Source organism: Ambystoma mexicanum, chromosome 8, assembly GCF_040938575.1.
Source record: "Ambystoma mexicanum isolate Mex_15411 chromosome 8, UKY_AmexF1_1, whole genome shotgun sequence".
NCBI lineage: Eukaryota > Metazoa > Chordata > Amphibia > Caudata > Ambystomatidae > Ambystoma > Ambystoma mexicanum.
In genome coordinates, this window is record NC_090929.1 from 1,065,307,700 (window position 1) to 1,065,451,878 (window position 144,179).

A 144,179-nucleotide genomic window follows, 5' to 3' on the forward strand; every position below is an offset into this window, starting at 1 on the left:
GCCCCTGACCACTCACACCTAATCTCCCCAGCTTCTGTCTACCTTCAGCACTTGCCTTGGCACACCCTCCGCACTGCAGACTCACCCTTTCCACCCAACACGGATCCTGGCTGCATAGCTTAGTTTAGTTTATTAATTTGTAGAGTTCTCCAAGCCCTGAGGCATCTGGGCGCTTAGCTTACAAGTTTCATAATTACATTTTACAAAGTTACATGTATACATTTGAGTTTGATAGGATATTGGCAAGTTGCATATATACAGTAAAATTTCGCAAATACACTATAGTTAGGTAGAGAGCAGGTTAATACATATAATGGTTACAATATCAAAGGAAAACTGTGCAAGGTAGGCATTGTAATGGGGATTAGCTGTGTTCTTCCTCATGTAGAAAAGCTTGATATTTTTTCTGAATATGTGGTATGAGGGTTCTGATCTTAGTGTTATGGGGAGCATGTTCCAACTTTTCGCTGCTAGGACAGGGAAGCTAACCCCTCCTGCTATTTGTAAGTTGCCCAGGGGATCTTAATGCAGTGAGACTGAGCAGTTCTGGTCGGATGGGCTGGTAAATTACATTTGAAGCTGTTGGACAGGTATTGGGGAGCTCAGTTGGCGAGACACTTTTGAGTAAGAGACAAGGTTTTGAGTGCCATTATTTACTTGACGGCAAGCCAGTTCAGGTTACCCCTGGTTTCAGAGATATGTGTGATCTCGGGATATTCAGAGCTGACCTGATGGCGTTGTTTTGTATGACTTGCATCTTATTTTGGTTCCGTTGAGCAGTTCCTAGATAGAGTGCATTGCAATAGTCAGGTTTTGATAGGCCTAAGGCTCTCGCTATAGTGATGCAGTTTGCCGGCGTTATGAATGGTCTGTAGGCAGTGATATATTTGCAGGTATAGGCGGAAGAGGATGCAATGGCATTGGTTTGTCTTGTTAGTGAGAGAGCAGAATGTATGTAGATGCCTAAGGTTTTTACATCTTTGAACATTTTGATGATGTTACCATCAATGTTGAAAGAGGTGAATTGATCATCTACTTTGTTCAGTTTAGCAGGTAACCCAAGAAGGAGCAGCTCTGTCTTATCATCATTAAGACAGAGTCCATGCTTGGCCCTCCAGGCTTTTGTAATGAGGTAAATGTTGTTACGTGTGTGACCGTGGCATAGTCACTGGTGATAGGGATGAGTATTTGAGTGTCATCAGCGCAATTAGTATAGGTGACACCCAAATAGTCGAGGTAATCAAACAGTGGCTTCGGAAACACATTGTATAGTGTTGGTGACACGCAGGAACCTTGGGGCACACCACATGTGACGGGTGTTGATTCTGCGGAAGCTGATGGTGCAAAGACCCTCATAGATCTATTATTGAGGAATTACTTGATACACGCATTGGCTTCATCCGAGAAATGCGCAGCAGATGTTAGATGGTTGCAAAGGACTTTGTGGTTCACAAGGTCAGACGCAGCCGACAGGTCAAGAAGGAGGAGCAGGGCCAGTTTGCCTTTGTCTTTGAGGGCTTGAGTTTGGGTCTTAAGGTCGATCAATGCTGTTTCGGTCCCATGTCTGGGTCTAAACCCTGATTGTCTGAGAACAAGAAGATTGTTGGATTCCGGGTGATGTTTGAATCTGCAGATAAGCTGCTCGGTCCAGAATTCTCCACAGAAAGGGTACTGTGGTAATGGGTCTATATTTAGAGGGATTATTGGGGTTTAAAGTTGGCTTTTTTAGTAGTGGAAGTACCCAGGCATCTTTTAGGTTGTTAGGTACAGTACTGGATTTGAATGAAGCATTAATAAGGGATGTGATGAAGGAGGCAAGTTCCTTTGCAGCCTCTTTAGTAATGGGAGCAGGGCTGATATCTCCTTGGCAATTTGAGGATTTTAATTTCATAATGATGTTCTCAACCTCTTTGATAGAGAGGGGGGAGAAATTGAATTGGTTGTGTGTATTCCTGTCTGGAGAAATGCCTGATATGTTGAGTTTTTTAGATTCGATTTTGCTTTGAAGCATCGTAATTTTATCTTGTAATGCATTCTGAATATTAGTACACCAGGAAATATCTTTGGTGCAAGTGTCAGGAGGTGGGGCAGGAGATTCTAGCACTTTCAAGATGTTGAAGAGTTCCTTGGTCCTCGATTTATGTTTGGTGATGCGGTCATTCTAATTGTCTTTTTTGGCTTGGACAATGGCTTCTTTATAATTAAGGGAAGCCAATAAGAAATTATCGCTGTTGGCCCTAGAGGGGATACTTTTCCATAGCGCTTCTGAGTTTCTTTTCAATTTCCGGAGGATCTGAGGTGAGGGGTGTACCATGAATTGAGGTGCGCCCGTGGTTTAGATTTGCACAGTTTTAGTGGTGCTATCATATTAATGGCTTTGAGTAGAGTGCGGTTATAGTGGTCAACTAAGGCAGTGGGATCAGTGAGTGTAGTGGAGGGGCTGCTAATTGGCTGGAGCAAGGGCAGCAGTTTCTCCAGTGTTATATTGTGTTTGTTTCTAGTATTCATAGGTGGGGCCAGGATCTGTTTGTTGGGTTAGATACCTTCTTTTATGGTGAAGGAGATCAGGTAATGGTCTGACCATGCACAAGGTGTGTTGGATATTATGTTTATGTCGCAGTTGAGGTCAGCTAACCAGTCAAGGGTCTACCTTTGATGTGTGTTGGTTTGGTTTTTCTCTGTAAGAATCCTAATTCAGTTATAGTGTCGGCAATGGCAGAAGCCTTTGGGTCTTTGGGGTCCTGAAAGCCCAGGTTAAGATCACCCAGAAGGTTGACTTGAGATTTAGGTTTGGTGTTAGTCGATAGGAGGAGCAATATATCATCTTCAAATGTGGTGGTAGGGCTGGGGGGCCGGTAAATGAGGTCTATAGTGATGGTGCTGGGGTCTTTAATTTAATGTATAGTAGTTCTGCAGAGTGCATAGATTGATTGGCGATGATTCTTAAACCAAGTGTTGTTTCATATACAAAGGCGATACCTCCACCTTTGGAAAGATTGGAATCTCGGTGATGCCGAATGATAGAGTATTTGTCAGGGATAGCAAGGGCAAGAGAGGGTCCTGATGCAGCATGGAGCCATGTCTCTGTGATTGCTATAAAGTCAAGGTCATGAAGGTCATGAGATGTTAGGTAATCAGCAATATCAAGTGCATGGGCCGGCAATAATCTTTCATTGATAAGGGCACCTTTGATTACGGAAGGGAATTGTCCAGTATGCGTTTGGATTGTGGGGGCAATGTTTGAGTGTAGGAGTAATGGATACCGAATCCTTAGAGGAGTTGTCTGCCATGGCAGTGCGTTTGATGATAGGAGAGGTGTACAACAATGGGAATCTAGACCCCAGTCGAAGAGTCCAGTAATTTAATGGGCATGGGGTGTTGGATAGTGGTGTTAGACTCATTTGGCTTGACCTTAGGGAAGGTGTGATACAAGTAGGAAAGTCTTTAAGAGGTGGCGCAGTAAGCAATGGTACTGGAGTCGTCAGAGAATAAGGCTGTGATAACTTTAGTGCAGTGTGTAGGCGGAAGATAAGAAACCTGACATTGTGTTGTCTTTAGGTCCTGTTTGTCGGCAAGGTGGTAAGAAAAGTGAGGTGGGTATATGGGTCGATAACGGTAAGCTTAGCACCATGGATAAGCAAATGTGTGGCGTCTAGGGGTGGGTAGCAGTATGAGGCTAGTTCTAGTAGTGGCTAAGGTAGATAAGTACTTAATTGTAAGGCAGATTATGGTGAAAGCTGAAGCAGGGAACAGCAAACACATGGCTAAGCACTATGTGTATTATGCTAGGTCAATAGTGAGAGGAGGCTCCTATTGGTAAGGACTTGCTAGGGTATGGTCAGCATGGTGACTAGAAGAGTATGGTTGAACTATAGGAACTAGACACTTTAGAGTGGCATAGACTGATGAGCAGTAGGTAGGGGAGCAGCACTAGGATAATTCCATTTATAAGTGGCAGAGGAGAAGATCATGCCGTACAATTATGAAGAGCAGAATGCAAGTGGAAAAATATAGCAGGCATGAATGTCATGAAATAAATCAGAATCAGAATACAATTGGCATAAACGTTGCAAGAAAAATTTTGAGGAGTTGCAGGGGAACAGTCACTCAATACGTTCGAAAAACAAGATGTGAATTGGCGATTGTTACATGTACACGAGTCAAAGTGGGAATCACGCAGTGCAATCATGACCCATTAGGTGTAACTTGGCAAAGGAATGGTTGTTACGGCTGCTAAATACTAGGGAGCAATACTAGCTTGCTAGCAATGCTGCTAACATACAAACATGTATGACAGAGTACCGGCCACGTCGTATCAGGCGTGAATACAAAATTAATGATTACGAATGGCGTAAGGTACAAATCATAGACGTATTAGCATGCTACAAGGATGTAGATGAATACACTTAAATGGCAAATGATTAAACTCGCTGGGAGCACGAGTAAGTAAGCAGAAGTGTGATACAGGGCGTGTAAGAACACGGTCATCACAGGCAAATAGGAAATCTGAGGACTGGACACCTGGGTTTAGAATAAACTCAAAGAAAAATTCTCAGACAATTCTATTGCCCGGTATACAAGTTCATGTGAAACAGCCCTTTGCACCCATGTTCCCAGGGTATGGTTAGGTGAAACAGCTCTTCTCTGCCTTGGATGCCTGCTATCTCCACCTCAATGTTGGAAGACTTTGGAGTGGACTGCTCTCCCAATAGAAGTCCAACAAATTCTTCTTGTCTTTTTGAAAATCCAAATATGAATCAAGGAAGGACGTGGGGACCCCTTCCTTATAAATGCACAATGACACAGGGGATTGGTCTAAAGCAAGCCTGCTGTAAGTGGCCTTCTGACATCCTACACAGAGTGCTTTGTCTTGCAGGAAATGAGGGGACAGAAAAGAAGAGAGCCCTATCAGAAAAACAAGACGGTGTAACACCCTCTCAGGTTTATTTCCCTCTCTGGCTTCTCTAACTCTGCCCCTTTCCCATGCCCACTGACTTGAAAGGCCTCATTTCATGCTGCACCATGCTGCAAGGATGACCTTTATGCCAGTGCTGCCTTTGATGCACCAACTTCTAGGAGATCAGTTGTTGGGAGGTCCTGGAGGGAATGTATTACTCTTTTTACCCGGGAATCAATATAGGCAGCTACTGGATATTTTCTCAGTGGGCTGAGTGGAGACAAACAGCCTAGCCTGAACCTACCTTGGCCCGACATTACTGGACCTTGGCTCACATGGTTTACACATGCATGTCATCAAATTGGGGTAGCTCTCATAATTATGGCCTCTCAATTGGTCACCATACAATATCCAAGCATGGATTCTTTTTAGAGATTACCCTGCCACCGCACTGATAAAACACAAGATTCTGATAATTTACAACAGTGGTGCAGAAGTAAAAATGTTGCCTCTGGCCCAAGGACATTGTGTCCAGCAGCTATTAGGGATGCACATGTGACCTTTGAACCTGCTATGTGCCACTGGAGAGCAGGGAGCTGAGAATGGTGCAGAAAAGGCAGTAAGACGCACTATGCTTTGGAGTTTTGATGAAAGGGGGCTCTGTTTAGCAGGTGTCACTTTCAGAAACCGGTTTACCCATATAATTTTCTTTTAATAGAAATGAAAGAAAGCTAGTGCACATGCACCCTTTACATATGACATTCTGTCACACAGGCCTTTTCCTGCTCTGGATCCTCTGTCTGAAACAAATTACCAATGCAGATAAGTCTGTCCCTACACACCAGGAAGGACCGGTCGACCCTTATCTTCATAGAACGTATTAGCAGTTGCTGATCACTCCACTGAACCCTATTTCTCTGCCTACTCTTCTTCTATTACCCATCCTAGCTCTTCTGCTACCACTGCACCTTGCTTGTAACCCTATATGTCTGTCTTCTTGATATAGACAAGGCAAGGATGCAACTGAGTGATGTATCTAAGGGAAGCATTCCTGAGGGTACAGTTGGGGTGCAAGGGTAGAAGAGGAACTGACATTGGCAGAGGGAGCATTAAAGGGGGAAGCTCTGGATGGGGAGAAGTTGGGTTGAGTGGAGCATTCAGCGATTGGTGAGATATCCTCTGAAGTGAAAGATCGTCAAGCAATCTAAGTACAAAATCCATGCCTCCATTGTCAGTATTTTCAGAACTCATGCAAACCTGAAAACATAAGAGTTTACAAAATAAACAATATTACCAGTTTAACCAGCACAATTTAACAAGAAATTATAACAACCTCCATTGGACCTTCCCCACTTCATCTCCTTTTCCTGCTCATCTTTTCAAACACTTTCCTCTCACACCCTAATATTCTGTCCTTTAGAACCATATCATCCATTGTTTTGTCTTTCTTCCTTTGCCTGGTTGTTACCCCTCTTTCATCTACATGCCCAGGTTATATTGATCTTTCTTTCCCAAGCTCATCAATTGACCCCCCCCAGCACTATTGCTTGCCTTTCATTTTACTATGAACACACACAGACTTAAGACTTCCTCTGTAGTTCGTGTATTATGATTTTCTTGTTCCCCTTTAATTGGTGTGTGTGTATGATTTTTAAAATAAAATGCTAACACGGCACAGGGGCTGCAAATTAAATACAAAATAATATTTAAATCCCAATTAAATACAAAATCCAATAGGCCTCTAAAAGGAGTGGGGCCCATAGCCCGGTGCCTACTTGGCCTAATGGCTAATCCGGCACTGTTGGAGATAACAGTTTCCATCTAGCTACTGTATGCATTTACAGCAGAGCTGAGCACACAGTGACAGCCCACATTCGGAAAAATTTTGTGAGACACAGACCACTGGCGTGGAGCTCACAGAACAATGAGGCAGGTAGCACAGAGAGAGGCACGGGATGACAGGTGTCACGCTGACGCTCTGACACTTCCCAGACCTCAGGGTGTGCAGGGCAGTGTTGAGTGTCTGTTTCACGTGGCCAGGCAGTGCAATGCCATCAATGAAAACGATGGGCCATTAATACACCCACCTTCAGGATGCTGCTCTGGGCCTTCGGCAGTCAGGCCTACTAGAGCTATGATAAATGAAAAATCTGTAGGTTTTGATAGGAATATCGATAGGCAGTAGGACTGCTTAAAAAGCAGTAGCCTACCACCTGAATCAGTAGGGCTGGCAATTATGGAGATGCATGGTGCCAGTTGATTAATGTTTAGCTCAGGATGGAGGACACTCCATCCCCCTGTGCAGGTAAGCAGTATTTTGCACTACCCCAGAGGGGCAGATGTCTGGAAATGGGATCCCACTGGTTTTCCTCACATTGCACTACTTCTACAGGGTAACTGCAAACAAAAATTGTATTCCTTCAATTGAACTAACATGTGTGACCATTCGCTTCTTGCTCCTGACTAATCTTTGTGTTTGCATTGACTGTAGTACAGGCATCGTGACTCTGCAGCAGCTGGATGTTGTTGATTGTGTTCTAACCCTGGAATGCATCTATTTGCTCCTGATATCGGATCTTATCTCTATTTGACATATCAGCTATGAACGGTTCTTGTTTAGAAAAGCTTGCTTTTGACATTTAAAAGTGAACGGGAAATGCCTGCTTGTGTCCCACTATCATACATGTTCAATCTGGTCAACTGTATTATTACTATTAAGTCTGTATACGGTGCCATTGGGGGGACCTGACAATGAAGTTTGTTTTCTTGTTTTGCATTTTTTCTGGACACTTTACAACACTGCTGCATGCTGTAAATTCCAGATAAAGGGCAAGGCTCAGACAGTCACATTAATCAGCGGAAGCACAAGTTCAGCCGAGGGTCTGTGACATTTGCTGCTCTCTTGACAGTCTAGACATGCTATTCTTTTCCTTTTGAGCCTCCACTCGAGGTGTGAAGTTCTCTGACCTTCTGGTAGTCATCTGCAGATACCACTCCTTAACAAAGTTCTTCTCTGTTGGGCAGTTGCCTTCTTGCACTGAAAGGGGACAGCAAGATGGACCTCGAATGTGTGCTTAAGTGGCTAAATGACAACCAATTGGAAGCATAATATCCCAAATCAGCTAAAAAAATATACAATACCAAGAATTAAGAAGATCCCAAATCTTCTAGAGGCTGAGGGGAGACAGGTATCCCTATGGGGCTACTAGTCCAATGGCATCCTAGTACGTCTGTACATAATACATACTCAGCTGTAATTGTAGTTGTATGATATTTCAGATATTGCATATCTGGTTAATGGCCTACATTTATGGTAACCAGGCATTGCTGATCCTATGAACTAAACTGAGCTCTATTGCTCCCAGCTTGTTACCTTGGTGCAGAGCACATGCCCCAGACGGATGTTGTGAAAAGAAAATAATTAAATTGATTTGACATCCAAGGATAGTAATACATTGTAATAACTAGAGAAATGAATTTAAAAGGTATTTTCTAAATATATAAATTGCAACACAATGACAACCAATTATCCTAATCCTCTTTCACCATTGCTTCAGCATTTGCCCACAAACTGTCTAGAAGGTTTGCTGGTCCCACCTCAACTCTAAATGTACATTTTATTAATGGTAAACTGAACATTGCACAATAAAATTGAGGCTGTTTTGTTGGATTATCTCTACTGTAATTTATGTCTCCCAGGATCATGACCTTGCTACCCAAAGGTACTCAAAGGTACTGAAATTCTACTAGTAGTCATCATAAAGGGAGATTTGTAACGGAAGAACCCGGTTTCATGTTTTTTTTCCCTCCAACATTTCCATCGGTATTTATCCATATTTCGTAGTCATTTTATACCTTTCCACATTTATATTTTTTCTGTAAATAAATAATTAGCAACCATTGATTTTCCGTATTTATACAAATTCGAAGAGTAGCGCTTTGGTGCCTATAAAGGGAAGCTGATAGATCTGGATTCTTGCACATAAAGCCAAGATCCATGTTCACCTTATAAAAACTAAAAGGGAAATGCATCACCTTGTTAGCCTCTCCACTGTGTTACTTAGCACAGCCATTAGCTTGGAACGCATAATTGACAAACTGAAGAGATACAAAAGAAATATGAATTTCCGCTTCTATCTATTTAAAAATAAAATAAAAGATGAAAGGAAACAAGTGATTTCCATCTTTATTTATTTGTAGAAATCAGTAAAAATAGAAAACCGGTATTTGTTGAAGCATTTAATGAATAAAGGAATATCATTACTTCTGGAACTGGAAATTGATGGAGATTTCACTCGTTGTTAAGCCTGATATTTGTATTTTGTGAAGGACAACAGAAGCTGGCATTATTTAGATTATCTTCAATAGCCACTCCAAGAGCAGCAATTCACCATGAATAGAAGTAGAAACTGCAACCCAGTCTAGCCACAGAAGCAGTGCAGAAGGGGATTATGCATTCAAGGAGAAAATGCGTCCAGGCAAACCCATTTACAAGGAAATAGACATTGAAATAAGAAACCAACGAAAAGATGAAATGGCCAATGGTAAAAAAAAAAAATCTTCTAATCAAGTGTAGAATAGCTAGGGTGTTTCAAAATAAAGCAGCCAGCTGAAGCAGTTTCTTTGCACATAAAAATGTGAAGGGGAGCCGTGGAGTCCAGGCACCCTCCAAGTACAAGGAAAGGGAAAAAAAAGTTTGGGTAAACGTACGTGGGCCCAGGCACTTCCAAACACAAGGAAATAAATACAAGATAAAAAAACAATGAGCAATATAAAATCAAATAAAGATCAAATAGCAAACAGAAAGGCAAATTAAATGTAGGAACTAAAATAAAAATAAGAATTGAGTTCTAAAATGAAGCAGCCAGCCTGTGTAGTGTGAATAACACTGGCAAAATACATGTACAGTGCCATTTAAGATGTATCACTGAAGGGTACAAAAGGAGGACTGGGGCTCTGCTCAGTAACCTTCCATGTTCTAATATTAAGGGTTGCAGCCCAAGAGAAGGAAGCAGAGCGACATTCTGCAAAGTAATAAAAAACAGGTTGGAAGGGAGGAGTCCAGGCATACTCTAACTAAAAGGAAAGAAAATAGGACAAAATTGGGACCAGGCAACCCCAAATACAAGGAAATAAATACAACTTTAAAATAAATGGCTAGAAATATAAATAATGTGCCAAATGTTTTAGAATTATATGGAAAAATAAACTAATAGGAAGAAAGTGGAGTCCAGGCAATCTCCAAGTAAAAGGAACAAATCGAGAGTACAAATTAATAAGGAAATCCCAAATAAAAAGAAACAAAAGATGAAAGAGAAAAATGAGTATTTAGAACCAATGCTCACAGGCTTGAAATAAAAAAATCAATTTGCAACATTTCCTTTTGTACTGCGGATGCTCATTATATGGCCACATAAAGGGCAGATCAGACACCTCATGGCAGGAACTGCAGCATCGATTACTAGACCACCATCATAGAGTGGCAGAGGCTGCAAGGCAACAGAGACAAAAGAGATAATAAAATAAACAGGAAGAAGAGGGAGCAGTTCGCGAATACTACGAGTCTCGGACAACAAACATTACCAATTAATTGGGTTTGGCAATATTAAATACAATTAGAAAATACAGGCTAAAAACTGGTAGGACATTTAAATAACAAATCAACTGTAAGAACAAACATGTACTACATGTTGTAAGAGGAGTAAGGGTATTTTACACACACAGGGATGTTGGACCAGAGAAAAATAATCTTCATTGAGGAAAAATTTAGAAAGTCAAAGGGGAAAGTAAAGTCTTTAGTTCTCCAAGGATCTTAAGCCATTAAGGCTATTAGGGTCAGAAACAGGTTGGTTTTAAGAGTTTGAGATTCTGTGCTCTTCCTTGGGACATGATATCATTGGATATTGCTTAATGCCAGTCTGATTCACCCACAAAAGATTCTGATCAGTGCCTACCCCCTTTTGCTCTAAAATCATCACTTTTTACAATATGGAATCTAGTGCCATATACATAGATTATCCTGGGACAAGGTATAATAAACTGACTTTAAACCAGTCTTCAGTTAACATTGAATATTCGCTCCCTCCTATTCAATGATAGAATGTATGCTTTCATGCAGGGCTGGCATTTAAAAGGGCACCTTTACGGGCTATATTAGTTAGTTGGAACATCCTACAAGTATTAGGAAAGTATTGACTTGGGCTTTGGGATTTGCCTCTAAGAATGTTGCTAGTGTCATTATTTGCCATCCATCAGGCTAGTGGGGTTATCTCCAGGGCTCAAGTCGAGGGTACACGTGGAGGGACGGAGTCCACCCACTTTTTTTAGAGCGCAGACTCAGTCCCCCTCAGATAAAATGAGAAACATTGAATGTCCTCTTTGAATTTATGAATTAAAGCCAACCTCGGGGACCAAACCGCAGTCGGCAGATTTGTAGGCCGGACACTTCACAACTAAACTATATAACCTGATGAAAAACAAGAGACAACTAAAGGTGAGATGTCGCATTTCGGTACTGCAACTCCCAAGGAAAACATTTCTATTGGTTCTTGGAGTTTAAACATGCACACCTTTTAAAGTTTTCAAAAACACTATTACAAAAAAATGTCCTCTCTTGGTTTTGTGTGTGTGTTGATTTTATGGAAGGCAAATGCCATTCGTCCTGTTCAATTTGGGTGGTTATGCAAAGGCAATTTATTGAAATGCGCATATTTCACATTGATATGCTAGTTTCTGGCGACGCCACATCCCACTGCATTTGTTGACGCCCCCCACTTTATTTTTTAGGACTTGACCCCTGGTTACCTCATGCTTGGAACTGGCTGGAACTGGGTATTTGACGCGATTGTTGCACCTTGTCTCTCTTAATCAAGTGAAGTGGCTCTTAAATCTCATTTTGCTTAAGCCCCTAATGGTTGCAAGTATCTGGGTTTGGTTCTTATGAAATTGGATTTTCTCTGTCTCTCCAGAGTCTGAGCATCAGTCAGTTAATCTGAAGTATAGATTCAGTTTGTAGTAATGCACCTTTTTACACAAAAGGAATCTAAAAAGCCACAAATCTTCTGGATTGTTCATTCTTGAAGAAGGAGTTCACAGGTCTGTTGGTAGACATGGTTTTAAATGTTCAGTCTTCTAAGCGCCTACCTAGGCAAAGGTACTTAATTTGTCATTGAAAAGACAATACCACCTAAAAAAAATAATGTATGTTCTATTAACCGGTTACTCCTTGAGATCTCATTTGCAACTGCAACATTAGCTGCAGAACTATTTAGCAAATTGAGTGCATGTGAATAGTGAAATTAATTTCCCTTTCACTACTAACATGTCATATAGTGCCTCTACATTTCAGGGAAGAAAACTAATGAGGATAACACGAGACACATTTCTTGAAACAACCTACTCACTCTTTCCTGGTCTGTTTTGTGCTTTCTGATTTTAAAATATAGTAATTTATGTCACTATATTCATGTTGTCTTATGTTCTTTAACCTGACATATCAACCCAGGATTAAATAAATCGAACTGCCCCGTTCCACTGTGCCATGTGCATGAATCTGTAAACGTAGCCACAAAGGAGAGCTTTTCCATCCGCCTCCAGTCTGGGTCCTTGTTATCCTAGCAGCTATGTTCCAGTGTTTGGACTGTCAGTCGAATCTCAAGTACCAAGTAGATACATATTTAGTTTTTCTAGTGATGTAGCAAACTCTGGCCTGAGCAATACAGAATAACAGGTCCCTAGTTGTGAATTTGAAGTCTGAGTTAGTATACACTAAAGCAATACAGAATTACAGGTCCTTAGTTTTTAATTTGAAGTCTGAGTTAATATACACAGAGGAAGACATTAATAAACCCAAAGTCATGTCTCCCAACCCAGGGTAGAGAGTCTAGAATTCAAGAATAATGTTGACCCATGCCTGAGAGCAGATTCCATGCTTTGTTACAGATTCAGAATCTGTACTTTACCTTGACTGCATTTAAACAAACTTTGTCTTTGTATATTCTCTGCATTAGAGCTCTTGTACCGTTCAATTACTCTTTGGCACGGTTGTCTGAATGCCCCAAGCCTCCAGTTGCTTTGGTGGACTCACCCTTCTTTTATAGCATCTCCAATGTTCCTTGCGCCTTCTCATTATGGCCTCCGCCTCTGGTTTTCAGTTTGGGGTGTGCGGATGCCCTTTCGGTATCCAGTGCGGCTCCATGGTCACCTGCCAGCTTTCCCTCGCGGTCCAGAGTGAAGACTGCTGTCCCGTCGTGCAGCCCGGCCTCCAAGAGCTTCTGCACTACTCTGAGTTTCTCCACGGCCTTCCTCACTCACACCTAGTGTGAAAGGTGGACACCTGACTAGTATGGCAATAGGCCATTAAGTACCTGCGTATCAGAGGGTCTTTTCCAAGGGAAGGGGGGAGCTCTGTGACTCCTCCAGTGAAGTTATGCCATCTCCCCAGTAGCTGTCTCTTCCCATTTAGTCCTTCCTTATATTACATCCCCCAAGGTCAGCATCAGGTAGTGGCTGCTGTCCCCTGGCCACATGGGAGGATGTCACGGCCAGGGAATCCACGATGACTCCACAGGATTCATCACTGTAGTCAGACACCATTGAGATAACTAACTTTTGTTAGCAAAAGACTAAGAGCTGGGATGAGGAAAGGGGTGCTGTCTGTGAAATAGGGGAGGACCTTCCAGCAGAGACTTCCTTTCTGAAACAACTGAGGAAAAGTCAAATGTAGAATATGTGGCTGACCACTGAGGGCATACTTCTAGAAAAGGAGCTGGCCGTATCCTCAGAGTGCAGAAAGGAGCAGCTAAATGAAAACGCAGCGTGTCCAAAAGGGGTATAATGTCCTCGCAGGAGAAAGGTGCCTTCTGAGTAGTCTGTTGGAGGATACAGGATTGCAGACAGGTGCTTGCTTATAGGTTTTTCCCATTGAAGGGTCACCATCATTTTCTTTAAGAATCATTAAGGCTCTTGAAGGGAAAAGATTTGTGAAGTGTTCAACTTTTTTTATCAGCACCTTCTTTATATGTGGTAAATGCATGAATTGTAAAAATGTTTCCCTTAAATCTTGCCAAATAAACAAGCTCAATCCGCTGCCAGTATTGAGAGTACAGCGAGTTATAAAAGGTATGAGGTTTCCAAGGGAAAGCTTCAGTCCTCCCATCACCAGCTAATTTTCACAGCAAATCTTCAGATTTTTGCTAAGAGGGAGTCTTTGGTCCTGCTGCTGCAATAGTGAAACTGCAGTTAAGCCCAACCACCACAACAAGGTAAGTCACGAGGTTGGGAAAAACGACAGTACACATTTTTGTTTGGAACAGGTTTACTTTATTGAATTTATTTTTGAATTTCCAAATGCATTTTTATATACAGGTGTTAACAAAGACCAGCTACTCACCCTAAATGAATTTCAGTGATTATTCCCCATCTTTCAGAGACTTATGTTTATTGGTGAAGGCAGCGTTTTATTGAGATGCAAATGTTTCTTTGCAACTATGCTACGGCTGAATTAATGTGGTCTTCAGGCTTGCCAGTTTCCAGCTTTGCTGTTTGTTTTAATATTCCTGCTTGGCAATACAAAAAGTCTGGCATAGCTAGTTTGTGTTTTCTTGGGCTGATTCAGTGCATGGTTCTTTAATAAAGGGAGGGAATTAGAGTTTATTGGGCTGGGGGAGGAAGAGGCAGGTGTGAAATGTAAGGTATTGGTCGGTGAATGCCAGAAGTACCCAAATACTTTGTGCCGGTGTCATGGTATTCCTTCAATTGAACCGACATGTGTGACCATTCCTTCCTGCTCCTGACCAATCTAGTGTGTGCGTTGATTGTATTACAGGCATCGTGACTCTTCAGCAGTCAGATGCTGTTGATTGTGTGCTAATCCTAGACTGCATCTATTTGCTCCTGATGTCGGACCTCTTATCTCTATTTGACATATCAACTATGAACGGTTCTCATTTAGAAAAGCTTGAACAGGAAATGCCTGCCTGAGTCCCACTATCATTCATGTTCAGTCTGATCACCTTTATTATTATCAGTTATTCTGTATACAGTGCCATTGGGGGACACCTGACAATGAAGTTTTGTATGGTTTTGCATTTTATGTAGTACTGCATTCTTGTCTGGACTCTTAACAACACTGATGCATGCTATAAACTCCAGGTAAAGGGCAAGGCTCAGACAGTAGTATAGATTCAGATTGTAGTAATTTCACTTATTCTACAAAATAGGAGTCTAAAAAGCCTAAAGGTTTCCTGGTAATCCTTGACGATGGAGTTAACAGGTCTTTTTTTAGCCATGCTTTTAAATGTTCAGTCTTCTAAGCACCTACCTAGGGAAAGGTACTTTGATTGTCATTGAAAAGACAAACTACCTAAAATATAAGTTATGTTCTAGTAGGGAAGAAAGCTAATGAGGATAACATGAGACACAATTCTGGAAACTACCTTTTCACACTTACCCTATCTGTTTTGTGCTTTGTGATTTTAAAATATAGGTATTTATGTCACTATATGTATGTTTTCATCTGTCTCCAGTCTACATTCTTGTTATCGTAGCAGCTACTTACCAGTGTTTGGACTGTCAGTCTAATCTCAAGTACCAAGTGGATACATATTTGGATACGTATTTAGTTTTTATAGTGATGAAGCAACCTCTGGCCTGAGCATACAGTATTTCAGGTTCCGAGATGTGAATTTGAAGTCTTAGTATACACTGAGGAAGGCATTAATTAACCCAAAGTCATGACTCTGACCTCAGAGTAGAGAATTGACAATTTAAAAAGAATTGTGGCCCATGCCTGAGAGAAGAATCAAACTATCTTCATTTCAAGAAAAGTATTGAAATCTGCTGGCTTTAGACCAGTATCCATTATGTAGACTTTGACAAGTTCAGTACTCTAAATGCATCAAAGTCTTTTGAATCCACTTATATATACTTACACATGCTTAGCTGGGGACCTTACAAGTATTAGGATATTTATTGAGCACAGACCTAGCTTCAAGAAGCAATGGAACACTTTACAATCAAAGGGGAATGAACACAGCAAGGGAAGCAGTGAAAAAGGGAGTCGGAGGGTGGACAATTGGCAACAAGGGATCTACAAGCAACCAGGGGAAGAGACAGTGGGGAGCAGATCACAGAGTCTCAGGTACGGTCGGGTGTGCATGATGTGTGGGCCTAAATGATTAGGATCAAGGGTGAGGCAGCTTTGAGAATTGTGCTTCTGTGGGTGTGTGGATCCGACCTTCCATGGAACTTACTGATATTCAGAATCACTTGGCAAAAATTAGGTTCTGAGATCCAGAGATGGTGACTCAAGACATTTGCATGGTGAAAGGCCTCTAAGGTGGTTATTTGGAAAGCATATTCAATAGGAGTCCCTTCAGTCGATGTTTGTAGAATATCTTAAAACAAAGTTTTTCAAACATTGTGAGCTATACCTCAAGGGTGCAGTTCAACAAGAATTAGCTTTTATTTTAAATACTACTTTCATTGTGGTCTCTTTGAACTGTGGTTGTCAAAGTTATAAAACAGAAATGATATGCTATGATAGTTTTTTTTATAGCGCCTATACACAATGTGTTTCAAAGCGCTTCAAGGCAAGGGAGGGAACAAGGGAAAATACAATGACATTCTTACCGGCCATGAACAGTAAGTATGTGAAATTAACTATTGTACTCGGCCTTACGACATTTCAGATAGTGCAAGAGCTAAGAAATAGATAAGGGAGGGGGAGAGTGGGAGGAAATGTAAACAGACAGGCGACTACTGTACTAGGGCTGGCAACATTTATGGTAGAGCCTGAGAAAACAAAAGGTGAGGGAGAGGGGTGCAGAAAGGGAGGGGAGGAACAAAACATGCAACTATTGTACTAGGCCTAACGACATTTCAGATACTGCTGTGGGGAGGAACAAAACAAGTAAGGGGAGCAGGGAGGAGACAGACGAGGTTGCTATCATACGAGTTCCAGGGATAATTCTGATATAGTAAGTGCATAGAAGAAAGTAAGAGGAGGATGGGAGGAGAAAGGAAAAGGGAGAAAGTGAGAGGAGGAGAGAATAGAGAGTGGAGAAAAAGAGTCAAAAAGGGTGGAGAATTAAGAGGGGAGAGCAGATCCAATTGCAGAAGTCAGTAGTAACACATAATGTTGCAAGCCAGGTTACAAGATGAAGATGGTAACAACATGAATCAGGGCCACCATGAGCACAAGATGCAAAGGAAGTCCATGAGTGTTGAGAAAGGGTGACACACCGTGAATCAATGAGGTCCATAAAGGTCAAATCCAGCATTGGCCGCCAGACGGTTATGGTGAAACCAGAATGTATCAGGACAGACTCCTGCAGAAGTAGGCTGGGGGGGAGCAAGGTAGAAGAATCAGGCAAAACAGGCAACTCCTGTGTGTGGGAAGGCGGGGGCACACCAGAACATCAGGGGGAACCAGAGGGGATGGCGATCGCCTGTGGTGACAGAGGGAGTAAACACATGTTGGTGCATGCTTACCTGCTGTCTGAGCAGGCGCCCGTGCCCTGGGTCCTGCTAGTCTGAACAGGCCGAAACAGAGTGTACCAAGCCCAGTAATCGGTTTGTTGTTAGTGATCATGATAAAACAATTATTAGCCAATATTAAGAAAATAAACTCACCACGGTAGAAGTACCCCAATGAGTTACCACATACCATCATAATAACAAAATACCACAAAGCAAGAGGTATCCTAAAAAATATCCAACAGCATCCAAGGGCCCCCTTAACGTTAAGTGGGGCTCCACCCAGATATCTGCATGCTGTTGGATATATTTTGTGGTTATACCTATTACTTTGTGGTATTTTTTTATTATGGTGGTATAGTGTTGAGACTAAATTCAGAATATTTCCTAATAATTGTTTTTACCAGGGTCACTAACAACAAACAAAATACTGGACTTGATACACTCCTATAAACAATACCATGCTAAACCCTTTTGGCTGAGTCTAAAAAAATGTAAAGCATGCAATTGAAATACTGCACATTCATTCAATATCTCTCTAGCTAAACAGTTCGCGGCAGCTGCTTTATTTCTTTTAGATATCTCTTACCACATTGCAGAAAAATGCAATAATACTACAAGTTACTTTGAAATCTGTTTTTTATCATAAAATAGAAAATAGGCAAGTTACACAATGTAACAGTTATGCCCACTTTATATTTCATAGTGCGACTACAGTGCGAAAGCTTTCAGGGTTTACATCTGTGCCAAGTCTTGTCACTGTCCTTGGCAACATGGAACTTGGCAAGAGAAATACACATTGAAAAGAAAAACACATCAGGATTTTCCAAACATAAGCACAAGATTACATGCATGTTAAACATAGACAGCACCTAACATGAAATGACCTACTTAATCTAGGCTAGCTGACCTCATTCAAAACAGCAGCCCCTCACTTAAACTCATATGTACCCAGATATGTTGCCAATGTTTCTAATTCAGTTCAGCATGGACATCTCCATCAATCTTTCTGCCTGCCTTACACAGGGTCACTCAGATAAGGACTGCTTCAGCATCAGACAGCCTCCGAACAGTGAATTCTGTCTCGAACCAGCCCTCGGTTACTTTGTCTCCCAGTGCCCGAAGATGTCTGAAAGCTACTCCCTCTCAAAGCCTTTTTATTAAATCCCCCTGCCACTCAAGGGAAATACCTCCCCTTGAGCAGCTCATTCCACTGAAACGGCAAGTGATTTCATTGCTGGAGAGAAAATATATATCTCTCCATGAGTTTCCTGCTTATGACAATGATCTGTTTTCAGTGGAACGGATCTTCACATTTTTTATCACCCAGCGCAAATCCAGCCTGCACGTTTTATTTCCAATTTAAAGAGCATTATGTATTTTCCAAATCTACCTCCAGCCTATTTCAACATAGACTAATTTTCACACTGCATGTTATTAAGGGTTTCAGTTACATGTTACATGTCATACTCTTCAGTTCAGAAATTAGTCTTAACCTGAACCCCTATTGCGGTTCAAACCCACACTAACATGTGCATGCTAAAACAACGAGCGACATGTGCATGCTGAAATGATGAGCTGAAATATATCGCTAAAATTCAGAGCTCCTACAGCTAATCCTACATACCCTCCTTTTTTTACTGCTGTGATATAACACAAAATCACTGCAGGAAAAACAAACACAGGTGTTCAAAAACACATGTGCTACTCCCAACTGAATCTTCTCTTATCACTCGAAAATAAATAACACGCACATGGAATTCCAGATATGAGAAACGTATGTACACATTTTCAGTCTTGAGCAACATAATTATGAGTCTTGATTTGAAGAATAAGCAACAATCCATTTTTTTCTTTTATCTATTTTTTATATCTTGATCCCCTTTATCTTTTTGTTCTTGTTTATTTTGTAATTGTTGATCTGTTTTTTCTTTTATCTTCTTTTGAATTATTACTATATTATTTGAATTATTATTTATTTATTGAAATCTTTTTTTATGAGATCTTATCTTTTGATCACCGTTATCTTCTCATTTTTTTTTATTGGTGCTCAATTTCTTTTAGCTTTTTTCAAAACAAAAATCAAGCCATTAATATATTCAGAAAACATACATCCAACACAACTGTGTCATTCAGTGAAATGTAAAAACCTGTTCAAATAAAAAAAAACTGTTTGGCATAAAATTCAATTTGTAATAAATATTGTTTGTGATACAAAATAGTCCTTGTAAATACAGCCTGTAAAAATAGTTTGTGATAGGAATAGTAAAAAATAGTATGTAATAGAAATAAACTTTGTAAATAATAGTTTGTGATAAATAGTCACACAGGAAACCATTCTTGGTACAACTCCTCCATTGTAGGACCTCTTTCAGGGTCATCGCCACATCTTTTGGGGTCATCGCCACATCTTTTGGTGTCATCTTCTTCACCCCCTCCTTCGGTCTAGGGGGCATTCCAGGGGACTCCATTCCAGTGGTATCTTCAAGGGGTCCAGCACTCCAAGGATCCGGAGCTGACAAGGAAAACAATTATTTTTCTAGAGTTAAAATAAAAGACAACTTAAGTATCAAGCACATCAAACCTTTTGCTTTCCGTTCTCACCGGAGAATCTGAAAACAAATTTGATTATGCACACAAATAAAAATTATAGAAATAACATGCCATGCAACCAAGACATTTTCCCAATAAGTACAGAAAAATATCAAAATTATTTACCCCTAACCATTTGCTATGGCAATTCTATTTTTTAATGTACACATTTTCAGTCTTGAGCAACATAATTATGAGTCTTGATTTGAAGAATAAGCAACAATCCATTTTTTTCTTTTATCTATTTTTTATATCTTGATCCCCTTTATCTTTTTGTTTTTTATTTGTAATTGTTGATCTGTTTTTTCTTTTATCTTCTTTTGAATTATTACTATATTATTTGAATTATTATTTATTTATTTATTGATTGAAATCTTTTTTTATGAGATCTTATCTTTTGATCACCGTTATCTTCTCATTTTTTTTTATTGGTGCTCAATTTCTTTTAGCTTTTTTCAAAACAAAAATCAAACCATTAATATGTTCAGAAAACATACATCCAACATAACTGTGTCATTCAGTGAAATGTAAAAACCTGTTCAAATAAAAAAAAACTGTTTGGGATAAAATTCAATTTGTAATAAATATAGTTTGTGATACAAAATAGTCCTTGTAAATACAGCCTGTAAAAATAGTTTGTGATAGGAATAGTAAAAAATAGTATGTAATAGAAATAAACTTTGTAAATAATAGTTTGTGATAAATAGTCACACAGGAAACCATTCTTGGTACAACTCCTCCATTGTAGGACCTCTTTCAGGGTCATCGCCACATCTTTTGGGGTCATCGCCACATCTTTTGGTGTCATCTTCATCACCCCCTCCTTCGGTCCAGGGGGCATTCCAGGGGACTCAATCCAGTGGTATCTTCAAGGGGTCCAGCACTCCAAGGATCCGGAGCTGACAAGGAAAACAATTATTTTTCTAGAGTTAAAATAAAAGACAACTTAAGTATCAAGCACATCAAACCTTTTGCTTTCCGTTCTCACCGGAGAATCTGAAAACAAATTTGATTATGCACACAAATAAAAATTATAGAAATAACATGCCATGCAACCAAGACATTTTCCCAATAAGTACAGAAAAATATCAAAATTATTTACCCCTAACCATTTGCTATGGCAATTCTATTTTTTAATGTACACATGTTCAGTCTTGAGCAACATAATTATGAGTCTTGATTTGAAGAATGAGCAACAATCCATTTTTTTCTTTTATCTATTTTTTATATCTTGATCCCTTTTATCTTTTTGTTCTTGTTTATTTTGTAATTGTTGATCTGTTTTTTCTTTTATCTTCTTTTGAATTATTACTATATTATTTGAATTATTATTTATTTATTTATTTATTGAAATCTTTTTTTATGAGATCTTATCTTTTGATCACCGTTATCTTCTCATTTTTTTTTATTGGTGCTCAATTTCTTTTAGCTTTTTTCAAAACAAAAATCAAACCATTAATATATTCAGAAAACATACATCCAACACAACTGTGTCATTCAGTGAAATGTAAAAACCTGTTCAAATAAAAAAAAAACTGTTTGGGATAAAATTCAATTTGTAATAAATATAGTTTGTGATACAAAATAGTCCTTGTAAATACAGCCTGTAAAAATAGTTTGTGATAGGAATAGTAAAAAATAGTATGTAATAGAAATAAACTTTGTAAATAATAGTTTGTGATAAATAGTCACACAGGAAACCATTCTTGGTACAACTCCTCCATTGTAGGACCTCTTTCAGGGTCATCGCCACATCTTTTGGGGTCATCGCCACATCTTTTGGTGTCATCTTCTTTACCCCCTCCTTCGGTCCAGGGGGCATTCCAGGGGACTCCAATCCAGTGGTATCTTCAAGGGGTCCAGCACTCCAAGGATCCGGAGCTGACGAGGAAAACAATTATTTTTCTAGAGTTAAAATAAAAGACAACTTAAGTATCAAGCACATCAAACCTTTTGCTTTCCGTTCTCACCGGAGAATCTGAAAACAAATTTGATTATGCACACAAATAAAAATTATAGAAATAACATGCCATGCAACCAAGACATTTTCCCAATAAGTACAGAAAAAAATCAAAATTATTTACCCCTAACCATTTGCTATGGCAATTCTATTTTTTAATTCTCTGTTAGTTTCAACTCCCTCTAGTCTTTTCACTTCATGTTTTCGGTGAAATGGCCTAATCTGATTAACATGGACAAACCGTTCCACTGTTAATTCATCCTCCTTTTTAGCAAGTATGTAGACCACAGGTGAAACCTTATCTATAATTATATATGGCCCTTGCCATGCTGCAAGAAACTTTAAGTTTTTGTGTTTCCCTTTCCTGAAGTTAAATTTGTATACCTGGTCTCCTATTTCATATTCTTTTACACATGCCTTCCTATCTTAATATGTCTTTGCACCATCAGCAGCCTTTTCCAAATTTTGCTGTGCAACTGCAAATGCATGTTGTAAGTGCTTTCTCAATTCTTCCACATATTCATGAATTGTGGACGCATTTAAAAGTACCTGTTCATTCGTTCTGTAAAGTAAATGTTGTGGCAGAACCATTTTCCTTCCTGTCAATATTTCATGGGGGCTGAGATTAGTTTATTCAGAGGGCTGAGATTAGTTGATTTAGAGGGCATCGACATGATAGCCATTAGTACCAGTGGAAGCCACAAATCCCAACTAAAACCTGCTTCAGCTACAAACTTTTTTAACATGTTACCTATTGATCTGTTACACCGTAAACTCCCCTGAAATGGAGGGTCAGTAAGAAATGTGTAGCTTTCTTTTTGCACCCATAATATGCCATATTTTTGTCATCAATGCACTAGTGAAATGACTTCCACGATCTGACTCTATTCTTTGAGGTAAACCAAATCTTGAAAAAATATGATTTACAAGTAAAGCCGTTTGCGCACTGCAATCTGGGGCTGGAATGCACTCCTCTCATTCGAACATTAGACAAGTTACTGTTAGCATGTACCTGTTTCCCATTGCTGTTCTTTTTACGGGCCTAACATAGTCGATTTGTACATCAGACCATGGGAGCGTCAAACCCCTTTTCATCAACGGTGCTCTATGAGCAGGTGACAAAGGTTGAAACTGTGCGCACACTAAACACCCTCTGGTGTAGAGCTCAACGTCTTGGGACATGTGTGGCCAATAGGCGTAATCTGTTAAAATTTCTAAAGTGTTTTCTGAACTTCTGTGCCTGCAGTTATGGCGTTGTGGGCATGATGTAATATAAACCCCCGAAATGCCAAAGGTACTACCTATTGTATTTGGCCTGTCACATATTCTCTAATCATCAGTCCGTCTTGTAATATAATTTTCTTTTTGTTTTTTCGTAACACTCTCAATTCCTCTTTCCCTTTGCAGTCCTCTTCAGTCAGAGGACTTTGTTCTGCATCTAGCAAATGGTTATAAAATAGGGCAAAATCGGTCTTCCTTTTGCGCTTTCATCAGTTCCTGATCTGGAGCATCAAAACTCCATTGTGTCACAGGCTGCTCAACTGCTTTTGAAGTTTTGGAACCTGTTATCGCATATACCTGTATTTCACCAAGCAGGTGTTCAATAGGAAATAACTGCCCCATTACAGCTCCAATTTTGGCTAACTGATCTGCCTTGTCATTTTCATCCTTATCTTCACCTGGCGTTCTGAAATCAACACATATTTTCCTCCAATAGATTCTCAGATCATTTTCTGACACAAATGTGTCTATGGCTTGAATCCACTTGCCATGTTTAAGTGGTTTCTTGTTGTATGTGAGCATGCCTTTCACTTTTCAGCCAGGTAAATACTCTACAAAACTATTCCCCTCTTAATCAGAATCAGTTACTAGAACTATTTCTGAGTTTATTTTCTACTGCTGTAGATATTACATTATAAATAGCGGCCAATTCTGCCACTTGACTACTTCTGGAACCTATCCTCATGCTTACTCTTGGAATGCTGTCACATTTAAACCATATGTTTCCTATCCCTGCTACTAGCTCTTTTTCTGTTTCATTTTCTACATGGTATGCACATCCATCAACATACACAGTTTTCTACATGTTTCTTCATTGAATGTTTTGTGTGGGTATTGCTCAAAGTCATTCAAACTTGTTTCTAGCTCTGTGTCATCAGGTGCACATACAGCTGCACATTCATGCAACTCTGCTAGTCCTTGAGCAACTGGGTTCTTTCTATTTTGTCCATATTTCACCTCTACAGGAAATCCCTGAAGTGCTTATCTCCAGGAAGGAATTCTTGACTGGGCCAAATTCCCTTATCTGATTCTCTTACTTTGCAGAAATTGTAGAGGCTGGTGATTTGTTTCAATAATTAACCGCTCCACTTGAACTATGGGACGGAAATGTTGTAATGCCTGACAGTGGTCAGAAGCGCTTTTTCGCATTTACTAAATTTAGTCTCTACCTGTTACAATGCTCTGTTAGCATATGCAATAGTTTTGTTATTCACATTATGTTTTTGATATAACACAGCTGATATGCATTTATCAGTGCATCCTGTGTAACCAGGGGTAACATATATTGTTGCACAAATACTGGCTCCCTACCAAGTCCTTCTGGTAGTGTGGCAACATGCAAATCTGTTAACCCACAAAGACATGCATCTTTGGCAAAAACCTGTTTGAATTCCACACCTTTTTTTCTCAATTGGTCTTTTTCTTCTTCCCTTGTGTAAGCATCTGCAGCTTGAATTTGCTCTTCTACCATTTTAGAAAATTCAATTCTGGGAAGTCCTCCAAAGGAGGAACTTCTGTACTTTCCTCTAATCGTGTGGCAGTATCTCTTTGGACAGGTGCTACATTTAAATATTTTGGAACACTGGCCTCCATTTTAAATTGCTGCTTTTGTCTTTTAGATTCACTTAATCAGAATAGAATACAATCATTTTGATGACGCACACTATTTCATTTGGCTGATAGGGGTACACAGCCTGAACTTTAAAGATTCCTTTAGGCTTAGAATCCAAGGATCCTAGCAACTCACCCTGTGCAGTCATGTAGCTTTCAGGAATGTTCCCAATCACTCTGTTACTAAAATCGGCAGTGTAGTAAGACTTCTGTATTGCCATTCCTATTGCTGAATTCTCCGCTAAATGAATATATTGACACCCTTTTTTGTCCACCAGGATTTGAATGGGTCCATCCCCAATCTCTATCAGTGTTGTATATTCACATTCTAACCCTTGCTGCCTCAAGGATTCATTTAGGCAAACACATGCATCAGAACCTTTTATCTCTTATCCATTTCTGTATTTTAACGCTACTGCAACATGTCTGGTGAATGCAGGAATGGTAATATCCCTTTTCACCTACAGTTCAACGGCATATGGTGTCATTTGGGTGCAATGGTAAGCTTGTCTTGTGTCTTCATAGTCAGGTGTGGCTCCAACCAACCTGGACCAAACCTTTTGATTTAGAAAGTCTAATACCATACACCTCCGGTGCATGATGTCATTTCCCAAATACAATTTGTTTTGGGTCCAGCTCAAGATCCACACATTGTGGTGAATACTCTTAGGACCAACTGTAATCTTTAACATGCACCTTCCTGCAATTCTTTGCCCTGATTCGGGATCATCTAGACCAAAAATGTGTTGATTCTTAATTCTGAACTTTGGGATCTCCTCCCTGTCAATTATTTGCTAGAGTGCCTTTTCATTAATGAAACTTCTTTCATGTTCAAGTGCTAAAGTGGCTTCTATCATTTCAGGATGCCCATTCACATGGATAGGGATCCTTATCTGCCCATCTCCCATATATATTTCCGAGATGGTTAAAATGTACTATTCTTTATTTATCTGTGGTGTAATATTTGGTTTGCATTTTTCTTCATTTAGATAAAAACGAAAGACTGCCTCTCTTTGTTTCCTCGTATTTCATCCTGACACATGAGAATGACAGTGACGCTGTGCACACAGCCATTTTGAAGATATACCTCCACTGCACTTTAGCAACAGTATGGCATTCTTTTACACTGTTGTTATGTGTAATTATTTTCTTAGGTCTCAATGTTTTTTTAGCTAAGGACCATAATACTGAATTTACCCCATCAATGAGAGGTGCTAACCTCTTCAGACAATTCATCCCTATGGCAAAAGGTATTTCATTAATGGATGTGATCAACACCTCCTGTCACATGTGATGCTTCCCTATCTTTATGTCAACCTCAGTGACACCTTCAATAGGTATTTCCTCTCCATTGAAATTGTGCACAGGGTCTTCACTTTGGCTCACCTTTATGTGATTTTGTGGGGATCTCCCTCCATTGATAATTTTCACTCGTTTTTTTGACATTATCGTTGCTTGGGCACCTGTATCAATCATTGCAAATCCATTAAATTGTTCTTAAATGGTAATAGGAGCATGGTACCTGTTTTCAACCTCTTCTAGCACACATACAAAGTGTGCATTTTTTCTGGTCTCAGGACTTACTTGACTTAGGACTTTTGTTCTCTTTGCTATGCAAATGGGCATATGAAATGATATCTTTCCCTCTTTTTTGTCCACTTCATTTTGAATTTCTGTGTCTATTCTCCTGGGATCATTTGGAGTGTAGCCACTGACTGCCCCTCTGACTTGGGACCACCAGTGTTCACACCCCAATTTCTTGTTGTACTTTTATCATTGTCTGGATTCTCTACACAGCAACTTTTTGACTGGATATTTTCACAAGTGTCACATGAAAGCCTGTCAACTTCTGACACATGACATTTGTCTGTGTTTTGCATGGAGCCTGTCATTTCTGTCCCTTGGAATATCTGTGGTTCAAAATTCTCAGGTGACTGATTTGCACTCTCCTTTTCAGCTACTATTTTCTCAGTATGGGGATTAACAGTATTCTGATTATCGTGTGATGACAACTATCTTTTGATCCTAACTCTTCACTTTGTGTTTTATTTTCACATTGGATGCTCTTTTTAAATCTGTTTCTCTGTTCTTTGGGTTTTTCATGTTCATTTTCCCCTTTTGTTCTTCATTTTCACAAACCACAATAGTCTGGTTCAACGCTAAATTGAACCACACTCCATTTTTGTGTGTGTTGAAATTCCCTGTCTCGCTTTAATTTTTTTCATTATTTTTAAATTAGTAAGCAATTCAAAACCGTTATTCAAAGGTGATTCACAGACATCTGTGTTTTCATAAGTGCAGGGGTTATTAAATAGTCACTTATTGTCAGAATGCACAAGATCACTCCTATGGCATTGTGCACCTTTAATTGGCTGTTGCTTTTGAACTGCACATAACTTTCCTATCTGTTCAGACATTTTAACTTGGACCTCTAAGCATTGAAGCCTGTCTGTGTCTCTGAATTCTTCTCTTTGTGGCATGAACCGGTCATTATTAAATTCACCCTGATTAAGCCTATTCTGGTACCTCTCAGGAGATTGATTTCTATTTGTGTTACCTCTGAATTCATGTGACAAAGGAGGTGGAGAACGCGGAGTGACCATCCTTTGACCATGGTCGACTGGTGGTGATTGGTTATATTGGCGAGGGACATAGTTCGTATTTTGTCTTTGATTTGGTGGGAATTGTCCCCTATGCTGGTTTCTATTTTCAATTAATCTATCCACATATCTTAGTCTTTCTTGGTGGCCACATACCATTGTATTAGGGTCAAATCTACTCTGAGCCCGTAGTGTCTGGTATGGGCCATTGTACATTTGATTTTGATTGTTATTTAGACCTGACATATCGTGGCGAAATCCCACTCAGGGAGAATTACCCAAATATTTAGGGCTAATGTAAGAATCCCTATTGCTGGGATCAATTGATTGGAACATAGGGGGTTGGGGTGATGTCCTCTGTGTAAGCATGTCCCTTTGCTAAGTGTCATGTTGTTTGTTGCCTGACTCTGGGCTGATTCAAGTGGCATCTTCTCAGATTTTACCTCCATAATCGCTGGCGCAGGTTCTTTGGACTTTGGTTTTGTCTCCTTTTTCTTAGGTCCTTCCCCTCTCTGACCAAATATCACTTCATATATTTTGGTTCCCTGTTCTATTGTCCATTCTAGTGGTTTTTCACTGTCAAATTCACAAATTAACTGGGATACAATTTCTTTTTGGATTCCATAAAAGCATGCAGTCTTACTTAGTTAGGATTAAAGGCCACATCAAAGCGTGAAAATGCTCTTTTTATATTTTGACGATATTGGCGAGGGGACGTAGCTGGCTTCGCTAAGCTGCTTTTTTGGCATCCTGTATAGACTGATGAGGTGAGAAATAATGTCTAACCTCTTTCTCAAAGTCCACCCATGACAATTGTTCTTGTTCATTGAGACACGAATGACACTGGCAGCTGCTGAATCTAGAGTTGCGTGAAAGTACTGTCTATATTGTTCCCTAGGTATCTGGAGGGTTTTAAATATATCATGAACGGTTTCTAAATGGTCTTCAATGCAACAACTGCCTCAGTTTTTTAATGGTTTAATCAAGGTCTGGATAGTTTTCATGATTTGTATAGGGCTACATGGTGCATTCCGGTGGGTGTCATTCTGTCGCTCATTTCTGTTCTCTTGTGGGCCAGAATGACTGTGAATATTTGCCAGTGATTCATACCCCACCATTGGGCTTTAGTCCGGTCTGACCACAGGAAAAGCTGTTGGTACATTGTTTCCTTTGACAGAGCTGTGATTAATTTAAATTCCATTGAATGTAGTGCCTTGCAGCCTTCCTGAGATTTGAGACTAAGTATTTGCTGTTCTAAGTTCTTGCACTGTCCATTAAGCTGTTCTGCCTCATGACAGAGATCAGTATTCTCATACCTGACCTTATTGATTATTGTTTGCAATTCATTTATTTTTGCCTGACACTGATTAACTGCTCTGTCCTTTTGTCATTTTCTTCCAGTAATTTGAATATCCCCTGTCCCATAGCATGGACATCTATCTTTTTCCCTGTTATCTTCTCTAAGGGATTGTATTTCTGAAAATAACATCTTTGTCTTATGCCTTATTTCTTCTAAAATCACTTTTAAGTGGGTACATTTTTGCTCACTCTCATTAAATAGTTTTTCTTTCTGAGTCAATTGAGTAGCCATATTGCTGCATTTATCTTGCAATTCTGTGTCTAGCTCCCTTTGTTTTAATTCTGTTTTTAACTGCTGCACCTGATCGCATTCATTGTCCAAACTGTATTGTAACCTTTTAACCTCAGTGTTATTTCCCATCATCTTTAAGCACTTAAGAATCAAAAACCACAACTTTGCGCACAATCATATAATGCCGTTTTTTTCTCCTTGCGCTGTGATGCTCGGAATAGCCTCAAGAGGCACACCTGGACAATGCTTCCTTTGTCAAAAATGTTTTGAAATGCCCCCTTTTCTACCTCTGTGGTAATTCTGTCTTTCCATATTGTTGCATTTTCTGAAGACCAAACTGCATGGACAAAAAGTTTTACCTCAAGACAGCTTGCCTATTCAGATAACTCAGCCTGGGTTTGGGACATGGTGACACTATTGGTGAGTCAAATGAGTGCACAGTACTGCACCACCTCACAGCACTAAATCAATTAATGAGTGCATGATACAGTTATGCTTTAGAACACAATGCCACACCGAGTAATTGTTTTATAGTTTCCCAGCCAAAACACCAAATATGTTGGATATATTTTGGGATTATACCTGTTGCTTCGTTTATTTTTTATTATGGTGGTGTATGTGGTAACTCGGGGTACTATCGTGGTTGGACCATTTTCATAATATTGCCTAATAATTGTTTTACCACGGTCACTAACAACAAACCGATTACTGGACTTGGTACACTCTGGGTAAATGCTTTATACTTTCTCATGGTATGTTATGTATGATGCAACAATATGCCCCTTTGGCTGAGTATCAACAATTGTAAGGCATGCACTAGAAAAACTGCACATTCGTTCAGACTCTCTAGCTAAACAGCTACTTTATTTCCAGATATTTCTTATTACACTTCTCTCTCTTTATGCATATCAAATAAAAGAGACTAAATACAACATAAATGCAATACAACTGAGGGTTAATTTGAAAACTGTTTTCACTATATAAATAGAAACATGCAAGTTACACAGAGTGGCACTTATTCCCACATGATAACCATAGTGGAAGTAAATTGAGAACACTTTCAATGATTAGCTGTGCTCAGTCTTACCAATTGCCCTTGATACGCGGAACTTGCCAAGAAAAATACACCTGGAAAAAAGAAAATAAGCGAGTTTTTGAAAGTATAAATGCAGGGTTAGATGCACGTTTAAAACTATAAACAGCACTTAATATGAATTGTTCTATTTCACCTTGACTAACTGATCTCATTCAACACAGCAGCACCTCACATAATTTATATTCACCTAGAATGTCAGTGATGTATCTGATTTAGTTTAGCATAGAAATCCCCATCAATCTTTTTCGTCTGCCTCACCCAGGATTGGTCATTCAGATAAGGACTGCTACGGCACAAGGCAACTTGCCAACACTGAAATCTGTTCTCCTGCCAGCTCCCTGTTCCACAGTCTGTCCCAGTGCCCGAAGATGTCTGACCCACTACTCCCACTTCAAGCACTTATTAATAGAGCTCCCTGTCAATCAAGGGAAATCCTTCCCCTTGACCAGATCATTCCACTGAAAACCACGTGATTTCATTGTTGGAAAGAAAGAAGGTACATCTCTTCTTGTATTTACTGCTCACACAATGGCCTTTTCAGTAGAACGGACCTTCGCATTTTTCAGCTTACCCAGCGGAAGTATTCAGCCTACATGTTTTACTTTCTCATTTTAAAGAGCATCATGCACTTTCCAATCTGCCTTCAGGCTACTTCATAATTGACTAATTTGCACTAAATTGTGATAAGGGATTCAGTTTGTTAACTAGGATTGGATTAGGTTAGTATGTTAATACATATTAGCATTACGTCTAGTGCAGACCAGTCCATTGAAATATCATCCTGCAGCAGCGTGCAATTTTAATCATGTGCTCTGTGCATTTTAAATAATGTGTCTTGTGCATTTTCAAAATTCTGCCTGAGACTCATAATCTTGAGTTCAGAAATGAGTCTTCCCCTGTACCCTGTTGCAGTTCAAACCCACACTGACATGTACATGCTACAACGAAGAGCTACATGTGCATGCTAAAATTATGAGCTGAAATGTAGAGTGACATCGCTAGCCTTCTGAGCTCCTACTCCTGCACTCCTCAGCACATTATAAATAAAATGTCGGCCCATCTGATATAATGTTAACACCCAGACATATGTATACGTAAATATGAATAGAATATCTAAACGTCTTTGGTGCCAGCTCTCTTGATTAAAAAAAAAAAATACAACATTTGAGGTTTGGGTCACAGAACACAGACCCAAACCACCCAATCAAAATATAGCCTTGAAAAAGACCCTTGAGGTTGAAACACGTGTCGGCTGACACCACTAAGATCAAGAGTCTTCACTGTAATAAACTTAAACCATACCAACCGCATTCAGTGTGGAAATTATTCTTTCCAAATATACCAGTGCAATGTAGCCAGTATCCTTTTTCTATCAGGCGACTGTACATGAGGTAAACAAGTCCAAATAGGCTGTTATCTCTCTGTGGAAAGTACATATGGTGCAGCTCATTGGTTGCAGATAAAAATGTTTAGCCCTGGAATCCATATGTGAGTGAAGAGTTTAAGGGATTATGGTCTGTCAAGGACTACTGTCCAAATGAGTCCTGTTCAGTTTACAATAAGGCCTGTTCAAGTGTTAAACCCATATTTTGCTCTTTGAGGTGTTGTGATGTGGAGGTGGTGCTCATCTGGTACCGCTCACCACCAGGAACAAGCTTGCACTGTGTCTTCTCTAGGGGATGATGAGGCAAGAAGAGATAGCCCTCCAAGATGTTTCCCCCAATCTCCCTGCCAGCATGCCAAATTCGAAAAAACAGGATTTTAGTCCAAATCCAAGTGACCCTGGCAAAAATGTGTATTAGTTAGCTGTTTCACCACATTTCCCCATCTGCCGTTCTCCTTGGTGCAACATCAGTCTTTCTGTATTAGCGTTCACATACCCGACATGGCAGTGTCCATCATTTGCCTGCTTTCCCCTCATTGTCTCAGGCACTGCAACAGGTTGAAATAAATAAGTACATCTGATACTGAAGCCCAGTCATTTCCATCTTGCCCTTCCTGTTTGTTGCTAATTCCGGTTTGCACAGCCTATCTCAGCTGTGCTCGTTGGTGGTTAGGGTAAAATGAAAACCTGCAGCACCCTGGGCAAGTCTTAAGTCTGACTCTAGCGTCTAGAGAAAGCCATAGTGTGAGAGCTCAGTTTCATTCACCTGTGCACCCCACATGGACCGGGGAGACCATATTCAGCATTTCCCCCGTAAAGAGGTTGCTGTCTGTCCCAAAACATAACAATGAACCCTATTATAAGGGAGAAGCACCAGGATTAACATTTACATGGACACCATCCTTAATTAAATTATCGGTGATAGTAATCTTTCACCCCATAGACTACAACATTGGAGCAAAAGGAGTCCCAATACAGCACTGTTTTAATTTCATCAGCAAGACACAAAGTATGCATATGGTTGCAACTGGGAGTGTGATGTTACCATCTTTGAGTATTGTGCAAGTCCACTTCCCCCAGACTAAAATGCTGACACCATTAGCTAAAGGTTATGCAACAATTAGGATCTCATCACTGCTGTAGACATTTTGGATGACTTCTAGAAATCAGAAATCATTGAGCCATTTCACATAGGAGTGCATTTTGGATACAAAATCCCCACAGCTTTCACAACCCTGTCCCCCAAACACATAATAATGCAATGGAGACTGGACTACCATACAGCTTCTGGTCACACTCCCGAGCACTCAAATCTTCTCACATGACTTTTCAGATTGTTGTGACTGTTTGGAAAAGAACAAGGTGTTAGAAATCTCCACATTGTTTTCAACCTAAGGTTGATGGGTAATACATGTTTACGATTCACCAATTTTGATATCCAACACTGCATCCATATATCATACTCTTAGTGTTCCATTAACTAAGTGCTAAGCTGGATCTGTCTCCCAACACTGGGCTTCGTTCTACTTTATCCATCATGTACAACCAAAATACATTTTTTGTAAGCTTCAGTGGTTCTCAATGTCTTCCAACAGCTTTAGAGCTTCACCCACCACTTCACATGATAAGTATCATAGTTGCATGTTTAAATTGGGAAACCCAAACCAAAGAAACACATTCTGTCTCCATTTGTAACAATACTATGGGTGGGCACCCACAATTTACTGAAAACAAAATAAAAAATGTGCCCCTTTTCTCTGCTAACAAAGTGATAACTGGGAGGACCGCACCCTATGACCCTCAGCTACTGGGCAATGCTAAGAATAGAGTGCACACAAACAAAAGCAATGTACAATCTTCTGATTTTATATATTCTTAGTTGCTGCTTTACCTTTCTTTCCAGATACCTTTGGTTTGGGTCTTTGCTGGCTTCAGCATTATCCAGCAAACACTAAATCACATGACTACATCACTATTCTGGCATCATACTATGGTGCTCGAATTCATAGGTGCACGCCTCCTTTATGCTGCTCTCATATCTGGAACTGCACTCAACAAACTGCCCAGGACTCCTGGGAGGATGACATTTTTTACAGAGACAAGTCCATTAGCCTCTACGGATCATTGTCTTAAATAAATAGCCTTTTAGACAATGAAGCGAACTACAAATTATATCATTCTGATTACATTCATTAGAAATTCTGTTAATTTCAATGGCAATTTGGGGTGGGTCCCATTTGGAAACACATTAATTAACTCCTGAAACATTCTTTAATACAAAAAGACCATTTAAAATTCCAAGATGTAAGTGTTAGGGTCTCACCAAACCATTGATAAATCTAAAGAGACATTGGGCCTCATTACGAACCAGGCGGAAAACCATGGTGCTAATAGCACCATGGTCCATGCCGGTAACTTACCGACTCCACCATGGAGAAAAGGGGAATTACCGCCCCATTACAAAGTTGGTGGGGCGGTAATTCCCCCTTCCTCCATGGCCCTTCCCCATTCCCATTTTTGCCCAATAGGGCTCAATGGGAATGGAGAAGGCGCTAAGTGCGGTACCGCAAATTGGGGTACCGTACTTAGCACCAAGGTCCCTTTGCGGGTCCCTACTTTAACGGCTGGTGTAGACCAGCCGTTAAGGTTGGGTCCTGCAAAGGGACCTCGTAATCAGGCACTAATGGGGTAACGGCGCCGCAGCCTTTTACGGCGCCATTAACCCATTAGCGCCAGGGTCGTAATGAGGCCCAGTGTATCACTGGCCAACAAACCTCAGTGAACCAAATTATGTCTGTTGTAGAACCTTGTTGTGGATAACTACATCTAATTTAAATATCTAAGATGATTCCGCACAATGAAATTCACCCACATCCAATTTCCAAAACATTGATAAAAGTCAAAACTTGGTTAGGGGAGTTTGAACGGAAATGTAGACATTGGGGTTACTTATCACCTCTTGCCTGTTCTCTGAACCCAGCTGCCTTCTCTCCCTCCAAATAATTAATATTGGCTGGGGACTGCACAGATCAGTCACTAAATGTACAGGAGGTTGAAGCAAAGGCATTTGATAAAGGGCTCACAGCTCATGGCATCATGTGTCACCAAAGCATCAGCAGTTCTGATGCTCCACCCCCAAATATGAAAGCTGCAAATATAAGAGCAGACCTTTAGACACAGTGGGGGTGAAGGCAGCTGCAACACGCATTACCCAGGGAAAATATGAACAGACAGGTAGATGAAGGAGAATGAGATATGGAAGTGGCTGGGGCTGCGACTAAGCCGCCATGCAGTAAGACATGACTCCAGTTGCTCCTGCAGATCCCGAAAAGATCCTGTCCTGAACAGTGGCCACAATGTGCATTGGCGCCTGAAAATTCATCACTGTGTATATGAAGGAGATGTACAGAGCCTGGTGTACACATGAGACTGCAGACAAATCCATAATGAAGTACGGGCCGTCGGAAGTATGGGACTTAGCAAGTATATGCGGACACAAAATGGCAGTGTCAAGAAGACAATAACATATGTGAGAGAGGTGATTCACAGCACAAAACTGCTTTGGTGAGGGACAGCGGAGATCTGCAAAAGCCTGGTTGGATCCCACATGGAGTTAATACTGAGGTCATGTTCCGCCCTGTCGAATCGGAGCAAAGTGCCATGGAATGTATGGCAGCATCGGTGCCTGCAGTAGATGCACCCGCCTAATGAGGAACAAGTCAGCTCACTCACTCACGCACATGAAGAATACTGACGCGCTGAAGTCAAACAATGCCATAAGGGATTAGAGAGAAACCCGCCTGAGACGGGTCATTCCGCAAACTAAGCAGCGCAGAGTGCATCTCTCTAGGAAGCCGGGAGGATCCTGCAGTGTGAGAGATGTGGAGCTGAGCACACAATTGCACCAGCCCCCTGGACGCCGTAGCCATTACAGGTCGGAACTGCGAAAAAAATAGAGGCAAGATTTGGCCCAAACCACAGCAGGCTGAAGGAGTGCAACCACATGTGCTAGGGCCCGACAAAATAAACAATACACGGCCTGCAGCAATTTCATAACGAAGCACACACGGCCCTAGAATGGGGTCTGTGTTGGGATCGGCAGTGCAGGCACCAAAGACAGGGCTACATAAACCAACAGTTAGGATAAATAAGCAACATTGTTGCGACCAGGATACAAAATAGCAAAGTTACAACAAGACTCTCAAGTAAGACGGAATGCCACAAGTAAGAAGGGGCTAACTGATCATGATGTGCTGACGAGCAAAGTGCCGGAGGCTGCTAGGTAAATGTAAGAGAAGGCACACACTGCTCGGTGACACGGTAACGGAGGGCAGATTTACTAATTCACTGGCTGTGATCGGAACAGTGGAGTAGCTGCGGACTAAGATTGGCAATGCCCACATGAACAATAAAATCCCTCAGTAAGGTGTGAATCGAAATAAGTGCATGAGCCATTTGAGCAGCGAAGGGCGCCCTGCCCAACACTGACATGCCCAGTGAAGGGCACATTGCACTTCCACAAATTGCAGGGGAAAATAAGAACTACTTCCCATAGGGAGGCGCGTACCCCAACGAACAAATAGTGAAAAGGACATTCACCCAGGGGTAACTTAAAGCAAATGCCGAAGCTGAACAGCGGCCAACCTCCGGGAGAATAAGAGGTTCTAAAAGGCAAAGATATAACGCTTTGCACATCTGCAGTCGAACGTATGCAAAACAAGGCCAAAACAATACATTGCAGCGTGCAGTCACACTCCATCATGACAAAACCTATGGGGAACACTTAAGCACTAAAGAAATAATCGGGTACACAGTAGCAAGCCCCCACCGTCCACGCTAGGAAATATAAGCTTATTAATAGAAAGCAGGGGTAAATCTACCTGGGAGCAGCTTGGGAGGAAGATTAAGAAGAAACGTACAGAGTGGTGTTGAAGAACTGGTCATGGCGTCCAAGCCCCCAAAAAACAAGGTGAAGCAACCCACACTGGACGTGTTTGCTAAACACACAAGCCCAACAGAAGGCTACACCCAGGCGGCCTTAACACCACCAGGAGAGCAGACGCATATGAGAAGAGACCAGCAGGTCCTGGAAGCTATAGCTGCTTTGAAGGTTGCTCTTGAAACTAAAATGGACACCATCAGCTTCCGGAAGGGGAAGAATGAGCAAACCCAACCACCATCATAGAGAATTTGCTGTTACGGGAAATAGGCCCGGGGACCCTCACTCAAGGCTTCACAGTAGAAAGGCCCCACAGGCCTGTGATGAAGAAACCACCGCCGGGAGCCCTGCCACGTCCAATAATAGCTCGGACATTGAACTACAAAGATAAAGAGGATCCTTGAACACTTCCGTAAAGGAGGGCCAATTCAGCGAGCATCCACCACCATCACCGCATATCCAGACAATACTCTACAAGTGCAGAAGCAGAGGATGCATTATATATCAGCCAAAAGGAGACTGCAAGAAGCGAACCTCAAGTAAATGTTGCTGTATCCGGCTAGACAGAAAGTCATAAATAAAGGACGGGCCATTTTCTGAGACAACCCCGATGATGTACATAGGTGGATGGACATGGAGAATCTGCCAAACGGAGTGGACACCCAGGCGAGCGGAGGAAGAGATGCATGCTGAGAACCAACGTAAGAGCTGAGAGGACGCGGACGATCGTGGCTAGTTGACGGTGTGGATGAGTTAATTGCAGGTTCAACCCTAAGGAAGCACATTTTGATACCCACTGGAGCCAACAGCGTAGTGCCATTTAAGAATGCACTGCGTGGAAGCATCTTGTACCTCAGACTGGATTTGTTTTTCAGATACTAGCAGTTACGTATCCGTCTGCTGCATCCCATGCACCAGGATTAGTATCTGAGGCGGGAGTGAGAAGCAGGGATGCCTAAGCACAAGGTATTGAGCTGGGCAATTGTTGGTGGGGTGGAGAGGGATGTTGGGGTAGTTAGTTGGAAGTTAGCCTATAGATCCACACAGACAGAACTTGGACATCGGACTGCCAGAACATGACCAGACTTTTAGATGCCATGGGGGAACTTAAAATAGTGTCATGGAATGTCAGGGGCCTAACAGCTATATTAAACATAATAGAATGATGACATATTTGAAGTTTCAAAAAATTGACATAGAACGCCTTCAGGAAACGGATCTTACAGGGGAGAAATAAAAGGCCCTAGCTAAGAAATGGAGAGGCATTACGATAGGCGCACCATATTCTGCATATGTCTGAGGGGTCTTAATATGGGTGGTGCCGACTGTGCCATTATGAGTGCTCAAGACTTTTCAGGATAAAGAAGGCAGGTGGTAGTACTGCAAGGACGGGTAGAATATAGAGAATTTAGTATTATCAACACATATGCGTCAAACCAAGATACAGCAGCCTACTTTTGCACGTTATACTCACAAGTTAGCCCATAGAGAGAAGGTACATTAATGTGGGCGGGGGGGGGGGTTGATTTTAATTGCATGCTTAACCCAGTGTTAGACAGATCTGATGATGAATTCATGCACCCAGCCCCACCAGCTAAGGCCCTGAATACACTTTTGCAAGCATTTAAACTGTCAGACATATGGCAGATATTACATCCGCAGATCCGTGGATACTCACATTATTCTGACCCCCAACATCTATATAACAGACTGGATTCTGTTTTTACAGGGGAAGAAATTGTGGGTGAATTCACAACGGCAGAATATAAAGCACAAGTATTAGCAGATCATGCTTCTCTATTGGTCATATGGCGCATTTCCCCCCCTAGGGCATGCATCCCGACATGAAGGCTCAGAAGCGATTCTCTGAAGGATGTAGTGTTCTGGGAGTACCTGAGGGAAGGCGTGAAAGACTATTTTGCACACAACACGGCAAGTGTAGAATTAGCAGGTACACTGTGGGAAGCCTTTAAGGTAGTGATTAGGGGGATGCCAATTGCTGAAACAGAAGGAATACAGGCCACAACAGAGAGGGACCGACAGAAAGCAGAAACTAAATTAGAAACTATGAATTGCCAGGGGGCTTGAAGAGGGAAAATGGGATGATCCCTTCCCCCGATTCTCATCCAGGCCATGGCCTAGGACGTCACGACCCAAGCACCCACCACGAGAGGAATTCGACCCGCTCACGGCCACCCCAGATGTCAAGATCCACTGTGGCCAATCCCCACACAGCCAGGGAAGCTGCCTGTCAATCAAACCACGTGCTGGAACCTCAGGTGGAGCTGACATCAACCATATGGATCAACTCGATTAGACAGCAACCACAAAATACTGCCAGGGTTAGAGATGCCATGACGACATAGACAGCCGACAAGAACACACGTGCCACCAAGCATATTGGTCATACACACACCAATCCACACGAAGAACATACTCAGTGCTATGATGTAGAGGACCACTTACACTCACACATGCATCGTTGTTATTTTTCACGTAGGCCAACCACAGCACAGCAGAAACGCAAGACGCCAGAAGAGCTTGTGTACATGCTTGCAGACGCTTACTCGCCACTAAAACCATGAATATGTAACCCTGTATATGGACTAATGCATATGAATCTCTGTCGCCCCTCGCAAACCCCACATTATGGACTATGTACCCCCACCCATAAGCCAGGCCAAGGTAGGCCGCAAAACAAGAGTCCCCAGGTCGGAGCAGCTCAGTCAAAGCTGCAAGGTGCTGATCACGCAGAACGAGCCCCAACGAGAGCCCACAGCCAAGGCCGCAATGTTGCAATCTATATGCCGCTCTCCCTGTGCCAAGGTTCCACCTGCCACTACTAAACGCTCCTCAGAGCCGAAATACAAATCAAATGCTCATAATTCTGCTTCAGACACAGTCTCACAACACGTGACCAGGCCAACCTGATATGATGCCAAGCCCCGAGGGCCAGAGAAGCGCTGGGTTTCACGTCTGGGACACAGACTGCAACAATGAAGTGACAAATTGGACACCGACAGCAATGGGAAAGACATGCACACCAGCTAATAGTCAGACCTGTCCATTGTCCGCCACTGACAAATAATCATACTTTGTTGCCAGCACCAGGTACACCGTGAGCTGGGAACAGCGATGATCCCAGGCTTGGGGGCTCGCAGGTGGACAAATCAGAATATGAGGGGCTCACCATTGACGCTGCTATAGTTTAGCCAATCACTAATTGTCCCCTTGTAACAATTCTCTTGTAGCAATTATTAGGGATGGCCGAAGCGTACCACCTGACCCTTCCTCCAACCCGAGATGGCGTTAGGTTTTGGGGCTAGTTTTCCCAGGTGACGCACATAGTCGCATCATAAAGCTAGAAAAAGGGCCTGCGAGCCCACCATGAACGAATTGTCTCCCGGATGCCTATGACCTGAGAGCTTGTCCCTGTCTGTTTTGTGCAATTAACAAAAGTAACTCTTTGCTCTTGTGTGTGCCTCATACTCCATTGGGATGCGGGAGGAGTTGGGGCCTCCCCAACCCCAGAGGCCCGCGGACGGCCCTGCCGGCCCCCTGGAAATTGCCACGACAAGTTGGAGGTACTGCTGAGATCTGCTGAGACTGAGTGAGATCAGAGCGAGGCCGCATGAGTCAAGGTGGCTCGGCAACGCGTCCCCCTCTGCCGTTGCCCCCTTTGGAGGACTACAGGACCATTGCGGAACTGCGAGACAACCGGACAGCGCAATCCGGAGATTGGCCGTCAGGAGCCGAATTGAGAAGTATCCCGCCCGCGGTTGCCGTGTGTCCAGGCATGGTCCAGACAAGGGGAGCCGGCGAGCTGATTGGGAGGGGTGCCAGCAGTTGAGCAGCATCGGCAGGCGAGAGCTTGATGTGAGTATGGCACACACAACCATCAATACAATGTTGTGCGGGAGGTGGGAGGCATTGTAACTAGGGTGGCGGGTGGCTCTTACAGTGTGTTAAGAAGAGATTAAAGTCATTGGGCGGCGATCAATGTGTAAGGGGTAGCGGGGACCGGCACGAGGGCCATCGGCTCTAGTGTTACAGAGCAGACTGGGTGGGGCTTCAAGCACCCAGGTGTGACTGGCGGATCGCGCTGATTGGTCGAGATCACAGACACCTGTATAAGGGGGTGTGGCATTCCTATGAGTTGGCGTTGTAGATCAATGAATAGATGAGGATTCCTATTGATTGAGTATTTTAGCTCTGTGAATAGATGACGTATTCCCGCAGGAGGTAGCTAAATTGTTTCTCGTTTCTCAGTGTGGAAGACAGTTGGCTGGTTAAGCTCCCCTAGAGAGGGGGCGTATCACACGCGAGGTGACGCAACGTGTGCAGTCAGATTGTAATAACAAGGTAATTGATGAATACTCCACTCCAGACGTGATGGGAAGACAGCTGTGGGGATAATGGGGAATAACATTGTCAAATATGGCGCGCATTCATTTCTTGCTCTAATTGTACGTACCGGTAACTCCTTGTAGTAGTTGGTGACATCACCCATAGGGCTTGCATAGGATACCGCAGTCTTTTTCTTCAAAGAGTGATCGGGGCAGGGACACGCGGTAAGAGAGGGGTGAAGGGGGAGAGGTGGCCACACACAGAGAACACCGGCACGTACTCAACAACGTGGGTCGCACAAGGAGGTGGTGCGGCTGGTGGGAGGGGGACAAGAAGAGCATACACTGCGCAGGTAGTGAAGGCAGAAGAGAAAGAGGAGGAGTTAGAAGAACATTGCAGGTGCGCCAAGTAGCGCGGCACAGGAAAGGCGGGGCAGCTCAAAAGCACACCGCACGGGGCATGCAGCCACAGGGGGCTTTGTGCACCACGGGTCGAAGGGGGCCCTAGCTCTGGAAAGAGAGGCATAGAAGAAGGTGACATTGTTGTAAAAACCAAGAGGGCGGTGGTGCCCAGCACAAAAGTATTGTAATGAAAAATTGCTTTTCCTTGCAGCGGAAAGTCGGAAGACCCCAATTTACGGGGCCAGGTAACGGTGGTATTGAGAAAGTGAAGTTATAAAATGTCTATATATTATGGGATAGGGGCAGGGGCAGGGTTAGGGCTCAGGGCCAGCACCTTAACAACACCACTCCAAAATATCTGCGCAACACTAATACCGTACAGAGATAAAATAGTAAAGTACAGTATTGAATGGACACAAGGGACAGACAACAAAATAAGGATACCATGGCTGCCCAACGGCAGTGTATCTACATAACACATATAAGGGGAAGAAATTAGCGAGCCACCTAGAAGTTTTCGACCTCTGGAAAATGTTCCAGGGGTGGGCACCAGGGTACCAGGGATGTTCACCGTGGAGGTAGTAAAGGAGGAGAAGGTGAGCGGAGAGGGCAGGTGCAGCGCGCCCCAAGCTCCCCCCAGTGCTGAGGAAAGCGAGGAAGTATCAGAAGGATCGTTCCCAGTTGCATAGGTAAAAAAGGAAGGTGAGGAAGAGATACCCATAACTAAAGAAGTAAAGAAGGAAACAGAAGGGCTGTATCCAATGAGAGAGTTGAGGGAAGCTACACAATCACAATTAACAGCAGCTGAAGGATACTCCAACCCTGCATACAGCCCACCACCATACGCACCAGCAGACAGCTACCAAAAGGGGGTGGGTGCGAGAAGTGCAGAAGACACAAAAACAACACAGGTAAGCACCGGGGGCGAACAAATGGGCAAAAATAGACTTAGCAATTATAGGACCAGACGAATATATAGCAGCACAGGTGCTACTGCAGCTTCGAGGGACGTTAACAGGGGAAGAGGAAGAAGTGTTAAAGAAGGTAGGAAAAGAAGAGACAGAATACACAAAGAGAGGGTGCAGGATAAGTACAAAGGAGGAAGGAAGAATGACACAGGAGGAAGAGGAGGTGCTGGAGGCGAAATTAGCAGAACTGAGGGAAGCATGGAGCGCGTTGATCAGACAGTTCGAGCAGGAAGAGCGGGAAAGGAAGGTGAAGAGGAAGGAAAGTAAGGGGGACAAGGCGGGGTTAAAACAGCAAGAGGAAGAACGAAGGAAACGAGAGGACTGCATAAGGGGGATTGCAGAAAGAGTGGCACGCCGCGGGAGGTCAGCAGAAAAGAAGAGGAACGAGAAGAAAATGACAGGGAGATGGAACTATGGAGGAAGAAGATTATATTAGAGAGTGCACGAAAATATGAGGAGGGGAGAAGTATTGAAAGTATACTGGCAAGGGAGGGCGGAATATGGAGCAACAAGGAGGAAGAGGAAAGGGTATTAGAACAGGTAAGCAATGCAATAATGAATGAGCTTTGTAGAGCAAGAGCGGAGGCAGGTGGAGAAGTGAGCCAGCAAAGCAACTCAGCACTAGGAGAGACGTGCAAGGAACATGGGGCCAAGACATACGCGTGTAGCAATAAGGAAGTAATGACAACACCAGCACGGGGGCGCGGAAAAGACAGGTGAGTACACAGACATAGATTTAGGGACCGTCACAGTGGGGGGGAAACACCCAAGCACAGGATTGACATTCTCAGATGGATTTTGCAGTGAGGAGGAGGAAGGATCTTGCAGAGGACGGAGTGATGGAAGTGGGGAGGGGCAAATCAAGTTATACATAACACGTACAGACTGCGGGTCATCGTGGGAATGTGAGACACGGGAAGCAGAAAACACAGGGAGGGAAAACAAAAGACAACTAAAACAAAGAACACCACGGCCACTGACACCACCAGCACAACACACGCATTATGTTAATAGACTCAGAGACCTCCCAGGACGCAGAATGGAAGAATCAGCTGATACACACACGAAGGGTCAAGTGGGTCAACAGAGAAGGAACAAGAGCATAGGTGGTGATAGAGTAACACAACACATTACTGACTTTATTGAAGAACATTCTGACATGGAAGAGGACAGCGAATACACTCACACATCCTCGCACAGACGGACGCCAGGGGAGGAGGAGTACACTCTAATGCCATTACTAGAGAAAGGGGGAGGAAGGCCACAATATGTTCCATGAAAACATGCAGACAAAGAAAACATCAAATGCAGGCTTCCATCTTTAAGTGGAGGGGCTGGGAAATGGATATATGAAATGGAAAAACAAACTGCAGGGCAAAAACTAGCAGTGGGTGATGTAAAGGGGTTGTTAATTTAAATACTGGGTGATGCAGCAGATGACATTTGGAAGAGGGCGGGATTCCCAGGGGTAATTATAAGTGACACATCACATGATGGGGCGCCATTTGCAAATTGCAGACACATGCTATTGCAGGCGCTGAGGGTGCAATACCCAGACACCTCAGACATAGGAGCAATAACGACACGCAAAATGCGTAAGAATGAAGATCCTGTTGATTACATCCAGGAAATTCAGCAGAAGTTGTGCCTGGAAACGCGGAAACCGTGGGACAAAACACTAGCAATCTTTTACCACATACTGATTCAAGGCCTCCCAGAACCAGTGCAGAGACAATTAAAGAAATGAGTAGGAATGGAAGGAAAGGCATGGCCAGTGATACAGCTGACAATAGTGCACCATTGTAGACTATGGCAAGAAAAGATGAAACAGAAAGAGGAAGACAGAAAGGCAGAGGAGGCGAAACTGGTCCAAAAGAAACTGTCCAAATATGCCATGGAAGGTGCGCTAATAACAGGCCACTCCGGCACCAGACACTACACAACAACAAACAGCATCACTACAGCAAGCACAAATGATGACACAGCAAATGCCACCACCCCCACCATGCACCGCCCAACACCAAAACACAGCAAAGATGGGAGGTGGATACACACAAATGGGAAACGGATACACAAACAACTACCGGGGGAGGGGTGGGCAAACGAGAGGGAAGGGATTTGGATCAGCATCACCACCGCAAGGGGAAGGGTTCCGGGGGCCCAACAAACATGGACATCAGGGGTACTTAGACAGCACTGGAAGATACACATGGCAAGCACAGGAGCCACCAACGTGCTGGAAATGTGGGCTAGTAGGACACATATCACGCACGTACAGAGCAAGACCAGCAAAATTAGGATGCGTAGAGCAAGGGCAACAGGGATGTAATGGGGGACAACAATTCAACCAACAACAACAGCAGCAGGAAGGGACAGAAACACTAATATGACAGCAGGCACCACCTCAGCAACAACTACAAACATACACACCACAACAACCGCAAGTGCAGTACCAACCACCACAACAACAGGCACAACAGCAAGTGGCAACAACACAACAACACTTCTAGACAGTACAACAGCCCACACAAATACAGGACAATAAATTACCCGAAGACACACCGATACAACAGACACAATTGGGGAGGGTGACAATGTTGGGTAACAACCCATAAACAGGGAGCGGACAGTCACTATACCCGCAATAGGACAGCCCACAGATTTCTTTGATGTGTCCCATCCTATCAGTAACACCTAACCCTGCAGAGGAACCACTCATAAAGGCGGCAATAGGTGACAAAACATTTTCTTTCCCAGTTGACACAGGGACCACCAGGTCCTGTATTAGGGAGGGCAAGTTCAACTTCTCAGGGGAAGCCATGCACACTCAAGGATTCTCTGTGGCTCGAGGGCTGGTTCCTTTCACTGATAACATCTTCTTATCTATTGGAGATCACCACCTGTCTCTACCACTGCTATGCGCAAAATAATTGCCAGTAAACATACTAGGGAGAGACATTATGAGCAGACTCAACATGACTATATCCTTTACTGACAAGGGAATAGTGTGCTCCACACCAGGCATACACATGCTCACTGCACGACACATACTCCAGGCTTACTGTGGCAAAACAGTGGCGAATGGCAAACCAGTGGACGGGGACCTCTTCCAATATGGAACTGACATGGCAATAGCATGGCTACCAGGAATTGAGGGCAAGGTGTGGAGGAGACCAGAAGCATATCTTTTCAGACCAGAAACACCCACTAGGGAAGAGGAAGGGGCAATAATATCAGTGGACATAGAGAGTATTGTGGCAACAACAGACTACATTGCAGTCCACGTCCAGGATGGGGAGGGGAAAGCATGGAGAGCAGTAATAGCACTAGCAGAAGGATGCAGGCGAACACAGGTGTCAGATGAGGAGCTGTTCTCAGATGGAGCAGGAGATGGGGAGATGGTGTTCCAGATGAGCGTCTTTATTTGGTTGAGAGTCACATACAAGGAGGTTAGCACAGAAAATGGCAATGGCACTAGAAGCCCCGGACCCTACCCAAGTACCTTTCTACGAGGAAGATTTAGCAGCAGTACCCGCCTCTCTATGGACCACTAGTCCACTAGTCCATATGACGTAGGCTGTATAAAAAGCATTGGAGGAGTACAAATAAAGCTAAAGAAAGGTGCGATGCTGCTCAGGGTGAAGCAGTACCCACTATCTAAATAAGCTGATAAAGGGATCTATGAAACAATAACTGCCCTAGTGGATAGAGGAATATTGGTACCATCAGAGTCACCATGCAACACTGCAGTGTATCCTGTGCGCAAGGCAAAGGGAGGGTTCTGGTGTTCCATACAAGATTTGAGACCCCTCAACCACATTGTAGAGGCAGAGTACCCAATAGCAGCAGAGGTGTCACGATTCACTGTGATTGACCTCAAAAACGCCTTTTTCTCAATACCTCTACACCCTGATTCACAAGACTTAGCAAGTTTCACAAACCGCAACACAAAGTGGAAACACACCAGACTACCCCAGGGGTACTGCGAGTCACCATCAATGTTTAACAGAGTAATACAAATGGATTTGGGAAACATAGAGATGGAAAGCACGGTGCTGCAATATGTAGATGACATCATCATCTGCAGCACCTCTGAGGAGAAGTGCAGGAGGGACTCTGTAAAGATGCTCACAGTGCTGGCTGAGAAAGGATACAAAGTTGACAAGCGGACACTATAGTCCTGTCAACAAGTGCTCTGTATCGGGCAGATCATTTCACAAAAAGGAAGAAACATTGCACCACAACGGGCACAAGCAATAACGAATACACCACAGCCGCAGACAGTAAGAGAACTGCAGCAATTTCTGGGCCTATGCAACTACTGCAGGGCATGGGTCTTTGCGTACAGCTCATACAAAGGACCACTGATGGAGGCCCTTAGTGAAGCACAGAGGGGGGAAATGAAGTTGGGATGGACACGAGAAATGACAGAGGCATTCAATGAATTCAAACACGCCATTTCAACTGCACCAGTACTAGCTACCCACAACTACGAAGAGCAATTCTACATATTCTCACATTGTGATACTGAAGTAATGAAAGGAGTACTGACAAAAAAGACAAGCATGGGACACAACCAGTGGCATTTTACAGTGGCCATTTGGATCCTGTAATGATGGGTCACTTCATGTGCAAACAGAGCCCAGCCACAGCAACATTTGCGGTAGAAAATTCCTCCTCAATCACCATGGGATGCCCCACCACGCTGTATGTGGAGCACACCCTCTTTGCAATATTGAACAAGCCAAAATCCACACTGACCACTCAAAGAGCTACAGGTTACGAGATTATACTCTCCAGATCAGAGCTGAAAATAGTAAGGTGCAGTAATGGTAACCCAGCATGATTTATAGCAGAAGAAGTGGAAGGTGGAGAGCACGCAAATGACTGCACACAGGCAATTGAAATTTACTCAAGTAGCAGGAAAGTGGAAGAAAATGCCCTAGAGGGGGTAGAGATAATGTACATAGATGGGTAATCAACAATTGATCAAAGCGATGGGATAAGGACAGCAGCAGCAGTAGTACAATTGGGGGAAGACTGGACTTACGTTCCAGTAAAATGCGTACAATTACCACAACACTATTCAGCGCAAGCCACAGAGCTAGTAGCACTCATTTTGGCCTTAGAAGAAAGCAATGAGAAAGGAGTAACTATATACTCTGACAGTGCATATGTTATATCAACAGTACACTCAGGATTAATAAAATGGCAAAGAAGAGGAGTCAGAAGAGCAGACGGTACTCCGGTACAACATGCTCTCCTACTGGCTGAACTAATTGAAGTAATTAATTACCTGGAAGAGGTAGCACTGGTAAAGTGTCAGGCCCACACTAATGGTGATGACCCAATATCAAGAGGTAATGAAACAGCAGACGCACATGCAAAACATGCTGCGTACTTTGGCGAGACATGGACCCTCCCAGAAAAACTAAAAGATAAGGGGGGTAAGAGAGATGTTGATGAAGGGTGGGTACACACACATCCCAGAGACACAGATTATGGAACTGCAGGCAGTAGCACCAATGGCAGAGAAGGAACTATGGGTCAAAAGAGGATGCACTATGTCGCCCACAGATGCATTATGGCGACAGAATAATACAGGAAAAGTTGTGATGCCCCTGGCCCTATTGAAAACAGATCTGACCCAATTAAACTGTCCCACGCATACAGGGAAAGAAGTAATTGCTGCACGGATAAAAGAGTCATGGTTCTGCCCTGAGCTAAACTCACATGTTGCAAATTTCATTAGCAACTGCCTCACATGTCAGCAATTCACAGCCGGCCAGACCCTGCAAGTGATCAAAGGTACCATACCCTGGCCTGAAGGACCCTTCCTGCACCTACACATTGACTACGTTGACATGATCAATGTATGTCAAGGTTACAGATACATGATTGTAGTAGTGTGCCTATTTTCAAGGTGGATCGAGGCTGGTCCATGCTCTCATGCAGATGATTCAGAGCAGCCTAATTCTTGGTGAGGGAGGTGTTCCCGAGGTGGGGAGTATGTGAGGTCCTGCGGTCAGACAATGGCCCACACTTTGCCAATGAACTGTTCCAGCACGTAACTGCCCTCTTGGGAATTAAACATACGTTTGCATGCGCATATCACCCGCAAGCAAATGGCATCTGAGAACGCTTCAACTGCCTCCTAAAAGAGGAAATAGCCAAGATCCAACAAACAACCAAAAAGAGTTGGCTGTACTACCTCCCTTTGGCCTTGTTTGAGTTAAGAAACAGACCAGGGTCAGTCCACGACTTGACACCCCACAAGGTGGTAACCAGTCGTCAAATGCACCTTGCGCTCACACCACGATCAAGGGCAACATCTGAATGCCACACAACAAGTACTGTTTTTGGTGAAGAAATGCATGAGTATGTCTCTTCCTTGGTTACTAGTACCACTTTTATCTCTCAACAGATCCAACGGACACAGGGCAGGTCGAAGAATAACTAACAAGGAGAAGCAATCAACGAGGAACAGGAACAGACTGCACAGTGGACAGCGAAAGAGGGAGACCAGGTTCTCATAAAAAATTACTGCAGAACTTGGAACAATCCTAGATTCACAGGTCCCCACTTGGTGGAAAAGGTAGCCCCTAGAGCAATAACATTGAAGGGTAAGGACGTGTGGACACACATCCACCACATCAAGCTCTACAAAGCACAGACCCTCCCTCGCCTCAGCAAAGGGGCCAACGCTTCAGCAACGACAACTGACAACAACAACGACACAGTACAGACACCGGATACCCCAAAGGACACAAACGACCAACCACCCCATAGCCCACCCTATGATCACGAGATCCCAGACAAAGTAAATAAGTTAGCTAAAATTTACTCTCACCAGCCACCAATTAACGGCTTGGGAGACGGTTTGCAGACAAGCTACAGATCCCACACAGCACAGATATAAGTGTATTGCTTTGGCAGAGCCAACCTGCCAGTACCCAGCCGCCACTACCACGCCTGTATGACCCATATTTAAATGATAAAGACCTTGGGGCCAACAGGTATCCTATGCAGAAATTGGATTAACACTGATATCTGCAGTAGAACTGAAGTCTACACGTGAATCACCAAGGACCTTCCTAGGCAGAGAAGACACCGAGAGTGGAGGTTTGGTCCATTTGGATGAAAAAAAGCTACATTCAGCCTCAAAAAATTCCGACAGCAATACAAGTGGTTAAGCTGTTACAGCCCTGATGAACGTGGTCTTTTACCACAGAAACCGGTCGGCTTATCATAACACTGCACTGGCACACTGTAATGCAATGGGCCAGAGTACAGTGTGATCTATCCTAAAGAAGGGAAGGATTGATCTAGGATCACCACTGTGTATTAAACACACAGAAACACAGAGAAACTGTGTTAGTTTATCAACACCAAGAAAAAAAGAAAACCAAAATGAAAAAGAAGTAGATGCGAGGACTGTAGGTCCCAACTATACCAAGTATTCCCACCCCCCAGAAGACAAATCTACCAGTGATGAGTGGGGGTCTTTTTTAACTAAAAAACCTGCCCTCAAATGAAACTGAATAAAATCAATGTTTTTTCCTTCTGAGGACAGCCTTTTATGACAGATGAATAGACGTTTTCCCAAAAATGTTTTTGTTCTTGCGAAATTTTTATGAATCAAATTGCCCAAATCCTATTGTGAAGACACCAATTAATGAAGAACATTGTCAAAACAATCTGCAATGTACACCACACTGTGTAAACACGTGCATGCTCTCTTCTCTTTTTGTCTCGCACATGCAGGTATTGCGCATTGATATTGTGTATGTAACAAAAAGAAAAGGAACATACGTCACTGAAGCATACGTCACTGCCCAGGGGTAAATGCTACCCGCAGACGATAACACCCCAGAAGCACTGTCGCACCAGTTTGTATACATTATAAAAAGGCCAAAATACTTAAGACGAAGGAGAATACCTGTATATTATAACACGTTCCTTATGATAATAGCACAATCCTTTCCACATCTCCACGCAGCATTACCCGCCCTAAGAGATAGGACGGTAAGGAAAGCGTGGGAACAGCTTTTCGCCTGGGCATTGAACGATTACTTGATACGCAGGGCTTGAATAAAAGTACTAACAATAATAACCATATTTTGAGAGATTTTCAGGTGGGCACCTATATCATCCAAAGTAAAGTAGCTGCAGGACCGCAGCAAAGGTAAGAGAGACATGCCAGTGGTAATAGCAATTGTAATAAAAATGTTAGGGATATTCTTCACCACTGGTCTGATTACTGCCGCTATCTGGCAGGCCTACTATGCTTTCTATGTGATGGCATCTTCCTCTACTAACATCTCCCCTACCATGGCTGCAAGTATCACGGTGTCAGGTGGTACAAGTAGTACGGGGCCCAATATAAAGAGGGATAAACATAGTGTTTCTATTGATGTACATGGGGTGGACACATACCTTACAGAATCTGCGCATGTTTCCAACAACATGTGGTACAAGCACATGTCCAAAATTGGTAAGGACATGACAAAGGACAACTGCTATGTGTGCTCATTGATCCCATACGCCATGAGCACCTCAAGAACATTTGTGGCCACTGAAGTACCTGCAACAACTGCTGAATGCTTGTTATATCTAGCATGTTCCAAACACGTGGAGGATTTCAAGGGAAAAGAGCAACACTAAGAAGGAAATCAAGGTCAACCTACCCCTATGAAGATAACTTCATCAAAACACTAACAATCTATGACGAATCGTGGCTGCAAGCCAAAGGGCTCAAGTACATAACAGATGGACCCGACAAAGGAGAGACAGAAGAAGTTACACTGAATTACCTACCATGCGAGAGGTACGCAAAACAAGTTGCTGGTGAACCAGGATGCTGGGAAAGGCCACTAATATTAATATATATCAAGGTATACACTTAAGGCGGATGGGTGGATGGAGTTGTAGGAAGTAAAATGCTGAATTTGGCAAAGTCAGCAGTAATGACAGTGGAAGAAGAAGATGACAAATGCTCCAAGGAATGGACAAAGAGTGCAGCACTGGTGACATGGTTAGATAAAGAGGAGGCACCCATAACAATACTTCCACTCACAGCACCAACACTGTGTTACCAGCATGATGGAGAAGTTGATGTTGGAGCAAATGAAGGTTGCAAGAGAACGATAAAGCTTCCTTAGGGGGGTGCAGGAACAGCAGTTCTGATGGACCACTATTGGGCCTGCAGAGCGAAGGCATACAACAGCTTGCCACCGTTGTGGAATGGAGTGTTCACTATGGTACACAACAACGTACCATCACTGGTAGTATTGCAGAAACACGTCAACATGGAGAACTTCCCTAAGATGGACAAAGGGAATAAAAGGAAGAAAAGATCACTGAAGATGGTAGGAAGCAAGCAACGCAACGACACTACACACTTATCCAGAGTAAAAGGACAAGGAGAACAACTGACAGGAAACTACCTGTGGGGAAACTCAGAAACCGCTCTGAGTGACATTCCACCAGCACACAGGCTATTTAGCAGAGCAGCAATGTTCTTTTCCTCCATCGCACATCCAGGGGTGCAGGCATATGCGAATGCGAAGCGGCTTCAGATAACAAGGTGGGAGCTAATGATGACAATCAACTCCACAGTTAACTGATTCAACGCGATAAAGCAAGAACTAAAGGCGATCAGGATGGTGGCCCTACAGACAGATATGTGCTGGACCTCCTGACAGCAATGGAAGGAGGTGTTTGCGCAAAAATTGGGAGCTCATGTTTCACGTTTATTCCTGCCAACGACGAGGACTACGGTACACTATCTGAGGCAGTATCACAGCTGGCCAAGATGCATGCCAAAATGGAATAAGAAGCAAAGGGAGTGAAGAAGGACGGTAGCTGGTTCTCTCACATCTGGTCATGGATGCCAACATGGCTCTCAGATGGTTTTAAGGTTGTGGCAGGATGCATAATATTAGGAATGGCTTTTCTGATGGGGATAAAGGTATGGAAGGAAAGATCAAAGCGTACTGCTGAAGAAATGATCAGCATGCACGTCCTAATGCCAGCTGAAGACGACCAACACACAGACGTCATTATTAATGAACGTGAACGGCTGCGCCAGCAGATAGTAGAAGCAGACCTGTATCCACCATCAATTAAGGTTGAGAACCCAAGGAACCCCAAAAGCTACGTTGGAAAATGGGTTTATTGCAAACACGGTGGCGGATGTGTTTATATGTACTAGTCATTTGAAGATCATGTGGACCGGTACGGACAGGCAGGAATAACGAAGGTATGGTGAGTACGAGGAGACAAGAGAGTGGATAATTTTGTGGTTGACAAGTCAACCAGAGGGGGGACTGAAGAGGGAAAATGGGACAATCCCTTCCCCCTATTCTCATCCAGACTATGGCCTAGGACGTCATGACCCAAGCACCCACGGCGAGAGGAATTTGACCCGCTCACGGGGGCCCCAGATGTCAAGATCCACTGTGGCCAATCCCCACACATGGTTTACAGTTCCCAAGCTTATTTTCTTTTATTCAAGGAAATATGCTGTATCAAAAAATATATTAAACAATTCATATAACACTATGGCACATACCCTTAATTCATTCGTTCACATTTATACTTTCCTCATCAATCTCTCATTCTACACTTCATACTTTGAAAAAATGGTCTGTATATAAAAAACAGTAAAAACATCTGTTATCTCTAAATATGTTTACAATTCATTGTGAAAACATCCCCACCAATTTGGGGTATCACACAAGTCTGTGTTCTGTTATTCCCACAGTTCTCACGTCGACACGTGTTTCAGTTGCTCTCAACGAGCATCATCATTAATACTCTCTCTGTACGGCAACCTTCTTCAGGACAAAACAACCCATTTTTCAGCAACGTTGCTAGGGTCCGTTTCTCAGATGGGAACTAGACACGACCATTGGGATTTGGCATCTAGACACTACCATCTCGGGACACACAGGCACGGGCTGCACCTCAATTGCTCATTAAACCCGCAACCCGGCTCCACAGGGGCAACTAAAACATAAGGCCAGATTCATGAACCAGAAGGAAGGTGATGAAAGAAGGGTAGCTTTGGAATTATAAGCCTTCTTTACACATATTTTGTCCATCGAACAGCACGTCTCCCACGAATCCGCTTTGGAAGCTGTGGCTGTTGCTACCCTGAACCAGAGGACCATTTGCCTCCAGATTCCAACTGTCCCTCCTGACCCCATCGGATAGGAGATGGTGTGGCCCATGTCAATATATGTGCCTGAAAAATGGGTTGTTTTGTCCTGAAGAAGAATGCCGTACAGAGAGAGTATTAATGATCATGCTCGCTGAGAGCAACTGAAACACGTGTCGACGTGAGAACTGTGGGAATAACAGAACACAGACTTGTGTGATACCCCAAATTGGTGGGGATGTTTTCACAATGAATTGTAAACATATTTAGAGATAACAGATGTTTTTACTGTTTTTTATATACAGACCATTTTTTCAAAGTATGAAGTGTAGGATGAGAGATTGATGAGGAAAGTACAAATGTGAACGAATGAATTAAGAGTATGGGCCATAGAGTTACATGAATTGTTTAATATATTTTTTGATACAGCATATTTGCTTCAATAAAAGAAAATAAGCTTGGGAACTGTAAACCGAGCTCAAACTACTTGTGTACTCCGTCATCTTTGTATTGGTCTACTAGTTCAAACCCTGTGGTATTTCTGTTAGATTGACCTGTAGAACTAGGCACGTTAAAACAGGTACCCCTTCTCTTTATTGCAATCCCCACACAGCCAGGGAAGCTGCCCGTCAATCAAACCACGTGTTGGAACCTCAGGTGGAGCTGACATAGATCAACTCGATTAGACAACAACCACAAAATACTGCCATCGTTAGAGATGACATGACGACATAGCCAGCAGACAAGAACACACGTGCCACCAAGCACATTGGCATTACACACACCAATACACACGAAGAACATACTCAGTGCTATGACGTAGAGGACCACTTACACTCACACATGCATCGTTGTTATTTTTCACCCAGGCCAACCACAATACTGCAGAAACGCAAGACGCCAGAAGAGCTCGTGTACATGCTTGCAGACGCTTCCTCGCCACTAAAACCATGAAGATGTAACCCTGTATATGGACTTATGCATATGAATCTCTGTTGCCCCTCGTGACCCCCACATTATGGACTATGTACCGCCACCCTTAAGCCAGGCCAAGGTAGGCTGCAAAGCCAGAGTCCCCAGGCCGGAGCAGCTCAGACAAAGCTGCAAGGTGCTGATCATGCAGAACGACCCCCGACGAGAGCCCATAGCCATGGCTGCAATGTTGCAATCTACATGCCGCGCTCCCCGCGCCAAGGTTACACCTGCCACTGCTAAACGCTCCTCAGAGCCGAAATACAAATCAAATGCTAATAATTCAGCTCCAGCCACGGCCTCACAACACGTGACCAGGCCAACCTGATACGATGCCCAGCCCAAAGGGCCAGAGAAGCGCTGGGGTCTCACGTCTGGGACACAGACTGCAACAATGAAGTGACCAATTGGACACCGACAGGGATGGGAAAAACATGCACACCAGCTAATAGTCAGACCTGTCCATTGTCCGCCCCTGACACATAATCATACTTTGTAGCCAGCACCATGTACAGCGTGAGCTGGGAACAGCGATGGTCCCAGGCTTGGGGGCTCGCGGGTGGACCAATCAGAATACAAGGGACTCACCATTGATGCCACTATAGTTTGGCCAATCACTAATTGTCCCCTTGTAACAATTCTCTTGTAGCAATTATTAGGGATGTCCCAAGCTTATCACCTGACCCTTCCTCCACCACTAAGAGTTTTCTCTATATACTTGTCTATACTGACCCTACCACTCTTGGAGCCAACCCGAGATGGCGTTAGGTTTTGGGGCTAGTTTTCCCAGGTGACGCACATAGTCACGTCATACAGCTAGAAAAAGGGCCTGCGAGTCCACCATGAACGAGTTTTCTCCCGGATGCCTATGACCTGAGAGCTCGTCCCTATCTGTTTTGTGCAATAAACAGCAGTAACGCTTTGCTCTTGTGTGTGCCTTGTACTCCTTTGGGACGCGGGCAGAGTTAGGGCCTCCCCAACCCTGGAGGTCTGCGGACGGTCCTGCCGGCCCCTGGGAAATCGCCCCGACAGGCTCTATCCAAAGAACAGGCCTAGGAGGCCATCGGCTTGCAACAAGAGTGCCTGGAGCACTGGAACAGACTGGCCATGTTGAGTTATAGGAAATACGTGGGAAGGCAGCACGCCGAAGGAGATAAACCAGGACACTTACTTGCCTGGCTATATAAAAGTGAATCTGAGTGAGATGTGATACAGGCAATACTAGCTGATGATGGGGAGGTTTGTGAGACACAAGAAGACATAAGATATTATTTTTTGACTGCAACAAGGCGCTATATCCTGAAACATCAGTCACACAGGTGTCAGACATAGAGGAAGCTCTTGCACTGATAGATCTCCCAAAGCTAGATGCAGAAGCAACTGACCGGTTGGAGGCCCCATCACCATAGAGTAGGTAGAAAACACCATAAGAGGGTTACCGACTGGTAAAGCTCCCGGGGCAGATGGTTTACCAAGTGACTTTCATAAGGTATTCATGGCAGAGGTTACACACCCGTTATTAGCAATGCTGAATGAAGCGCTGGATAAGGGAATTTTATCTACGTCGTTGAGAGAATCAGTTATTGTCCCACTACTGAAACCCAACAAACGAGAAACCAAATGCGAATCTTACAGACTCCTCTCGCTCCTCAACCATGACGGTAAGAAACTAACTGCTCTGCTGGCTAACAGGCTGAAACCAGCAATTTCTAAACTCATACAGGTCCCAATATTTCAGAACAATGGCAGTTAAGTAAAGGCACACGGCAAGGCTGTCCATGGTCTCCTATGCTATTTATACAAGCCTTAGAACGGTTAGCGTTGTACCTCCGAAGAGAATATCAAGATGCAGGCATAACCACGCAGGGCAATAAGAACCTGATCTCCTTATATGCTGAGGATATGCTTCTTCATCTACAGCACCCAGAAACTAAATTGCAGTACATTCTTGATGTGTTTGAGCGCTATGCAACCTATCAGGTATCATGATTAACACACAGAGGTCGTGTTTGTTCCCCTTGGCGGGATATAAAGGGAAACCCTGGAATATGCTACCAGAGCTACCGATTAAATGGGAAGTGACCACATTTAGATACTTAGGAGTAGATATTTTTCATGAACCCAAAACAGAGCACATACAAAACACACTAAAGGCGGTAGGCAAAGTAAAGAAGTCCATGACTTTCTGGACCAGATTGCCGCTCTTACTGATGGGAAGGACAGCGCTATTGAAGATGCTAATGCTCCCAAGGCTTCTCCATTATTTTACTAACGTTCCATATGATATACCTAAGGTCTTTTTTAGGACACTTAACACCATATGTCGAGGCTTCCCATTACACACAACTCGAGATGCAGGATGTCGTTGGAGAACTTACAAAGACCATATGATCAGGGGGGGTGTGCTGAAGTCTTACACTCTGACTCTTAAACTACATATAAATATAGGGAAATGAATGCCTCAGTAGCATAACCTTTTGCCACTTATAAATATGGGAATGCATACATCACGTACATGACACGTTTATATTCTCTTACATGACACGTTTATATTCTCATAAGCAGAGCGTGCTCATGAACGTGCTCATGAAATGCTTTTTTCTAATGTGAGGATCTTGATGTTGGTTGCTAGGAGACCGGAGAGGAGCTGGACGAGACGGAGAGCGACGGTTAGGTCTCGGCTTATTAAACTACACGAAGTGAAAAAGAAGAATAATCCTGTTGCTGGTCCTGCTGCGCCGTTGCGCTAAGGAAGGCCTTTGTTTGTGTTCATGAGGCGACCGTTTGTCGTCACATAAAGTTTGTGGAGTTCATGATAACAGGTGTTGAAAAAATACAAGCACCAGTCTCGGACCCGTTACAGAGTCGCGGAAGAGGGGGGCGTGTCCTCCTCTGCTGATTTCAGGAAGAAGACAGCTGATCTCCCTCCCTGCCGTGTCAGTCTATCGGACGCGACCAGCAGGAGGAGGCCAAGGAGGCGGAGTCAGCGGGGCGCTGAAGTCCGAGGAACAGCTGATCAGAAGTCCAAAGAGAAGAGAATACGACACAAGTAAATCCTGTTTGGATCCAGCACTACGAAGGTACGTGGAACCCGGGAGGGTGAGAGGAAAATAAAGAGAGAGTATATATACTAGTAATACTAGTGCACAGGGCACCTAGAAGGCTACATGGTCGGTGAAATGAATCAGAAGGGCCGTGTATAAACAGAGGGTGCGTTACGAACCTCAAATGAAGAATGTCATTGAGCAGACACCATTAACCCACGAATTTACAGTAAACAATTCCTCAAGAAAGCAAATAAAAGAGAAAATACTACTTAGGGTGTCTCTTCCAAACTGATCAGGACAAATTCAAGAGGAAATTAAGAGAAACAGACAGTGCTAAAAAGAAAGAAAGAAAAGTAAAAGAAAAGAAAGAAACTACAAAGAGACAGAGACATAAAAGTAAGAGCGAAAGAGTAAATAGACACTGAGGTTGTTCAAGGACACTTACCTATACTTCTGCGGCCTGAAGGGAGTTCTCAGCTGGAAGGTGGTGAAGATCATAGAACAAAGACGTATCCTTTTACCTAAAAGATAAGAAAGAAAGTTCCTGTTAATACTAGTTTTGGGTAACAAACGTAAACCCAAGAAAGCTACTTCCTGTCTCAGAGTTTTTTTCCTTCTTTATTTTACGAGAGTGTATCACATTTGGTGTTAGAAGTGGGATAGAGTGAGTACGCCATGGAGGAACTTATCAAAACTTTAAGTGAAGGACAAAAACTCCTCCAACAAGCTCTGCAACTCCAGAGCCGACAGGCTCAAGCAGATAGGCTGGCTTTCCAACAAGAGATGCAATCATTTATACAAGATTCCACCAGTGTCATTAATCTTATTGAACATTTTCCTTTCAAGAGCAGTGAAGATATTTTGGTTACCTTGGATATCGTTTCACTGTATACCAAGATTCCACAATCATCCACCTTAGATATGATCGAAGAACTATTGTTGGCGAAATGTACACCTGGTATTACGCCCAATTCATTCATTCTTTGGTGCACTTCACTAGTTCTTGCAGAGAATTATTTCAAATTCAACAACGATTTTATTCAACAGATCCATGGAACAGCCATGGGCTCGGCGGAGGCACCTCCTCTGGCTAACCTTTATGTCAACTCAGTCGAATTACAGAGCATTTACAGTGAAACGAACATCTTTCGCCAGCATCAGACCTTATGGAAAAGGTATATTGATGACGTGCTTATGATTTGGCACAGAGTTGAACTACTGGCATTTTTTGACTGGCTTAATGGCATCAATCCCTTTTTACAATTTACGATTCATTACGATAGACACAGAATCGATTTCCTAGATCTCACTATTCTAGTTAACAACACCACCAATATGCTAGAAGTGAAACCATTCCATAAATCTACGGAGAAGAATTCCCTTTTGAGATATGATAGTTTCCATCCCAAAACACTTCGTGACAATCTTCCCTTCAGCCAATTTCTTAGGTTGAAGCGTAATAGCACCATCATTGATGTTTTCAATGAGGAAGCTGGGATTTTGAGTAACAATCTCATACAAAGAGGTTATCCTCGACAAATTGTAAAACGGGCCTTCAAAAGGGCATCCAATAATCATCGACAAGCCCTTCTTGAATACAAGCGTAAATCTTCTACATCTGATCCTGATGGTCTAATTTTGGTCAGTACTTATAATCCGTTGTCACACAAAATTGTCAGCATAATCAGAAAAAATTGGCACTTGTTATCTAAAAGTAACAATCCGGTCTTGGTACCTAGATGCGCGTTCAAACGCGGACTCAACCTAAAAGAACTAGTCACCAGGAATGATATTAGTGACTTTTCAACCTCTCAGCTCACCATAACAGAACAATGGGCCTAGTAAGACCTAGTGGTCATGCACCTTGTGGCAGTTGTAAATGTTGTTTGTCTACTAAACACACTACTATGGTTGACATAGGTTTGACAAAACCCTGGCAACAACATACCTTTACCAACTGCAATACTAGTGGAGTTATATATGCCATTTGGTGTCCTTGCCCAAAATTATATATTGGACAAACGGAATGTAAAATAAAAATCCTAGTTACCGAACATAAGAGCTGTATTAGGAATGAAATGGACTGTTTTGAAAAAAGTACGCACTGCTAATGGCGGCAACACAAGCAGAAATATCTTAATAAAGGAAGAGATGAGATTAATATTTCTCACCAAAAGCCATTTAATTGGCCTTAATGAACAACTAGACCTCGCTTTTCAAAATTCCTTTCTTTGAGGTTGCATCTTGGAATTCTGTTAAATCGATTTTTTGTCATCTTTATTTCATTGTATAGTCATCTACTTTTCCGCTTTTGCTCGTACCATTCCATTCATTTGGTTTGTTGGGTTAACCTTCATAATGTTCACAATAGTGTGATGTGAAAGGCTACTCCATTCCAATATGGCCGCATCCATTTACTTTGGACGTACCTTCACATGTGACTGGTATCGTGATGCTCTACAGTATATATGGAGCCGGTAGCTTCTCTTTGCAGTCCTTCTTCCATTTTTTCGAGAGACTGCGTTCACTTGTACTACGGACACCAGATGTAGACTCCCGTACGCGGTAAGCATTTGAGTCTGTTTTTGACCCATATGTACTAGCAGAATACGAGTGCATTTACCTTCGAATCACGGTGCAGCATGTTCGGCTCTAATTCTCTTTTGCCGGTATTGTAACTATCCGATACACTTGGCGACACGGATGATGTTTGCTTGTCAGCTTTTTCCCGGCTCGATTCTATTCTAAACACACTGACGATACGCGTTACTCACGGGGCTTTACGCATGCTTTGACACTGAACTACATTGCATCATCACCATCCTCCGGATGCATGGTGTCTCCCCGCTTTAGTAAGACATGCTGTTATATTGTAACAAAAACATTTTTTTTTCACTATATGGTGCGTAGCCATACTCGTGTTCGAGAGATAGTGTATTTAAACAGCGTACACACTGAAAGGCTGTTAAATTTGTTAACAGCGCTCTCTCTTTTTTACTGTTTCATTTGTCAGATACTTTGAATTGCCTTCGCCGGGATACATCTAGTATGATCATCTTTACATCCACGTATGTGGTTTCAGTAATCTGATGGTGTACGACAGAATTTAAACTGCAATACTTGTTGTAGCTGATACCGATTCACCCAAGTAAGTTTTTATGATATTCGGTTTCCGTTTCTTTTACCTACTCCTGCCAGTCTCCATACGACTTGATATTTTCTTTGAGTCTATACACGCGATTCAGCATTTGTCATATTTGACCTTATGTTTTATTTCCATAGGGCATATATTTTTCCAGCATTCTCATTTGGCCACATTGCGCTTGGTTTCACTTGCACCGATCCAATTAATGGGGCGTATGCTGCGACTTGACATATGGCAGAGTAAGTGTTATTTTGACCCCAGTCCCAGAGTTACTGAATTATGTATTTAAGATTTGACACAGGATTCTAGATTATTTCTGTCAATGTATTACTATTACCTTGTATGGGTGTTACCAGTTACAGCTACCCTAGGGTATTCCGGTTTTACCATCTTATTAATTCTAACTGTCCATTGAGTGTCATTTTTCTACCAGACTGCTAATGCTTCCACTTTTTCCAAATACAGTTGGTACATGCTCTTTCTCTTAAATTTGGTACAAGATAGCTGTTTTGAACTTTTGCGCCAAGTTTATATTTACAGCAACCTCTGGTATTGTGCATTGGTTGTTAGACGATTGTCTGCTTACCGAGCCTCCACAGGATGGTTTCTCCTTTTGTATTCACTCTCCTGCTCTGCACATGGGGTTTGAACCTAACATATTTAGTTTGTACACCCTGTTGGTATTTCCATTAGCTGGTTGTGACCTCCGGTAGGTTTTTCAACAGGTCATGTGACCTTGTAGCCACGCCCATTGATAGAGCGTGCCACAGTTTTATACTGAACTCTCTAAACTAAGTGATTTGAGATCAGTAATCTCTGTACCTCCCATTTCTTGTTTAGGTGTCAGGACGAGACTGACCCATGGACATTTTCAACATTCCAGCACCATCGATCATTGATGACTCCAGTTCCTATGTCACCCTGATGAATTTCCACATAATTAATTTAAATATGAAGATGGAAAGAAACATGTCAGTTTTCTATATGGTCCACCTTTGATGCGGCTAAAACTGTCAATTAATATGACTTTCTGAAAGTCTTAATCTGAAAGGACATTCTAATTATACTCTAGAAATATAGTGCTTGTCACTTACTATATTTTGAACATGGTGCTATAATATTTTGTGCAATAAGTTTATTTGTGTTCATGTATAGTCTGTGATTTTTACCTTTGTTTTTGCGATATGAATTACAGATATGTATGAGTTTAGTATGAATGGAGTGATTGGTGAATTGTATGGGTCCGGTTGTGTTGCTTATTGTTCCAAGTATTTGTTGTGACAATCATGTATTAGTTTTCTTCATGAATTGTATTTTATGACTTCAATGTTTTATGATAAATTAGGAGTTTTTAGAATTCTTATGATATACTTTATTAAATTGAACGAAAATGTTCTATTAAATTTAGGATGTGAATTGAATCTTTTCATGTCCTGTCTTGTGATGTGGTCTGTATTTCTTAAGAGGCACTATTTGGCTAGTTGTACCATCCAGGGTCTAGTTTTTCCTGTCCACCTAAACAAGATTTTTTACCTCGGCCTCCTAGTTGCTCTATATATACACATGTTTTTTCCAAGCACGACCGGGTGTATTTTTTGGCTTGGAGTCCCTCATTGTTTGTTGGCGTTTCCAACAAGCCCTACAGGTACAACAAGCTTAATACTCGAAGTCACAAATTTAAGAAATCCTCCCCAAGTTCCAACCTCCATACTACAAAAATATACAGCAGGGGAGGATCCTGCACATTTTTTCATGAATTTTGAACGCGTGGCCAGGAAGCCCAGTGGCCGTCAGAGAGATGGTGCCACTATATCGCTCCCTAAATGACCCTTCGCTCCCGTTCCCGCCACTTGGGGGCATGTTTTGGGGTTTATTCCCTACTGGACATTTCCTCCGAACCTTATGCTACAGTGCTGTGATGAATTGGGAGCGCTAAAACCTTATTTTCCAAGTAACTTCCCTTCCGGATCCATTCCATGTTTTTGGCAGCCAGCATGCTACTTTAATCTAATGACTATGCTTCCCAGAATGCCTGGCTCACTGCTTCACCTCCTCCCTTGCAGGACAAGGTTGGGTGGAGGATAGGCAACACCTGTGGCTGCAGGTGCAGCAGGCGGCACACCTGAGGGGTGTGCTCGTTAAGCAGCTTTAAAAGCCTCAGTTTGCTTCAGTCCAGCGCTGGTCATTGTTGCAGTGTTCCTGTTGTGACTGGTCCCTTGTTCCTTGTTCCTAGCTTTTGTGCCTAGTTCCTGGTTTCTGTTTCTTGTTCCTCTGCCCTGGATTTCGGATTTATGTGCTTAAAGGAGAGTTCCGGGACTTTTTTTTTATTGTCCCTACGGTTCGGCCATGTGTTTTTAAGCATAACTCGGTAGATCGTAGAAAACTTTCCTATGGACCTTACCCGACTTTTCGTCCATTAACGCACTCGAAATCAGCCGCCATTTTCTGATAATCCTATCATTTCCCCCCATCGCCCTGGCTCACCTGCTTTTGCGGCACTAAATCAAATCCCCCGCCCCTGAGCCTGACATCAGCAGACGCGTACCGCCCATTTCCCAACGCCAAAGCACGTTTCGTGTCAACAATCGCTGCGCCTCAGCTAATGAAGTGTCGCCATGGAAATGGCAGGACGCCTCTTTCCTCAATAAGTATAAACACACCGTTTCACAACACACAGCAGCAGATTTTCGATTCCATTCCTCTCTCTGTGTTACTTTGAGTATTCTGTGACTCGTTTCTGTGCTCTGGTCAGCTACCTTCGCCGCTTCTAGGCCTTGTGAACACCTGTACCATCTCTGTAAATTATTTTACTTTCTTTACCACACAATGGCTACAATAATGCCGTATATGTACGAGCCCGAGTACACCGAGGAAGAACTACTGGAAAGGCAAGCACGCGAAAACGATGGGGATTCGGACGGCAGTTGGGAGGACCAGTCAACGGATGAAGAGCCTGGACCATGTCGCATGGACGGCGTCTCCACCTGGTGCACGTGCAATCGGTGCGAGCTAATGCCAACTGAGGAGGAGAACTGCTGCTGCCGTGAAAATTCCGGGTGCTTGGCCTACATTTCAGAAGGCGAGCCAAGTCCGCAATGCATCACCGAGCTGCCAGAGTTCAGGGAAGCCTGCCTCTCACGGACCGTGTTGAGGATGATGATGGTGCTTATGCACGAACTTTGCGGCACTGTTCGTCCGCGTAATCCGAGTAACGAGTAAGTATACTCTGGTTTTGATGTCAGTGATGCCACTACTATGTCATGGTCAACTCCCACATATAAAATTACATCTACATATCATTCGAATGCATGTAAACTGGTTCCATATTGTGCATTTTCTAGATAGAATTTTTTTCAAAGCAGAATGACATTTTTTACCTGAATCGACAGTGATAAGAAAGTTTTGTCATTTTAATACAGTTTGCATCTTTCATTTTCACAGGTGGTACAGGCTGGTGGCCTATCGTTGCTTCACTTGGTGGCTTCACGGGAGGCTCGGACACCGCGTTCGGAGAGTAATACCTGCCTGTGCGGTACTTGCCATTAGACAACATTTCCCCAGCGACAGTGGACAATACCGCGGATTTTCCCTGGATGTGCTGCAACCGGAACTTTACAATGTGTAATGTTTATTATTTATGTTCAATTGAAATTAAGATCTAAAATAAAACCCAACATATATTTTAACAATGGTTGTTTTGATTTTTTAAATGAATCTAGTGTGTCTCCATTGAATAGTCTTCCTGTGCCTTGTCTTGTCACACCACATGTCTCCGGCCAGCATCCTCCCTCACGCTGGCCGCCCACCTTCAATCCACATAACCGTTGAACCCATATGCAGCAGACATACATATGTTATTTTGCGGGTTGGCATCAAGCCTCCCGGCCTTGCCTCCTCCCCCAAAAATACTTACCACACCACTTTGTTCAAGCGTTGGCAATAAAAGGCCGTTGGATTTTATTGATACAAAACATGGTTATAGGTAAATAATCAATATGGTTGATCATAATAAATCATCCTTTTGAGATGACCCCCTCTGGCCCGTGCCGCCTTGCCACCACAGGCCAGCCTGCTGCTGACTAACTGCCTAGGCATCCAGGGTCTCCAGGGTGAACTGCACCCATATATTTTCCTGGGAGGGTGAGGTATTTATAAACTCACCCCCCTGCCTTCCATGTACTAGATCCTGCAGCCTGCCTCTTACAAGCAGTTAGATGGCCTCTCCTTGGTGAGGCCCTGCGGCAAACGAGTCTTGTCTGCACGACCACCGCCCCAATCCACCCCCCCGCCCTATCAAAGGCAGTTCGAACCGGGGTACTTGCGCTGGCAAGTGGAGCTGTCAGGGGGCGATAAAGGCCAAGAGGTGCCAAAGACCATGTACACTTCAAAGTGGTCCATAGAGCATGGGTTGTTGTTCCCATGTCTACCTCCAGACCCCGTGTCTCCTGCCAAGCATCCCCCCTCACGCTGGACGGCCCCCTGCAATCCACATAAGTGTGTCTCCATTCACGAGTCTTCCTGTGTCTTGTCTGCACGACCACCGCCCCAATCCACCCACCGCCCTATCAAAGGCAGTTCGCACCGGGGTACTTGTGCTGGCAAGTGGAGCTGTCAGGGAGCGATAAAGGCCAAGAGGTGCCAAAGACCATGTACACTTCAAAGTGGTCTATAGAGCATGGGTTGTTGTTCCCATGTCTACCTCCAGACCCCGTGTCTCCTGCCAAGCATCCCCCCTCACGCTGGACGGCCCCCTGCAAACCGCATAATGCCACGACATATACACGTCATTCATTCACAAACACAACCCTGTTTCGAATTCTTTATAACCCACTTCATATTTCTAATGAGAACTACTTTGCGCTTTGCTAGTCAACCCGTGAAGGTGCTGGTTATCTGCTCTTCGTCTCTGTGAACTTCCGTGACCACTTCGAGGAAACTCGTCAGTTTGCAACCTGTGAACTGCTCCCTGTTCTACGACAAGAAACTACTCTGATCCCTGCATCTAACTGTTTGTTCGTCAAGGTAAGGCCATGTACCATAATCATTTTGCGTGCAATTTCTTTTCGTTCAAGACAGTACATGCAAGTAACTAGTCACATGTTCTGAGTTTAGTCAAATTATTTTTCAATTTTTTTAAAGTTATTCAAATACTTATCCGCATGTGAATAACGTGTATAGTTCCAAGAACCAAAACGAACCTTGCATTGAACCTTTTATGTGTCATTTAATTTTTTAACACATTGGTATTCATAGAGAATTGTTGATCTTTACTTTTCAGAACTTTCCACAATGCCTGCCTGTTCCATTGGCGGTTGCCCTTCGAAGACCCATAATAAATCTGAAGGTATTATAATGCATGTTTTCCCTAAGACAATAGATCAGATAAGAGAATGGGTCCGATATTGCGGATATCCACCGTCTGAGCTTGAAAGTAGAGTCCTAGAAGTCTTTGCGGACAAGAGGGGTGATCGATACCGCATCTGCAGCAGGCACTTTAGCTCAGACATGTACTCCACATCATTGCTAATAAAGAAGAACACACCGCGAGCGAGGCGAAAATTGCTCTCAACCGCTATTCCCACTCTATTCGTCCACATCCCTCCACTGGTGAGTCAAGTTTATGTATTTATCTCTCGGCCTTGCGGTAGTGTGTAGCATTAGCTAACAATAATTTCCCCATTTATGTATCCACTCAATATGAAGGCGGAAGATTCTCCATCCGTGTCGTTATTGCAGTCATCAGCCACTTCAAGCGCCTATCGGGTAATCTTACTTGGCTATTCTGCCACTGACTTGTTTTAGGCATGTAAATCAATAGTTTTAATTTATCGTGTAATTATTTTACCTAATGGTACACCCTTGTACTCGTCCTCTAGTCTTTGTTTTCAGTTATAATTATTGTTATCCAAAATAATGCAAGTACTGTCTTTCAGGGAGATGCTGAGGAGTCCAACGTATTGACGACTACCGTTGATGTCACTCAGATGTTCGAGGTACGTTTCAGGACAGTTCCATCGATGGAGATCATCAGATCTTGCATTCTTGTAGCGTGATTGTTACACACAATGTTTCTTTCATTTTTAGCCATTGATATGTCCTTCTGTCGTCGCCCTCCTATGTGTCTTCTTTTTTCAATATTGTGTTCATTACTAATGAAAGTCCTATGTTTCAGGGAGTCGATGGAGCATTAGTCCAAGAAGAAGGGGGAGCGTGCAGTTACTGGTCGGCGCAACAGCTTGCAGTAGTGTGCACCGCAGTTACATCGTCCCTTGATGTTCTTATGCATTTCGAGGTATGGATACTGACAGTTCGATCAAGCGAAATCATATGACGTGATTACATCCGCTATACTTCCTTCTTTATTAACGCAAGTACTATGTTTCAGGGAGATGACGGAGCTTCTTCTACAAGAACATCACCCCTAGTAGTTGATGCAGATCTCTGGGTGGTGACACTTCCAACGATCGAGCAAATCGAATCATATTTACATATCCATTATTTATTTTAGACAACTGATCGTTTGTGCAGGTATATTTAGATGAGCCGTTCACGCCTGCACAAAGTTTCTGTTCTTTTTATCAAAATAGAAAACCATACTAATGCAATTACTGTGTTTCAGGGAGTCACTGAAGCATCATCTTCAATAATATCATCAATGGAAGTCTATGAGGAGCCTGAGGTATGGATCTTGACAGTTCCATCTAACTAGATCAACAATGCGTGAATAATTGTCGTTTGAATGTTCTACACAAAGCGTTCATTCGTGTTTTGCTATTGAGATGTACGTGGGTATTGGTCCCCAAGTACATTTTGTGTTTTCGATATTATTATACATACTAATGAAAGTTCTATGTTTCAGGGAGTCGATGGAGCGTCAGTGCGTGATGGATGTGCTTATCAGGAAAATATAGTCGTTGCAGCGCAAGAGGAAGTGGAGACATGCACACACGAGTCGGAGCAACAGCGTCCTGATGTTGAAGTTCGAGGCAAGAAAGTTTCAAAGAAAAGAAAGCAAAAGAAGGTTAGTGTCCTGGTCACTATATTATGTTGTTTTTCACTGTTAATAGTTCAATACTGTAAGTTGTGTTTAAACTGAACATCCCTTTTCCAATCTGTCCTCTAGTTGCGAGTGGGTGTACGAACTAGATCTACACAGACAGTGAAGCGAACGAGAGATGTTGCTTGTCAAACCTTTTGGCAGGGACTTGAGACTGGAGATGCATCGTGCCAATGGGAAGAATATGAAGTGATTGACAACGGAGCTATACCACCACCAGCCATTGATAGTGAATGTCCTCCTGGTAGTTCGGATGCAGTCGGAGATCAATTCACAGAATCCACACCCGCGAAAACTAAGACCGCGAGAAAGTTGAAGAAATTGTTTTATTCACCCATCGCCGGAGAAGGAACAGATGTTGCAATGGAAGAGAATGAAGTGGACGACAATGAAACACCATCAATATCACTGAACATAGCGGAAGACGATATCAGAGATTCTACCTTTCATGTGAGTGACATGTCCTCAACGTTACAGGCCGAACCAGCTGGGATGCAGAGTGACAGTATAAGGAAAGAGGCCAAATTCATTGTATTCGATAGTTGTTTGATTGATATTATTATTCGGATGAAATGTGGGCATTCGGTTGGTGGGGAAGTATGTGGGGAGCCATTGATTAATGTGACTCGTGCAATTCGAGGCACTAACCTTAAAATACATGCCACCTGTACAAAATATCATCCTTTCTCATGGTCTGCACAACCCATGCTGGGACAACTGCCAGCAGGCAATCTACTTTGTGCAGCGGCTGCACTTTTTAGTGGTTCAAGTTTTAAAAAATTAGAGTCTTTCTTTCAGTTTGTGGGAATCCATTTCATTGCGAAAACTCAGTTCTACAAATACCAAACCGATTATCTATTTCCAGCCATTAGCGAAGCTTGGAGAATGGAAAAAATGTCTATTGATAGTACATTCGCGGGCAAATGGTTCAGGCTAGCCGGTGATGGACAGTGCGACAGCCCAGGATTTTCAGCCAAGTACTGCACCTACCACTTTCAGGACATGGAAAGTAAGAAAATTGTGAGTTCGGTGGTCGTGCAGGTGTCACAAAGTACATCCTCAGTGGCCATGGAGAAAGTTGGCTTTGTAGCATCATTGCAAGAACTACAATCGCGGGGAATGGTGATCGACCTGATAGCCACGGACCGACACGTTTCAATTGCCAAGACAATGAGAGAAGAGTACAAAAATATAAATCACCAATTTGACGTTTGGCATCTTGCAAAAACAATCAATAAAAAATTGTCGGCTGCAGGTAAAAAAAAAGATATGCAAGGTATTTCACAGTGGTCCAAGTCAATCAGCAACCATCTTTGGTGGAGCTCAAAAACATGTGGAGGGTCGTTGGAAATTCTACTGGAAAAATGGCGGTCAGTAATGCTACACTGTACAAACGTTCACCGATGGAACACGAACCAACATTTCCACAATTGTGATCATGGCCATTTGTCCACAGAGGAGGCACGGAAGAAGAAGTGGTTGATTCCTTCATCACCCACTCACAAAGCCATTGAAAAGATTGTATTTGATAAAACTATAACAAAAGCTTTGAGGGGACTCACGGAATTCTGCCACACAGGAGATTTGGAGGTGTTCCACAATATGTGCCTAAAGTACAGGCCAAAACGATTGCATTTTGGCATGGAGGGCATGATAAATCGGACTCTTTTAGCGGTCTTGGCACATAACCATAATGTTGGCCGTCAACAAAGTAGGACGACCGGAACTTTAGGGACGCTTCGCTACAATAAGGCCTTCACTAAAAGAAGTAAACAATGGGTGATCAAACCAGTGTTTGAGGATATGCAATATGAGTTTATTGAGAGACTTATTGTTGACGTCCTAGATAGGCACATAAATGGAGTTGTGAACGAACCTGTGCAGGGGACAACTGCATTGCCACCCAACATTGCCTCTGTTCCATGTCCACCTAAAGAAGAGCTCATTGAGAAATACACATCACGGTTTAAATGATTGTAATTTGATTGTCTGTTCTCTCGAGTCTCCTCATGTCGCAGGCCCATTGAATATGTGTATCTATCCAACCTTGTTCATTTGCGCATTAAATTAAACCAAACAGTAATATAAATCATTTTTCAAAAAATATAGAATGTCTCCGTATTTATGGTTCTGTGGAGCTGCAAAGCACGCAGACAAAATGCAAAGATGGAGTGTAAATTTCAAGTCCTGTGAGATGGCCTTACACTGAATGTAGCTAACTAGGAATGTGTGCTCGTTCAAAGTGAAGGTCAGCTGCTTTGATTTTTTCTCGGGTGCCAGAATGGCCCACGACTCAGTATAAGGTTCTATTGTTATTTGACCTTGACAGGCCGGGACCACGTAAGAAACGATAATGAATATAATTTCAGAAACGAAAGCCATTTCATGTTCGTTCATTAGAAGAAATAACGTCGGCATAGAAGGAGTGGTATTTCGGGGCTGCCCTACGCACAGACACAATGGAAAATGCAAATATAATGTAAGTAACTCTTTAGATGAGTTTATACCGCAATTTAATTACTATACAGTAGCTTACCGCGCACTAGAACCGTCTCCTTTTACGGAAGCACCTCAAAACCTTCCTCTTTGCTTCTGCTTTCTCTCTCCCTCTCCCCTGCTACAACTGGTCCACTGTCTGCGATCTCGGTCCTGGGCCCTTCCACTCTCCACCTGCACTCCCTGTCAACCCCTGCACTGGGGGACTGTCTCAGTATCCTACAGCCCCCCCTTGACGTATAAAACCCAGTTGCACTGTCCTAGCTATGAAATAATTTCCCGACCTAATATATAAAATGAATAATTTTAATAAAGATCTGATGGTGAGACTAATTTCATTTTTTATGTTTTTCAAACAGGTACTTCATCCATTATTGTCTGTGTCACGAGTACCAGACACCGGCGGATGGCTTCTATAATCGCCAATTGCTTCTCCGCGTGAACAACGTTAGCACCCTGACCATTTTGTGGGACGATCGCCAAGTACAAGTATGCCCTTACGCGGTACTAACGGCTAGATGCAACATACAGACCGTTGTGGTGGCCTAGTGCCTCGTTGTTGGAACAGCCATGCGATTATCAGTGCGACCGAAGAGCTTATTTTATCGTAAACCAACACCCTGTGTACTGCACACGAACATCGCTTGCCTCAAGACGAACTATTTTGGATCGAGAGCAAAGAAAAATGCAAATCGCTGAATATTCTCTAAAAATTTGATGTCCAATAAATGTACTTTGCCAAATGTACAATCTTGCAGTTTGCTTTTAAACCACAGTTTCATATTCCGAATTGTGGCGCTGTATTGTGAGATGATCTAAGACCCTGTGTACAGCAAAGGAACATCGCGTGCCTCAAAACGAACTTTTTGGAACGTGAGCAAATAAAAATGAAAATCGCTGAATATTCTCTAAACATTTGATGTCAAATAAATGTACTTTACCAAATTTACAATCTTGCGGTTTGATTTAAAAGTACAGTTTCATATTCCGAATTGTGGCGCGCTGTGTTGTGAGCTGATCTGTGTTGATTTCCGGGTTCTGTGTGGAGTCGCGTAGAAGACGCCTGGGCGCGTTTGCCTACGCAGCACAGTCACGTCACGGATAGAGGCGGGGAATATGAATGTTTTGATAAAGTCTGTTTCAGGGGCGGGGGATTTGATTTAGTGCCGCAAAAGCAGGTGAGCCAGGGCGATGAGGGGAAATGATAGGATTATCAGAAAATGGCGGCTGATTTCGAGTGCGTTAATGGACGAAAAGTCGGGTAAGGTCCATAGGAAAGTTTTCTACGATCTACCGAGTTATGCTTAAAAACACATGGCCGAACCGTAGGGACAATAAAAAAAAAGTCCCGGAACTCTACTTTAATTGATTTCTGCTTTCTGGATTTCCCTTTCTGTCTTCCTCTGTCTGCAGGCAGCCTTCTCTGTGCTTTACCCTTTGATGCTGCCCAATTTGCCTGTGTTCTCTGTTTCTTTGATGCTGTCCTTTGCTACTGAAAAACCTGATGCATTAGTCTTCCCCTTTATAGATTTAGCTTCCTGCCTTTTCTCCTTGGATGGGTGGGAAAGGTTTCCTTTTGTGATATCATTTTCCCTGCTCCTGATCCGTACTTTCTATTGGGATCCATTCCATGTTTTCCATTGCACTTCTGCATTCATTTCCCATTGATTATTATGTGTGGGGTGCTGTTGTAACTAGTCCCTGTGTGAATGCCTTTTGTTTTCCTCACTATTCTATAATCACAATTCCTACTTGCCCCTTGACTTGGGTCTTATGTATTTAGTTATCCTCCACCCATTGCTGTTATAGCCTTCTGGGTCCCTGTTCGATCAACTGGGTTCGTGGCTTTACTGACATTCAAGTGGTCTTTTCCAGTCCTCGTGAGTACTGTTTCTAAGTTCCTTATTCAGTATCATCCAGAGTGTCAGCTCACAGATCCTGTCCTTGCTTGCCCTCTACGTGGGCTTTGCGCTGTCAGTATCTGTAATAGCATAGTGGGTAAGGAGTTTGCTGACTTTCCTTTCAGTCATAAGGAGGTTCTAAGTGCTTACCCCACATCCCTTTTCATATATTGGTATTATTGATTCACTCTATTTGCACTCCTGGGTTTTAGTATACACGAGTCTTGGATATTGTATGCACGTTCTTAGATTCAAAGTTGTTCACTGTGCGATTCCGTGCACATTTCCCTTGCCATATTCATTGCCTTCTTCCTTTCTTAACACAAACAACATCATCGACCCTTGTTAGCGGAGGCTGTCGACATCGCCTCAGCTTATCAGAAAGCCGGGCAGGGCAAGATGCTAGCTTATGTGAATCACCACAGACCGAATGTCAGATCGAGTTAGCCTCTGACTCAGACGAGGTGGCCGAACTCCATGTTAAGAAAATCAGAAACTGAGAATGTTTGCTCTCGACCTAATAGTGAAGGCCCTGTTAACTACAGGCAAACACCGGCTGCTACCAGAGGTCCTCAGTGCTTCGACTGCAGAGACAGGGGACACCTAGCCAGGTTCTGTCCAAAGAAGGTGAAGTCTGAACCAATGGATGTTGGAGTTTTTGAGACCATAAAAGACGGCGAATACCAAGAACCACCGGTTCTGAATAAGTCACATATATGTGATGCGGAAGTGAATGGAAAACCAAGCAGAGCTTTGACAGATTCAGGGATCCTACAAACAGCCGTGACCTCAGACCTGGTAGGTGAAGTTTATAATTCTACAGGGGAAATACCAATAAAATGTGTCCATGGGGATATAAAGTCCTACCCTTCAAAATAAATACAGATAAAGTTGGCGGGGAAGACAATCGAGATAATAGCAGCTGTATTACCCAAGTTACCTAAACCGTTATTGGTTGGATCAGATGTACCTAATTTTCCTACACTGATCAATGAGATAGAGAAGAGCTGGTTAGAAACAGCACCATTTCACGACCAAGAAATCTTCACTACCCCTCCAAAAATGCCAAAGAGTAAAACACTTAAAAGATTACTTAAGCGAAATTGGAGAGCGATGAATGTCCTCCCGGTTGCTGTAGATTGGAGGCTAGACGAGGAAGGCGACAGTTTTCGTACAGCACAGGAATTGAATCCTGTTCTACAGTTTGCTAGGGAACGTGCCTTAGAATCACCAACAGGACAAGGCCGTCGTTTCATAAAACAGAATGGACTCTATTATAGGCTAAGCAGGTCTCGAGATGGGGGGGAGCTGAAACAGTTGCTAGTTCCGAATAAATACTGCAATACATTGTTGCAAGTCGCTTATCTACAGGTTGGGGAAGGACATTTGGGAACCGAAAAAACATCACAAAAGATTTTTATCAAGGTTCTACTGACCTGGAGTATACAGTCAGATAGTGAAATTTCGTCAATCTTGTGAAGAGTGTCAAAGAAAGAACAGAGCTAATGTAAAGAAAGATTCATTACAGTCTATGCCCTTGGTTTTAGAACCTTTTAGTAGGATAGGCATGGATATTGTAGGTCCTTTAGAACCTTCCATAAGGGGACACAAATATATTCTGGTAATCGTGGATTATGCGACTAGGTATCCCAAAGCTTTTCCTTTGAAGGCAACCAACACACAACAGATTTGTGATGCCTTGATTCCTTTTATAGGTCGAGTCAGGATACCTAAGGAGATTATCACAGACCGTGGGACAAACTTCCTTTCCAATGTTCTTAAGCAAGTGTGCGAGACACTGAAAATTGATCATCTTAAAACGGCTGTTTACCATCCTCAAACAGATGGTCTAGTGGAAAGGTATAACCAGACCAGTAAACAAATGCCAAGAAAGACTACTAACCCCAAAAGTAAAGATTGGGATAGAGTAATCCCCTGGATATTTTTAACTTTACTGAACACACCGCAATCATCGACCAGGTTGTCACCTTTTGAGCTTCTTTTTGAAAGAAACAGTACAGTCTTTGTTAGATATTGTAAAAGAAAATTGGGAGGAAGAATCATCACAAGAGTTATCACTTACAGAATATGCCTCAAAATTACAAGAGAGGGTGGAGAAGCTACAGATCATAGCCAGAGAAAACCTGCTTCAAACCAAAGAGAAGCAAGAGAGGTACTATAATCAAAACACTCAGCTCAGAAGTTTAAAGGTGAACGACCAAGTCCTAGTGTTGTTACCCACTTCAGAAAACAAAATGTTGGCAGCCTGGAGAGGGCCATACAAAATCGAGGAGGTATTAGGTCCTCTAACGTATAAAGTAAGACAGCCGGAAAGCACAGTCCCACTTCACACATACCATGTAAATCTCCTTAAAAAGTGGATACCTCCGGGTCAGTCAGTAGCAATGATAAGTTATAGTGAGGACCAGGAGGAACATTTTCCCCAAACAGAAAAGAGGTTGGGGTTGGAAAGTCTGAACATTAATCAAAATCTTTCTACAGAACAAAAAACGGATTTGTCATTGCTGTTAGATACTTTCGCTGAAGTTTTCTCCTCCTTACCCGGGAAAACTAACCTAACTTATCATCATATTACTACAAAGCCCGGGACCACTGTAAGACTGAGGCCATACAGAATCCCTGAGGCGAAGATCAAAGCAATTAATCAAGAGGTTCAGGAGATGTTGGACTTAGGAGTAATAGAACCATCACATAGTGATTGGTGTTCACCAGTGGTATTGGTACCAAAACTAGATGGTTCTGTCAGGTTCTGTATGGATTTCAGGAAGCTGAACAAGGTCTCTAAGTTTGATGCTTATCCAATGCCGAGAACTGAAGACCTACTAAATAATCTAGGAAAGGCCAAGTTTCTGACGACAATAGATCTTACAAAAGGATACTGGCAAATACCCTTATACCCTCCTGATAAAGAAAAAACTGTGTTTGCCACACCAACAGGTCTCTACCAATTTACAGTTTTACCATTCGGATTGCATGGAGTACCAGCTACCTTCCAAAGGTTGATGAACTATATAATTCAAGGTCACAAACAATATGTTGGGGCATACTTGGATGACATCATAGTTTTCATTCATTCATGGTCGGAACACCTGTCTCACTTGGAGGCTGTACTAAAAACCCTAAAACAAGTGGGCCTACATGTGAATCTAAAAAAAATCGCAAACTTCCATACCAAGTATCTAGGGTATTATGTGGGACAAGGAATCATCGAACCACAGGAGGAGAAGTTGAAAACAATTAAACAATTAAAGTTTCCGGAAAATGCCAGGCAAGTACAAGCATTTCTGGGATTTGTGGGCTACTACAGGAGGTTTATTCCTCATTTCTCTAAGTTGGCTACACCATTAACAGATTTATTGAAGAAAACTTTGCTTTCTAAAAGAAATTGGAAAACAGAGGAGACAGAAAAGGCATTCAACGCTTTAAAATAAGCTTTAACAGATAAAGCCATTTTACATCATACTGATGCTTCTGGCACAGGCCTTGGGGCGGTCTTGTTCCAAAACCAGGGAGAAATGGAAAGACCGATCCTGTTTATAAGCAGGAAGCTACTTCCACACGAATTACAATATCCCACTATAGAAAAAGAATGTTTGGCGATCAAATGGGCAGTTGAGTCTTTAAGATATTATCTGCTTGGGAGGGAGTTCACTTTAATAACTGATCATGCTCCCCTCGTATGGTTTGCAAGAAACAAAGAGACAAATCAAAGGGTCCTAAGGTGGTTTCTTTCTCTCCAGCCCTTCTCTTTCAAAACCATTAATCAACCAGGTCGTTTACTACCTCAGGCTGATTATTTGTCCAGGGCTGAAACCCCTCCCGAGCGTAAGGGCCTAGTAGAGGGGGTATGTGATGAGGTCTTACACTCTGACTCTTAAAATACATATATATATAGGGAAATGAATGCCTCAGTAGCATAACCTTTTGCCACTTATAGATATGGGAATGCATACATCACGTACATGACACGTCTATATTCTCTTACATGACACATTTATATTCTCATAAGCAGAGCGTGCTCATGAACGTGCTCATGAATTGCTTTTTTCTAATGTGAGGATCTTGATGTTGGTTGCTAGGAGACCGGAGAGGAGCTGGACGAGACCGGGAGCGGCGGTTACGTCTGGGCTTATTAAACTACACGAAGTAAAAAAAAAGAATAATCTTGTTGCTGGTCCTGCTGCGCCGTTGCGCTAAGGAAGGCCTTTGTTTGTGTTCATGAGGCAACCGTTTGTCGTCACATAAAGTTTGTGGAGTTCATGATAACAGGTGTTGAAGAAATACAAGCACCAGTCTCGGACCCGTTATAGAGTCGCGGAAGAGGGGGGCGTGTCCTCCTCTGCTGATTTCAGGAAGAAGACAGCTGATCTCCCTCCCTGCCTTGTCAGTCTATCGGACGCGACCAGCAGGAGGAGGCCAAGAAGGCAGAGTCAGCGGGGCGCTGAAGTCCGAGGAACAGCTGATCAGAAGTCCAGAGAGAAGAGAATACGACGCAAGTAAATCCTGTTTGGATCCAGCAGCAACATGCATTGCTACGAAGGTACGTGCAACCCGGGAGGGTGAGAGGAAAAGAAAGAGAGAGTATATATATATAATAGTGCAGAGGGCACCTAGAAGGCTACATGGTCGGTGAAATGAATCAGAAGGGCCGTGTATAAACAGCGGGTGCGTTACGAACCTCAAATGAAGAATGTCATTGAGCAGTCACCATTAACTCACAAACGTACAGTAAACAATTCCTCAAGAAAGCAAATAAAAGAGAAAATACTACTTAGGGTGTCTCTTCCAAACTGATCAGGACAAATTCAAGAGGAAATTAAGATAAACAGACAGTGCTGAAAAGAAAGAAAGAAAAGTAAAAGGAAAGAAAGAAAGAAACTACAAAGGGACAGAGACAGAAAAGTAAGAGCGAAAGAATAAATAGACACTGAGGTTGTTCAAGGACACTTACCTATACTTATGCGGCCGGAACGGAGTTCTCAGCTGGAAGGTGGTGAAGATCATAGAGCAAAGATGTATCCTTTTACCTAAAAGATAAGAAAGAAAGTTCCTGTTAATAAACGTTTTGGGTAGCAAACTCCTGTCTCAGAGTTTTTTTCCTTCTTTATTATACAAGAGTGTATCACAGGGGGATAAAAGTGCCTGACTTTGAAGCATATTTTGTGGCGTGCCAACTTCAATTCATCACAAAATGGTTGTCAGACAAACAGACCCAAGACACAGTTGCTACAGCCGACATGCATCCCATTCTTTTTGAGAGAGGTGATATGGATCACTGCACAAAAACACTCGAAACCCTCGTTGCTGTTGGGCTTGGCAAGAAAATATGGCAAAGGGCTTGTCGATTTCTAGATAAAGAAATATCTTATTCCCCCCAGGTACCACTGGCGGCACTAAAGGTCGAGAATGCACAATTTAGGCTGAATGTGAGGAAATACTGGGAGCCCATGGGGGTGGTGACTGTGGGGGATATGTTACAGGAGGGAAGACTAGTGACCTTAAGTGCGCTCACTTCCACAACAGGTGCACAAGAAGGGCAACACATAGCTTATGCCTCACTCCTCAACGTGATAAAGCAGAAATGGCTAGGAACATATAGGGAATTGCTAGAAGATGAAACAATAGAAACTCTCTACGATATTTCAGAGGGTGGACATGCAATATTGAGAACATATGAGTTAATGGCAAGTGCCGGAAGATAAGCTAGTATAGACCAGGTGCAACTGGGGAGAAGAGTTACAGGAGCAATTGACAGATAAAGCGTGGCGCAAGGCTATGGCGTATCACAAGATAGTGTCGAGAAATGCTAAGCTCTAGCTGATCCAATTACATGTAACTCACAGGGCATAACTAACCCCGAAGAAAATAGCCAAGTTCAGCAAGGCAACAGAACAAACTTACCTGAAATGTGTCCTGATCAATGCAGACTTGGTACACATGTTCTGGGCCTGCACGAAGATTCATCAATTTTGGGATAAAGTTGCTCAGGCCTTTGCCAAGGCAGATATAATGAAGCAGCTTGTTTGATAGGTATCATCCCAAGACCAAAGCATGCGAGACACATTAGCAAATAGAAATACATCCTGGCAAAGCGTAGGATAGTAATGGGCTGGAAAACAGTGGGTAGTGGAGAGACCTCCAGAAAGGGACGATAGCCAAAAGCTCAGCATGGAAGAAGCATCCCGACGGGGGCTAGAAGAACAGAACGGAAAAGTATGTTGCAGGAATTGATGGCCTCTGTACAAAATGACATCCAGACACACACACCGACACAAGTGGTGGAGTAGAGATGTATGTACGTGCTTGGCCCCCATCAGAGTATAAGTAGACAGCATATGTGGAATAGGCTGGGAAACAGGTGCGGGGGTAGGAGAGGGGAGAGGTAGGAACAGTTGCAAGTAGCAATGTGCTGTCTTGTTAACGTTTACACAAGTCTTTAAGTTATTTGTTGTAAACTAATAAAACTGTGTTTAAAAAAATATATATGGAAGAGGCTAAGTAATATGATTCTCCCAAACTCTTCTTCGGGGGAGGCATCAACCAAGCGTGGTGCCCAACCTGGAAGAAAAGGCCTCCCTTTGCCTGCTATATTCTTTGGATCCTTTCCAACAACCTCTGCAGGAATGTTGACAAAACAGAAATACTTTTTTAGCTTTGTGACCCATTCAGCTTGCCCGCCAACCTGAACATCCCTCTTAACTCCAGTCCATAACACTTACACATTCTGCATTATCTTGGATGGCCAGGTCTGTATCCCACAAACAAACTCACAACCGAGACCCATTTCAACTTCATGTCCTCAAGAAAGTTAGAAACTTTCTGAAAATGATTCAAAAAGTGTATTTAATTCCAAACCCTTTATGAGTCTTGGTTAGATTTGTTCAACACATTAAGCCCCAACAAGGGCCCCACACATCAACAAAACATCTTCAAAATAAAGCTGCTAGAAAGATGTTCTCCCATAACATCAGGACTTTTATTTCACCATCTTTTAAAGCCTGCTTCTTATTGATATTGATATTTTATTTCTATCACGCTCATACAGTGTTTCAGAGCGTGACAAGGCAAGGGAGGGGAACAGGGGAGAACAAAACAATGATCTTACTAGGCCCAGTGACATTGAGAACACGCTAGTGCATGGGAGAGGGGGAGGGGAAAAGTGCACGGAAGGGGGAGAAGTGGAAAGTGCAGAGCAAAGGAGAAACAAATAAATAATAATAAATAAATAAATAATAAAGGTGACAAACAGTGGTAGCGCAGCCATCAATTGGCAAGTGCTGGGTTTAAGGCAGCAGACAGGGTAGGATAGGTGAATAGTCATGAGTTGCGCTTTTCTTTGAAATATACAATGAACTCTGTGTTATGTGCACAATCAAGCTATTATTTAAATTGAAGACTTCATAAGTTTGCATCAAGGTAAAAGAAAAAGAAAAAACACAAGGGAGAGGATGAAAGTTCAGTTGAATTTCACTGATTGTCAATAGTTACAGCATTTAACCTCATTGAAAACCTCATACGTTTGCATCCTGGTCAAAAATGAAAATGAAAAAACAAAAAGAGGAGGATCAAAGTTCAGTTGAAATTCACTAATTGTCAATAGTCATTGCATCTAACCTCAACACGTGTTTCCCCGCTTTATGTTGTCAGAATTGAAGTCCTTTGTTATGTATTGGTTCCAGCATTCATTTACAAATAGTGGATAACTTTATGACAGTATGTATGGATTGCACCCTGTAAATCAAAGACAGAACAAAGTTGTGAGCCATGTTAGTATACAAGTGTATTTGGTTTCAGCTGAAGGGAAGTCATCTATGGAAACGGCATCTATGGAATAAGATGTCCATATAATCTTATATACATAGGCAGCACAATTCGATCACTCAAAACAAGAATTGGCAAACACATTAGAGCAATCCAAAAGAAAGACTCAAGATCACCTATAGCCATGCATTTTCATACAAACCCAAAACCAAGAACAAATGAGTGAACTCATGTTTTTTTGGCATCGAAAAGATATGCCCCCCGCTCCTCGAGGGGGCAATTTAGAACAACTTTTAAGAAAGCGAGAAGCAACATGGATCTGCAATATGGATACTTGCCACTGAGGCCTCAATTTTGACCAGGAGCTATCACATTTCTTATGAATGATATGAGTACAATTGCTCACACCCTGATCAGACTGCCAAATTGTCACTACAGAATGAAAAACAACATCATTTTGAATTTTTTTTTTTATTGAAACTTAACTTTAGTACAACTAACTTTGGTTGAGTCAACCAAGAGAGTTTAACTTTTGTTACAAAGGACCTATAGAAGAAGGAAAATACAAAACAAAAGGAGAAGAAGAAAATCCTCCACTCTTTCCTAGTATGAGTAGTCCAGAAGACATAAAAAACAAATAAAACCTACAGAGAGAATCCAACATTTTCAGCAAGTTTCCATCAGTTTGAGGTTGTCTTCCAACTTTATCGAGTGTATGTAGTCAACAACAGCACAACTTAGTTTTTTTCTTGTGGCCAGAAGATGCATACGCCCACCAATTTTTCATGTCATTATCTGCAGGTACAAAGCCTCTGAGATGACAGGATCGCAATACAGTGGTGGACGTACAGGCAGTTAATAACTATTGTGTTGAAATTACAATAACGGCAAAGATTGTCTTTAATTTCTTTGTCATGGCGAAGCCACAGCATGCCTTTGGTGTTCAGCGCATTTAGCTGTAGCCTCAGAAATTGCTCACGATGGGGACGTGATGGACATTTTGTCAGATAGCGACACTGGACGTTTAATTTGTGAGCGCCTATACCCGACTCCAAGGTCGAGGGCATTTTCTGACGTTGATCTTGGTTCGTGATCCAGCACCAGGCCCCGAATTTCTTTTTCACAAGTTGCGGATGATTAATCAGATCAGATGACGTTTGATCGGCATTTGCCAAGATGTCATCCAGAAGCTTCTGCCAGGCATCCAATAGACTTGAGCTTCCAACTCCTTGGTTGCCTCAGAAGATTTGGTATGCCAAACTTGAGGGATTGAGTCTCATCTTGCGCATAGCCATCAAAGATTTCCACATAACGCATGAGTGCAGTGAGTTCAGAGACAGTTCATACTGCAATGCCGTGAACAAAATATATGAGGGTAGTTTTAAGACTCAGCGCCAGAATTGACCCTCTAGCTGTTGCCAGAATAGGGCATCAATGTTCCAGCCAGCTTCAGCACCAAAGGTAATGGCCGGGACTACTTTTTGTAAGTAGAATCCGAGGACCGGTTCTAATGTGAATTTCCTAATGTTCTTGTTTATCATGGCACCTTGTTTACTGAATTGCGTCATTCGATTGACAAGGTACTGCTTCCAATGATGTTCATTTAGTGAGATGTTAAACATGATGCCAGGATATCTGATGGAAGTAACGGGGCTTAGTGGTTTGTTTTCAATTGACCACCTAAAAGCTTGTAGCTTTTTTATACCGGATTCCCCATTAGTCATTATCTTTATCTATTCAGTGTTCATTTCCAAGTTGTTCAGATTTAGATATTCATAGAGTTTGGTTAGTAGTCATTGTAGACCAATCTGCGTACGATCCATTAACACAAGGTCGTCTGCGTAAGTTATCGGGGTGTTGTTTAGTTTTGGTGGGAAGCATCGCACTTCCTCCAGATGTTTTGGCAGATCAGAAATAAATAGCTTAAACAGATCGGCGGCGAGGGGACAGCCCTGTTTAACCCCTTTTTTGGTTGGTATTTTTTGATAGCTCACCCTGGTTGTTCAAGTGAATCCGAATCTCTGTGTCAGAGTGTGGAGCTATCACTGGTTCGAGTAAATTTGAGGGACAATTCCATTTCAGTAGTTTCTGCCACAGTTTACCTCGATTAAATATATCGAACGCCTGGTGCATATCAATGAATGCCTGGAAATTTTTTTTTTGCCTTTAAGGTTTCAAGTTTTAGTATGGTCAATATTAAGAGGGAGACTTCCACGCCAACACCTTCTGTGAATCTGGTTTGTCAGATATTGCTGATCTTTTCCTGACACGCCCAGAGGGCTGGTTTCCATCGCACAAACAAGGCAAATATTTTTCCTATTGTGTCTAGCAAGGCAATTGGGCGGTAGTTGTTAGGATCCGCCCGATTGCCCTTCTTGTAGATTGGCACTATTATAGCTTCGCGCCAGGAATCCGGAATCTGCCTCGAGTTGGAAAGTGATGCAAATAGGGCTTCGATGAAAGTCGCCCAATGAGGAGCGTTTTTTTTCATCATCGAATTGGTGATCAGATCCGGCCCTGCCGCGTGAGAGTTTTTTAGCCTCTGTATTGCATTTTCGATGTCTTGCAAGGCTATGTTTACGTCCCAAATCAGTAGATCATTCACAGTCAGGATCATTGGTTCACTTAAGGGTTTGCTATAAATTTGCGCAAAATGTGTTTTCCATTTGCCCTTTGGAATTTGATAAGAAAGAGAAGCAGTGCATCTGGAGTTACTTGCATTCAATATAGCCCAGATTTCGCGTGAGTTCTTCAAAACCAGGAGTTTTATCATGGCTTTAGCTTTGTCTTGTTCTATTATGATTTTGTGCGATTTTACCCAGTTCCTGTATTGTTGGCGTCGATGTCTGATTTCAGTGCTCACTTCCACCGCGGACTTAAGAGTGCCTTTTTTCTTTCTCAGCATTCCTAAATCATGTCGCATTACTCTCTTAGGAGATGAAAGAATGTGACTTGATAGATGCTTATGAGTGACGCCCATGACACATTGCGACACAATGACAGTTATAAAGTCTGTGAGCAGGGGGACATAGTTCGCCGCCTGGACTTCATTTTGATTTAGAAATCTTTGACGCAATTTTTTAATTTGTGGTCCACTTATGCAAAGTCGATTTCCACCTGCGTTGACCTCCAGTGGAAGATCGTACCTTATGCAGGACTGAGGCCATTCAATTGTGCAGGTAAATCGAAATATGTCGTGGTCACTATTTTTCGTCTCACATACTTGAAGGAAAATTTCGTGTTCAAACAGGTTTCTGGATACCCAAAAATAATCAATTATCCTTTGTGACTTATTGTTTTTCCAAGTTGCATTGGGTGGTTGATCGCTGCTCACATTTCCATTTACCATATGGCAGTTTTGGTTTCAGAGTGCAGACATCCATAGCTGCCCCCTTGCGGATACCTCATCTGCAGGCATGTTTATATATGACTGTTTTTCATAGTCATATCTAAACCATGTGCAGTTTAGGTCCCCACAGCAGATGATCGATAAGTCCTTAGATGTAATAAGGACCTTGTCAACGAGCTGTGTCACTGAATTAAGGTACTGAGCTATTCAGGGTTCCAGTACCCATTTAAAATAAGCAAATGTTTACGCCTTAGGGTGTCTGAATCATTTGTCCGCATAAGAACTCCTTGGATAAAGGGATTCGGATTGTATATATCTATTATCGACCACCAGGAATTAATTTTTATTAGCATTAAGAGGCCTGATGATGGCCTACCCTTTGGGTTTTTCATGTCTGGGTTTTAAAGTGAAACATAGCCATCTCTTGTCGGGGCCTCACATAACCAGGTCTCCTGCAGACAAATTACACACACATTTTCCAGGTCCGCCTTGAATTCGTTCAATAGGTGCGTGAAACTTCTTGTGTTCCACGATAGGAACACACACGGGTACTCGCGCCCCTCTTGTCATGGCTATGGACGGGCGTGACAGTGATTCATATTATGTTGCGATGTCGTGGGCCTTTGATTGTGGTGGTCATCATGGTGTCTCCAAGATGTTGAGTTGGTCATTGCTTTCCTTAGCTGAGAGCATCTTTGTGTGATGTTTTCCGGTTCAGTGGGCCTTGAGTGCTCGTCTTCTGCAACTATTGCCGTTGCCATAGGTTCGAGTGATATGTCAAATCCAAAAACAAGCAATTCTTCTGTTGCTTTCAGATTCATGTTGCGGACCGAAGCTGACACAATATGTAAAAGAACTTGGTCAGAAGTTTTTTCTGTCGGGTACTCAATGATCGTGATATCGCCAGACAGTATTGTGTGTAAAGACGGAATGCAATTGAATAACTTCATGACGTTGTGACGGGTTAAATTGATTTCACTATCGTCAGAATGAATATTTTGTAATCTCAACTTCCAAGTGGGCTTAGCCATATTGATATTAGAGTTCAGGTGGACACGTGAAGTGTAATGCGCCATCTTGCTCTTTTGCGTTGAGGTTAATTTTGGGTTCAAATTTGTGGTGGGAACTACGGGCAATCTGGGACTTTGCTGATTGCTGCTAGGTGCTTTTCGTGTTGAACTGTCTGCATCTTCATCTTCAACAAAGCACCATCGTATAGACAAGTCATCGAGGAAGATGATGGTTTCATTTGCTCAAGATGTACATTTGCACCAGTGTTACTATTACTAGAAAAATCACCATCATGAGAATATACTGATAAATCGCTAAGGTTGATTGCTGACGTAGCTGATACACATGAGTCATTTTCAATTTCTGAGTTAAATCTTCGTTGTTTAGTTGGTAGAGGACCTAAGCGATTCGAACCAGAGCCCGAAGTTCTCATTGTGGAGGAATCTTTTAATTGATCCGGTTTGTTACTTTCAGTGGTACCCGACAGACCATCATTCATTGGTATTATCAGATTTCTGATGAATTTCTTTTGTTTGTTGCTTCCTTTTATGGTTTTAGGGTCCTGCACTTCATTTCTAGAGAACAGACCCTGGTGTTTATGTAAGTTTGTGATGGGTTGAAAGGTTGCTTTCAAGCTGGGAATGACAGATTTGGCTGCCCCTATAAAGATACCAAAGGACGCCGGAGGGGTTGGCATAATAGGCCTGGTGGTAGGCTTGCTATTTGGGTGAGTCGACTTCTCAGTCTGGGCAGGGAGATCTTTGTTCGTTGCTTTTTCAGTGACTGGTCTGTTGTCATTGTGCACTGTAAGGAGTGGAATATTAGTTGGATTGTCTCCAGACAAAAGGCTAGGTTGTTGAGTTAAATCCGTTGGTAACCCAGGCAATAAAGCAGTTTGTGGAGCTAAGCTCATCGTCTACTCTGCTTTGTGGGGCACCATAGCAATGGAATGGAGCATCCATTTGACTGCTTCCAAAAGGCCATCAGACAAGGTGTCATTCTGGCAGTGATGTTGAGCAGCTAAATCACTTAAGCGCTCCTGCCAGCGTGTCGTTAGGTTGGCCTCTCTTGAGAGTTGACTTTGAAGGAAGGTATTTACAGATTCAAATGTTTCCATTTTTTCCTTCAAAGTTATGATTATCGCTGTCTGGTCATTGAGCGCTTCATGTAGAGATTCATACAATTTAATGAAAGGAAGCATTGCCATGGATGAGGCAGCCAAAACGTTGTTATAGATCTGAGTAGAGGCGGCAGAAGACTCGATTTCGAGCTAGGCATAGTGTGCTCTTTGGCACTAGAATGCATGCTGCCAACCAAGTCAGAGTGTTGGTCGCCGATCACAGAAACGTTCTCAGACATCAAGGCAGTTGAATCTTTGGATGAGTAGGAGTGTCTTGCACTTGAGACTGTGTTTCGAGGTGTACTGTAGGAGGACTTTCTCAGATGTTGTGCAGTCGAGATATAATTCACGTGTTTCTGTGTGTGGGTGTTAGCTCTGTGGACAGCGCTTAGGGCAACCTCCATACTTTTGCGCAAAATGGCTGCAACAGCTGTGATTGGCAATAAAGTGGAGTTTTTGCCATTTATCATCTCTGGTCTCTCATTGTGCGGTTGGTTGCTTGAGTTAAGGAGGAATTCAGAGCATGTCTTCTTACCAGAGGTGGGTTCCTGACATACAATTAAGGTATTGGTTGCATGCGTGAGTTCATTATCTGCTTTGTCCGTTATGCACTCGGCCCGTGGGAATTTCTTTAAGCTTGATACATCGGTGCGGGCCGCATTAGCTTGTGTAGCTCTTAGTACAATTTCCTGCGGGGCCTCACTCTCATTTGGTGTAATGAGAGTGGCAATGTCATGATTTGCCGGCGTGTGCACGTGAGAGACGTTTTCAGAAAAAGGCTTGTTGTTACCCTTTGAGAGTTCAGAGTGGGTCACCTCCATTAACTCGGCGTCCATGAAATCAAATGGGGAGTAAAAGACATCCATTGAATCAGGAGATGTAATGTTCGAACACGCTTGCACCAATATGGGCAATGTCAGCGGACTCGGAGGTTCAGGAGCCAAACCTGACAGAGTCAATAAAGCAATTTGGTGCGGTCTTGGACCAAAGGGGGGATCCACACTCATTTCCAGTGCCGATGCGGTTGCAAGACCGACTTCGGCCTCAAAGGAGTAACCTGGTCAGTTTCAATTTCGTCATTCATGCGAGCAGTGTTTTGCAGACAGTCAGGCTCTGATGCCTCAGGCTTTGCGCCCTGATGCCTCCGGGCCTGTTGGTTTGCGCGTTATAAATAAATAAAATACAAAATAAAATACAAATACAACATTAGAGATGGTGCTATTACTAATAGAGAAAGTTATAGCAGACACTGCTGCAAGCCCGTCCGTGAGGCCAGGTTCAGTTATGTTATCAGAGTCTGAGATTGACATAACAGGCACTGACGCAGCAGACACAGACGGAAAAACGCTTACCTTCAGGTTTTGTCCTGTTTTGACAGTTTCCAGGGCAGTCCAGGGATTTAACATCCGACATTGTTGTAGTGTTTTACGCCTGGTGACAGGCCCTGAGTGGCTTGTGTTTGCGGTCATTCTCCCTTAACCGCCCGCAGCTGCCCGACGTGGACTGATGCAGACTGACTCTGCTTCTCGACTCCGTGCCGCGCTCCGTGCGTTACTTCCTGTTTTAAAGGCACTCCCAATGTCTTAAAGGCAGAGTGCCAGAACCAGGCAAGCAGGGGAAAAACACGTCGCTGCAGCTCCTCTCAAAGAAGAAAACACTGGGTCGACTGATGCAGACTGACTCTGCTGCTTGACTCCACACCGCACTCCGCGTGATACTTCCTGTTTTAAAGGCACTCCCAATGTCTTAAAGGCACAGTGCCAGAACCAGGCAAGCAGGGGAAAAACACGTCGCTGCAGCTCCTCTCAAAGAAGAAAACACTGGGTCGACTGATGCAGACTGACTTGCTTCTGAGCATTTGTGAACAGTGTTCACATGTTATTGTTTGTTAATTTATGCTTAAGAAGTTCAGTTTCCATCATGTCCAATCCCACAAGTAAGGTAACCTTTGAGCACATGTAAACATTTTTTTTTGTACAATATTCATATATTGTTGTTTGTCAATTTATGCTTCAGAAGTCAAGCTATCATAATGTTCTTACCACACAGGTCAGGTAACCTTGACCATTGGGGCCAATATCCAGAATATACCTAGCAATACAAAGTGAAAATCCACCCCTAACTAGGACAGAGCACATTTGGGGACGTTTTACATGCAAATTTATTGACACACATAACGAGAAATAATTTCTAGTAATTTATAGACTAAAACAACTGATTTTATAAAAGAGTCAATATCGCTGGGACACTCTGTTACCCAATCTAAGATGGCGGCGGTACGTGTGCGCATGACATCATCGCGTTATCGCACACAGTGACTTCATTGTGCATTACTTAAGGTGGCCATCTTGTCCCATATTCATGGCAATCAGACCGCAAAATACACGTTTCACAATGCAAATCTGTTCCTTATCAAGTGAGTTTTTAAAAAATTGGCTATTTTGGACAAATCCAACTGACTATTCGTAACTCACTGTTAATCTATGCACCATTAGGAATTCTAAGCACAATACCCATTATATACAAACATTTGTACTTTAATTTTAGGAACACCATATGAGAACCTCCATTAATGTTATTAACACTACCAATTTGAAACTGCAAAATACAAACATTCAAAGGCAGCTATTAGTAAGTAGAACCCTTCATCTGAAACCAAATACACTTGTATACTAACATGGCCCACAACTGTGTCTTGTCTTGATTTACAGGGTGTAATCCATACATACTGTCATAAAGGTATCCACTATTTGTAACTGAATGCATAGAACCAATACATAACAAAGGACTTCAATTCTAAAACATTATTGCACAACTGCAACTATACCTCCTGAGGAACCGCTGACAACATAAAGCGGGGAAACACGTGTCGAGGTTATATGCAATAACTATTGACAATCAGTGAATTTCAACTGAACTTTTATCCTCCCCCTTGTGTTTTTTCATTTTCTTTTTTGACCTTGATACAAACTTAAATAATTTGCTTGATTGTGCACATAACACTGAGTTCATTGTATCTTTCAAAGAAAAGCGCAACTCAGGACTATTGACCTATCCAAATATGTCATGGCTCAGTCCAATCTCTGAGTAAGTCCAGGTCGCAGATTATCTTTCAACTTAAATCCTCTAAACTGGAGTGTGCAATAACTGCTAAAGGCTGGAAACCACTATAGCGGACAGGGTAGGTCTGATAAGTGCAGGATGAAAAAGGTGGGGATGTATGGGTACAGATACAGACCCCAGTGCAAGTGGTGGCCCAGAGGCAGTGCAGGAGGGTGGCAGGGTGAGCAGGTACCTGGGCCCAGAGGACAGAGGGTGGCCAGGTGTACAGTGCCAAGAGAGAACAGATCGGCACAGGAGAGGGGGAGCAAAGGCAGAAGCAAAGAGGAAGGTCTTGGGGTGCTTCCGGAACCAGAGATGGTTCTCCTCAAGTTTTAGAGTGGCAGGGAGGATGTTACAGAGGGAGGCTCCAACCAAAGACTGAGATCTACCCCCAGCTTGTTTCTTTGAAAAACGACTGACCCTGAAGGAGTTAGAGGTAGAGGAGCGAAGAGCTCTAGAGGGGAGGTATTTGCGAAGGGATAGCTGAAGGTATTTTGGACCCAGGCCCCAGAAAGCCTTGTGGACAATGCAGAGGGTTTTGAATTTAATCCTTGCATCCACTGGGAGCCAATGGAGAGATTTCCGAGCTGGTGTGATACGATCCCAGGGCTTGAGGCCAAGGACAGGTCTTGCAGTCCTGTTCTGGATTAGTTGCAGAGGGCAGAGAGTAGAGGCAGGTACATTTAGAAAGAGGCTGTTACAATAGTCCCAACTACAGAGAACCAGAGATTGGGAGACCATAAGCTTCTGGGGGAAGGAGAGGAAAGGCACAGTACCTCTGAGGAGGTGCAGTAGGAAGTTTGACTTTTTAGAGACATCAGAGATGTGGGCGGAGAAGGAAAGTGTGGAGTCAAAGATGACCCAGAGGTTCTTAGCCTCACAGGTGGGGGTAGGAGGAGGGCCAAGGCAGGCCGGCCAGAGAGAGAGGAGAAAGGATGGTGAAGGTGTGCCAGTGAGGAGGATCTCTGTCTTGCTGGCATTTAGACAAAGATCATTGGCGGCAAACCAATCTTGAATGGCAGTTAGGCAATCAGAGATGAGAGAGGGAGAGGTGGTGACCGAGGGCAATTACAAATTAATGAATTCAACTGCTAGGGTGCGAAGGAAAGGAAAAACCATACTGAAGGAACTAGAGGAGGAACTAGGGAATCTGCAAAGGAAGTATATGTTGTCAAATGATGAAAATGTAAGAGTTAAGATGGTGAGTGTTAAGGAAAGTCTGAAATGTGAGTTGAATTCACAGGTTGAAAAGGGACATTATTATATGAAACAGAAATATTGGGAAGGAGGAAACCGTGGGGGTAAAGTATTAGCTAATGGATTAAAGAATTATTCAGAAAGGATGTATATATATAAGGGGGCGCTGTTGCGCCGAACGAAGATGGCCGCCTGATGTCAGTGCTCTGAGCCGGGAGAGTTGAAGATCTCGCCTAGCACCCGTCCAGTGCACTTGTGCAGACCCACGCTTGCGGAGCGGACGTGTGAAGCCTTCCGCTATCCCCTGACTGAGACCGGTGCCCCGGCGTCGCCGGATGACCCTGGTGCCACGCCCGGCATTGAGAGCGGACGCCGGCGCTTGCCCTTCCCGGCCCGCGGCTCCGGCGCCCCCGACCCGCTCACGTAACTTTTGAGCGCGGCGCGGTGGGCCTCGGTGGGGGAGGGGCGCTGTGCCTCCATCTGACCTCCTCTGGAGACGGGCCCTGTGCGGCCGCGGACGGTGTCTCTGGGCCCCGCCGGCGCTTCGTCCTGCTGCTGTCTTCACGCCTTCCGCCTACGGAACTCTGGGACGCCGGGTGGCGTCGGCGCCTCCGATTCTGGCTCCGGTGGAGCACCTGCCATCACTGCGATCCCGGCTCCACCGTCGCGTTGGTGCCCTTCCTTCGCTGCCCCCCTCCTGTCGCCGTGGAGGCCGCTTCGAGGACCAGGTAGGGGGGTGCGGGGGGTAGCTCTGCGCTGTGACCGGCTGGCGGGTGCCTGATCCTCCGGGTCCGGCTCTCCTCACTGGCTGGGGACGCGGTGCTGCGGCGGCCGGCCCCGCTGGTCAACTCATCGCCCCGATCCGGAGGACCCATTGACCCGCGCCTCGGTGTGGGGGCGGCCGCCCTGAGAACTTCCTTGTGCCGTTGTTGGCCCCGTGGATCTGCCCGGCCGGCTCGCCCGCATCCCCCTGATTTGCGCTTCTGACTCTGGGTGGACTGGCGGCGGGGTGAGGAGCATAACCCGGCCTCTTGCGACGGCGGCCCAGGTGGCCCTGAGCTCTCTCGAGCCACACAAGGCGCCAAGAGTACCCATCAACTTGCGGTGGACAATTGTCAACAAATTCCTCCCCCCGAGGTGTGAGTTGGGCATCCGCCTTGGCCAGAGATATTGGGGCTGGACCTCTGGTAGCCGGATTGCCTGGTATTCCCCCCCTGCCTGGCCCCGCGTCACCCGCCCCTGAGCTCCCCCATAGTTGCATTGATTCAGCTGTCCCGGGGTCTGGCGCTGGTCTTGAGGGCGCGGGTGCCCGGTTCGGTTGACCGCGGTGTCAATGCTTATGCGGGCCTCGACGGGTTCAGCCTTATCATACTAGCAGATGTTCTCCGCCTGAGACTAGGGGCTGTTGGTGGTGGTCCCAGCTCCAGTTCTACAGCTCCCGTGCTGCTCCCTCCCACGCAGAGGCCTCCCCCTGTCCTTGCGGGTGCGGATGAGCGCTCCCTTGGTGGCGCTGCACGCGGCCCCGTCATCAACATGACCAAGGGGGCTGGAGCTGGCAAGAAACAAAGTTCGCTCAACATGTTTGCAAAAACTCCGTCCAAGGCACCCCCCGACCCGCCTGAGGAGACACCCATGGTCTCGACGCCTTCTACCTCGGATGACTCACAGAAGATGCTTGAGTACATGAAGGAGGGATTTACCGCACTGCACACCAAGTTGGACGACATGAGTGGAACCATCTCGTCTATTAAAGCCCATATGGAAAGAACGGACGGCCGGGTCGCCGAGGTTGAGACCAGGGTGGGTGTCGCGGAGGATGACCTGCTGTTGCTGCGGGCTGCAGTATCTACACTCACTAATCGTGTCTCAGCGGTGGAGAGGAAGAATGATGACCTAGAATCTCGCTCTAGGCGAAACAACCTGCGTATCATTGGCGTTCCGGAGGACAGTGTCAAAGAGCCCATGGAGGACTATGTTGAGCGTATCCTTTTAACTGTACTTGATGCCCCGCAGCTCTCCTCACACTTTGCGGTCGAAAGGGCACATCGATCTCTCACTGCTAAGCCTAAGCCGGGCGCGCCTCCCCGACCCATCATCGCCAGGATCCTAAATTTTCGGGATCCAGACGCATTGCTGCGTGCAGCAAGAGCCAAGGGTGAGCTGCGCTTTGGCTCGGCAAGAATCCATCTGTACCCCGACTTCTCGGTCACGGTTCAACAGGAGCGCAGAACCTTTCTTGCTGTTAAAAAGAGACTCCGTGATCTGGGGGTTAAATACTCTATGCTTTTCCCGGCGAAATTAAGGATTGAACACTTGAATCAGACCTTCTTCTTCACCATCCCAGAGGAGGCATCGAAATTCATTGACGAACACTTTCCCGGCTGATGACTGTTTCCGCACTCATAGTATGGGGCGCCCGGAGGTGGCCCCCCAGCACATGACGTTGGCAGTAAAGGTTTCACCACCGCCAGGTCCCCTATGATATTCGGGATTTCAGCTGACTTTTGATCACCGGTTTTGATCTCGCTGTCTCCAGTGCCCCCCCCTCGGGGGTCCACCACTTGCTTATAAATGACTCTATTAAGCTGGAGCGGCTTGGTCCCTGCGGGGCCCCCGGCGCGCAGGCTGTGGCGCAGTTGACCACGGGCAGCCGGACCCGTCCGCTCGGGCCCAGGCCCCACTCTGGGCACGAGGGATTTTCGGCTCGCCTCGGTCTGGTTGCCGGGGCCCCCTTGACTGTTGCATTCTCCTTGATTTGTTGATTGATCTGTTAGCTTATACAGCACCTTAGATCTTGAGCCGCTCCGATCCCGATATTCTGTACCCATACGGCTCCCGTACACTACCACTATGTTTTGTTACTTACTACTATTGCACTGTGTAACATCCTTAAGCTCTCCCCGGTTTCAGCATGACATCGCTAGGCTGACTTGCAGCCCCCCAGGCGTAGATGCCTAGTATTTTGTTGGTCTTGTTGTTAATGGGTTTGGGTTTCTTCCCTCGAGTTTTGGGAGGGATGTGGGTGGGGGGAATGGGGGGAGGGGTAGTTAATGTTGAAAATGACTCGGCAACCACAAGGGGCACCACATGCTATACAGCACTACATCACACACTCACGACTGGGGATCCCTCCACGTCGGGATCCGTAGAGTTTCTCCTTTTTGTTAATGTACTACAGTTATTGTATCAATATCCCCAACTAAATGGCAAGTAAGGCCCTGACGTTCATGAGCTGGAACGTTCGTGGTTTAGGCAATCATAAAAAAATGCGCCAGATACAATTATACGCAGAACGCCACGGGGTCAAAATTCTCTGCTTACAAGAAACCCATGCCCGCTCCGAGCAATGTGATCGGTTTGCAAAACAGTGGGGTTCCCAAAGATATTATACTAACTATTCTACCCAGAGCCGCGGCACACTCACTCTAATACACAGAAGTTTGAAATTTGTGTGCAATCACTCACGTATAGATGCCCTTGGCAGATATGTCCTGCTCGTTGGTACACTACAGTGTCAAGAGGTGGCCATCCTAAACATCTACGGTCCCAACGTTGACGATCCAGACTTTTATTTACACCTAGTCTCGCTCCTGGAGGGATTTCCCCTGATCCCGATCATATGGGGAGGAGACTTTAATACTATTCTGGATGTCACCCTAGACAGATCGGGCACGCGGCCTCGCCAACTCTCCAGAGCGGCCCACACCATACTTACTATTCTGCCACATCTGACACTGGTTGATTCCTGGCGGTTAACAAACCCTGATGTCCGGGAATACTCATATTATTCCACAGTCCACGACTCCCACTCCAGAATAGATAGATGGCTCATCACTGACAGGTTAGTCAGGTCACTGTCTCACCAGGGTATCCTTCCCAGAACACTATCTGATCACTCGCCTATCGTCATCTCGCTAGAATGGGGTCCTGACGCCAATAGACCTAAGTTGTGGAGGTTAAGCTCACGCACGCTCCTTGACCAGGCCTTTACGGCCGAACTTGAATTGGCCATTGAAGAGTTCTTTGAACTCAACACTGGTTCGGTGACAACTTACTCCATGCTCTGGGAATCATTCAAGGCATACACAAGGGGTGTGGCTATCTCCAAGGGAAGCGGCATTCTTAAAAGGATCCGCGCGGACATCTCCGTTAGTGAATCAACCCTCGCCGGTCTTGAGGCTCAATACGCTCTTAACCACTCCTCAAGCACTCTTTCGGCCCTGGGATCGGAATTAGATAACTTTCGGGCCCTTGCAGAGCGTGAGGTCAAATTCCTAGAGTCCCCATGCTTGGCGAGGAAATACGGCGAAGGTGAACGCCCCGGCTGTATGCTAGCCAGGATGCTCCGTCGCGAACTCGGTGCCCCCAATATTCCGCCTATAGCAAGATCGGACGGCTCCATGGCTCAGTCCCCACAGGACATCAACTCCGAATTTCTTGCATTTTATACATCTCTATACTCCGAGACCAATGACCCCCCTATTTCGGAAATAGATTCCTTTCTAGACTCTCTCCCTCTATCCGTTTTATCTTCCGAGGCTGGTGCCTCTCTGGAGAGTCCTATCACGTTTGAGGAGATCACCGAAGCCATCGAATCACTGGCATCTGGCAAGGCCCCTGGCCCGGATGGATTACCCATTGAATTTTATAAGCAATACAAGTCACTGCTGGTCCCGCACTTGTTGGGCCTCTGGGAGGAATCTAGTGAAAAGGGTATACTCCCCCCCCTCTCTTCGGGAGGCAGTGATAATGGTTCTCCCCAAACCGGGCAAGCCCCCATCCCAGTGCAGCTCATACCGCCCCCTCTCGTTGATTAACAGCGATGTAAAAGTGTACGCTAAACTGTTAGCCAACCGTTTAGCCCCTATTCTACCCCACATTATTCATCCTGATCAGGCAGGGTTTGTCCCTGGAAGGTCCACATCCTTAAATTTAAGAAGACTCTTTAATGTGATTAGTAGGGTCGGCCCCACCACGCAGGCGGTAGCAGCCACTTTGGACATGCAGAAGGCCTTCGACTCGGTTTCCTGGAAATACTTGTGGCGGGTCCTTGTGAAATGTAAATTTGGGCACAATTTCCAAACCTGGGTTAAGCTGCTTTACACCTCCCCTTCAGCTAGAGTCTGCACTGAGGACAGATGCTCCGCCCCTTTCCAGATAGCCAGAGGAACACGCCAGGGATGTCCTTTCTCTCCACTAATCTTTGCCGTAGCCATTGAACCATTTGCTGACATGATTCGCCAGGCACATGCCCATAGGGGATTACGCACAGCCGGTCAGGCTGACATAGTCTCTCTGTATGCAGACGATGCCCTGCTGTATATTCGCTCACCAGACATTAACCTTGCTCCTATCCTCGCTGACGTCGCCAGATTTGGCGACATATCAGGATTAAAAGTGAACTGCTCCAAATCCACGCTGTTCCCGCTTACTGAATGCACGTATCCTCCCCCTGATCTGTTGGGTTTCTCCTGGTCTCAATCTAGTTTCACATACTTGGGGGTGGAGGTGTCCCGATCCATAACAAGGCTGCGCGAGGACAACTACTCGAACTATCTAACGGCCCTGTCCGGTAAGACGTCTAATTGGAACAAGCTCCCCATTTCATTAGCAGGTAGGATCAGCATCCTTAAAATGGTAGTATTACCCCAACTTTTATACCGTTCCACCAATCTACCTGTATGGCCAGGCGATATATTCTTTAAGTCACTACGTCACATTACAAACTCCTTCCTTTGGCACTCAGGTGCGGTTAGGCTTAAACTTTCTACGCTTACCACACCGAAAGAATTTGGGGGGTTTGGCGCACCGGATTTCTTGAGGTATTGGGTGGTGGCTCAATCACAATTCGCCTCCCATTGGTTTAATACCATCGATCCCCCCCCGCATGTCCGACTCGAGAGGTTATCTGCTGCTGACCGAGTGCTAGGTTCCCTCATTCTTAAACCTATACCAGCTGACCCCGACTCGGCGGACCCAGTGACATGCACCTCCTTAGCGCTCACTAAACTTTGGGCCCTGGTTACCACACCACGGCCATTCCATGGAGACCTACCGCTTTGGAACTTTCTCCCTGATGTATTACCCATCCCGCCATCCACTGTAACCCGTTGGGCTGAAGCCGGCTTCCTGTCGCTCCGCAATATTTACGAGCAGGGCAATTTCGTCGAGTGGGCGGACCTCCCCCCATCCCTCAAGCGCCGCCCCACTGCATGGCTACAATTTTCTTCCCTTCGCAGGAATCTCAAATTCAGATACCCTGATTTTCCCACAATACCGCCTGATGACTCCATAGTGGCGGAACTCTGCTCATACCTATCCTTTAGGGGTAAAGTCTCGAGACTATATGCACTGGTGCAATCTAGAGCTGTCCCGGCCTTCACTAAGCTGAAGCACAGTTGGGAGGTCGACCTCGAGGTGGAGATCAGTGACGAGAGGTGGTCCCGAATGTGTGCTCGCACTCAGGATGTCTCCTATAACTCAAAATTTAAGCTTATACAGTTTAAGATTCTCCATAGGTACCATCACACACCTAAGAGACTGCACTGTATGTTCCCGGATTCCCCCTCCAGCTGCCCCAGATGCGGCATGGAACAAGCAACCTACATCCATATGCTATGGCACTGCCCACTCCTATCGCAATTCTGGACCGAGATTTGCTCCACGCTATCAGACATGCTGGGACTCCCCATTGCCCCCACCCCACTACACTGTCTCTTTCACGAATTCCCCCGGCTGGGCCCGAAAGCCAGGAGGCTTGCGGGTCTCTGTATGTTGCTGGCGGTCCGCTGCATTCTGTTATGCTGGCTCCGTGCCAGACCACCTATATATTCACAATGGCTTAGAGCAGTTACGTGGGCTCATGACACTGAGGAAACCTGGAGTGCAATGCAACATCCGCATTGTCGGCCAATAGATGTCTGGCAAAGCTTCCGGGATTACATGGCCTCCTTGCCTTCTCCTTCATGCACAGCTGGTGTCTTTCCTAAAAATGTATAATGAAGTGTATAATATGCTCAGCTGTATGAATGATTGTTTCATATGCTGATATCTAGATGGATCTATGAGTTCTCGCTTCACTGCCCCAAAAGTTGAACAGTCGTGTGTTGTTGTTGATGCATATTTATGTATATTTACTCTTGATGTCTTAGCTGCCATGTGGCCGGCCCAGGCCCTGTCTCCTCAGGTGTGTTGTCTAGTCAAACAATAAAAACAAGTTTAAAAAAAAAAAGAAAGGATGTATATACAAAAGATTGCAAATGAAAATGGAGATGTGCTGGTCAAAAAGGATAATATTAGTGAATGTTTTTGCTTATTCTATGCTGACTTGTATACTGAGGTTGTGGTTCCGCAGATAGAATAATAAGATTGTTTTTTCGAGAAAATTGACCTCCCCACCATCTCTGAAGAAGGAAAAAAATGTTATGGAAAATCCAGTTAACGTCCTGGAGGTTCTATCGGCAATTGGAGAGCTAACAAGGGGGAAGTCCCCGGGGATGGATGGTTGAACAGTAGAATTTTATCAGGAGGTTGAAGAGATTTTGGCACCTATTCTGTGTGATTTATACAATTGTATTCTAAGGAAGGGGAGATTGTGTGCAACAATGAGGGAAGCTATAGTTGCAGTGATTCCGAAACCAGGGAAAGATGCAACTAAATGCTGCAACTATAGGCCTATTTCCCTGCTCAATGTTGACATACATTTTTTTTCTAGAATCTTAACTGTTAGACGGAATAAATATATGGGAGGATTAATAGAGCAATCTCAGACGGGATTTATGAAGCAACGATATGGTTATGTGTTAACTATAACTGGTTTCCTCTTCTGGAGAGACCCCACATGCAAACTCGCTGACATAAACAAGAAAACAATGCCTACCTTGTCTTCGATATGAGACAGAGAATAGAAAAGTCTACCTGAACCAGCTTCCAACACCTTCAAACTCAGGCGTCGATAGGAAGCTCCCGGGAAACCCTCTTGGGGAAGAAAACCCGGTAGCAGGTAGGGAGCGCTGAATGAGGAGCTGGATCAGTTTCTCTCTGGTCTTGCGGGATGACGCTTCTTGCAGGCAGGTAAGTGGGTTCTTACGAAGTAACGGACTCAGGATGAACTGGGAACAGAAAATAAAAGGTTAACTGAGGTATTTATAGTGGATTTCCTATGAGTTTTGGATGGGGGTAGCAGTACCTGGTTGTAAACCACCAGGAGCTATTGGGAGGAACTGGGTTGTTGTAGAGGGTTTCCAATCTTTATGAAATAGACAAAAACAATGTTTATTATTGAGGGAAAGTATGAATAAGGTTGGAAGGAGGAGGGATGTGGAGAGTATTCCTACCACTGTGTGTATGCGTGTGAGCCTCAGAGATGGGTTCCAGTGGGGGTCTGAGTTGGGACTCAGAGATGGAATGGGATCGAATCCTGGAGAGATGGTATTCTTCGGATAGACAAAGAAAGGAGATCAACAATAGTAGAGGAGGGGCCCGACCTATAAGACTTGTAACCCGATATGAAACAAAGTAGCTTACAAGAGTGGACAAGGAGAAATGCCGCGTTCGATGGGGAAGTCGGCAACGCGAGTGTGGATGGTAAGAGAGGCGGAGCTTCCCTGCACGAGTGTGTAAAGAAAGAAAATAAGGGTTAGTAGTTGGAAAGTAAGTCAGCAATAGTAACGTAATGCTACCGATGGCAGCTCACGGAGCAAAGCCTCTGAATACAGTAGCAACACATTGTTGTTCAGGAGTCATGGATCCTTGTACTATTTCCGGAAGGGGAGTTGGAGTTTCTCTCCCGTCTCTCGTCCTAACAACTAGACCGTACGCTCCGATCACAGGCGCCATGTTGGAAGCACAAAGCTTCAACCTCGGCTGAAGCCGCCAACGGTTCCATAACAAACTGCGACAGATACCAGTCGTAACAGTATGACGATATCAGAACGCTGTTAGATATATTGAGTTTTCCAGAGTCAGAAATCAAAGATGTTTTGTTTGGTTTTTTTAGACGCTAAAAAAGCCTTCGATAGGGTAAATTGGAGGTTTATAAACTATACACTGTCAAAATTGGGATTTTGCCCTTTGTTTATTAAAGCTATTATGGCTTTGCAAATTGAAATAAAGGCTAAAATATGGGTGAATGATGGATTTTCAAGATCATTCCAATTGTTTAGGGGTACACGGCAAAGTTGTCCCTTGTCTCCGTTGTTATTTAATTTGGTATTAGAGCCTTTATTAGCATATATTCAACAACATAGGGGGAGTAGAGGTTTGTGCGCGGGGGATGGAGAAGTTAAGGTATTGGTTTATGCGGATGATGTAGTAGTTATTTTGAGTAATCCTGTAGAGGGGGGTGGTCTGTTGAAAAGTGTTTTGGAAGAGGTAGGGAAGTTATCAGGTTACCAAATCCTTAGGGGGAAAAATTAAGTATTTCTGGTAAGAAGCTCGCTAAGGCAAGAGCAATTGTATGGCTGGTATTTTAAATGGAAGAATGTACGTATAAAATACTTAGGTATTCACATTTTTCATGACATAAAAAAAATAGTTAATTACAATGTGGATAGAATCATAGAGGTCCTACAAAAAGATATCAGAAGATGGGGGCGTTTCATATTGACCATGTGGGCTAGGATTATTGCAATTAAAATACTTTTATTACCAAAAGTCCTGTATGTTATTCAATCACTGCCCTTACCCTTCACAAAGAAAGTACTTTAACGGATAGATAGAATATTTCAGGATTTTCTCTGGGGAGAGGGGAAAAGTGCCAAAATTCCACGATATATTTTGGTCCGCAGCGTCAAAGATGGAGGTTTTGGATATCCAGTCCTTAAGAATTATAATAATGTTTTTTATTAAAAAAGATGTCTAGCTATTCCATTGAGGAACCAAACCAGATACCTTGGTGGGTGCAGATTTAAATGCAAACATTTTCACCATATGACATTAAGTGTCTGTATTCATTTGGAAAACTGCCTGGGAAGGTACAGAGCATGGTTATGGCAACAAAAGATGCACTGACGTCGCTAATAGTGGGAAATGGGCAAGCGTTTTATGTTTATAAAGAGTCTCCACTTTGGCATAATCCTGGTTTGCAAATTAATAATAAAACATTGAATTGGAAAAGTTGGATTTGTAGAGGAATTTTAAAGATTAGTGATGTATTGAGTGATGAAGTGGTGGTTTCATTTGAGAGACTAGTAGATACATTTGGATTACAGAATAGAGAGTTTAGAAGGTATAATGAATTAGTTGATTTTATATCTGAAAGGAGTCAAATGGTGGACGCACCAATCTTAAGGGAGACTGAAGTCTTCAAAATACTGGCCTGTGGATCACAAAAGGTGTCAAATATTTAGAAAGTTATGCAATTGGATCTGCTGTGGTTGAATTCATGGGAAAAATGCAATTGTCATGGATGGAGGAGTTGGGTAGAGAGCTGACACAAGATGAATGGGAAAAGGTTTGGAGAGTGCCGGTTAGTGCTAAAGCAGATTTGCAGCTATGTTATACTCATCAAAGGATATTAGGTAGAGTCTATTGGACCCCGGCCCGTATGTATGCTTTGGGAATGATTGATGGTGACAGTTGTTGGGGTTGTGGGAAAGAGAGGGGTAGTCTGCTTCATATGTTGTGGAGCTGTGAAAGAGTGACACGCTTTTGGAGAGATGTTATTGATAGAATTGACCAGATTTGGGGCATCACCTACCCTCAGAACCAGTCAGCCATCATTCTGCAATTACCAAGAAGTGGTTATAAATTTGATTGGGTAACATCGTGCTGGATTACCAAAGTTTTGTTAGTAGCTACTAAACAAATATTAAAGGTCCGGAAGACAAGGAAGAAACCAACAGTGGAGGACTGGATTTCAGATGTGCAAGTTGAGAAGACTATGTACTATATTCAGCACAAAGCAAAACGTTATGATGAACAATGGGGGACTTTTGTTGAACTTTATAGGTGAACTTTGATTAGAACTGTATAATTGAATAGGTTTGCATCTAGTCTACTGGATATGTTGTGGGGGAGGGGGATTATGTTGTTATGATCTCCTGTTTGTGTTGTCTATTACTAGACCTCAAAAACCAAATGGATGACGCAAGAGACCAAGGGAAACCTGTCCTGCTCCTTCTCCTCGATCTCTCTGCTGCTTTTGATCTTGTAGATCACGACATCCTCTGCCATCACCTCACCTCCACAGCCAACTTCTCCCAAGAAGCCACCACATGGATCACCTCCTTCCTCCAAGGCAGGACCATGCAGGTGTTCTCTGACCTAGCCACTGCATCACCCACCATCATGCTATGTGGTGTGCCCCAAGGCTACTGCCTCTCCCCCACCCTCTACAACATCTTTACCCGCCCCCTCTTCCTCATCCTTGACGCCATGGGCATCTCTTACACCAACTACGCCGACGACACTCAGATCCTTCTCACATTAACAGGCGACTATGACACTGACTGTGCGACTATCAACAATTTATATAACACAATCCAAATGTGGATGGCCATCAACGGCCTCTGTCTTAACTCTGATAAAACTGAGCTCCTACTCGTAGGATCCCCTGACACCCTCAAGAAACTTGACGCCCAGTTTAGCCACTTTACTATTGACTCAATCAAAATTCCAGTACTAGACACGGTAAAAACATTAGGCGTCTATCTAGACTCTAACTTATCCATGACCAGACAAGTAAACGCAATCACCACCTCTGCTGCTTACCATGCTAAACTCCTCAACGCAATCAGACCTTATCTGTCAAAAGACTCATGCACCAACATAGCCAGAGCCATAACTGGCTCGCGGCTAGACTACTGCAATGTTCTTTTCCTAGGGACCTACAACAAAAACCTCGAGAAGCTGCAAGTAATCCAGAACAGCGCCCTGCGTGCTGCACAAGGCATTGCCAAGAGAGAGCACATCACAGCCACCAGAAAAGCATCCCACTGGCTCCCCATAAAGGAAAGGATCATTTTCAAAGCGCTAAGTATCACCCACAAATGCATCCACCTCTCGGCCCCAGTGTACCTATCCCAGAGAGTCCACCCAGTCTCCTCCCTGAGACCCACTAGGACACATTATGCCAATATGCTTTCTGTACCTAGGGTAAAAAGAGCTAGAGCAGGGGGCGCCAGCTTCCCTTACCTTGCTGCCTTACACTGGAACACCCTTCCCACCTCTCTGTGAGCTGAACCTTCATTGACTGCTTTTCGCAAAGCCATGAAAACTTCCTTGTTCACCTAACCAACACCATATGTTCAAGCTCTCATGTATGATGTATTATGATGTATGATACCTCCTATCGCTGAACACAGGATCCTGCCGCACTGTAACCCAAGGCACAACCTGTACTCATTGTAACTAAGTGCATCTACAAGTAGCAGCGCCACAATGCCCCTGGGCTGCCTGTGCGCTATATAAATGTAATAAATAAATAAATAAATACATAAATATGTTTGTGAATGTCAGGTCGCTTGTGACTATGTTATAAATATGTTGAATATGTTGAATATGTTGGGGTTCATATGTATTTGTAGGTTAATGGTTTCTGTTTTCTTTGATACAGGTTTATATTATGATGTGGATTATAGTATGTTTGACGGCCTAGTCGCATTTGCTTTGTATTTTATATGTTTCTTTCTAGATGGTAATGAGAAATGAAGTTAATAAAACATTTTTCTTTTTTTAAAAAGAACAATAGGGAATCAACTCAACCCTCTGAGGGATGGCTCCCACCACACTTAAAAAGCTCCTTTCTCATACCAGAAAATGAATGGAAATCAGAGGATCTTCTCTTTAGAATATATAGTGCCCCTATACGAACAGTGCAAGTTGAAAGAGAGGGGGAGGTAGAAAGTGTGGGATATGATGCAGTGGCTTCAGTGAGGAATGAAGAGTGTTGGAGCGACTTTGAAGAGTCTGAGGAAGGGGCTGTAGGGGGAATACAGCAGGTACAATGAATCACACCGCGGGTGGTTGAGGAAGAAGAAGGATGGGAACATAGGCTCCGGAACAGAATAGGAAGAATCGCATTAGCCAAAAAGAAGGGAGCAAAAGTAACTTATGGAAAGGTAAGATCAAAATTACAAATGCCCCTTATTCACAAGGTAGCCGGCGGCCCCACTACGTGCCCTGTGCAATGATGGACACAAATAACCTCCTCAAATCCATCCCCCACTCAAAGGGGGTGCAGGAAAATGGATTTACGCATTTGAAAAAAACACTGCAGGGGTGCCTCTGGCCATAGGGGATATCAAAAGTCTTCTCATGTCTGCTGTGGGAGACCAAGCAGATGCAGTGTGGGTGAAAGCGCGGTTCGCAGGTGTTACTACGGCAAACGATACACATGATGGAGCATCATTTAATATTGTACGCGCACAGGTCTTGGATGCCCTGCGGAGATCCTACCCCGATTTACACTCTATAATGCAATGCACAATGGGGGATGAGGAAGATGCTGCGCAGTTCATTCTTCGGGTGCAGGATATGTGGCGCGCAGAGATAGGCATGTCATGGGACCAATCCACCTCCCTATTTTTCTTTATCATTAAAAGAGACCTCCCAAAGGAGGTGCAGAAGGCCCTTGATAAAATAGCTGGGATAGAAGCCAAAGGTTGGCCAGAAATTCAGAGCATTATACTGCACCATTGCAGGAGGATCAAAGAAAGGGAAAAGGAAACGACTTAGAGGAGATTAGCAGAAGAAGTGAAACTGGTACAGAGCAAGTTAGTGAAGGTCACGGCAGTAACCACAATGTATCCTTCAGAGCAGCAGAGAGAAGGAGGGGTAGTAACAATAGCCACACAAGCTAGGATGGCTGCAGCATGGGCAGACAACGGACAGGAGCACTGGGGCAGGGATCAACAATACATGGGACCCCAGTGGCAAGGAAGACCCTCGAGAGGCAGAGGTGGGTACCGGGGACAAAGGGGAGGAGGAGGAGAATATGGGGGGCAAGGGCCAAGAGGGGGAGGCCAAGGGCAGTATTCATCATATGCGAGGTGGAACACCGTATGCAAGAAAGCCACAGTAGACAGTGAGGAAATTACCAGTACCAACAACCACACTATAATCAGTCCCTGTGTGGGCACCCGCTCCCCGGAGCCCTTATGGCCTTCGACAGGGAAATTTTGAGCAAGACAAAAAAACAGACAGTAGACCAATACCAGGTTACAATACCCTACGGCACCCTCTGCATAGAATGCAGTTGCACCCAAACCACCAAAATCAAATGACACATATGCACTCAAACCCATTCGTCACCACTGCCAATGGTGCACCAGCCCCTTTCAAGACACATGTGTGCTCAGTGAAAAAATGTTCTCTTGCCCGGGAACAGACACTCAACCGACTAGGACAGGCCACAGAGAGCACTTGTGTGTCCAGTCCTATGAACTACCTTACGCCCAGATGATGAACCACTGGTGGGGACAGAGATAGGGAACAAGCAGTTCATCTTTCTAGTGGATTTCATGTCTATGTGAAGGTGATTTTGCGTTATTTGGCAAAAATCTCGAGGCGCAAGGATTCTCTGGGGCTGTGGTCATGGTTCCTTAAACAGAAGATTTGGATGTTAGGATAGGGGGGAAAACAGTTTGAGCACCCCTACTTTGCCATGAGAATTCCCCTGTGAACTTACTGGGACGGGACTTACTCAGTAAGTTAAACATGACCATTGCATTCACAGACAGGGGAATAGTTTGTTCCACCCCAGGTATGTGCCCACTTCGAGTGATGCTGCTAATACAAAGCATACCAAATGAAACAACTGTACGAGGGGGGCCAACAAACGCAGACATGTTTATCTATGGCATACAAGTATTAGCAAGAGCAGTGCCCGAAATAACGCGAAAAGAATGGAGTACCCTCTGATTTTATTTTTAACCTAGTAGCAACCCCCAAGATAGTGCCTACCACTTTCTCGATCTGCAAGGAGTACAGGTGTCAGCAAAGCATATTGTAGCAATTGGCTTGACCCAAATAGCAGACAGTGCTGTGCAGTGACCCAAACATAGCATTGTGAGAATTGACAGATGAGGAGTTGTTCACTGACAATGACACTTAAGGGGAGATCATACTGGAGATTTGCATACCTTGTGACATAATGGTTCAGAAAAGGTGAGTGATAAACCCCCTCATGGCCTTTGTCAATGCACCACCCTCTTTCTGTGATGCGGACTTACAACAAGTATCGGCATATTTGTGGTCAACGAACCCTCATGTAGTGGCATTATTAAGAGAAGTGAGCCCAGTAAAAATAAAAAGTAAACCAGGTGCTCTCTTGCCTTGGGTAAGGCAGTATCCCTTGTCTTGGGAAGCAGAAGAAGAAATAAAAGAAACAATACATGCACTACTGCATCAGGGCATCATTGTCCCCTCAAATTCCCCATATAACACTGCTGTGTACCCCATCAAGAAAGCGAAAGGGGGGAAATGGCGTATGATCCAGGACCTCTGCCCCCTCAATGATATTGTCCAAAAGGAGTTCCCTCTCGTCCCAAAACCGGCATCCATTTTGTGTAGCATCCCAAAGCAGACCACGCACTTCACTGTGGTGGACCTGAAAAATGTGTTTTTCTCAGTGCCCATCGACCCAGAATCACAATATCTTATGGCATTCACACTAGGGCGGAGGCAATACGAACACTGATGATTGCCCCAAGGATACTGCGCGAGCCCAAGCATTTTTAACAGAATATTGAATATTGCATGAAGATCTCGGCAATATTGAGGTTCAAAGCACCATCATTCAGTATGTCGATGACCTGCTGGTATGTAGTGAAGGGGAAGAAACGTGTCGGAGAGACTCTGTTACCCTGCTCAAATTGCTGGCCCAGAAAGTGTAAAAGGTGGACAAAAATGAGTAACTTTATTGTCTGTTTGAGGTTCTGTACTTGGCCCAACTATTTTCAAAAGATGGTAAGAGAATAATACCTGACTGGAAAGCAACAGTGCGTTCCTCATCCTGACCCCATACTGTTAAATACATGCAGAAGTTTCTCAGCATCTGCAATTACTGCAGGGCATGGATATTAGACTATGCCATTAGACTATTAGAGCTAATAAGTAAAGCCGCAGTCCTAGCAACACATGATTATGAACAGGAATTTTTCCTGTTCTCACACACAAATGGAACACTGATGACTGCAGTATTGACACCGAAAACATCATTTGAGCAATAGCCACTGGCTTTTTACAGTGGCACCTTGATTCAGTAATGCAGGGACATTTTGCGGGCGAACAGGCCATTGCAGCTGCCGCCTGTGCAATAGAGAAAAGCTCAACAATTGTGATGGGGTGCTCCATCACATTGTTCGTTGAACACTCCCTGTTTGCCATACTTGAACGGTCCAAGTCCGCCCTCACCACACAGAGAGCATCAGCATATGAAGTGATCATACCAAGCCCAAATGTTCACATAATACGCTGCAAAATAGTGAACCCTGCAGCGTTCCTCACAGAACCATGCACAGTAGAAGATATGCAAGATCATGACTGTGTGACTTATGAGGGAGAAGAGGTTGACATTCCCAAAGCTAATGAAAATGCACTGGAAGAGGGCGAAGTATTCTTCGTAGATGGGTCAGCATCCATCTGCTCAGAAACTGGCGAAGATCATGTTGGGGCAGCAGCAGTAAGGTTGGAAGAGGGAGACTATGAGATTCTGGTACAAAAAAGTCTACAAATGCATTATTCTGCCCAAGCAGCAGAACTAGAAGCACTCATCGAGGCGCTACATGCAGCAGGATGCGCAGTTACAATATGTTCAGACTCAGCTTATGTATTTGTATTTTTGTATTTGTTTATTATTTATATTGCACGCCTAACACTGAGGTAACTGGGCGCTGGAAAAACTTAGCATGTTACAGATATACATACATAGAATATCACTATTGGGTCGACCTAGGTTACAGGTAGGTCTGGCACAGTATAAATAAGGAGAGGTGAAGACATGACGGTAGTAGCATAAAATCACAAACATTGAGGACCTGACTAGGGGGCCAACTGGACACATTTTTGGTGGTATTACCAGATAGGCCAAAGATGTTAGATTTCTCTGAGAGCCAACTCTTTACTCTGGTTCTGAACACCCAGAAGGAGGGTTCCATTTTGATGATGGGAGGTAGGGTGTTCCAATATTTGGCAGCTTTGACTGGGGAGCTGGCGCCTCCTGCAGTTTTTAGGTTGAATCTTGGACTGTGAGGAGATGAGAATGGGTGGATCTGGTGGGGTGGGCTGGTTGGTTTTTGGAGAACTTGTCAGACAAGTAACTAGGAGCAGAATTTGACAGGCATTTGTGGGTGATTGTCAGGGCGCGTAGTGCTATTCTGTCGCGCACCGGCAACCAGTTCGATTTCTATCTCAGTCTCAAGATGTGACTGGATCTAGGAATGCTTAACACAGATCTTAGTGAGTTGTTCTGTAGGACCTGGAGTCTGTTGAGATTGAGTTCTGAGGATCCTAGGAAGAGTGCGTTACAGTAGTCTATTGTAGAGAGCGCAAGGGCTCTTGCTAGCGTCATGTAGCTGGTGGGTATAGGTAGGATTTACAAGCGTTGATCAATTTGTTTGTGTGGGCTGTTGATGATGCAATGGAACTGACTTGTTTCTTTAAGGTTAAGGTTGAGTCCAGATAGACTCCTAGTGTTTTGATTTCCATAGCGACTTTAATCAGGTTCCCGTCTATGTTAAAGGATGAATATTGTGGGTGAGTTTGTTTGGCAGAGCCTGCGTGCTGACAATCAAGAGCTCAGAACTAGAAGCACTCATCGAGGCGCTACGTGCAGCAGGATGCGCAGTTACAATATGTTCAGACTCAGCTTATGTATTTGTATTTTTGTATTTGTTTATTATTTATATTGCACGCCTAACACTGAGGTAACTGGGCGCTGGAAAAACTTAGCATGTTACAGATATACATACATAGAATATCACTATTGGGTCGACCTAGGTTACAGGTAGGTCTGGCACAGTATAAATAAGGAGAGGTGAAGACATGACGGTAGTAGCATAAAATCACAACCATTGAGGACCTGACTAGGGGGCCAACTGGACACATTTTTGGTGGTATTACCAGATAGGCCAAAGATGTTAGATTTCTCTGAGAGCCAACTCTTTACTCTGGTTCTGAACACCCAGAAGGAGGGTTCCATTTTGATGATGGGAGGTAGGGTGTTCCAATATTTGGCAGCTTTGACTGGGGAGCTGGCGCCTCCTGCAGTTTTTAGGTTGAATCTTGGACTGTGAGGAGATGAGAATGGGTGGATCTGGTGGAGTGGGCTGGTTGGTTTTTGGAGAACTTGTCAGACAAGTAACTAGGAGCAGAATTTGACAGGCATTTGTGGGTGATTGTCAGGGCGCGTAGTGCTATTCTGTCGCGCACCGGCAACCAGTTCGATTTCTGTCTCAGTCTCAAGATGTGACTGGATCTAGGAATGCTTAACACAGATCTTAGTGAGTTGTTCTGTAGGACCTGGAGTCTGTTGAGATTGAGTTCTGAGGATCCTAGGAAGAGTGCGTTACAGTAGTCTATTGTAGAGAGCGCAAGGGCTCTTGCTAGCGTCATGTAGCTGGTGGGTATAGGTAGGATTTACAAGCGTTGATCAATTTGTTTGTGTGGGCTGTTGATGATGCAATGGAACTGACTTGTTTCTTTAAGGTTAAGGTTGAGTCCAGATAGACTCCTAGTGTTTTGATTTCCATAGCGACTTTAATCAGGTTCCCGTCTATGTTAAAGGATGAATATTGTGGGTGAGTTTGTTTGGCAGAGCCTGCGTGCTGACAATCAAGAGCTCAGTTTTTTCATCATTGAGGCAGAGGCTGTGGGCCGCCATCCAAGCCTGAATTTCAAGATAGATGTCATTGACTAACTTGGAGTCGTCTTCGTAGCACCCTGACAGCGTGATGAGAACCTGAGTGCCATCTGCCTAATTCGTGTAGATTCAAGGCGGTCAAAGAGGAGCTTCGTGAAAATGTTGTACAGCCTTGGTGAAACGCAGGAGACTTGGGGCACCCCACAGTGGATGGGGGTCGGGTCTGCCGAGGGTGAGAAGACTCTAGTAGTGCGGTTGGACAAGAAGGATTTAACTCAGTTGGAGGTGTTGATAGAAAATGCTGCTGGTGTGGTCAGGTGTTCAGAGAGGACCTGGTGATCAACCAGAACAAATGCAGCTGAAAGATCTAACAGGAATAGGATAGCTAATTTACATTTGTCTTTGGCCTCATCCATCTGTATTTTAGGGTCCGAAAACCGGATTGGCAGAGGCCAGGTACGTTATTATCCTCCAAATGTTTCTGGATTTGCAGATATGCAACTCTGTCCAGAATTTGTAGAATGAAGGGGATAGTTGTTTTAGGCCTGAAGTTGGTTGGTATGTTAGGGTCTAGTGAGTTCTTTTATTTTTTATTTTTTAGGAGAGGCATGGCCCATGCCTCCTTGAGGTTGTTGGGGACCTGGCTGGTATTAAAGGAGGTGTTTAACAGTGTGGTAATGAAGGGGGAGAACTCTTTGGTGGCTTCCTTGATGATGGGTGTCGGGCAAATGTCTCCTTGACATCTTGAGGGTTTTAGGCCTCTAATTATGTCTTCTACTTCTTTGGGAGTGACTGAGGAGAATGCAAACTGTGGGCACAGAGGGGCTTGTTGCTTAGGTGGGTGCTTAAAAGAAGTGCTACTCGAGAGGCTATTCTTTTTAGCTTCTATTTTCATTGGGAGGGAGGCTATTTTGTCAGCTAGAGCTTTTTGTATTTTAGCACACCAGGCTGCGTCCTTTTTGCAGTCCTCTGATGGTGGTGCTGGGAAATCCAATACTCTTAGGATGCTGAATAGCTCCTTAGACCTTGATTTAGCATTGAGAATTCTGTTGTTGTAGGTTTCTTTTTTGGTGGCGAGGATGGAGGTTTTGTAAGTGGCTGGTGCTGTGTTGTACAGTGCTTTATTGGCAGAGGTAGGTGGGTTGCGCCAGTGGGATTCTGCCAATCTTTTTTTATTCCTCAGGGTTTTTAGTTCTGGAGTGAACCAATTGTTAAGGTGGGCAATTGGTTTGGCCTCTTTTAGTTTAAGGGGAGCAATATTGTTCAGTGCTGACTCTAGGGTGTTGTTGTAGAGGTCGACTAGGTTGGTGGCGTCTAAGTTCTTGTAGATGGCGTTGTCCAAAATGGTATTGATTAATGGGCCTAGGTTGGGCAGTGTTATGTTCCAGGAGTTCCTGGATAGAGCTGGAGGGGCAATGATGGGAGGTGGGGGTGTGGTTCCCTGGATATCAAAGGATATGTATTAATGGTCTGTCCAAGCAATGGGTTTATTCTGGAGTATTTTAATGGAACAATTGATGTCCAATAGCCAATCAAGGCCCAGGTTCGTTTTTGCAATGGGGCAAGTCCTCCTCCTCTGCCTGTGTTTCTGTCGGCTCTGATGATAGTGTAACCCTCTGGGAGGGCTACGGAGATTTCAGGGCCTGCTGCCTGGTGGAGCCAGGTTTCTGTTACGGCCAGGAAGTCAAGGCTGTTTTCAGAGATGATATCTGCAATATTCGGAGCATGGGTAGCTAGAGAGCGTGCATTGATCAGTGCACCTTTGAGAGCTGGCGTTATTGCAGAAGTGCAGCCATGCGGTTTAGTTAAAACAGACGGAAATGGTTTCTTAAAATGGTCTGCCTGCGATGACAAGTTGGGTTTCTCTATAAAATCAGCTGAGTGAGAGGTAGGCAAGCTTTTAGTAGGTTTGGAGGAAGGAGGTTGGGGAGGCCATCTGATAGCCGTTGTATGAATGGGGAATCGAGATCCTAGTCTCTTGTTTCTGATGTTTGTGGGACAAGGCATTAGCGGAGTGGGGGTGTAGCGAACCATTGGATCCACTGTATGGGACTAAGTTGATTGGTATGGGTATCACTGTGATGGGTGTTGATTACAGGTGTGTGGGTTTTTGCAATCTGGAGTGGTGGGAGGAAAGTGGTGGGTGAGATGGCTTGGAATAGGGGGAGAATTGTGGCCATAGTGAGAGTGACTTTGTGAAATGCTGCCATGGGGGCAGTTGAGAGGTTTGGAGGAAGCCTGCACTAGCCTGGGTCTTGATGATACTCTGTTAAATGCAGTGTAGGCGAGGAGCTTGGATGAGGTTCTGAGTTGGCGACACAACAGCGGGTGTTAATTGGGGAGGTGTTCTGAGAAGGCCTAGTAGAAATCAGGGTGCACCGCAGTACAATGCAGGCCTAATACAGATCAATTTACATAATAGTGTAATGCAGGGCAGCATGAGCGTAGCAAGGTGCAAAAGTTAGCTAGCACGGTAGTACAAGGCCTAGTGCAGATTACAGCAGTACAATGAGCGTAGCAAGGTGCCAAAGTTAACTAGCAAAGTAGTACAGGGCCTAGTGCGGATCACAGCAGTACAATGTGCATAGCAAGGTGCAAAAATTAGCAAGCAAAGAAGTACAGAGCCTAGTGCAGGTCACAGCAGTACAGTGCAGGCCTGATGCAGATCAGAATGCACAATAGTACAAAGCAGGGCAACATGAGCGTAGCAGGTGAAAGGTTGGCTAGCAGAGTGAGGTGTAGGACAGCGTAGTGTGAAACAGAGAGAGGCACAGTGAGTCAGCAAGGTACACAGGCTAGATTAGTGCAACACACTGTCAAAATTCAAATCAGGGTGTATGGGCTAGTAAACTGCCAAGACTGTAAATGATATATCACTCATTGATGTAGCGTCAGATAGTCAATTCCGAGGGCTAGGTAAGCTTGACGTGGAGAAACGATGCATGTAGCAGGATTAGCGCTGTCATGCTTTGGGATCGCTATGTAATGCAAGGCTGAAAGCCAAATGAGCCTTTATCTCACAGAGATTTCACTGATTGAGAACGGACAGTTACAGTAGGAGGTAGGCATGCAGATACATGCAAGTTTGTATACTCAATAATTAGGTGAGGAAACATTTGGTAAGGAAGCGTGCTTACCCTGAGTGTCAGCAGCTACAAATCAACAACACAGGCAGTCCTTTTAACAATAGCTTCTTTGGGTGGGGGTCGGCAAGGCAGGCTGAAATCTGAACACCTGGCTGAGTGGACAGATAGGGGACACAGTGAGCAGAGTGATGCGCCCTGCGGCCGTGACGACCTCGACAGGCACGGACAGGCAAGGGCCTTTAAAGGCGGTCCTTTGAAGTGGAGGGCCGGCTATCGACTTCCGGTTCCTCTGGAGGATAGATATGTGGCAGATCAGCCAATTGGGATGAAGGCAGCTTCTCTGGTCATTGCTAGGCAATAAGGGGACGCACACTATTCAGTGGTGGCCATCTTTATGGCTCCTGCACGTGTATACACACAGCAGCGAGGTGCGCAGAAATGCAGATATTGATCATTTAGATCAAAAGAGTTGGATCCATAGCAGAGTCTGATGAGATAATAAAAGAGGGAAGTACTACGTCGCTTCGTGTATTCTGCAGCGCTTCTCCAGAAGACGCTGCCTGGAAGGGGAGAGGGCTCCTGCCCGACTCCCTGGAAACAGATGATCCAGCAACTAGGACAGGCACCGACAGGCAAGGGCCTTGTCGCCACTATAGTACATGCTGGGTCGTCACGTTGGAGAAGAAGGGAGATCAGAAGAGCTGACGGATCCCCAGTACAGCACGTTAAATTACTGAATGAATGTATAGAGGCGCTTGCACAGCCATCAGTGGTGGCCCTGGTAAAATGCCAAGCCCACACTTACAACAATAATGAAATATTACTGGGAAACGCAGCTCACTTCCAAAAACCACTGGACACAGAGTATGTATTAAAAGGGAAAAAGAAGTGCCCAAAGAGGAGGCATATAATACACTGCCTGTACCACAAATCATTGAGCTTCAAAAGCGAGCAACACCTGAGGAACAGGAGTTATGGGCAAAACGGGGATGCATCCAATCACCCACTGATCTCCTATGGAGACAGGACACAACAGGGAAAGTAGTGATACCTGTAGAGTTATTGCATGTGCCATTCCAACAATTGCACTTTCCAGCCCACACCTCAAAACATCATATAGCGGCAAATGTTCAGGAGAATTGGTTCATCCCAAAGTGTAACGCTCACCTGATTCTCGCAGAGGCGCCGGTCTTGACTGGGCGACTACCGTACCTTCAAAGGTGATGTGTAGCACCCGGTTGGCTCTTTGGGCTGGACCTCTGTGCACTGTATGCCTGACTTCAAGAGTAAGATGTCTGCAGACAGAAAATATGGGATTAATGAACTGGGGTTATTGGGGTGTCCCTATCTCTTCCCTTTTTTGCTCTCCTGTAGACCCCCAAAGGTTAACGCTCTCACCTTAGGTAAGTGAATGCCGAGCTCTCCATCTGCCTCGGGGCAGGGTGCTGTAACCAGTTTCTTCACTGGATCGGTAGCGCAGGCCTCTTGACTTCAGAGGACTGCTGTCTGTCGTTTACTGCACGAACGGTAAGTTTCGAGTAATTCTATTGTCTTTAAAGTCTTTAGCAATGATGTCTCTTGTTTTGCAGGTTCCGGCGATGGCGGATGACGGGCTGAAGTGAGTTGAAGATGGAGTCCGTATGATGAATAGAAGCGCTTGGAAGCACGTAAGTAAGCGCTTGTTGCCTGCTTCACGATGCGCTCTAACTGTCTTTTATTTTGCAGGTACGAGTTCGGAGCGGCTGCAGGGTGCCGGAATACCCACTGGGGTTGATGTGGAAAGGAGTAATGGCACGTGAGTATCAAAGTTCCCCAATGTCTTTAAACGCACCTTGTTTTGTCTTTCAGATGCAGGATGCAGCGCCGAAGGCCTCCGGAGCGTGCGAAGAGTCGGTAAGCTTTTGTTTTTCAGATGCCGGAATGCAGTGTGAAGACCTCCGGAGCGCACGAAGAGTAGGTAAGCCTTTGTCTTTCAGATGCCGGAATGCTAACCTGTTCTTTCTTGTCTTTATAGGTGTTGCTGAAGACTGGATTCAGGATGGTAAGCCTTTTTCCTTAGGCCCAGGATCCGATGCAGAAGACACGATGAGCGTTCTGCTGCAGAGGATGCAGAATAACGCAAAGCAAGATTCATCCACCGGGTGTGGTTTAAATAGCCTCCTGTAGTGCTTAGGTGTCTCCTTCCACAGCCACGCCTAGGTAAGAAAAGAGTTCCTGCTTTCCAGAAGAGTTCCAGTGTTCTGAATCTAGGGAGTGGCTCCTGCCCCACCCAACAGGAAAAGTAGTTCCAAACAGAAGAGGATCAGAGGCTCAGCTGGCAGGCAAGTAAGCAGCATGGTCTGCTGCAGGTAAGTCCACCCAAGCATCATGAGCCCGGCGCTTCCAGCGCTGGGACTGGGCACATTTATGAGCCTGGTGCCACTGGTGCCAGGACTGGGTCCAAAAGGTCCCAATTGGGACTGGTTGGCCCTCGGAACCTGGGATATGGATCTGCTTCGAGGGGAGGTGGGAAAACCCTGACCTTTTGGAAGCAGAGATCATGACAGTACCTCCCCTCAAGGCCCCTCCCAAACCGGGCTTCTCCGGGGGTTTTGGCTTGTCAGGAAATGTTCGGTGAAATCTTTTGATTAGGCGAGGAGCGTGGACATATTCAGCAGGTTCCCAGGATCTCTCTTGGGGGCCGTAGCCTTTCCAGTCAATTAGGTAAAATAGTTTAGATTTGGAGATCTTGGAGTCCAGAATGCTTTTGACTTCAAACTCGAGTTCTCCATCAACTAGGATGGGTTTTGGAGATTTAGTTAGTCGGGTTTGAGGTTGCACGGGTTTTAATAGAGAGACGTGGAAGACCGGATGTATCTTCATGTGAGGGGGCAAGTCCAACTTGACCGCTACTGGGTTTATTATGGTAGTGATGGAATAGGGACCAAGGTATCTTGGGTTGAATGTGCGTGGCCCTTTTAGAGGTAGATATTTGGTGGATAACCAGACTTGGTCCCCTACTTGATATTGAGGGGCTTCCTTCCGATGTTGATCTGCTCCTTTCTTGTATTGTTCTTTAGCCCTTTGAAGGTGAGAAACAGCTTCCTTAAAGGATGCGGGTGATTGTAGAATGCAGGTAGTCTACTGCTGGTGTTTTAAGATCTTGGAGGGGATCCAACTCCGAGGTTCGAGGGTGACTGCCGTACAAAAGAAAAAACGGTGTTTTCCCAGTTCCCGAATGGACAGAGTTATTGTAGGCATATTCGGCTATCCAAAGGATGTCTTTCCAAGTTTTTTCAGTTTGTTGCAGCATGCAGCGTAAATACTGTTCCAGAGTTTGATTGGTCCTCTCGGTTTGTCCGTCGGTCTGAGGGTGGTGACTGGTCGATAGTCTCACATCAATTTGAGCCGACCGACAGCAACTTCGCCAAAAATGAGAAATAAATTGACTACCTCGATCCGAAATTAGAACCGAAGGAAAACCGTGTAGTCGGACGATGTTTTCGAGAAATTCTCGGGCCAGAGTTGCTGCTGTTGGCAAGCCTTTGAGCGGAATGAAATGCGCCATCTTGGAGAATAAGTCCACGATTACTAGAATCGTATTGTATCCGGAGCATGGAGGTAGATTGGTGATGAAGTCCATAGAAAGCGTATGCCAAGGGTGAGGTGGGATGTCAATAGGGCGTAAGAGGCCTGCTGGTCTTTCCTTTTGACTCTTGTTTTGGGCGCATACTCCACAAGACATTATAACGTCTCTAATATCTTTTTTCCAAGACGGCCACCAGAAGTAGCGCTTGATCTTTTCTGAGGTCTTGGCCATACCGGGATGACCTTCCATTAAAGAATCGTGATAACAGGAGATTACTTTTTTCTGTAAATCTGTGCTGGGTAGGTATAATCGTTCTTGGAAATACAATAAGTTGTCCTTTACTGCAAAGTCCTTTCCCTGCAGATGCCAATTTTGTATGTCTGCTGGAGTTACAAGTTGCCTGGCTTTATCCTTAACTTCCTCTATGGATTCTGTGGCGATTACACCCAGAATTCTTTGTTCGGGAATGATTGGTACAGGTTTAGGGTTGATCAAGTGTTCTTCCACTCCCATCCGAGAAAGGGCATCAGCTTTACCGTTCTTTGTACCAGGTCGATAGGTAATTATGAAGTCAAACTCGGCAAAGAATAATGCCCAACGGAGTTGTCTAGAGGATTGGGCTTTTGCGGTTTTCAAATATTGCAGGTTTCGGTGATCCGTAATCACAGTAACGGTGTGTCGGGCCCCCAGCAGATAATGCCGCCAAGCCTTAAAGGCAGACTTGATAGCCAGAAGTTCCTTGTCAGTAATCGTGTAATTGATTTCAGGAGGCGAGAATTTGCGGGACCAAAATGCCACGGGATGCAACTGATTGGTTACCGGGTCCTTTTGTGATAGAACTGCCCCCATGGCAAGGCTTGAAGCATCAGTTTCCACGATGTAGGGGAGTTCGGGGCGAGGGTGTTTTAAGATTGGTGCAGAGATAAATTTAGTCTTCAAATCCTGGAAAGCTTGTTCCGCCTCGGTAGACCATTCAAAACGTTTGTTTTTCTTTAACAAGGCAGTGATGGGCTGGACTATTCGAGAGAATTCGGGGATAAACCTGCGGTAAATGTTAGCGAAGCCTAACATGCTTTGCACACCTTTTACGGAGGATGGTGATTGCCATTTGAGAACTGCATCGACCTTCTTTGAATCCATACGTACTCCGCCAGGTGATAATATGAATCCCAAGAATTCAACTTCAGTCACGTTGAAAACACATTTTTCCAACTTAGCGAAAAGTTTGTGTTGACGCAATCTTTCGAGGACCATTTTCACGTGTTTCCGATGTTCAGATTCCGATGAAGAATAAACGAGGATGTCGTCAATGTAAACAACAACACACACATCTATGAGCTCTCTGAGGACATCGTTCATAAAATATTGAAAGGCGGCCGGGGCATTGCAAAGTCCGAAGGGCATGACCTGATATTCAAATAGCCCATACTTGGTGCGGAAGGCAGTCTTCCATTCATCGCCCTCTTTTACTCGTACCAAGTGGTAAGCTCCTCTAAGATCCAGCTTTGTATATATGCATGCTTTTCTGACTTGGTCCAGGAGTTCAGGGATCAAAGGTAACGGATATCTATTCTTAACGGTGATCTGGTTCAGGGAGCGATAATCGATACAAGTTCTAAGGTCTCCTTCCTTTTTTGGAACGAAGAACAAAGCTGAAGAAGCAGGGGACTTGGAAGGACGAATAAACCCATTTGCCAGGTATTGATCCAGGTATTGTCGAAGGTGAAGGTTCTCAGGCTCGGTGAGGGCATAAATTCTACTACAAGGAGGAGTAGATCCAGGTATCAGGTCTATCTGGCAGTCATAAGACCTATGAGGAGGTAGAGTGTTAGCCTGATCCTTCCGGAAAACATCTTGGTATTCAAGGTATTCGGGAGGTAACTGGGGAGTCTCTGAAGAAATTGCTGCCAGTGCAACACCAGGTGGAGGGTGACAAGTAGAGACACATTCTGGAAACTGGACCGTTCTTGCTCGCCAATCGATCAGAGGATTGTGTTTCTCTAACCAAGGTATTCCTAGAATAATCTGAAACTGAGGGGCCTTGATCACATCGAACACGATCTTCTCATGGTGTCCATCTTGACTTACTAGCGTCACCTCTTGAGTGGTATGCGTTACTGGCCCGGAGGCTATCTCCGTACCATCCACTGTAGTAATGACGTCCTTTACAGCCTTGGGACAAAGAGTTAGATTCATCCTCAAAACCATTTCATGATCCACATAATTGCCGATGGCACCGCTGTCGACGTAAGCTTCAATTGCATGTAATCGATCCGGATTATCAGGGCTAATGAGGACCATAGGTATCACGAAATGCGAGGTCACGGAACTGGTTTTCACGCTCGGCAAGAGGACCTCTATTCTTGTCAGGCGAGGTCGTTTCCCTGCTCAGAGTTTGTAACTTTGGTAACTGCAGCTCCTACTGCCTTCTTGGCAGGTTTCACCGGACAGTCTCGAAGAAAGTGCCCTGAGTTTCCGCAATATAGGCATAATTGCAACTGTTTTCTCCTTTCCCGCTCCTTTTGTGTTAGAGGACCTTTCAGACCCCCGATTTGCATGGGTTCCCCGGAGTCTACTCCTTTGGAAGGAGTTGGCGGTTTGGAAAATACTCGAGCATCAAACTTGGAACGGTCGGCCTTCCTGTTCTGCAGTCTATGATCTATTTGAACGACCAAGTCTATATAATCCGAACAGTCTTGTGGGGGATTCACTACTTGGGCTAAAACGTCTTTGAGCTCTCCACGTAGACCTCTGTAAAACAGCGTAATCCTTTTGTCCTCAGGCCATTGAGTTTCCACTATTAGTCTATTGAAAGATGCAATATAAGCCAAAAGGTCTTGATTACCCTGTCGCAACGAAAGAAGCTCATTGTCCAAGGCCTGCCCCTGTGAATGTCTTGCGAACAGTTTTTCCATACTAAGCTGAAAGGCTTGAAAATCATAGAGAACCGGATCATCTTGATTAACTAGAGGGATCGACCAGTCTGCCGCATTGCCACTAAGGTACGAAAGTACAAAAGCTACTTTAGCTTGATCAGTTGGAAAGGCTGCTGGCCGGCATAAGAAGTGCAACCGGCACTGATTGATAAATACTGCAAACCTCTTTGGGTCACCAGAAAATCGTTCGGGCGGAGCCAGAGGTACATTCCCAGGTAGGTTGATCTGCACTGGATTCATAGAGGATGTTGAAGGAAGATTTGCCCCTGATGCGGGTAACGGGGTTTGTCCGGCTTGTGACTGTAGCAATTGTCTAGCAAGACCGTCTGTTCTCTCCTTGGAAATAATTAGTTCCCTTCTTAGAGCATTCGTTTCCTGACGAGCTGCATGCACTTCTGCCCTTAGTTCCCCAAGTAACCGGGCTAGATGGTCAGTATCCGAGGTTTCCATAGCGCCTGGGCGAGAGTTTTGCGGTAGGCTTTGCGTTCTGTAACGCTCACCTGATTCTCGCAGAGGCGCCGGTCTTGACAGGGCAACTACCGTATCTTCAAAGGTGATGTGTAGGACCCGGTTGGCTCTTTGGGCTGGACCTCTGTGCACTGTATGCCTGACTTCAAGAGTAGGATGTCTGCAGACAGAAAATATGGGATTAATGAACTGGGGTTATTGGGGTGTCCCTATCTCTTCCCTTTTTTGCTCTCCTGTAGACCCCCAAAGGTTAACGCTCTCACCTTAGGTAAGTGAATGCCGAGCTCTCCATCTGCCTCGGGGCAGGGTGCTGTAACCAGTTTCTTCACTGGATCGGTAGCGCAGGCCTCTTGACTTCAGAGGACTGCTGTCCGTCGTTTACTGCACGAACGGTAAGTTTCGAGTAATTCTATTGTCTTTAAAGTCTTTAGCAATGATGTCTCTTGTTTTGCAGGTTCCGGCGATGGCGGATGACGGGCTGAAGTGAGTTGAAGATGGAGTCTGTATGATGAATAGAAGCGCTTGGAAGCACGTAAGTAAGCGCTTGTTGCCTGCTTCACGATGCGCTCTAACTGTCTTTTATTTTGCAGGTACGAGTTCGGAGCGGCTGCAGGGTGCCGGAATACCCACTGGGGTTGATGTGGAAAGGAGTAATGGCACGTGAGTATCAAAGTTCCCCAATGTCTTTAAACGCACCTTGTTTTGTCTTTCAGATGCAGGATGCAGCGCCGAAGGCCTCCGGAGCGTGCGAAGAGTCGGTAAGCTTTTGTCTTTCAGATGCCGGAATGCAGTGTGAAGACCTCCGGAGCGCACGAAGAGTAGGTAAGCCTTTGTCTTTCAGATGCCGGAATGCTAACCTGTTCTTTCTTGTCTTTATAGGTGTTGCTGAAGACTGGATTCAGGATGGTAAGCCTTTTTCCTTAGGCCCAGGATCCGATGCAGAAGACACGATGAGCGTTCTGCTGCAGAGGATGCAGAATAACGCAAAGCAAGATTCATCCACCGGGTGTGGTTTAAATAGCCTCCTGTAGTGCTTAGGTGTCTCCTTCCACAGCCACGCCTAGGTAAGAAAAGAGTTCCTGCTTTCCAGAAGAGTTCCAGTGTTCTGAATCTAGGGAGTGGCTCCTGCCCCACCCAACAGGAAAAGTAGTTCCAAACAGAAGAGGATCAGAGGCTCAGCTGGCAGGCAAGTAAGCAGCATGGTCTGCTGCAGGTAAGTCCACCCAAGCATCATGAGCCCAGCGCTTCTAGCGCTGGGACTGGGCACATTTATGAGCCTGGTGCCACTGGCGCCAGGACTGGGTCCAAAAGGTCCCAATTGGGACTGGTTGGCCCTCGGAACCTGGGTTATGGATCTGCTTCCAAGGGAGTTGGGAAAACCCTGACCTTTTGGAAGCAGAGATCATGACACAAAGCTCCAGGAGTATCTTACCAAAATGTCAATTGAGTGTACCACATGTCAAACATTTAATTCAGAAATGACTCTCAGGACCCTACGAGGAACATTGCCACGTCCTGTGAGCCCTTTCAGAGAACAGCATATAGACTATGCAGACATGGAGAGGGATGCAATGGATCAAGATATTTCATTGTGATGGTCTGTCCTTTCTCATGTTGGGTGGAGGCAGGGCCCTGTGCCCACCTAGATGCGAAATGTGCTACACGTTTTTTGGTGAGGGAAGTGCTCCTGCGTTGGGGAATATGTGATGTCATACGATCCGACAACGGAACACATTTTCTAAATGATCTATTCAAAGAGGTAACAGCATTATTAGGAATAAAGCATACAATTGCTCAATTTACCGCCCACAAGCGAATGAGGTTGTCAAGAAAATCAACGGCCTCCTTAAAAGCAGATTGTCCAAATTATGTCACACCCTAAAAAAGAACTGGGTCTAACGTTGACCTTTGGCTCTACTCCAATTGTGCACACAGCCCAGCAAGGATCACAACTTGCCCCCCATGAAATAGTAACTGGTAGACATATGCAAATACCACTGTCACCAGTGAGGAGAATGTCGAATGCATATGGGACAGCTGCAGTGTTGAGTGAGGAGTCCAAGGAACAACTCATGCAACTCACCAGAGCAGTAAGATGCATTGCCAAATTGCCCCACCATTTACAAGAGAGAGTAAATCAGACACTACCACTGCCACAGCAGACAGCCCAACAAAACCTCTAATGCCTGTAGAACTAGTATATGTTCTTAGCTTTGTGAGAAAGTGGAACTCCCCAAAATTTCACGACCCCTATGAAGTAGTGTACTGTACCCTTTTAGCAGTAAGAGTGAAACGGCTGAAGTACTGGGTGCATCGATCAGATATAAGAAAAGCTCACGGTAATGTAGCACCAGAGAGTACCCACAAAATGAAAGAGAGGCAGCAGTGCCTTAGAAAAACTATCAGAAAATACAGAAACAGTGAGACAGAGAGAAAAGTAAATGAACAAATGTAAATAGAGAACATGAAGTAACATGCATATAGAGTAAAATATTACACTGTGAAGTGAAAAGTTATCTCTTTCTCTCTCTACACCCCTGTTTCCATGCTTTTTTCTGTTTCTCTGCTTATCTTATATTTTATTCAATTTCAGATTTTATTAACTCCCATCCCCGTTATGTTCCTCTATATATGTGCTACGATGGTGGAGATAACACCACTTGCAACGGACAGAAATCAGTTAGATAGCAGTAGGAATGAAATAAGTACCACTAGAGCATATAGTTATAATTGTGGCTTGCTGTTCAAGGCCATCATTCTTTTCTGTAGTAATGTTGGGATTGGGAATATATTGGGGTGCATATTTTATTTGGGATATTTAAAAGAAAGGAGGGAGGGGAGAAAACTGATACAGCAAGGGGGAAAACTAATGTGGGATGGGGTAAAATTGATATGGTATAACGGAGTCTCGCCAAACCTCATCACCCTGTGCAAGAATCACACCAAAGTAACCTTACAGCCTGGGATAGTTGTGAATAATGAAAATGAGAGTGTACTCATATAGAAAATGTTGGGTCATCAACCCCTACTATGTTTACAATAATGCAAACCACATCACAACCACACGAGACACCCACCTCAAGTATTGTTGTAATGTACACCATGTTTCCCACTGAAGTCCCAAGTGCCCTTTCAAGTTCCTGATACTTGCAGCTTAACACTGACAGTAACATAGATGTGGATAATGGCATTTTTCCGATATACCGTCTGAAATCTATGAATGTACACAAGCCCATGGGAGTAGCAAATAGGAGGTTTAAAAGGTCATTAGCTAAACACCAATCTCTTATGTCAAGTACGACAGAATAAGTATGATGACTATCATGGATTAGGGTTGCAAAGGGAAGGGGTATACCTCTGATTCCATAAGCATTGCTAAAAAAGCATTGAAGGAAAGGGTTGACTAGATTAGGGGAATATGAAAGAAAGGACATATACACCTTGGGGATACTTACCACTTCTTTTACTCTTCTCTCTACCCAGCTGACTGCTCTCTCCTGCTGGGGGCACTGAATGTAACCAACTCATTGTACAGTCTGACCTGTAACTATGTTTGAAGCCAATCTATGTGTCATAAAGGGCTCCCAGCTCTTGACATTATGTGCCATCTAGCAATTCTGAGGCTTGGTCCCCTATTATGAAACCTGCATATACATAGGCAGAGCTTTGTCTAGTAGGTAATGGGGGAGAAACCGTTACACAGGGGCATGAGGGGTCAGTAGTGAGAGGCGGACAACTGCTTGTAGATTTATCAAAGTCTGCCATTTTATTTAAAAAAATACAAATAAAATGCCTCTCTATCCCTATCCTGCTGAGGAATTCCCTGTCTAACAAAAGCTAAGGGAGCATTCTCTAATATAGGATAACTGGCCTCACATTAAACAACAAACTCATAAAGGAAATATATGACAACACACTATAACATACAATATTGACACAATGTCTGAATGACCTTCTCCTGTCCGGGTTAAGGTTTTCCCCCAGGATTCAAATTCAGCTTTGAAATGTTCAACAAAGAAAATAAAAGGTTTAGAACTAGTTCTTGACAGTTCAAAGTCAAAACAAAAGTTCATCAACCCAAAGTGTGGTTCCTTGATGAAATATACATTTTGATTTACTGAAAAAATATAAAGAACCAATGGTATTGCTGGTCACAATGTTTTATCTCTTCTTCCAGTAAGTTTGCCACAGTTTCAAAAGAAATTGTAATATTCCTACTGTTAATTAGACACAGTTGTTCATCAAGTACAATCTCAATATTTATTTTGGTATATTTGTCAGGATGATTTCTGTAGTGCTACTGCTTCCACTTCAACAAACACACTTCTTCTGGGGTTTCTATGAGAACAGTCACCTTTGTCCCACAGTAATTTACATGTTCAGACCACTGCAATTTTACATCCGCTGACAACTAAATATATCACTACGGTTTTAGCACTTTAAACTACTATCACAGCTTCAGAACATTGAAAGGTTAGACAGGCTTCGACAAGAAACACTTCAACTGCTTCGGATAGGCAAGGCACTCTTCCTTTGGGACAGCTTTCATTCCTCTCCTGTCTATTTGCCATAAACCACCTGGTTCTGGCGAATGTAACTCACTACTCTCTGGTTTTCACAGTCTTTGGCACCACAGGTTATGTCTACTCGAAATATTCTTTACAAGCAGTTAGTTCCCCTTCCCCAGCTTTGTCCTGTACCTTTCTGCCAGCTATTAATCCATGTAGTTACCCATAAGCCTTGGTGCCACTCCCTCAGCTTCAGGTAATTCCTGCACAATTGTATCTCAGGCTCCTTAAATGTTAATAACTTCACAGTGCAGCTGGATGGCTCTTTAACTCTCAGAAAGGCTGGTTTCACTATTAACAAGGAGAAGCCTCTTGGCTTGGGTAATGCATAGTCTCCTTTTCAGCAGTTTATATTCTTTATTTTGTAGAAATGAAAGGTATGCTCATTCTAGATACAGTTGAAAACACAATTAGGCACTTGTATCCTCTCTTTAAAGCAGATTTCAAGGTTTAAAGATGAATTTAGAATGTTATTCCCCTGTAAAGGCAAAGGATACAGTTCTGACTTTTTCACATTTTGTAAATTTTAACTCATGTATTGTCAAGGATCAGTATTCGGGAATGGTTTGAACAGTGTTTTGCTCCTTAATTAGGGACATGCAACTCTATTAGACAGCAACAGTCTTTAAATAAGGAAACAATGGACTTCAGTAACTTTAGCATCTAACGCAAGTAATAGGCCTTTCAAGGTATCCGCGAGTGCTACATTTACATTGTTAACAATACTTTGGATGCAACAAACAACTTTTACTCGCATGAAGCCATACATAAGTTAACAAGGAGCTGGATACTGTTACCGGCAAGGCTTGCGCAATGTGCTAGAATGCCATGCTTCACTCACTGGCTTTGTAGACACTTGATTTGCGGGTTGCACTCCTTTCCTGACTTCCACTACAACTTCTACTGCTTCTGGTTGCTGGGGACCCACACCCTTCACCTGATCAGTTATCCCCAGTCTCGCCACTCAGGTTGGGAATTCCCTTTTCTCCAGAGACCCTTTGCTTGCCACTTGCTTCTGACCTTAGTCTACTGTACATTCACAAATCTGCGATCACGGCAATCAGGCTCATATGGGGAAAAACATTTCTCCTGCACGTCCTCGGCTGCGCAGCCTCTGCACGTCACATTTTCAGAATTTTGGGAAATCTGCTGTTTGCAATTCTGGCGTCCCTCTTGTTCTAACACTTCTGTGGGGTTTGCTGGCTTCATGCCTTTCTGCTTCTACTACTACAGCCTACACACCAGCTCACGTTCAAGCTCCTTCCACTCTGTCTTTCAGCCTGTACCCGAGGGGGCCTTTTATGTCTCCCAGGTTCAGTGTCAATTTTAAGGAGTGGGCTATTAGCCTCAATTGCCTGACCACTGCAATGGCTAAGGGCTTAACTGCCTGTCTTTGACAACTGCTTGCCTCCTTAGCCCTCTTCCTCGTCGCAGTGCCTCCAGGTGTCTGAGACTCGTAATTTATTACAGTAAAGTTTGATATTTCTATGTTTGAATTAATTGAATCCTTCTGCTTTATTACCCACACCTTCACAAATGCATACATTCCATGCTTTTCTATGCAGTTTCTGCCATTTACCACATAAAAATTGCAAAATAAGTATATGATTATTTTTTCTATATCCTAACATCCAATAACACAGCCTTAAGAAACCAAGTGAGTTTCATGCACACACTATGTTCAGTTATCAAACAACAATACTTCTACAAAAACATAAAAATCAACGTCTAAATTAACAACAGTGCTATAAACACAAATTACTAACTTCTTTCTTTTACAATTGCAGTGAAGACCACTCTCCTGAAAAGCAGCAGCATCTGAAGTACAAACAGCAACTCAGAAGAAACCTGCTCATTCCAAACAAAACAAGTAAGTACAATACTACCATAATGTTCTAACTGTTACTCAAACACACTGTGGGGTTGATTCAGGGAATTTGTGCATCGAAAAACAGTGATTTATGCGCCATTCTGTCCACAAATACCCATTTGTTAAACAGGGATTTGCGGGCAGAATGGCACACAAATCCCATTTTTCCGGTGCACAAATTCCATAAATCAGCCCCTAGAATGTTAGTATTGTAGAACAAAGAACTGTTTTAATTCTATACCATTGGATTTAGTATTAGTGCTTCTCCTCACCACTAGCTTACTTTGTATTGTCATCTGAACCCCAGTATAGTAACACACAAATACAAGATTAGCCTTCCCAACTAGTTGTAGCTGCCCATTGCACAATCACACACCTCCACATACAATGAACCCACTAACAAAACTAACTACTAAACTGAAAAAAAAGACTTCTCAATAAATGGAATGTCAACAAAAATAACTTCTTAAATATCTGTGGAGGTGAATGGAGTCACACCACGAGCACAGAACCATATTTCAATGAAGAAGCATACAAACAAAAGCAAACAAACACAATTTCCATACATAGCTGTGGACGAGGGTATGAAAAACCTAATAATACCATAATGGAACAAGAAATGCTGCTTACAAAAATATCCCCAGAAACTCAGTATCACCTCTCCATCCGACTGAGGCAAAACGTCCAGTGTGCAAATGGCTGTGCACGTCAATGTGTAAAATTGACAAAAAATCTTTCAAATCTTTAGGCCAGTTCCTCAATCAGTATGTGAAAAGCAAAGACAAATTCAAAATGAAACTGCTACAAAATATGGATACCTGTCCAGTGCGCAAATACACAGGACTACAAGGACATTCATTAGCCTGCATTTCAGGACTTATTTGCAAAAGTACCTACCATGATATCAAAATGACATCAACACATCATTCAAGTATAAGAAATCTAGTCCATAAACTGTACTATGCTAAAAGTCCAGCTTTAGCATTCGTCAATTTAAATAACAATCTTCTACATTGTACAGCCAAAGACCTACTCGAGGAAAGAGAGCATATCCAGAGAAAATATTTTGGAAGTGAAAGCCACTTACAAAATGCAATAGCTTTACAACAGACTAGGAACAATTGTACAAATGGCAACCTTCTATTACACACATACAAAAGAAATACTAAAATTTAAAAGTACATCTGCTGAAGTACCAAACCATTTGTGTGTGTGTTGCTGCAGAACTTTTTTTTATAAAAGTAGCACAAAAACTGTCGACATAACATACAAAATAGAAGACAATAAAGATTCCAAATGGTTTGAAATATTAGAAAACCAATACAAAATAAATGACCCCTTAATACTTTGCAGTTACTGCAATGCAAAACTTGACAACAACCTAACTCCTTCACATGCTATCACAAATAACTTGGAATTATGCTCACTACCAAAACCCCTGCAACAACCCAATTTACATGAGAGCATCATAATTCAAACAGTGAACCCATTTCAAGCAATAATACACCTTCAACCAAAAACAGCAAACTTACCTCCCTCTGAATTAGTGAAAGGCATTTGTGGCAAAGTAGTTTATTTGCCATTAGATCTGAAAGAATATATACACACTCTGGGAGTGCAACGTCCAATAGATCAATCTTCAATTGTCTTAGTAAATGGTGTACCTACAAAAGACAAACAAATTTGGCAACAACTCGTGATCTTACATAAAGTTAGACAAGCCTTGCAATATCTAAAAGACAATAATGAATATTACAAAGAAATTTATATTAAAGAAAACCTGAGGGAAACCACTGAAATAATTCAAGAGTCACCAGAAACTGGTCAATGTGAACTTCTAGATCCTGCTACAGTATCCAATATTTTAAACCATTATACAATTCATCCATTACACTCTAAAGACACCCTAGATGATGCACTAGAAATGTACCAAATGCGACAAACCAAAGGATCACCAATCAGCATATGGGAAAAAAGTATAGAAGCACATGCTTTTCCTCTACTCTTTCCTACTGGGAAAAGAGGAAGGTACGATGATAGACCCACTCAGATAACAGCATCAGAATACCGCTCATTATGAATGTATTTTGAAGATCACAGATTCAGACAAAATGTGGAATACATATTCCACCTACTCTTTGAAAGTGAACTAGCAACTCTATGTTACGGAGTTGCACACACATTGAAATCAGGTACCCATTTTCAAAATATGTCAGCTATGCAATTACTACAAAAAGTGCAAGAAAAAGATAAGGTTCTACAATCAAGCATTACAAATCTGTTAGCAAACATGCGTTGTACAAAAGAATGCTGGTTTACGATGTCACGGAGATGTACGCTGTATGATAAGAAACCTTGGTCCACCCACTTGGTTTGTTACATAAATTAGGCAGAATATACATGGGAAGAGTTACATGATTTCCTACACATATGAAACAAAAACAAAACAAACATAGATATACTAACACCTGGAGAACTCTTCTCTCTGGATCTTGTTAAGGTTTCAAGATATTTCCATCATTGCCTCATTGATATGCTACACTTTATTTGTAATAAAACTTTTCCTCTCCTCGGAGAAGTGCAACACTTCTTTTGGAGAAAAGAATACCAAGCCAGAGGAGCACCACATATCCACATGCTTTTATGGATTAAATATGCTCCTAAATTCGGTCAAGACAGTGATGCCACTGTAAACAGTTTATCAAAAAATATGTCACTTGTGAAATAACTTCACATACAACAAATAGTGATCTTCATGCACAAGTTTTACAATTTCAAAGACACAAATGTGGGAAATATTTTTGTCACAAATGCAAAAACAAAGGGAAATACTACACCAAATGCCACTTTGGTTTCCCTAGACCAGTTACAGCAACAGGTCAAGTAAACAACTTCATGTCTTCAGTTAGACATAGAGTTAAAGGTAAATCACCTAAGGACACTTATTATATAAAAAGAACAGAAGAAGCAAAATATATCAATGATTACAATGCAATCATTGCCCTCTTATGGAATGCAAACATAGATGTGCAGTACATTGCAGACAATTCCACTGCAGTTGCACGATATTTTACAGCCTACTTAACAAAAAGCAGAAAAAATAGAGCTTCAAGACCTCTGGGATGACCTATCATCGGACAAAACACTGTCTCAGAAATTGTACAGTTTAGGCATAAAAATGCTCTCTCATAGAGAATGTGGCTGCTATGAAGCTGCAGACCGTTTAACTGGTACTGCTTTGTATGGATAATCTGAAAATATAGTATGGCTAAGTCTTGGTCCTGCTAAATCTAGAAAAAGAGTTCTCAAATCATACAAGGACATAGAAACAATAGCCAAAAATGATCCCAACAGCCAAGACATTTTGAAAAACAATTTACTAGACACACACTACCCAAACAGGAGTACCACTTTTGAAACAATGGGCCTCATTACACGGGTGGCGCTAAGGCATTACCGGCACCGCTAAGGGCACCGGTGCCGGTAATCCCTTAGCGCCATACTACGAGGTCCCTCAGCGGGTCCCGTCCTTGACGTGTGGCCAGACCACACGTTAAGGAAGGGACCCGCTGAGGGACTTCAGGGCAAATAACAGTACCGCTAATAGGTGTACCGTTATTTGCTCCTTCCCCATTCCCAGTGAGCCCTATGGGGGCTCAAATGGGAATGGGGAAGGGCCTTGGTGAATGGGGAATTACCGCCCGCCAACCTTGGAATGGGGCGGTAATTCACCCATTCACCAAGGCGGACTCGGGAAAATACCGGCGGCAACCATGGCGCTAATAGCGCCATGTTTACTGCCATCCGTGTAATGAGGCCCAATGTATCTATACCACATAGCCCAAAACTTCACATACAAAAATAATATAAAACCAGATGAAAACAAAGGTAGATACAGAGTGACAAATTGTGAAGGCAGCTTAGTGAAACTTACCAAACGAAGCTTAATTAATCTTATCAAATTGTCACTAAAAACTCCTCAACATAAAGAACTATATTACATGTCCCTGCTACAACTTTTTAAACCATGGAGAAAAGAAGAATAGTTACTAGATATCTATGACTCCTATGAAGACGCTTTCAAAGCAAATGCAAGCACTATAACAGATGTAAACTTTACACAGTACAAAACAATGTTGCACAATGAACAGCAACATGAAGAAGAACTCCAGGCCCAACTAGATAAGGACACTTCCGACAGTAGTCAACCTTCTGTAACAGGAAGCCAAGAACCACTGGGACAGCCACTAATAGCAAATGAGGCGGAATTAGCTATGACAGAAGTAGAAAACACCATATCTCACTATGAAGAAGATACAGAAGATTTAACTGTACTGAAATCCAAACTGAAAAATGAGCAGCGTAGCATTTTCCAAGAAGTAACAAAAGAAAAGAAAACTACTATACGTCAGTGGTCAAGCTGGTTCAGGAAAAACATTCTTAATCAAAATCATCAGCAAGTTCCTTCAACAATTGACAAACAACAAACTGTCAGCTGTTGTAACTGCACCAACAGGTTTAGCTGCCTTCAACATAGACAGTGTCACTTTACACCGATTACTACTCCTTCCAGTAGAACTCCAAAACAAATTAGATTATTACAAACTTTCTACAGAAGCTGCAATGGAACTACACAGAGTTTTGAAACAAATGAAAATGCTACTAATAGATGAAGTGAGCATGGTCTCCAACCTAATATTGTCTTTGATTCACCTCAGATTACAAGAAGTACTCAAAACAAACTATGAAGAGCTCTTTGGAGGAAAACAAATTATTGTTTTCGGAGATCTTCTTCAATTGACACCAGTGAAAGGTGAACCTATTTTTAAAACCCTAGAGCACAAACTCTGCTGTAAAACTGTTGGCAGCATAGGAAATGTCAACCTTTGGCAACATTTCCAATACAGAGAATTAACAGAAAACATGCGCCAGTCTGCAGACCTCACATACGCCAACATTTTAAAAAGTATTAGAGTTGGTGTACTATCTCAAGAAGCACAATCAATATTAAAAACCTGGCACATCCATGTACTCTATGGCCATAACTCATGTGCTACTGATGTCATGGGAAAATTAACACTCAAAAATGTCAATTGTATGTCCTTGATGCCAACTCTTGCAAGCTGTTCAAAATTCAATGAAACAATGTTGAAAAAAGAAATGCAACAAATAATTGAAATTTGCTCCACCGACAAACTGGACGTACATGATATGACACTACCCATGTGTCAACAAGCCACAACAAGAATAAATACCTTAAAAAACACAGCTGGTTTGGAGAAAATATTAAAATTATCTTTAAACTGTAGAGTAATGCTTAAACGTAACCTTGACGTGGAGCAAGGACTAGTTAATGGAGCACTTGGTACAGTTGTTGGCTTTCAAACATACCCATGTGACAACACCCCTTCAGTTTGTCAATGTTCTCTTTGACAAACTATCAGAAGTTAAAAGGATAGGACGCTCAACAGCCGGATTCCTTCTTTTCAAAGACATGTATGTATGCAGAGAACAATTTTCTCTAACTCTAGCATACGCAGTCACCATTCACAAATCACAAGGTCTTACCCTAGATAAAGCATTGATAGATATTGGGAACACAGTCTTTAAAGAAGGCATGAGCTACGTAGAACTATCACGCTTACATACACTTGATAGTCTATTTCTAATCAACTTTGATGCAAGTAAATGCTGATATTCCTTGCATTCTAGAATACAATAGACTACTGTCCAACCCATCTAAAATCCTATCCTGTTCCACAAAAAGCAAAACGTTGTAAAAGAAAACTACTTCAAACAGAAATGCAACAGGATCTCACTGCAAATCCTCCAAAGAGAGTAAAAGAAGCTAATACTTGATCAATTACTACAACCAAACAAGAACCTACTACTCAAAGTAACTCAGGTATTTCTTCAAAAAATCAACACACACTCCGAAGAAATGACTTGGACACAGAACTATCAGGTCCATTCAAATTTCCAAATATAACTGGTATAAATTGCTATGCAAATGTCACAATAAATATTCTATTCCAATTGCCACCAATCATTGACAACATTTACTTACACAATACAGACCAATTGTGTTTTCAAATGTAAGTCCTTTATAGAAATGCAACCAACAATCCTGACAACACGTGCAGTGTTCATGGAATAAGACACAAATTGGACTACTGTGCTGAAATGGTCAAATTCACTATAAACTCACAAGAAGATCCACAAGAATTGACTACAAGTACTGGAAAACAAAAACATACCTATAAATGAAATCTTGTGGAAACATACATGCACTCTCTGCAACCATGTGGCACAAGAACACATCCCTAATGAACGCTTCATGTATGTATCAATACCTAACTGTGAATCATTCCTTTTCAGCAACTTGTACAAAATGCAAACCATGGCAGATTATGTACTACCTGCAATTCAGATAATCGCTCCACCTTAAAAATACAAACGCATAGTAAATACATAATACTAATGCTTTTACGTTACAATGCAGATGGTATCAAAAACAACTGCAAGCTGACTGGATTCACACATGGTCAAATATCACTTGGTAAGAAAACCTTCACAACAATAGGTATAATATACCACGAAGGAGCCACAACCAATGCAGGTCACTACGCTGCATATATAAAAAAGAATTGTGGATGGTTCGAATGTAATGATAGTACCATTACTCTAAAGCAGAGATTACCAGCAAATCTTATAAAGGCTTATTTAATATTCTTAAAACCACAATGATATAACTAATCTGTGCATAAACATTAACAAAACTTCAATTCGAAAACTATAAACAGTTAGAATACGCCAACAGGTATCTTACTGCCCCAAGATTCTGCAACAATCAAACAGATAAATCAATACCACTAACATATAAGAAGAAATAAACAGTTAGGATATGCCAACAGGTATCTAACTGCCCCAAAAATCTGCAACAACCCAACGGATAAGTGAGGAACTTGAAAATATAAATACAAAACTATAACCAGTTAGAATACGCCAACAGGTATCTAACTGCCCCGAAAAATCTGCAACAAGCCAACAGATAGAACAATAGCCAGAAACAACAAATAAACACTGAAAACAAAGAAAGAAATATATTGTACCATAAAAAAAAGTGTTTTAATCCAGCATGGATTTTCTTTCCCACAGACCCAATAATTTAATAAACAAACACAGAAACTGAGCAAATTGCACAGTACACTGGTTTGTAAACTACTAAATACGAGGGTCAAAATAATGCAGAAATGTCTATTATGCAATACAATAACTCATTATGAACTAGCTACACCAACATGATCTTTTCTTTTATCACATAAATTGAAAAAGAATATCTGCTCCAGGTACCCAAGCCATGAAAAAAATATATCCCGTCACAAAAAAATCAAACAGTAATATATAATAATTCAACTCACAAATGCTGCTCCATAACGCAGTCATTGAAGCAAACATCTAACCATACACCACAATCCAAAATGTTTGCTTCCATGGATATGTTATACTGCAGTGCTTGTTACCAAATTCTACAATCTTAATTGCATGACTTAGCCAAAACTTCACATACAGACTATACAAATCAAACAGTACACAAACTGTAGATTTGTGGATATTTGATGGATGTTTGATTCTATGGGTGTCTTATGCTGCAGTGGTTGTGACCAGGGCCGCAACCACCGCAGCATAACACACCCATAGAATCAAACATTTTACCTGTGCTATATTGGCTATTTATACAGGATAGTCAATACAATTAACACTGTACTAACAACCCAAAACCAATATCATACTAAAGTAAAATAGCCAGAAGTCCATTTTGCGGTGACCGCGGACATGATGAACACATCAGGGCACCTGCCACCTAAACAAATACAGCATTTGACCCATCTCTTACTCCCCCACCCTCCCCAAGCACTCTTACACACCAACACACTCCCCAAAGTTGTATTTTTTCCCCGTTTGTCGCCGCGCTGTAAGCGGATCCAAGATGGAGGACGCTAAAAAACAATACGACGCACCTCACACTTCAACCCAGCCAATCAGTGAACACGTTGTATGTCCGTGGACATGACGCAAGCCGATTAGCCAATCGGTGTCCTGTCCGCGGAATTCAGAGTGGGACATATACTTTTTTTGCAAAGTTTGGTGAGGATTCGTCCAGGGGGAGCAAAGTTATAAGCCGCCCAAAAAGTGCTCTTCCTATGCGATTAGCAACCTAACCATAACTACACGGCTACTACCTATATATAGGGGTAGGGTTAGTTCAGGAGCAGAGGTGGGGTAGGGCAGGGATGGGAGTACATCAAAACACCCAAAAGAAGTTGACACTCAAGAGTGGAACTCGAAGACAACAAACTGTATGTGGTAGATCGAACCTCAAAGAACCATCTGACACATATGTGGTGGTAGTATGGTATGATGTAAATTGCAGAGCATATGGCTATCTGGCTCTTTTGTGTCAGTCGGGGTCCATGAGATTTTCTGGTCCATCTGTGAGTGAGAGAGTCGAGCTATGATTGCTGGTTTGGTACTGGGGATCTCAAAGACACTGTGTCCACTGGCATACCATGTGAAACATCGCTTTGGTACATTTTGTTACATGATTTACTCAGTATATATCTTAGTGTATGCATCTGACCTTTCATGGGCGTTCACTGCTGGTGCCACTGAATTGGTTGTGACCATTGTGCATGTGCACAGGTGGCCACAGACTCTGCTGAATGACGGGCAGTGTTTGGCTTTCCTTTGTATATGGGATATGTCATTGGCAAATGGTCATTCCTGTATTCACTGGGGTCTGTTGGGGTGACACACCCAAACTGCACCTACACCCTCCAGGTCCGCCATGTGGAGGATAGGGCTGACTGTATTGGGGGCACAGCTGTGCATCCTCCAGTGGCTCCTGTCTCCTTGTGATGGTGTGCCAGCAGTGAGTGAACCCTAAACTTGACTTCACTCCACCTCTTTTTGATGTCCTCAGTGTCTCGGGGCACCCTCCCTTCTGCTACCGCCACATCCCATACCTCATTCCAGATGGTGGCCTTCCTCTGATGTGTGCTTTTCTAGCTCTGGGTCCTAAAGAGCTCTTTAGAATGGGCCCCAACCTTCTCTGCCGATACATTCAGCTCTGCCTCCATAAACTTTGGCTTCCTGGTCCCCAGTTCAGGCCCTTTGCTTTTGCCTTTTTCCACCAGACATGAGTGCACCCTCCATCACTTTTGGATGGTAGCAGGAAATGGGTGATTTTCAATAAATTCTGATTTTAATGAGGGCTGTCGCTCAACTTTCCATTTTTGGTGTGAAACTATTTCCACCTAACTATAATTCTGCAATTTTTGGGCAGAATTGTAATTCTTCCAAATACAACTGCAGGTAATGGTAATTCCCCCCAAATCGGTGGAAATAACACTCTGTAACTGTCACCACCAGGCCAATTGGTGCAAGGCCGTGGGATCATAAATATTGTGGTAATGCTGCCTGACATTTTCGCAGTAACAGTAATTCTGTTTGGAGTAATTACCACCATATTTACTGCCATACTCCTAAGAAGACCCTTTCTCTTGCTAAATGTTACTTACCTGTCCATGCACAACAGATACTTAACATCCCACCTTTATATTACATCTTCGTTTTAAATGTTGTGTGTCTGTTACAGTGTGTCCTCCTAATCACACCATTGCAATCCTAAGAGTTGCCACTGGCTGCTTAGCAATGTCGCTAATTAAGGTGAGCTGGGGAAAGCTTGCTTGCAACCCTGTTGCCTGGATGTGGGTCAGTCTCCCTTACCCCGCAGCATAGGGAACAAAGAAACATTCCAAATACACCTGCAAGGCCTTGGTAGGTGCATCAGTAGCCTCTGCCTACCTCTCTGGGTGCAGCTGCTACAGGTGCTGCCCACTCTGTGCCTTCCACCAAGAGAGATGCTCTGTCTGTCTCAGTGCATCTGAAGATCTCGAAAGCTCTCCAAACTAGTAAAAAACCGGGACAGGGCAACTAACATAAACGTAGGATTAACTCTTGAAAGTGGCTGAAAAAGCACTACATTTCTGTAGCGTTTGGAGAAGAAGGGGGTTTAAATGTTACTATTCAAATAAACACACTTTACAATTAATTTATCACAAACTAACACTATCTTAACTTGTAAAATGCAGAATGTCTTATGTGCAAGATTGTGCATTCCTGCCTGCCAGCTATGAAGACCTACTACAAAAAAATGGGACCACAGCAGGGACATCTGGTCACCGTAATCAGGGGTTGTCAATAGTTAGCAGTGGGACATATTAATTTAAACATTCTAATCACAGCAATGTCTACCAAAGATGGTTGGAGCATTTCTAATGTAAGAGAAAGACAAAGCCATAAACTAAGCAGAGGCTGGTGCTGAAGCAGGTATGGAAATAGACAGACTAGCTGGGTCAGGCGGTCTAAGTCAGCAGCTATTTATCCATGTATTGAAATATGCAATTGCGTTCTAGAGTGTACAAGCAAATGTGCTCTTTGTTACCATTTCTCACTTTGTATACAGGAAAATTTCTTGACCCAAATGCTGGTCCCGACAACTGCTGTCTACAGTAAGGGTATGCCTTCAAAAGTCAACTGTTACTTGCACCTTGAAAACGTCTCGCTTTCATGCCAAGCTTGCATGCATGCGAACTGTGCACTCTTGATGGGAGGAAGATACCACCAACCAAGGAGCAATGTTATTAAATGCACGTTTCATTTCATTAACTAAATAGCTCAAGCAAGCAATAGCTCAAGCAAGAGACCATTGAGCCAGGCCTAAAGAGGGCCTTTGATGAGCAATGGTGACTTCTCCAGCACTTATGTCCACGTTTAAGGGATCCCCTGCTGGGCTCAGCCACACAGCCTCCCTTCAGTTCTCCCAACTGCTTCTCCCTCTTTTGCCAGGAACTCCACCTTTTATACACCTGAGTTTCTTTAACAGGCTGCAGGTGTGAGTTCTGGGCTGAGTGTGCCTGTCCTTGCCTGACTCTATTAGTGGGACAGTCCAGTATTAGCATGGGGCAGTCTGCCTTCTGTCTCCCAGTGTGGTTTTGAGTAATCTTTATTCTTCTTAGTTGCCTCCTCTTCTTCTTAGTGATTTTCGAAATTGGGGAAGGGGAGTTTTGATGGAAAAATTGTCCTTTAAAGGCAGAAGGGGTGTGATTGTGATTGAGTGCTTGACCCTGTTTGATCTCAGTGGGGCAGGGCCACTGCATATTACTGAGGTATTTTATTAGTTGTAGAACATGGGTAACTCAGTGGGGTAAGGGAATAATGGGAGTTGTAGTTTCTTGTCGTGACGGTAGATAGCTTGTGTACGGACACGCAGAAAAAGAGGGCTGTATCAAATGTCCTCTGGGTTTAGAAGAGGGGGTTACTTTTAAGGGTCAAAGATGGTTTGATTTCCCATGGTGTTTTGTCTTTCCCTTTTCTAAGTTAAAGAGTTGGGGTGTGCAGGATTCTGATGACAATATCCTCCAAAGGCAGAGGGGATATTGGGTAGGGGCATTCCCCCAACAGTCCCCAAGGACCCCCTGTCCAGGTGATCCTCCCACACTGGTCCACCTCTCGGGTCTGGTTCCAAAGGCGATGGCCGTGCCATGGCCACCTGAACAAAGGATCTGTGGGATCTATATGTGAAACCACCCTCAGGTTTCTCACAGGTAGTAGTCCCAATATATGTATATGCCCTATACAAAACATCCAAAACAATTACTCAACATTACATTTGGTAAGGAGGTTAATGCCCTACAGTTAGTACATTTAGTTAGAGTTAATAATGTCAAATTGTACTAACTTTCAATTCCCCTTGTAAGTCTCTAAAAGTCCTGCAAACTCACTATTACTGTTCCTCTCTGTCTATTAGCGCAATCAAGAACTCAGAACATTAAGCTGCGGCTTAGTTCAAAGCAGGTTGCATGGGCTACATATCTTGTAGCGGGGAACCATCTCTGGCCTGTTCCCATGCTATGAGGTTGATGATCCCAAAGTGTGTCTACTGCTCAGAGGCTGGATCCACTCATTACCCTAGGTGGCTTGAAGAAGGAATCTGGAATCTCAATTATGATTTTCCCACAGCAGCCCATTAAGCAGTGGCTTCCCACCGCTGTCATGCTGGATGCTATAATGCAGGGATCCAAACTAGGAGTTACACTTCAGTGTTTCATGACACTCCATGGCTCATACAGAACTCAATGACCAGGGTGTTTCGCTCGTCCTGACACTCAGGCTGAAACAACAGCTTCATAAAATATAGGACCTTTATCCTAGTGAAACAAGATCACAAGCCCTAGTATTCCCTGCACCATGTTCCCTCCAATATAGATGTGGGTAGGTCTCCCTGCACATCCTATCCTATAATCATGGTCTCTTCTGCACATGCCCTGCTGGTGTCTTGCCATAGTCCATCTCAGACGGTGAGAGGGATTACACCCTACAGAGGGCACATTTGTTCCTTTGACCAGTGCTTTGCAGCAGAGCTGTTTTGCCAGCCATGTGCTTGTTCCTGTACCCTTACTATGTTTTCCCCTACCTGATGGACCCAGTATGTTGGTTAATCTCTGCTCCTGACCCTCTCTTCTTGTCACTCTTGTGAGAGAGAACGTTGCAGACTGTACCTTTTGCAAGAGCCCCTATGATTTTTCTTAACTGATTTACCAACCCTTTTTCTTGGATGAGTCCTGTGATTTCATGATGGGCCCCTGAGAACCAGACACTTGGGGCCTCATTACGAGTTTGGAGGTAATGAAAAAAGGAAGGCGGAATGGTAATAGCGGCATCGTTAACAGGTCCGGGGCATTCCGACCCGACAACCCGCCAATACCGGCACTGCCCGTATCGTGCCCCCTCATACCGGCATGTGCGCGTACACGCGCCCCTTCGGGGAGCAAATACCGGCATGCCGGTAATAGGAGACAATCACAACCCACGCGGATATGAAAATACCGGCATCCCGAAGGTGGTAATCAGGGGCTGCACGATGCCAGCCATACAGGCATTGCGGACCACCCGCAAAAAAGGCAATCAGCAATCAAGCCAACTGCCACAGGTGCACAGAATCATCACAGGTGGTCTCAATGGAGTCTGGCCCAGTATAAAAGGAGTACACCCACACACCACACCCCTTCCTACACCAAAATGCTACCACTAGCTGTTGAAATCATGACGCTGGAGGACATGCCTATACTGCTACAACTACAGCAACACCAGCAACTACAACAACAACAACAGCAGCAACAACAGGCAGCACAGAGGAGACACAAGAGGAGAAGGAGGGTGATACAGGCCCAGCAATTACCACCATTGCAGCCATTAGTCCCTCGTAGGCAGCTGCCAATCCCTCGCATCAGACCCAGTCCATTCAATCTAACCCCTGAGCAGATCCACACCCTGTACCGGTTGGACCGGGAAACCATCACGGTCATGATGCCTACCTCCAAGGAGCCAGGTCCGACCCAGCAACCCCAGAGGCAGGCATCATTCCCCCCAGGGAAGTTCCAGCGGGCCCAAGCTGGGGCCCTTTGGACGCAGTCCTGGCGCCTTAGGCGCCAGGCTCATGTTAGATCCCAGTCCTGGCGCCTTAGGCGCCAGGCTCATAAAGCTGGACATGTGTTCAAGTGTTTTTATGTGCACTTTCCTGATGCAGACCATGCTGCTACATCCAGGCCCTCTTGAGGCCTGAATGGGACTACTTTACCTGTGGGACTACTTTCCACCCGGGTGTGGTAGGGGAAGGATACATACCTGATCGGTGGAAGGATACATACCTGGAACTTCTTCCAAAGCTATTTAAACCCCACCCGAACAGCCACACGTGCTTCGCGTTGTTCTGCACCTAGCAGCTGGACGCTCACCGTGTCAGCTCCTGCTTCTGGACTTCAGCCACGCCTGTCAGCATCCTGGGACACCTACAAAGGGTGATAAGAAGAGAATTGGGGAGGAAGAAGGCCTTACCTGCTAAACCTGCATCACGGAGACATCTCACCGGCGATCCTGAAAAGGAAGACATCATTTTTAAAAGCATTTTGCTCCGATCGCTGCAGCGCTGCATTTCACTCACCTTTCTTGGGCGCCTCCATCTTCAGCAGCGATCATCCGGATTCGCAGCCACTTCCCAGAGCCTAGAGAGAAAAAGACAAGAACACAAGGTGAGAGAAGGAAGGGAATAGGAAAAGCTCAGTTTCCTTCTAAGACTTACCTGTTGGGTCATTCCCATTTCATTTCGGGTCTTGCTGCTTCCAGGCATTTGCCGAACCCCGGCTCCTATGGGGAAAAAAGACAAAGACATTAGATGAGCGAATGCAAAAACATTACCAGATCTTTACTGGAACTGCACTTTTCACTTCGGGTCGGCGCCATATCTGCGGCATTCCGAACCCCGGCCCCTATGGGGAAAAGACATCAACATTAGCGCTTTGTTGCAAGAAGTCTCCAAAGGAAACTTCTTTCATCACCTGAAAAAGACAATGAACATTATTATTTAAAGCTTGAACTTTTGAACTTGCAACAGAACTTTTACAGCGCCTTACCAGTATAATCAAGCTTACCTGAACTCCCATCCAACCTCAATCCAGTGAAGTAACTGGGTTCAACGCGCCCCTGCGTCAGAAGCAGGATGGAGAGCTCGTCCTTTCAGACCTTAAGGTGAGACTTCACGGGGGATTGTGGAAGGGTATCGAGGAGGGTTGGAAGGAAGTGGGAGGCTCGAGCATTATTCCGCCAGATTGTAATACTCCCTTTTCACGTACAGGAGGATACACTATCCTTGTAATTGTGGATCTATTCTCCAAAATGGCCCACTTTATCCCTTTAAAAGGGTTGCCTTCAGCTTCCACCTTGGCCAAGGAATTTCTGGAGAATATAGTTCGCATACATGGTTTCCCTTCCATATTAGTCTCGGATCGTGGAAGTCAATTTATCTCCCATTTTTGGAAGAAGTGTTGTCAACTAGCACAAATAGATGTGCGGTTATCCACCAGCCACCACCCCCAGACCGACGGACAAACCGAGAGAACCAATCAGACTCTCGAGCAATATCTTCGGTGCATGTTACACCAATCCGAGTTGAATTGGAAAGACATCCTTTGGATCGCAGAATATGCATACAACAATTCAGTGCATTCTGGAACCGGACAAACTCCTTTTTATACTTTGTATGGTCACCATCCTCGGACCTCTGACCTAGATCCACCTCTGACCCTGGAAATGCCCGCAGTAAATCATCTGCATTCCACAATAACCCGAGCCTTCAAAGAAGCTGCAACTCATTTACAGCAAGCCAAGAAAAAGTATAAAGAAAACGCTGATTTCCACCGAAGTAAAACTCTTCCTTACCAAGTAGGAGACCAGGTATGGCTAGCAACTAAACATTTACCCATCAAGGGCCCGCGAACCTTCAATCCCAGATTCATAGGACCTTATCCCATCAAAGCTATAATCAACCCAGTGGCCTTTAAACTGGATTTACCGTCCAACATGCGTATTCATCCAGTTTTTCATGCGTCACTTTTGAAGCCAGTACAACCAGGAACCCGACTGTCGAAGCCTCCAGACCCAGTTCAAATTGAAGGGGAATTAGAATTCGAAGTTAAAGACATTTTAGACTCCAAGGTGTTAAAGTCGAAACTCTTCTATCTTGTTGACTGGAAGGGATATGGACCTCAGGAGAGATCGTGGGAGCCTAGTAACCATGTTCACGCACCTCGATTAATACAAAGGTTCCACCGGAGATTTCCGAACAAGCCAAAACCCCCGGAGGGAACAACCTTGGGAGGGGCCTTGAGGGGGGGTACTGTCATGATGCCTACCTCCAAGGAGCCAGGTCCGACCCAGCAACCCCAGAGGCAGGCATCATTCCCCCCCGGGAAGTTCCAGCGGGCCCAAGCTGGGGCCCTTTGGACGCAGTCCTGGCACCTTAGGCTCCAGGCTCATGTTGGACCCCAGTCCTGGCGCCTTAGGCGCCAGGCTCATAAAGCTGGACATGTGTTCAAGTGTTTTTATGTGCACTTACCTGATGCAGACCATGCTGCTACATCCAGGCCCTCTTGAGGCCTGAATGGGACTACTTTACCTGTGGGACTACTTTCCACCCGGGTGTGGTCGGGGAAGGATACATACCTGATCGGTGGAAGGATACATACCTGGAACTTCTTGCAAAGCTATTTAAACCCCACCGAACAGCCACACGTGCTTCGCGTTGTTCTGCACCTAGCAGCTGGACGCTCACCGTGTCAGCTCCTGCTTCTGGACTTCAGCCACGCCTGTCAGCATCCTGGGACACCTGCAAAGGGTGATAAGAAGAGAATTGGAGAGGAAGAAGGCCTTACCTGCTAAACCTGCATCACAGAGACATCTCACCGACGATCCTGAAAAGGAAGACATCATTTTTAAAAGCATTTCGCTCCGATCGCTGCAGCGCTGCATTTCACTCACCTTTCTTGGGCGCCTCCATCTTCAGCAGCGATCATCCGGATTCACAGCCACTTCCCAGAGCCTAGAGAGAAAAAGACAAGAACACAAGGTGAGACAAGGAAGGGAATAGGAAAAGCTCAGTTTCCTTCTAAGACTTACCTGTTGGGTCATTCCCATTTCATTTCGGGTCTTGCTGCTTCCAGGCATTTTCCGGACCCCGGCCCCTATGGGGAAAAAAGACAAAGACATTAGATGAGCGAATGCAAAAACATTACCAGATCTTTACTGGAACTGCACTTTTCACTTCGGGTCGGCGCCATATCTCTGGCATTCCGAACCCCGGCCCCTATGGGGAAAAGACATCAACATTAGCGCTTTGTTGCAAGAAGTCTCCAAAGGAATCTTCTTTCATCACCTGAAAAAGACAATGAACATTATTATTTAAAGCTTGAACTTTTGAACTTGCAACAGAACTTTTACAGCGCCTTACCAGTATAATCAAGCTTACCTGAACTCCCACCCAACCTCAATCCAGTGAAGTAACTGGGTTCAACGCGCCCCTGCGTCAGAAGCAGGATGGAGAGCTCGTCCTTTCAGACCTTAAGGTGAGACTTCACGGGGGATCGTGGAAGGGTATCGAGGAGGGTTGGAAGGAAGTGGGAGGCTCGAGCATTATTCCGCCAGATTGTAATACTCCCTTTTCACGTACAGGAGGATATTCCTGCGAGCAAGATTAGCCAGAGTAGAGGGGCCCGTCCTATCCATCTTCAGAGCCCTGCGCTTCACCATTGAAGAGGCATCAGCACTCGAAACCAGGCCAGCGCCCCCGTGGGAATCAGGTGAGCGTGACAATCACCACCATAGTGGACAAGATAGGCAAAGACATTGCCAGCCTCATAGAAATACGCACTGCCATCCCCTTGCTACTAAAGGTGGTGTCTGTGCTCCACTTCCTGGCCACAGGCACCTACCAGCACACATTGGGCCAGCTGCATGGCATTTCACAACCATTATTTTCACATATGCTGACCCAAGTGCTGGATGCCCTCCTGAAGCACGCTAGCACACACATATCCCTACCACGGACTGGCCAGGAGATAGCCGACACCAAAGTAGTCTTCCATGTACTGGCAGGCATACCCAATTGTGTTGGTGCCCTGGACTGCACCCATGTCGAATTGGTTGTCCCCCATGCCGTAGAGGCGGTGTATCACAATCACAAGCAATACCACTCCATCAATGTGCATATGGTATGTGACTCCAGCAAGATCATCACACATTGCTGTTCCCGATTTCCCGGATCAACACATAATGCCATGGTGCTGCGGAACTCCGCCTACCCCGTCACATGGAGTGACATGCTGGACCACATGCCTGGCTGCTTGGTGAGTTGCGTGAGTAGGCCATGGCAGTGCATTGGGGTAGGGATGTGTTGCGATGCATACCCCACCTGGGTGGGAATGGGGGGGAATGCATACCCCACCTGGGTGGGAATGGACGGTGAGTGGAGAATGCACGCAGAACTAATGACACCTGACCTGAACCCCCCAACCCCAACAGGACACATCATTGGCACACATCTGCCCATTAACAAATATCAATGACCACATATAAGACACACAACTTGACCACCATGAGCATGTCAAGCAATGCATGACTAAACAGGATTGCAACTGTGCCAATGTAGCTACTGTGTCCATGCACAGTGTAGTATACACAGCATAAATGGGAGGCTTAACATTGTCGTACAACCACAGTACATGCCCCTCAGCATGCATATATTCACCCTGCATCATCTATTGAACGCCATCCAGACTACCACACCTCATAGCAGTATATTATGCATTTAGATGACATTCGTGCATACATACAGGGACATGTGCATGTCCACACCAAATATCTGCGGCCAGGACTGTGATTCCTGAAGGTGGCAGCTCAGAGTGAGACACACCTATTTGTATTTTCTTGCAGGTGATGGAGGATATCCCTTGAGGCCATGGCTACTTACCCCTGTGTGGAACCCGCAGAACACCCATGAAGAGGAGTACTATCGGGTACACACCCGCACCCGTGTCGGGATTAAGCAGACCTTTGGCCTGTTGAAGGCTCGGTTCCGCTGCCTAAGCAGGTCTGGTGGAGCACTCCTTTATAGGCCTGAGATGGTGGCAAAGATCACCATGGCCTGTGTCATGCTGCACAGCATGTGCATTCGGAGAAATGTACCACTGCCACCTGACATTGACATGCATGCACCGGGTGAGGATGATGAGGATGGAGACGGAGGTGAAGCAGCACCCCTGCCAGTACGTGATGCACAGGATGGCCATGCAGTACGCCAATCACTGATTCACTAATACTTCTGGACCACGGGGACTTTGACAGACATGTGTCAGTGACACACGGGGTCCATGTGGACATGCACCCAGGGAATGTTGGGATTTGGAGACTGAACACCCTCATACAATAAATGGATACACACCAAATCACCAATGTCCAGCCATTATGTTTTTTCTCACAACGGGTGTATTGGATCAAACTACAAAAATGTGACAACCCCCTCAAAACCCCCCAGTGAACTCCCAACCCCCCCAGTGAACTCCCAAATCCCCCAGTGAACTCCCAAACCCCCCCCAGTTAACTCCAAACCCCCCCAATAAACTCCACCAAATGCTCCCATTCACCCCCAACCATGTGTCCCACTCCCATTGTCCGCCCACACTACTTGCGGGACTTTTTGCTGTCCGGTGGCTGCATTTCGGTGTGCCTTGAACTCCTTCTGGTAGGACGCACAGGGCTGGTGGGGACTGAGGAAGCAGGTGTGGTGGCTGATGAGGGTCAGTGGCAGGTTCCACGCCTGCTGCAAGGCGTGGCTGCTGCATGTGGAGCAGGATGGATGTTAGTACCTGTGTTATTGCCCCCAGACAGTCCCTCATCAGCACTGCCGACGCATTCACTGTGGCTGTGTTGGCGGTAATAGTGGC

At 44.0% G+C, this 144,179-nt stretch overlaps 1 long non-coding RNA gene across 1 annotated transcript; it reads right to left on the reverse strand.

Moving 5' to 3' along the window:
• Positions 1 to 21,504: 21,504 nt before the first annotated feature.
• Positions 21,505 to 86,856, reverse strand: LOC138473730 (uncharacterized). The gene is made up of 5 exons (XR_011268883.1): positions 86,538 to 86,856; positions 76,896 to 76,971; positions 57,770 to 57,845; positions 30,097 to 30,137; positions 21,505 to 21,847 (listed from the first exon to the last, which is right to left on the reverse strand). It is a non-coding gene; the product is annotated as an uncharacterized lncRNA (long non-coding RNA).
• Between the last annotated feature and the right edge of the window lie 57,323 nt (positions 86,857 to 144,179).